This window comes from Gnatocerus cornutus, chromosome 8, assembly GCF_029298725.1.
Source record: "Gnatocerus cornutus isolate USDA-ARS CGAHR chromosome 8, icGnaCorn1.1, whole genome shotgun sequence".
Taxonomy (NCBI): domain Eukaryota; kingdom Metazoa; phylum Arthropoda; class Insecta; order Coleoptera; family Tenebrionidae; genus Gnatocerus; species Gnatocerus cornutus.
In genome coordinates this window covers 8,179,136-8,323,314 of record NC_142240.1, presented here as the reverse complement: position 1 = coordinate 8,323,314, position 144,179 = coordinate 8,179,136, and the positions used below count along the sequence as shown (strand labels likewise).

General features: G+C 32.7%; 4 protein-coding genes across 16 annotated transcripts; all 4 read left to right on the top strand.

Moving 5' to 3' along the window:
• The first annotated feature begins 27,939 nt into the window (after positions 1 to 27,939).
• On the top strand, positions 27,940 to 109,657 carry LOC148169439 (uncharacterized). 4 transcript variants are annotated; one of them, XM_088043606.1, is made up of 7 exons: positions 27,940 to 28,467; positions 42,089 to 42,145; positions 66,309 to 66,393; positions 66,570 to 66,693; positions 101,635 to 101,809; positions 106,674 to 106,706; positions 107,442 to 109,657. In XM_088043606.1, exons 1-7 carry the CDS (start codon positions 28,059 to 28,061, stop codon positions 107,843 to 107,845), a joined length of 1,287 nt encoding a protein of 428 aa, XP_087899732.1. In that variant the 5' UTR covers positions 27,940 to 28,058; the 3' UTR covers positions 107,846 to 109,657. The 4 variants fall into 4 exon arrangements, with proteins under 4 accessions (XP_087899732.1, XP_087899731.1, XP_087899734.1 ...); XM_088043605.1 differs by having other exon boundaries at positions 66,567 to 66,693; XM_088043608.1 differs by lacking the exon at positions 106,674 to 106,706.
• Positions 109,658 to 115,217: 5,560 nt separating this feature from the next.
• On the top strand, positions 115,218 to 124,122 carry east (enhanced adult sensory threshold). 3 transcript variants are annotated; one of them, XM_088042896.1, is made up of 8 exons: positions 115,218 to 115,590; positions 119,324 to 120,687; positions 120,745 to 121,275; positions 121,325 to 121,415; positions 121,580 to 121,798; positions 121,845 to 122,071; positions 122,121 to 122,425; positions 122,475 to 124,122. In XM_088042896.1, the coding sequence occupies exons 2-8, from the start codon at positions 119,338 to 119,340 to the stop codon at positions 124,039 to 124,041; spliced, it is 4,290 nt and encodes a 1,429-aa protein (XP_087899022.1). In that variant the 5' UTR covers positions 115,218 to 115,590; positions 119,324 to 119,337; the 3' UTR covers positions 124,042 to 124,122. The 3 variants fall into 3 exon arrangements, with proteins under 3 accessions (XP_087899022.1, XP_087899021.1, XP_087899020.1); XM_088042895.1 differs by having other exon boundaries at positions 119,324 to 121,275; positions 121,325 to 121,373; XM_088042894.1 differs by having other exon boundaries at positions 119,324 to 121,275.
• Positions 124,123 to 127,225: 3,103 nt separating this feature from the next.
• On the top strand, positions 127,226 to 130,761 carry LOC148169437 (zinc finger FYVE domain-containing protein 1-like). 4 transcript variants are annotated; one of them, XM_088043659.1, is made up of 5 exons: positions 127,226 to 127,427; positions 127,821 to 128,968; positions 129,017 to 129,232; positions 129,380 to 129,547; positions 129,678 to 130,761. In XM_088043659.1, exons 1-5 carry the CDS (start codon positions 127,424 to 127,426, stop codon positions 130,170 to 130,172), a joined length of 2,031 nt encoding a protein of 676 aa, XP_087899785.1. In that variant the 5' UTR covers positions 127,226 to 127,423; the 3' UTR covers positions 130,173 to 130,761. The 4 variants fall into 4 exon arrangements, with proteins under 4 accessions (XP_087899785.1, XP_087899784.1, XP_087899786.1 ...); XM_088043658.1 differs by having other exon boundaries at positions 129,362 to 129,547; XM_088043660.1 differs by having other exon boundaries at positions 127,226 to 127,480; positions 129,362 to 129,547.
• A 426-nt stretch (positions 130,762 to 131,187) lies between these two features.
• Positions 131,188 to 140,794, top strand: LOC148169436 (forkhead box protein N3-like). Of its 5 annotated transcripts, XM_088043445.1 has the most exons (6): positions 131,188 to 131,318; positions 132,070 to 132,228; positions 134,822 to 135,037; positions 135,085 to 135,515; positions 135,564 to 136,000; positions 139,141 to 140,794. In XM_088043445.1, the coding sequence occupies exons 2-6, from the start codon at positions 132,213 to 132,215 to the stop codon at positions 139,466 to 139,468; spliced, it is 1,428 nt and encodes a 475-aa protein (XP_087899571.1). In that variant the 5' UTR covers positions 131,188 to 131,318; positions 132,070 to 132,212; the 3' UTR covers positions 139,469 to 140,794. The 5 variants fall into 5 exon arrangements, with proteins under 5 accessions (XP_087899571.1, XP_087899575.1, XP_087899573.1 ...); XM_088043449.1 differs by lacking the exon at positions 132,070 to 132,228 and having other exon boundaries at positions 134,825 to 135,037; XM_088043447.1 differs by lacking the exon at positions 132,070 to 132,228.
• The last annotated feature ends 3,385 nt before the right edge of the window (positions 140,795 to 144,179 follow it).

The window sequence follows — 144,179 nt, the reverse complement described above, 5'->3', positions numbered from 1 at the left end:
GCCTAAAAAGTTCAGAATCTTGGAAAACTTAAAACTCCGTGTAAGTAAGAGAATTAGAAACGAATAAAACAAATTCCTTGAGAAAATTGGCATTCCAAATGTAAAAAAAAATAACGAAAACAACAAACAATATTAAGAATTTTATTTTTGTTATTAAAATACATACTTATCTGACAACTTTGAAATTGTATTCATAGATTTTAAAAAACAAAAACCAAAAAATGCAAGACAAGTTATGAAGCATTGGAAATTCCCGAAAAGAAATTCTTTAAAAATATCCCTCAGCACATCTAAATGTACCAATATCTAGCTAATTTTTGCCCCAAAGAAAAAGTGTGAGGAATCATTGTACGCAGCTTTTAATGCTAAACTCAAAAAGGTGCTTAAAATTTTTCTACGTCAAAAAATAGCGGAGTTATAAGGAATTGAAGTTTTGAATACCGGAATTTTCCGGGCCCGATATCTCCGTAATTAAATAGCACATCTTTTAACACGTACGCTGTCTTTCTAAACAACATAAATTCTAGTGATTAATTATTACAAAATTTTGTTCATAAATGGCACATCCACTATTTTAATTTCCGGTAAAATTTCTAATAATTATAATAATTATTTAATTATATTTATATGAATTTAGAAACAGATTGATGGCACTCCAACTGTTTAATTTTGCGATTTGTATTATTTAAAAAACAATTATCGTCCCATCCTGCAGCGCATTTCCTCGAACGATTATTACAGTAATGGAAGTTTGAAACCTAGCCGTGTACATTGTCAATATTTTGCTTTTAGTGTCCATCAGATAAGACTCCCCGTTGGAAGTAAGTGATTGGATTGTGGCAAAACGAAAAAAATGTACAAATTGTGTGAAATCCGGATCTGCCTTTCACGTTAGAGGAGATTGGATAAGTGTTCACGTTCTCGTAAGGAAAATGCTTTCGAAGACATTTTCCGGACCTGACAGTTCAGTAAACACTTTTAACGGCGTTTTCCTTAAGGCGACAGTCCCCAGAGCTCAGAATCGAATAGATTGGAAGTCGAAATGATGAGCTATTGTGGAACTCTACAAGTCACTAGCAGGGTATGGCCTTAATCCAATTTATTTTGTCATTGTTGTGTTAGAGCCAAGAGATATGCTTTCAAAGTGTGCGGTTTTAACCAGACGAAATCTACTCAAAGACGTAACTTGTTCTAATCATTGATTGCTGATTAAGCTTGGCGGAGGCGGAAAAATGCCGAATTTTCCCCACTCGGGACCCCTGCGTTGTGATGCAAATACCGTGCGATCAAAAAACGGTGATGTCAATAAAGGGCGGCAAAAAGTTCCATAGTCACTTTAGGTGAAAGTTGGCGGAACTCAATTTCAAATCGTTTTTCAAATTTATATTATAAATGAAAGTTTATTGATAAACTCTAGCATTAGTTTAGATGTTTGGCGCGTCCACCAGTTAAGGTCTTCTGTGTTCTTTTTTTTAATTTTTGGAAATAAAATTGTCATTGTTGTGTTATGTTGTCCGTTAAGAATTTTAAATTTAATTTATTTGTCGAGTTTTCGAATCCGAAGTTTATCGTGTATTTGTGTTTGACATTCTGAAAATTCTAAATTTTTAGTTTTAGAAAGTTATATGAAAATTTGGTGGATTTTTTAATCTAAAGACGTTTGTTGTTTGTTTGTTGTATCAATTAAAGAAATTTAGTTGAAGAAATAAAAAAAATAGAATTATTTAATTCATTTACATCATTCCAAAATATTCAATAAACTCCGATAATTTTAACACTAGAGAAAGAACATTTTATGAACTTCTTACTCTAAAGTCAGTTAATGAATGTATTAAATTAGAGAATTTTAAAATAAGAATTAAATATTTTAGAATTATTTATTTAAAGTATAAAGTAAGAATGTCAAAATTAAAAAAAAATTACACCTCTAATAATTGTAACACTCGAATATTGAAATTTGGTGGACTTCTTACTCTGAAAACGTTTGTTGAGTGAACCAAATTAAAAAAATTTAGGATAAAAAGTAAGAATTTTAAAATCATCTATTTCTGAGTTGAACTAAAAATTCCAAAATATCCAATAAATTTTGTAACTGTGACACTGTTAGCACTACAGCATTAAAATTTTGTGAACTTTTTACTCTAAAGTCATTTAATGAATGTACTAAATTAGAGAATTTTAGGATACGAACTAAATATTTTAGAATTATTTATTTAAAGTATAAAGTAAGAATGTCAAAATTTATAAAAAAAATACACCACTAGTAATTCTAACACTAGAATATTGAAATTTGGTGGACGTTTTACTCTAAAAACGTTTGTTGAGTGAACCAAATTAAAAAAATTTAGGATAAGAAGTAAGAATTTTAAAATCATCTATTTCTGAGTTGAACTAAAAATTCCAAAATATCCAATAAATTTTGTAACTGTGACACTGTTAGCACTACAGCATTAAAATTTTGTGAACTTTTTACTCTAAAGTCATTTAATGAATGTACTAAATTAGAGAATTTTAGGATACGAACTAAATATTTTAGAATTATTTATTTAAAGTATAAAGTAAGAATGTCAAAATTTATAAAAAAAATACACCACTAGTAATTCTAACACTAGAATATTGAAATTTGGTGGACGTTTTACTCTAAAAACGTTTGTTGAGTGAACCAAATTAAAAAAATTTAGCATAAGAAGTAAGAATTTTACAATCATCTATTTTTCAGTTGAACTAAAAATTTCAAAATATCCAATAAATTTTGTAACTCCGACATTTTTAGCACTACAGCATTAAAATTTTGTGAACTTCTTACTCTAAAGTCATTTAATGAATGTACTAAATTTAGGACAAGAAGTAAATATTTTAGAATTATTTATTTAAAGTATAAAGTAAGAATGTCAAAATTAAAAAAAAAATACACCTCTAATAATTCTAACACTAGAATATTGAAATTTGGTGGACTTCTTACTCTAAAAACGTTTGTTGAGTGAACCAAATTAAAAAAATTTAGGATAAGAAGTAAGAATTTTAAAATCATCTATTTCTGAGTTGAACTAAAAATTCCAAAATATCCAATAAATTTTGTAACTTTGACACTTTTAGCACTACAGCATTAAAATTTTGTGAACTTCTTACTCTAAAGTCATTTAATGAATGTACTAAATTTAGGACAAGAAGTAAATATTTTAGAATTATTTATTTAATGTATAAAGTAAGAATGTCAAAATTTATAAAAAAAATACAACTCTAATAATTCTAACACTAGAATATTGAAATTTGGTGGACTTCTTACTCTAAAAACGTTTGTTGAGTGAACCAAATTAAAAAAAATTAGGATAAGAAGTAAGAATTTTAAAATCATCTATTTCTGAGTTGAACTAAAAATTCCAAAATATCCAATAAATTTTGTAACTTTGACACTTTTAGCACTACAGCATTAAAATTTTGTGAACTTTTTACTCTAAAGTCAGTTAATGAATGTACTAAATTAGAGAATTTTAGGATACGAATTAAATATTTTAGAATTATTTATTTAAAGTATAAAGTAAGAATGTCAAAATTAAAAAAAAAATACACCTCTAATAATTCTAACACTAGAATATTGAAATTTGGTGGACTTCTTACTCTAAAAACGTTTGTTGAGTGAACCAAATTAAAAAAATTTAGGATAAGAAGTAAGAATTTTAAAATCATCTATTTCTGAGTTGAACTAAAAATTCCAAAATATCTAATCAATTTTGTAACTTTGACACTTTTAGCACTACAGCATTAAAATTTTGTGAACTTTTTACTCTAAAGTCAGTTAATGAATGTACTAAATTAGAGAATTTTAGGATACGAACTAAATATTTTAGAATTATTTATTTAAAGTATAAAGTAAGAATGTCAAAATTTATAAAAAAAATACACCACTAGTAATTCTAACACTAGAATATTGAAATTTGGTGGACGTTTTACTCTAAAAACGTTTGTTGAGTGAACCAAATTAAAAAAATTTAGCATAAGAAGTAAGAATTTTACAATCATCTATTTTTCAGTTGAACTAAAAATTTCAAAATATCCAATAAATTTTGTAACTCCGACATTTTTAGCACTACAGCATTAAAATTTTGTGAACTTCTTACTCTAAAGTCATTTAATGAATGTACTAAATTTAGGACAAGAAGTAAATATTTTAGAATTATTTATTTAAAGTATAAAGTAAGAATGTCAAAATTAAAAAAAAAAAATACACCTCTAATAATTCTAACACTAGAATATTGAAATTTGGTGGACTTCTTACTCTAAAAACGTTGGTTGAGTGAACCAAATTAAAATAATTTAGGATAAGAAGTAAGAATTTTAAAATCATCTATTTCTGAGTTGAACTAAAAATTCCAAAATATCCTATAAATTTTGTAACTTTGACACTTTTAGCACTACAGCATTAAAATTTTGTGAACTTTTTACTCTAAAGTCAGTTAATGAATGTACTAAATTAGAGAATTTTAGGATACGAATTAAATATTTTAGAATTATTTATTTAAAGTATAAAGTAAGAATGTCAAAATTAAAAAAAAAATACACCTCTAATAATTCTAACACTAGAATATTGAAATTTGGTGGACTTCTTACTCTAAAAACGTTTGTTGAGTGAACCAAATTAAAAAAATTTAGGATAAGAAGTAAGAATTTTAAAATCATCTATTTCTGAGTTGAACTAAAAATTCCAAAATATCTAATCAATTTTGTAACTTTGACACTTTTAGCACTACAGCATTAAAATTTTGTGAACTTTTTACTCTAAAGTCAGTTAATGAATGTACTAAATTAGAGAATTTTAGGATACGAACTAAATATTTTAGAATTATTTATTTAAAGTATAAAGTAAGAATGTCAAAATTTATAAAAAAAATACACCACTAGTAATTCTAACACTAGAATATTGAAATTTGGTGGACGTTTTACTCTAAAAACGTTTGTTGAGTGAACCAAATTAAAAAAATTTAGCATAAGAAGTAAGAATTTTACAATCATCTATTTTTCAGTTGAACTAAAAATTTCAAAATATCCAATAAATTTTGTAACTCCGACATTTTTAGCACTACAGCATTAAAATTTTGTGAACTTCTTACTCTAAAGTCATTTAATGAATGTACTAAATTTAGGACAAGAAGTAAATATTTTAGAATTATTTATTTAAAGTATAAAGTAAGAATGTCAAAATTAAAAAAAAAAATACACCTCTAATAATTCTAACACTAGAATATTGAAATTTGGTGGACTTCTTACTCTAAAAACGTTGGTTGAGTGAACCAAATTAAAATAATTTAGGATAAGAAGTAAGAATTTTAAAATCATCTATTTCTGAGTTGAACTAAAAATTCCAAAATATCCTATAAATTTTGTAACTTTGACACTTTTAGCACTACAGCATTAAAATTTTGTGAACTTTTTACTCTAAAGTCAGTTAATGAATGTACTAAATTAGAGAATTTTAGGATACGAATTAAATATTTTAGAATTATTTATTTAAAGTATAAAGTAAGAATGTCAAAATTAAAAAAAAAATACACCTCTAATAATTCTAACACTAGAATATTGAAATTTGGTGGACTTCTTACTCTAAAAACGTTTGTTGAGTGAACCAAATTAAAAAAATTTAGGATAAGAAGTAAGAATTCTAAAATCATCTATTTCTGAGTTGAACTAAAAATTCCAAAATATCCAATCAATTTTGTAACTTTGACACTTTTAGCACTACAGCATTAAAATTTTGTGAACTTTTTACTCTAAAGTCAGTTAATGAATGTACTAAATTAGAGAATTTTAGGATACGAACTAAATATTTTAGAATTATTTATTTAAAGTATAAAGTAAGAATGTCAAAATTTATAAAAAAAATACACCACTAGTAATTCTAACACTAGAATATTGAAATTTGGTGGACGTTTTACTCTAAAAACGTTTGTTGAGTGAACCAAATTAAAAAAATTTAGCATAAGAAGTAAGAATTTTACAATCATCTATTTTTCAGTTGAACTAAAAATTTCAAAATATCCAATAAATTTTGTAACTCCGACATTTTTAGCACTACAGCATTAAAATTTTGTGAACTTCTTACTCTAAAGTCATTTAATGAATGTACTAAATTTAGGACAAGAAGTAAATATTTTAGAATTATTTATTTAAAGTATAAAGTAAGAATGTCAAAATTAAAAAAAAAAAAATACACCTCTAATAATTCTAACACTAGAATATTGAAATTTGGTGGACTTCTTACTCTAAAAACGTTTGTTGAGTGAACCAAATTAAAAAAATTTAGGATAAGAAGTAAGAATTTTAAAATCATCTATTTCTGAGTTGAACTAAAAATTCCAAAATATCCAATAAATTTTGTAACTTTGACACTTTTAGCACTACAGCATTAAAATTTTGTGAACTTTTTACTCTAAAGTCAGTTAATGAATGTACTAAATTAGAGAATTTTAGGATACGAATTAAATATTTTAGAATTATTTATTTAAAGTATAAAGTAAGAATGTCAAAATTAAAAAAAAAATACACCTCTAATAATTCTAACACTAGAATATTGAAATTTGGTGGACTTCTTACTCTAAAAACGTTTGTTGAGTGAACCAAATTAAAAAATTTAGGATAAGAAGTAAGAATTTTAAAATCATCTATTTCTGAGTTGAAGTAAAAATTCCAAAATATCCAATCAATTTTGTAACTTTGACACTTTTAGCACTACAGCATTAAAATTTTGTGAACTTTTTACTCTAAAGTCAGTTAATGAATGTACTAAATTAGAGAATTTTAGGATACGAATTAAATATTTTAGAATTATTTATTTAAAGTATAAAGTAAGAATGTCAAAATTAAAAAAAAAATACACCTCTAATAATCCTAACACTAGAATATTGAAATTTGGTGGACTTCTTACTCTAAAAACGTTTGTTGAGTGAACCAATTTAAAAAAATTTAGGATAAGAAGAAAGAATTTTAAAATCATCTATTTCTAAGTTGAACTAAAAATTCCAAAATATCCAATAAATTTTGTAACTTTGACACTTTTAGCACTACAGCATTAAAATTTTGTGAACTTTTTACTCTAAAGTCATTTAATAAATGTACTAAATTAGAGAATTTTAGGACAAGAAGTAAATATTTTAGAATTATTTATTTAATGTATAAAGTAAGAATGTCAAAATTTATAAAAAAAATACAACTCTAATAATTCTAACACAGGAATATTGAAATTTTGTAGACTTTTTACTCTAAAAACGTTTGTCAAGTGAACCAAATTAAAAAAATTTAGGATAAGAAGTAAGAATTTTAAAATCATCTATTTCTGAGTTGAACTAAAAATTCCAAAATATCCAATAAATCTTGTAACTCCGACATTTTTAGCACTACAGCATTAAAATTTAGTGAACTTTTTACTCTAAAGTCATTTAATGAGTGTACTAAATTAGAGAATTTTAGGACAAGAAGTAAATATTTTAGAATTATTTATTTAAAGCATAAAGTTAGAAAGTCAAAATAAAAAAAAAATTACACCTCTAATAATTCTAACACTAGAATATTGAAATTTAGTGGACTTCTTACTCTAAAACCGTTTGTTGAGTGAACCAAATTAAAAAAAATTAGGATAAAAAGTAAGAATTTTAAAATTATCTATTTCTGAGTTGAACTAAAAATTCCAAAATATCCAATAACTCCGACATTTTTAGCACTACAGCATTGAAATTTGGCGCACTTCTTATTCTAAAGACGTTTGTTGAGTTTACAAAATTAAAAAATATTAAAACAAAAATTAAAAAATTTAGAACAGTGATTATGTGGTAGACTTTTTTTAGAACACTGATATGTGGTAGACTTTTTATTCTCTGTTAAATGTACTAAATTAGAGAATTTCAAGACAAAAAATAAGAATTTTAAAAGTATTGTTATAATTTTAAAGATTAAAGTATATTGTGTATTAAAACTTCACTTTCAGAAAATTCTATATCACTAGTTTTAAAAAGTTACATAAATTTTTTAGATCCAATTTCTAATATTTTCGGCCTAAAGACGTAACTTGTTCTAATCATTGATTGCTGATTAAGCTTGGCGGAGGCGGAAAAATGCCGAATTTTCCCCACTCGGGACCCCTGCGTTGTGATGCAAATACCGTGCGATCAAAAAACGGTGATGTCAATAAAGAGCGGCAAAAAGTTCGATAGTCACTTTAGGTGAAAGTTGGCGGAACTCGATTCGCGATAAATTTATTACTTCCTCCCCGAATCGGAAATGGATGATTTTTCCCTATCCATATTAAAGTTATTGCAGTCGTGTTAATCCAAATATTTGTCGGGGTGGCTGTTGATTTCTGTGATAAGTTTATGCATGAAATATAAGTTATTTGCATTCGTTCAGGGTGGTATCTTGATGTAAATATTGCCCCCTCTGGCAGCAATTCGTCAGTAAATGGTTATTGGTGAAAAGCTCCGCCATAATTCGATGACGAGTTGACTCATCCGAATCATAATCAACAATTACGTGATGTGTGCAGAAGAGGGCGATTTTGTAATTGCGTAACGAACCTTCTGATTGTATCTCTAGCACAAAGAACGATTTTAATGACGGCGACCATTATGGAAAAGACTGACAAAATGGCCGTCTTATTAAAAATATATCACTTGAGGGTTCATTATGATGAGCGATAACGATTCACATGTGCCAGGAAATTTATTTTTAAAATGATCTGCTTCGAACGGGGGTGGATCGAGTGAAAAGGACCACAGACGAGGATTGTAATTTAAAAGCGACTTTTTGTTCTTATCAGCGTCTAGTGTAAGCCAGTAATTGCAATATTTTAATGAGGAAAGTGCATCGATGCGAGGTCTTACTTGCATTCACGTTTTGTAAATGGACGAAAATTATCATTTCTTTTGCTTCTGTTTTAATCAGTCTGAAATCTGAGGGGCGACCTTTGTTTATTTACTTTTATTTAAAACCTAAATTACTTCTTCTTTCTCCACAAAACGGTCCAATTACTTATGTTCGAAAACTCACGAATTGAACGATCCTGTCACATTTTTAAGTCTAATTAAGATGTTTTTTATCTCAAACTCCAACTTCACTTCAAACTTCAAAATCTCACTACTCTAACATTACTACTCTAAAAATGGTGCTTTATTTTGCAAAAAGTAGGTAATTTTTAGTGTTCCAATTAAAAGCAGTGTTCAGCATATGCATTAAGGTGGAGGGAGTTCGGTTGTAAGTAGCAAGAAAAATATCAACTGTTGTTTTATTCTCAAAATTAGACATTGTTTATTACGTATTGATCTGTTTGTTGCTATAAAATTACTTTTTGACTCGTTTATTACATATTTCAAATTTTGAAATTGCGGCGCATGAATCTGTCGTCGAATTTTTGTGTTCAAAATGTTCATGAATTTAGGTCCCAGAATCTTAAGAATACTATGTATGTTTGTTATGTACTCTGGAGTATTGAGCATAATTTAAAATTAAAAAAAATATTACTTTTCTATTAAAAATTGTAATTTCTACAATGACCATGACACTTGAGAATTTTACTACTTTAGGCTTCAATAACTTCCAAATTTCAAAATTATAGAGGAAAAAATACAATTTTTATAAATTTCCTCTTTCGAGTCAATTTCACATTTTCTGTTTACATTTATAATTTCTACAATTTTAATGCTACAGTGATGACAATTTGGAATGTTAGTTCTTCTCATTAGTTGCGCCAAATTTCCTGCAAAAAAATCTTGGAAATTTTTTTTTGAGCCAATAAAAAATAAAATTTAGCCAAATTTAGTGCTCTAACGACGAAATTCAGAAGTGTTATTCTTAAAGTTAACTCTATACTAAAACGCGTGCAACTTTCTCGCTTCGATCTTGAGATATTCGAGTTCGAAAAGATGCGAATCGGGGGAAGAGTGTACTCCGAAACCGTGCCTTTTTCGCTGCTTTTGCCCCGCTAGAAAAATCGACGAGTTTCCAAACGAATCCGGAAACTAATTTTCGTCCTCTTCGGCCGTTTGGTTTTCGCGAAATAAATTTTTAAAACTCGTACGAGTACGAGTCCTGTGTTTTCTGGATCATCGCCGTGTGGGGACAAAACCATGACCATAAAGTCGAGAGACTCAGTCATAAACATCTCAAAAGGGTCTGATTTGTACACACAACATGTACGGTAGCGGTTTTTTTTTGTCTCGGCTCTTATTAAAATCCGTCCGATAAACGAAAGCGGAGATTGATTTATTAATTGAGTTCGGCTTAATTAATTAATTCAGGATCTCCTTGACCATCAAGGTGTGTTTTCAGTAAGTACATTTGAACATCTGGAAGCATCTTTAGAAACTTCTCTTTACAAGCGCGAATTCATTATTTTTTATCACACGTCATCATCATTTGATGGACAAACATTTGTTGACACTTTGTATAAAAAAATTTGCATAAATACCAAGTATCTAGCAGGCTCTTTTTTGAAATTCCGACTATCAAAAATATAGATTGGGGCGATTTTATCGAAAGTCTAGGCAGATGTAAAGCAAATGATGAACGTGCAGTAAAATGAATACTTATGCAAAAGTTGAACAGATAAATGAAATGGACACGACGAGTATCTAATTTTGGTGACTATTTATTAAGGCTAGGTCGATTTTTAATGTTTTTACGGCAGTAGATGTTAGAGAAACTAAAAATGCAAATGTGTATGGCTTAATTGCAGGAACTCATTACACAAAAGAAGTAAATCACCACAAATTTTGTTATTTTATGACAGGAACCGACATCACTCCAGACCTCTCCCCACCCGAAAAAACTGACCATCAGACAAACGGGTGGTGAATTTTACCGAATCTGCTACTTTATCGGTTTAATGCTTTTGTGTAGTGAGTACTCCAATTAAGCCATAAAATCACTATTTGGTACCTGCTGTAACTGTAACTTGACAGATGAGCTTCAAATGTTGCCCGAGTATTATGATCAGTATTTTTTACCTCTTTTCTCGAGATCTGAAGTGATATGTAAACAAACTGGATCGCCCCTTCCGGGGGACGAAGACTATTACTCAAAGCATAATCAAAGAACCGAACGTGTAATGAATTTCGTTTTTCTAAATTAAAATATTCTTCATAATTTAATTCTTAATTCTAAATCGACATCACCCCATATGAACTCAACCAGTTCATATGAACTCGAAGAAAACAATAAATTAACAAGGGATTAATAAGTCCTGATGGTCGTTTTATTGTAGTTTAACAAAAAAAAACCAAACCGTTCATCATAAATACCCCAAAACGTAAGTACCATTTACGACTCGGCCGACTTTTAATCGTTCTAAAGCAGTCAATAGATATTATAGAGACTAAAATGCAAAATGTGTATGATTTAATTAACGTACTTATTACACAAAAGGAGTACACCATCACATCACTTGAGTTAGTTTTGTTACTTTTGACAAGTACCGACATCCACTCCACACCCTTTCTCACCAGAAAAAAACCGACCATCAGACAGGGATAGTCGTGTGGCTCATTTTGCCGATGTTTTTCATCAATAACAAAATCAGCTATTCGGTAGTTTGGTACTATTGTGTAGTGAGTACTCCAATTAAGTCTTAAAATCATGCCGACAATTGTTCAAGGAGGAGGTGTATATATATAAGGATTGGATAAAATAATGTTCACTACAAATGAACCGATAAATAAATATGAATTCGAAGAGAACAATAAATTCACAAGGAATGAAGAATGCGAAATCTCTTAAGAATGGGACAGGACATCCTGATGGTCGTTTTATTGAAGTTTAACAAAAAAATCAGAACTCTGAATATCCCAAAAAGTAACATCTATAATTAAACAATGTTTAAATACATAAAATATAGTTTTCCACGAGAGAAACGGCACTTATTAAAATCAGTCCGAGCTGTGAAGAAAACATAATCAGACATTAATTAATTACGGAACCGTACTCTCGATTTACAAAAAAAATACGATTTTTCACTCATGTTTCGGATACAAGCATTTGCTTTGAGTGTGCTAAATGAGCTCTTTAGGTCCCTATTTCGGTAAAAAAGAATGCTTCGAAAGGTAACTGGGGAATTCCATGAAAAATTATCAACAGCATTTTTTCTTCATAAACTGAGAATCTATTGTGTGATTGCATGAGTTCAACAGCAGATCTGCTTATCAATACTCGAGAATCACTATAAAATCAGGAGAAGTTAGACGAAATCACTAAAAAAATCAGGAGAAAATATTAGAACATCAGGGGCTAATCATAAGAAAATCAGAGGAAATCACTAGGAAATCAGGGTAAATCAGATGAAATTACGAGAAAATCCGAGAAAGTTAATCGAAAACACAAGGAAATCAAGGGAAGTTTGTCGTATGCCATTTTTGAAAATAATTAACTTCTAGGATTAACCTTCATGGAAAATGAGTCTTAGGCAATCACTATGAATCAGAGGAATTCGTTACGAAATCAGAGAAACTTTGACGAAATACAAAAAAACAAAGAAAGTTAGACGAAATCGATGGAAAAATTTTAGAACATCAGGAGCATTCAATAGGAAACCAGGAAATCAGGGGAAGTTAGGTGAAATCAAAAGAAAATCAGGAAAAATTAGCGAGAAAATAAAAGGAAGTTAAGTGTGTGCCTTTTTTGACAAGTATTGACCTCTGACAAGTCATGTCATCAATAAGAAATCACTAGACAGACAATAAGGGAAAAACATTAAGATATCAATAGGAAATCAGATAATATGAAAAATAATAAAAAAAAAATCAGGGGATGTTAGACGAAATCACACGGAAATCAGGGGAAGTTAGACAAAATCACAAGAAAATCAGCAACAAAATCAGGTGAACTCAGCCTCGAGTCAATACCAATTTATGAATAAATAAACTTAAACAAACAGGTCGTTTCCAAACAATGGGTCCCAAAATATAAATTATTGTAGCCCATTTATAATTATTGCTGAAATCTCAAAATGTTCTAAAGTTTTTTGACTCGACCATTTTTCTGTATATCCACTTTAATTATGACAGCGAAAATCTCGAAAGTGTATAATAATTCTTATTATCGAGAATATTGAAATGCAATGTTTATTTGCGATTTAACGAATTTACAGGCGATTTCTGTTAAGTCATAAAATGGTTGGGACCCATGACAGGTACCAAAACTTCTCAAACGCAAAACCGACCGTGAAAGATTGGACAAATTTTGTAACTTCAATCATCCCCGTTAACATCATGGCTACGTCAATATTCTATTTATTTATAATTTTTTTTTATTTCTTTGATTAAATAGAAATTTAGTAAGAGAGCGAACTCTGTTATTTTTTATAATTTTTTTTGGACCAGTTTTGTAACTGCTGCCTTATTATCGATGGTTTGTTGTTTTCCTTTTCCACCCCTGTCATCAGATGTTGTGAACAAAGATCAACCACACTTAGCCGAGAGTCGTACCGCATCACATTCACAAAAGAAAATCGTAAATTGGGTAATTAGGAGATGATTATTACTGATTTACAACAGGCTCATTTTATAGCTTAGAGGACACCAACTCAGAAATCGCCTGTATTCATAGAAACTCACCAATTTATATAAATTCGCGAGATTCTGTAGTATATTTTTTTCCTTGCTATGACGTGGTGCCCAAATGGGAGACTACACCCTGTGTCTTAAAAACCAAACCACAAAATATGAAGTTATCTTAACATTTTCTTTGCTAAATGTTAAATGACAAAATGCAATTAACTAGGTGGCCATCTGAATTCTTTAGAACTCGTTTTTTTTGTAAACCTAATTTTTTCGAGACCATTTTTGTTTTATAGTATAACAAATAAACAATCTCAAATTAAAATCCAACGCCACGGAAAAGCGAGGTTCACGGAAAAAGTGAGATCTACAGAATTCCGAGGGCCACCTAGTATCTCTCTGTTTCTCTTGTGGTTTAAATTATAAAACAAATCTTTTATCCACGATCGAACATTTTCATCAATTGACCAAGGGTATTTTTCAGGCGATATGTCAAACTTACACTTGGTTGTCAACTTTGGTAAGTTTCTTTGGGGTTCTAGGGCGGTAAGTCAAAAAGTTTAACAAATTCATGCAACCACAACGTTTCTTTGGCTTTGGGGGCAGAAGAATTGCTCAAATTACTGTATAAATTTTTTTTTGGTATATGAATTATCAGTAATTTTCACGAAACACGACTAGATATTCTGACAGCACGTTGACAGTAGTTCACATGAATTAATAGACATAGCAACCAAATCAACGGCGACTATTTTTATGTAGGGTAAAACTACCAATAAATCGGCACCCTTAGCAGATTTCTCAACTTCCAAACGCTGTGTAAAATTGAATTTTTGTTCTACGTCTGTATGATTGTTGTCATTTTCTTCAAAAAAACTTTAATTTGTTGTAAAAATAGTTGTAAACCTCCAGATAATGTTAAAAACTCGTAAATCTTCAAAAGCATTTTGTTTGCCAATAATCAGCACCGCTTGCGACTAATAGTGGGCACCATTTCAAAACACTCTAGGGAATTACCAAAATTGCAAAATTGTAAATTGCTGTAGTAATATTATTGTATCAAAAATTAATTATTGTAAATGTTATTTGTCGTAGTTTTTTTTTGGCTCAGAATAGCACATTTATTTTCTGCTTCTTTTTTTTCTCAATTTCTTTTGTCTTTTCCGACTCTTAGACAAGTTTCTTTTTCGCTTTCTTTTCTAAATGTTTTTTTTTTATATTCTGTGGTAGTAACCTTACTTTGGTATGAAATATGAACACATTACTAAGGAGAAATGGATTTTGACAGGATGTTACTTATTATTCTTTTTTTTAAAAAGTTCACTTCATTATTTCAAATTAGATACAAACAGTGTTAAATAAATGTTAAATGTTAATTTTAATTTGGGAATTTTATCATAAGCATGCTGGTTATTCAATAATCGCCACTGCCCATTATTAGTTATGTGGTGTGTCGAAATGTGAAAGAAAAATGGGAAAACAAAATATGTAAATTTTATCAAAAAATTAACTTAAAAAAAACTAAAAACTTTAAAACGAATGGAAAAATATCGTCATCTTATAGTGGGCACTTCTATGCTGACTATAGAAAAATGATTTAGATTTTGTCTAATACTGGGCACACCAAATACTGACACTATTATTTTATAAATTTAATTAAAAAGTAATGGAATGGAGTTACAACCTGGGATAACACATTGTCACAAAGAACCCAAAAAAATACGCATTGCAGGTCAAAAAAAAAAGAAAATAGCAAGCAATTAGGCCGCTCTTTTGAATGTACCTAACTCTAGGTCTAGAGTATATCTAGTTCTAGATACTGGTAGAGATAACTAGTTCAATGTTTATTGGTTGAATATTAACTTTTTTAAAACCTCTTTTATTTTCTGGGCGTTTCCGCCGTCTCTTTAGAGAAAAAGCCGCACAAAACCCCCCACGTAATTACAGTAATTCCGTAATTTTTTGCTTCAAAATGGCGTCGATGTGTTGATTCGCCGTGTGCCTTATTTCTTTGATGTAAAAATTCGCAGCGAAGAACATAATACAATGCCTAACGACCTCTTTGCGTCCAACGAATGACGATAATTACGAATTACCATAATGTTTAATATAATAAAGACTTCCCGGCTGCAACGCCGAACGTTTTGTGTCGCTGTAAAATGGCGGTAATTTCTGCGGCAACTGGGACTCGTTTTCGGTTCGTTAGGAATCACGATGAAAATTTCGCTCGCTATATTTGAGGTCTAAGATTAAATCGCTTAAATTATAATGGATTTGTAATTTCATTCTTCGCAAATGGCTGACAGTTAAGTCGCGCTCAAAGCGCACTAATTGACTTTTACGAAACAATCAGCAATCACGCGATCAAAATTCAAATCTACGATTAGAAATGGAAAACTAACGTACGTGTGCTTTTCTTCTTTGTGTGCCGTGAAAAAATGCGCTTAATTTTTCGGCCGCTTTGTTCGCCTGATGAAAACGGAGGTTGGGGTGTTCCCTTACCTTCGGTTTGAGGGGCGGCGACTACAGTCCCCTTCTCGCGAATAAAAAGCTCATGCCATGTAGAGCTTTCAGTGGGATTTACATATTTTTACATCGTAAAGGACAAAATTCGCATTGCAATCTTACGGTGGAACGAGCCATCTGAATATTTATATTTCAAATGGAAAAAAGATGGGAGACGCGATAATTTCTCGACGAAACGAGACAGAAACGCCGGCTTAGTAATGGCCGAAAGTACACTCGGGGACGCAAATTTCAACTTACTGAAAATGTTACTAATGTTCAATTGTTTTCACTTACAAACAAGAAGAGGGATTGAAAATTTAGGTCATTTTTTTGAATTGGGGGTACATTATGAATTGCATTTTATAAGGGTAGGAATCCAGGCTATTGTTTTAGAGAAAAAGCTAATTAATGTTGGGGTTGCGGCAGTTGGGAATAATTATTTCAGTACCGATCTAACCATGTAACTGAATACGTGTCTTATTTTTTGGTTGGTAAGTGTCCATTTGTAATTTTTTAACCTGTCATTGCATCTTTTAGAATTATTACATTTTTTATGTTTAAATTTCCTTCAGATCCTTTGGCTTCTTCAGTCCTTTTCCGATTTCCAGTCGCTGATTTTTACTTTAGATAGGTATTTCAAATCCTGCAGATTTTGGTGATGATGTCTTTAAAATCTTTATCTATGTTTGTTTGTTTAGATCCTTTATCTTCTTCAGGTTTTTTCGGTCTTAGAATCAGAAAACTGCTGGAGCCGTCGCTGAGCAGCAGAAATTTTCCCATCTATACTATATTTCAGAATTATTGACATCTCAGTGTGCCTTGGAAATTCAAATTTATGTTGGCAGAATCTTCTAATATAAGCGTATTTAGTGTTTTTAGATTTATATTTGTCCCAATGTGTATGTAATGTGTGTCACGTCAAATGTCAAATTTAGACATTACGTTTTTTTACGATTTTTACTGCTTTTGCGTTTAGATTATTTTCTTGGTTCTTGTTTAATTCATTGTAATATTGAGAAAAATTTTTCAAGACACCTTTGCGTTGGAAGTGTTTCTAAACGGTGAATATACTGATAGTTTGTGTAACCTAAAATAATGTTAAGAAAAACAAGACAAAAATTAAAAAATTGAGAGAAATTGAGCGCATCTAACTGCAAGAGGACGTGGAGCACTTTGTCGTTGTTATGATGAATTTTTCAAAGATTTGGGCAATGCTTCTGCCAGCATTATTATTAAATTCACATAATATTCCTTAGAAAAATAGGTAAAGCGAAAACTAACTAAAAAGGCTGCTGGTGAATCATTAGAACCTAAATTAAGCAGTGGAAAGAAAGCCATTTGTCATGATTATGGATTTAAAGAAGCATTAAATGACCACATTTTTGCTAAAATCAAGAGTAATGAATATATTACCTTGATTCAATTTTTGAGCATGCCAAAGAAAATTTGGATTCACACAAAATAAAACCACCCTTTATAGACTGATCAGAAAAATTGGATATAAGTTTAAGAAAGTTGATAGAAGGACTATCATTATTGAAAGACAACAAAAGGTTGTTTTTGCGCCAGATATTTGGAACTTTCAAAGCAAGATGCAATTTTTGTGTTTTTGGATGAAACCTGGGTGTTTGAAGATGGAAGTCAAATTCGTCAATGAGTATAAATAATCCAAAAGGCATACCATGAACATTCAAGAGTGAAGGCAGACGCTACACCATTCTTAATGCAGGGACTGAAAACGGATTTCTACCAGGTTGTGATCTAATGCTCGATAGCAAAAATAATGACAGGGATTACTATAAAACCATGAACGCTGAACTTTTTAAAAAATGGGCGTTTCATAATTTAATTCCTGCTTTACGGTCATTACAATCAAAATGTGTCTGATAATGAACAAAACCACTCAGCAAAATTAGCGAAAGTGTCATCAAATTCTTCATCAAAAGATGGAATAAAGCAGTGGTTGATGAAACATAATATAACTTTCAATGATAAACTCACGAAAAAGCAGCTTTTGGACTTAGTTCTCCCCTTCAAAGTGAATGCCAACTACACCAAATATGAAATTGATAAACTTTTGAGAGCAGAGGGTCATGAAGTTCTAAGGCCACCTTAAAACTGCCAATACAACCTTATTGAATTGGCGTGGAGCTTTTGCAAAGCATATTATAACCAACAAATTCAGGGAAAATTAGGAGCGAAAGCAGAGTAGTAAATCTTTGGAGTGAAGCCCTCCAAAAGTGCACTGGAGAAAAATGGGTAAATTTTATTAAGCACACCCATAACGAAATAACGCGGGATCGTCTTTAATTTTAAAGATAAAACTTCTAAACTTTGTATACGCTCAATAGTTGACAAAGCTCTAGAAACTGACGCAAAAATTTGTTTTTTATCACGGTTTGGTTGGCGTCGCGACGCCTAAGAAGTATTTTTAGCGATTTTTGAGTTTTTGCGGAAAAATACATATACATAACTGTGATACAAATATCTGAGTTTTTATTTTAAATCTAATGCAAATTGTGTTTAAAATTTGCGAAAAAAACGCTGTTTTATCAAGTTAATTTTCAAAATTATGACAGCGCAGTGGCAAACTACGTTTACACCAAAATTTCAAGTCACTTTCTTCACTCTTATAAAGGTTAATTTTGATTAACACGGGCATGTTGCACTTTATGGACACCAGAAATCATTAATTAACATCGACAAGACGACAATTTCACCAAGTAAGACTTTTGTTACAATCTAAAGCGAACCAAAGGATAGATGTCATTTATGACACAAGATGTTGACAGATGGGTGTAAACGTAGTTCCCAATTTGCACGTAATAGAATTAGAAACTAACTTGATGAAGGAGCATTTTTTTCTCAAATTTTGAAAACAATTTGCATTGAATCTAAAATGACAACTGAGATATTTTTAACACATTTATATTCAAAAAAAATAAATTAGAGGCACAAACCCTCACAATTAACTAAAAATTACATTTTTAAGGCGTCGCGACGCTAAAACCATTAGTGATAAAAAACAAATCTTTGCGTCAGCTTGTAGAGCTTTGTCAACTTTGAGCGTATGCAAATTTTCAAAATTTTATCTTTAAAATTAAAGACGATTTTGGGGGTGGACACAAGTGTTGCCGGACCCTGTATATGGGTACAGATATAGAGATTCAAAAACACAACCCTAATTCAATAAACGTAATTTAATGATAAAATGCATCAATCCATTAGCTTAAAATAGTAATTTACTTCATGACCTCAAAATGTTACATTGACAGTTTTAGAACCAAAATGCTAAAAGTCGTTCACATTGTTAGAGGCGTTTCACACAGACATGGCCTACCGAGATGTCAATAATTCTGAAAAATAGTATACTTTAGTAAATTATAAAAATTCCCTTCTTCTCTCATTATGAATGCTTGACTTGGTGCGTTTTGTTGTTTTTCCCCGAAGATGTATCAAATTCGTGGAAACATGTCTATAAAAGCACCTTCATCGCAAACACCACCGAACCCGATATTTATGTACATTATTAAGTCCCACAACACAACACCAACGGATGTCAAAACTGATGTGGGCAAAGCATTGAGCTAAGAAATTCCCATTTAAATTAGCCACACTTGTTTCAGGTAATACGTGTGTGTGCGCCTTCAGCAGATGTCTTGTTGACAGCTAAATGTAAGCGAGCGAAATGCTTTCAGATGTCATTCTTTATAAGATACACAATCTTAAATATATAAAATTACTGTATACAGCGTTTTGTTCACCTTATAAATTGTAGTGTAAATGTCGAATGAAGCGAGATAAGGTATTTCAGCTATTCTCTTTGTGGACAGATGTTTGCTCAAATCGCAGTTTTTGTGACGGGAATTTTGCCCAAACAATGGTAATGGCTTCTCAACCGTTAATGTGTTTCAATAATCACATGTCGGGGTACACTATTTTGTGCCTCTAATTTTCTTGATCGCTTAACGACTTTCATTCAAGGATTTTTCCCCCTTTCTGATGGAATACGGTAGTCTGTAGCCGAACAATTGCGCTCATTTCGCGCCGGAGTTTTCTCCTTTTTAAGTTTGGTAATAATTATAATACCTATCGCGAATTTAGCGGAGTTTCCTCTTCTTCTACAACAGTCGACTCTTTACTCGGAAAATAATAAATTAAAAGAATTAGCTCTGTATAAATTTGGATATTTTTTTCGCATTTGAGTTTAGAAAAAAAATTTAAAGACAATTTGGGCGCATCCACCATTTTTAAATTTCTAACTCATATTTACTTTATGTCTGTGACATTGGAACCACTTTTTGTTTTTATGATCAGAGATAGGTATAAAATAGTGAAATTTTAGTAGTATTAAAAAATTTCACCAAAACTTTTTTTGATTTTATCTACAAGAAAAAAATATGCGAAATTGGAACTTTCTAATAAAGGTATTTAAGAAAAAGTTGTGTTTACTGCACAAGTGGTTAGTTTAAATCACAAATTTACGAGTTTTTAGAGGCCACGAATGCCGTGAAGAAACTTTTAAAACGTGTATTTTACAACGATTTTACGATTGATCTCTATTTTTAATTTATAAAAACAGATAATTTGAAATCATTGTTAGAGATTAGATTTTTTACAGTTAATGATATTCTTTATCAAAAAACAAAAACAATTTTTTTTTGGTTTTGAAGAAGATTTGTCAATGTTGCAACATTGTAAAGCTCCTCATATTAATTGATTAGTTACAAAGACTGGTGTCCATAAAGGGCAACATGCCCGTGTTAATCAAAATTAACCTTTATAAGAGTGAATAAAGTGACTTGTGAAAATTTGGTGTAAACGTAGTTTGCCACTGCTTCATCATAATTTTGAAAAATAACTTGATAAAACAGCGTTTTTTTCTCTAATTTTATACACAATTTTCATTAGATTTCAAATAAAAACTGACATATTTTGATCACAGTCCATAAGAGTTGCAGGACTACAAGTAAAAATATTAATTAATCCCAGATTGCAGGACGATCGGAAGTTACTAAAAACAAATTAAACGTAATTTTTTCGTTACTGTGTGAATATGACTACTAAACAAAATTTGTACATTTGATCTAAATACATAAAACAGTATTTGTTATCCTGTGTAATTATAATTGGTTTTTATTTTCGAAGTTTTCAATGCTTAATATCTCCGAAACTGCATATTGCACTCTTCTCTCTCTTTAAGTGAATTCAATTTAATTTTTGCGTTATTTTTATTTTGAGTTTCTGCGCTTTTTTATATACAGGGTGACAAAAAAAGGCGCCGATGACTGGAAGTACTATATGTCCTTTTCTGTTAAACTATCTTAGAAATCAAAGCAAAATTAATCTAAATCTATTTCTTTTTTACTATAGGTATAGATCTTTTTCAAAGAAAAAACTTGGCAATGCTGCTCATCACTTTTTAATAAAATTTTACATTTGGCAATCTCCGTAACTAAGCAATTAATACTAAGAGCTTCAATGTTGCAACATTGAAAAATTTTCTTTAAAGTCAAGAAATGATATTTTTAAAAGCTTAAGAAACTTAGTTTAAAGCACTTTTTTTCCTTTTTTTTAACAAAATGTCATTAACTGTAAAGAATTTAATCACAAATAATAAAATTTGTTATAACCAAACAGAGTTTGATCGCATAAAAAAGAAAAATTCTATCTGCCTAAGTTATAAAAACGCAAATTTTATTTTGGTTGATAATTTTGGGCTCAGGATAGAATTACCTGCAAATACAATAGGTAGCATGAACGTCTTTTTTAGCACCCTGTATATTATTAGCTTTTTAGATACTTTCGTATTTTTGTTTTTTTCAATCCAATTTTCAGAATTTTTATTGATTTATTTGTCATTTTTTGCTAATATTCTGGGAATGCTTGTCAATTTTCTTTACAGTAGACAGCAAAAAATTTGGGTTGATAAATCTTATGGTGTAACATGTCAAAATAGTGACTTTGTGCATAACCACTGTGATCCCCTAAAAAAAGTGATTTTTGGGATTTTTTTAAAGAAAACTAACGCATGAAATGTTTTCAAATTTGGAGGATACATTTTTAGACAAATAATGAAGAAAATTTGAAATTTTCATATAAAAATATTTAATTCTGCCCGAGTTATTAAGTATCTCCCAAGCCACTAGAAAAAAAAGGCCCTCCGCTGCAGCAGTGATTGCGGTCTTTACTATTGGTGAAATTAAAAAAAAAATAATAAGATTATTAAACTAAAAGAAATTTTCCGTGGGAAAATGGCGGATTTTTGAAAAAAAAGTCAAATTTTGCTCGAAAATTTGATGATTTTTGGCCCGCCAAAATTACAATTTTTAAACGATCGAAAAACTGGAGGTTTATCGTACAGAGCTAGAGATATACAAAATAAAAAAAATTTGAAGACGATCGGATGATTTGTCTTTGAGTTACAACTGCAGTAAATTTGAAAAATGTAGTTAATAGACGTAATAGTTTATTATACAAGGTGTTTATAAATGTTTCTAGCATCAAGGGTGGCTCTGCCATGCACTATTTTGCCGCTTTGTTTTCATAGTGAATATAACTATCTTAAAAATTATTTACAATGTTACTTACGTCAACGAAGTTTCAGTTACAGTTTTGTGTCCCAGTTTTTGATTTTCAGGTTTTAAACCAAAACTCAAAACTTACTTTGCTTCATGTTTGAGGTTAACTGCAAATGTCAGTTGAAAAATCGAAACCCACATTGAGCGGCAAATTTCTTTGACATTTCATAGCCACCCTTGATGCTAGAAACATTTATAAACACCTTGTACTAACAGCTATAACTCAAAAACTATTTAAAATAATTATTTGAATATTTTTTTATGGTAGATTCAGTTACAGGACATAGTGATTATGATATATTTTGTGTGGAACCTACAAAATTAACAGAAATTAAAAAAAAAAATCACTAAAATATTTGACAGACTAATTTATACACATTTAAACACGTTCACGCCTCATCTACTTGTTTAATTACGATTTTTTAATATGTGAAGTGTTTAAAGGATATGTTAAAAGAAATTACGCAAAAATTACTGAATGAGATTGTCAAAATATAAATTGACATTTCTGTTCATGGCTTACATTGCTTCTTTTGAAAAATCATTCTACTGTGGTCATTATTAAATGGATTTTAGCCAATTAGAGTCAACGAATCTCATTATTGCATATAAGCGATTTATTTTACGGTTGTTATAAACGAATTTTTTTTTTTAAACAATTTAGAAAAATGTTTTGTTCGTTTTTTGACAGCTTAATTTTTGATGTTTTTGAGCATCAATCTATACAACTTGCCACCAAAAACGTTTAAATCAATTTTTGAAAATTTGATAAGAAGCATTTTTATTAACAAATTTTTTTTTTTATTTTGAGGCTGCGAGCTGAACTTTCCATTCTGCGATTGTAGAACTCTGCAGCCACGACTACAGGACCCCCTTTTTGTTCAGTATTGATCCATTTCCCAAGTTACAGCGGCCTAAATTACCGACCTTATTGAAGCAGAAGTTCCAAACCGTGGCAACCCGCACTCCGCTCAAACAGGCATAGAAAACACGACGTTTATTAAAATAAAAATATTATTTTTCTCTGCCCACCTCAAGTTTTAATTGGAGCGAGTGTATTTTATGAGAATACAATAACTAATCGATTAAGAAAATATCGAGTATTTTTATTTTGTTGAGAACATAATTATGTTTATTCCTCGACATCATCCTTCTTTAATTGTTGACCAAACTGTCAAACTCTCGGGGTAAAATCGACTTCCTGCATCGAAGATCGATGAAACATAATACGTCCCATAATTAAGTGATTTTGCAGCAACAATGAGCGAAAGTAGAAGGAAATCCTGTCACATTGCGATTGACGGAGCTTTTATGTGGACGCAGAAAACGTGAAATTCAATAGCTAGTTTCGCGGACTTTTGTACATAAACAATGCGCGGTTATTATTTTTAATTCGATATTTTGAAAGGAGAAAAGCTTACTTACATAAATACTCATAATCCAGCATCCCCAAGCCAGGATTAAGCTCCGAACCTCTTATAAATAGAAATTATTTCCAAAGCAACTCAGCAGAATCTTTAAATTTAAATTAATATGACATTTTCAGTGATTAGATCGAGTTCGGTCGAGTGCATCTTAAATCCGTATCACTTTATTTACTTATTTATCTATATCTGCGTCTTCCTTTGCTTGGATAATCCCCGGAATTACTCTAGCTTAAATAATTTTCGACGTACTTACTGATATCATTTTCATGACTTGTAATTTAGGAAAGTATGTCCATAAATGTGTGGAGGGTGGTTTGGGAAATGAGCGAAAAGGAGGGTTGTTGTGGAAAGACTCCAATGGAAATTCGCCGTGGCTTAGCGCACTCAGAATTTTTAATTATCCCAGCCCACAAGCTCCAGTTTTTATTTGCTGATTTGAAAAGTGCTTTATTTCAATGGGAATGAAGGGTTAGCGCTCCAAAGATGGTTGACATAGAAAGTATTATTGGTTGTGTCACGAACGCCACCGTCGAATTAGGTAAACAATGAAGAATTTCAATTTTGACATCTAAAGAGGTCGCAGTGTTGGATGTTAATTACTTTTTAAAGTAGTTTCGTTAATTTATTGTTAATTAGCTAAATTAATTTGAACAACGCCGGAGATTTAATCGTTTGGTAAATGAAGTTCTGACAAATTACTTATTAATTCGTTTTTTTTCATTACTGAGAATGATGAGATAAGCGACGGTTTTAACTCCAATAAACTTTTTATTCAATCAAATTCTGAAATGTTTAACCCAACTAATTTAAGCTCGGAAAAGGTAAAAAATATTTATTTGAACGATAAAATTATGAATACAAATTTGCCTAAAAATCCCTCTAGAAAATGATCAGAAATTCCCTAAAACTTGTATTCCAAGGTCTTCAGAAATTTCATACAATAAAATGCTTTTAAAAATTAATTTTTATTGAAACTTGGAAAATTAATTACACTGAAATCAAATTGTGAATTCTCAACAAGTTGTAAGCTTTAAATTAGATCAGATTTCATCCTGTTTATTGTCATTCCATTTTCGCCTAATTCAGACTAAACTATGTAATTTTCTTGCACAGTATTAATTAATTTGTTTAAATTATCTCAATTTTTGTGCAAATTATAATGTCCGCTTTCACTTAGTTTTGAGTGTTTCTAATTAAAAATGTATTAAGTGATCATACTAAATAATTTTCTAGTATTTTTACTCATCCTAATTAACATCAGTATAAAACAGCTAAGCAAGACTAGATTGATTCGGTTTAGTTTAATTTAATTCGCTAATTAATGTGTTTAATTCGATATTATTTAACCTTTTCACTGCGCAATGTTTTTTGAAAATTTTTTTAACTGTGCGCGGTTTGTCAGCTCCTGCGACAATATACGTTCCGAGCAGTTGATCGGTGTTTTGCCTTGGCGTATATTAACGTCTTGAGCACTTGACCGATTAACTAGTTTTACAAATGTTCATAGAGATTTTAATTTTCCACAACGTCAATATATTAAACAAGGTAACATTGAGATGAGAGCTGATTATTATGGTGATATTACCTGGCCCTTAGTTCGTATCTACTTTTAAACTGCGTGGATAAAAAGATGCATGGAATAGATTTCAAATGAATTTTAGTCGTAGACGGATATATACGTTCTGAGCAGGGAACGGTAAAAAAAAATGTATTTAAAAAAATGAAAGCTATTGTGACTGTGTATTTCTAAGAGGTAGATAACCATATTTGTGTCTTCAAAAAATTATGTTTTGAGCAGTTGACCACTTCTTAATCAATGCGAATATATCCGTTCGGAGCAGTTTGAGCGAAATATTATTTTGCGGATTTTTCCGGGCCGAGCAGTGTAAAGGTTAAACAAGTTTTTTTTGTCAAACTGTGTAAGTTCAGTTGTCGAAATTAATTTTATTTTGATTAAAAAAAGTGAAATTTGGTTTAATTTTTCGCATCAATTTTAAATTCGTAGATAAAATTAATTGAATTGCAAATTGAAATTAATCGGTCTAAACTGAGTAAATTAAGACCAATTTTGTTCAATTTAATTTATTGAGACAATATTCTTAGCCCATCTTTAGTTTAAATAGTTGGCTTAGGCCTTCAAGGCGTGCAGTGCAGAATAAATAATAGTTAAAATAATTTAATGTAGTCTCAACAAATTTACTTAAGTACTTAATATTAGTTTAAATCGCTTTTACTTAAGCCAAAACTAATAACTAAAGGACCGATTTAGGCAAGCTTAATTAAATCTTTAATTTAGAGTTAATATTTAACAAGGTGTTAAAGTGACATGTGACATGTGATGTCAGCAATTCTCAAATTAGTTGCAGGATAAACTAAATTTTTATTAAAATATTGTGTTAAACCGACTCAAATTCTCATTATTTAATCAAATTTGAGTTCAAATTTATTTTACTAAGGGCCGGTTTATAGAAGCCACGTTGAATCTTTCAATTTAATTAAATCCTTGACATCATGTAAAAGTGACATGTGATTGTTTTTCCACCAATCAGATGTCAGCAATCGTCAAATTAATTGCGAGATTAACTTTCATTTATTAATTATTGTGTAAAGTGGCCCTTTATTATTATTTGTTTAATTTAACATTAACATCTTAATTTGAATTGGGCAAAATTAATTAAATCAAAGTCAATTAATCCAAACTTCTAGTAGGATCGGTTTACACAATAATTTAATTGAAACTAAATTAATTTTGCAACTAACTTGACAATTACTGACATCTGATTGGCGAAAAAACGGTCACATGTCACTTTAACAAAGTGTTAAGGTTTTAATCGGAATTAAAGGTTTAATTTAGCTTGTGGAAACCGGATTATAATTATGTCACGTTTAATTAGGGCCGAAAGTAAGTTAATTTCGCAACTAATTTAACGATTGCTGACATTAAATTGGCGAAAAAATTATCACATGTCACATTAACACAATGCTAATTATTTAATCGAAATTAAAAATTTAACTGAGCTTCTGTAAATCGGCCCATAGTATATTAGCTCAGTTTAGCAGATTAGTTTAGCAATTTATTTGGTTAAAATCATATTTAGTTCTTTTAAATCAATTTTACAGTGATCAGAACATTGAACTAACGTAAAATCAATCGTTTGAATAAATAAAAAAAATACCAAAAATCACCCTTTTTATTAATAAAATTTTTCATTTATTAGGATTAAAATAAGTGCCCAAATTTAAAAAAAAAATGGATGTTGCGTTTACCTGTCATAAACCAAATTTCAAGTGCATATAAACTTAAACCGGTAATTGCATATTTTAAGAACGTGAGTAATCAGACTAGACTGCTCTAGATTAACAAAACTTTGATAATTTTTTTTTAAATCTGAGAGTTTGCTAATTTTAATTAGAGTCTAATTAATTGATAATTGTGTAAAATGTGTTTAATTCATTTTTGAAACGTGTTATTAAGGTCAATTAGGTATTGAACATGGCATTTTCTGTTCTGACATGAAACAAGGTCCGGATTAGTCACAGCCAATTAATCGCTTTCAATTATCATAATTGAACACATCTTTACTAATTAAGCTTGTAAACTGTTTGACATTAATTGTGTCACGCGCCAACCCAATTTAACCCTTAAAGTCATCTGTGTTAAAGCCTCATCTCTTCAACAATGCCGACGTTAACTCCGCCTTATTGACAGTAGCTCCAATCGAATTTCGCCTGTTTTGAATCCTTGCACAGGACCTAGATTTCCGTGCCTCGTCGAAACCAATAAGGATAAGCTTTTCAGGTGGTTTATTGGTAGATTTGAAACCACGCCCCTCCTAAGGGGTCCTTTTCAACAGAATATTAGGGAGTATCTTTGTTAGCGAAGCCGCAGTAGTCGTTTTTGAAATAGGAGTTCAGTCCGCTCCAGCATTCGCCCATGACCGGTCCATGAAAGCCCCAAAAGCGCGCCAAAATGTGTCCGCTGTGAGTTTCGGTGACTTCTTCGCGAGAAAATGAACAATGATAGTTTAGAGAACACCATCCACGTGACGGCGCCGAGCATCCTCAACAAACCCTCGCAGACGATGCCGCAGCGTTCGCCTTTCGCCATCCAGGAGTTGCTCGGCTTGAGCGATTCCCAACATCGATCTCCTACGGCGGCTGTTTCGGCTATCACTCCAAATGTTTATCCACAAAGACATCTCCAGGCGCCGACGTGCTTCCCGTCGGAACACGGATTCAACCACCATCATATGACGATGGCTGCTAGTCGGATGGCCTATTTTAACGCACAGGCGGCCGTCGCCGCCGCTTTTTTGCCACATAATATCGCCGCCGCCGCCGGGATGAACGCCAACGCCGGCGGGGCTTCGCCGGCGGCGGTTTTGGGGCTTACGGGACACCAAGGCTCCGCCGCGCCAGGTGAGTCCTTGTAGGCTAGTGACGTTTCCCGCCGACGGAACGGGACTTTGGTGCGGATAGTTTTAACTTTTTACTTCTTGAACACTAATTCCACATTTTTTTAATTTTTATAGGCATAATAAAATAATAAGTCACAATCAAAATATTTTCTTTAGCGCATTTTATGTACAAATAAAGAGTGGTTGTATAGCAATATTTATCTAGAGTTATAATAGAGGCGTAATAAAATAAAATGTGGAGGTAAACAAGTTGGATTGGAAATGATAAATAGCCAGAACACTTTTTTTTAGAAATTGAGAGTTTGCATGTAGAGTATTCTGCATATCATATTTCATATGCATCAGTTCTGAAGGTGACATGAAAAATAAACCGAAACAAGTAACGACTTAAACCTACAGTTGGACGTATTTATTTACACAAAACAGAAATATTGCTTTTCAGTTGATTTCTTTTTGGAAGTGGAAGTTTATTTCTGCTACAATTTTGGCAGTGCTAAAACCAGTTTGAAGCCTTAAAACGGATTATAAAACTTTCAAAAATAGTTTAAACCACAAAAAGGCGGTGTTTAGGAAGAAGTTTAAGTTGTTTACCATTAAAAATATAATAATAATAATAATAAATTTAATACAATATTTCGCGACCTGAGAACTATAAGGTTCTAACTAACATTTTGCATTAAATTGATCAGTGTTTACGTTATTAGTGATATTTCTCTAATTTATGAAGTATTTATTTTAAAAAATGACAAGATCTATTAATATCATTTTGGCTTGTTTAAATATTAACTTACTTCATTTTTATGCTTGATAGTAAACGTTTAAAAAAATCGCAAAAGAAACAATTTAAATTTTCACAAAAATCATTTAGAACCTTATAATTCTCACGTCGCGATTTTATGTAATTATAGAATTATTTATATCTAGCAAATTTGAGTTCTGATTAAATTAAAAAATTGGTAGCTAATCCTGTATTTTGATACTATTGATTTATGCCGACCCCGGATCTGCGAATAATTGGTTCTGCGTACAAAGAAATCGGATAGAATTGTAAGCGACGGGTATAGAAATAATTTCGATAGAAATCAATAATATCGACGGTGTAATGTGAAAAGCTGGGTCTTCATGGCAATCGAATTTTATCGTTCTTGCTCATTGGGCACCGGATTTAACAGGATATGAAGAGGTGCAAAGTTGGATAACGGATATAGCTCGGTTCATCATCTAATCAGGGCCACATCAAATTACCAATTAGTATTGATGTTCAGATCATGCTATAATGAGCCATTGATCCTCATTATGCATGCTGCTGTTGGTTAAGTCTGCATCAGCATATCAATTACTAACGATACAATAATATCGGAATGATTTAAGAATAGTAATAATTTTTCTTGAGAAGTTAACAACATAATTGATTCGTAAACACAAACAATTCCAGATGTTATCAAAGTCGATAATTGTCGCCGATGTTATTTAAGATAGCAAGCAACGAATTAATTATCCACTTATCGTTTCCTGTTGATTTTACTGAAATCAATGGATTCCGCCCCGTCACGACGAAAAATAATCGGAATTGAATTAAAATAAAATGGCAGCCTAATATCGAAATGACTCGATTAACGCTGATTGAATGCGTGCGTCCAATTTGAAATTTTCGATTGCGGACTCGTTGGCTTTTGGGAGATTTTAATCAAAGCGTCCGTCGACGGTATGAGGATGAGAAATAAGGACGAATTTGCGAGGACGAGTGCGTAGAGGCCGTGAAACAGCGTCAACCCCTGCTGGGCACGCAGCTTTGTACGCTTGTCACCAACGGATCATTCGACTCCACAATGTGAACGACCATTTGGAGTTTGCAGACATTCGTAGAGTAATTATTGGCAATGTTGTTTATTTTGCCGGGGAGTTGGAAAATCGACGGGATTATGCGGGTTTTGAGGGCGTTATAAGCCTTTTTTGTTCCACATACTTTTTTCACTTTTATTTTAAGAAATCAATCTTGCTCTGAAGAATTAGCTACGGCTCAGTAAACACAATTTTTGTGCTGTCTTGAGCCATTTTCGCGATTATACAGGGTGAATCGTTCTTGTGTGTTTCTTTGTCGATCTATAAAACGCATTTTAGGGAACATTTTGTATAAAACTTGCCTTATATTTTTGCTTTATCATCAAATTATTTTTACTTTCGTACGCTTATAACTTGAAAATATGAAACATGAGAAATAGAAACTGAAGACATGATTTAATCCCAAAATTTAACAGAATTTTACTTTGAACATTGTCAGAGTTACAAGCTTAATTAGATACTTTGGAAAATGTTTGGTTCTAAAAGAGAGCCTCTCTAAAGTAAATCTGATTTGTTCTAAAATATTCTAATTTTGCGCTGAAGAAATTAGCCTCCAATTTAGGTACCCTAGAATTAGAGCTTGTAATAGAAAATATTTGCCCTATAATTTTACAATTTGGCATAGCTGAAACCTAAATTAGTAACCTTCTCAAATTTCATTAATGTGGCGTTAAAATTACCAGCCTTGCAAGCTTTAATAACATTTTTTGAACAATTTCGGTTTACCCTTAGAATACAAATATTAAAAATTTAATTTGTTTAGTCTATAATTTTACACTTTGTCATAGTTAATAAGAAACTCCAAGTTACTAATTTGATTACTGTAGAATTACATGATTTATACAAAAAAATCTAAAACTTTTTTCGTATGTAATTGGGTAATTTAATACAGTTAATTAGTAAATTGATATTAGTGACTTCCCTAAATTTGGTGGCTGTGGCGTTAAAATTGACAAAGTTACAAGCTTTAAACATTTTTTGAAACATTTCAGTATATTTTTAGAATAAAAAAATACCAAATTTGTTTAGTTTGATTTAAAATTTTTGAATTTGTCACAGTCAATAAGCAACTTCAAGTTTTTAATCTCAACACTGTTGCTGTGATGTTAAAATTACCAAGTTGCGCACAGTTTTGATATTTTTAAAGTTTTGGTTCGTTCTTAAAATAAAAAATTCTAAAATATGTACATAACTTGTTACTGTTGGTTTATAATTTTGCAGTTTACCACGTATAATAATCAAATTTAAATTTGTATCCTCTCCAAATTTGATTGCATTGAGAATAAAATTGCAAGAACACACGCTTTAAAAAAATATTTGATTATTCTTTCAATTAATTAAAAAATTCCAAAACTTTTTTAATGCTCTAAAATATTGTAATTTAATACAGTTGATAAGTAAGTCTACAAATGTAAATTTAGCTGTGGCGTTAAGATTATCAGAGTCACAAGCTTTATTTATTTATTTTTTGAAAAATTTTGGTTTATCTCTAAGATAAAATTGAAATTTGTCACAGTTAATAAGCAACTTGAAGTTACTAAAACCTCCTGAAATTTCATTACTGTGATGTTAAAATTACAGGAATTCAATGCTCCAATATTTTTTTTTGCTTTATAATTAAAATAAAAAAAATTCGAAAATAATTTGTTTTTTTGGCTCTATACTTTTGCAGTTTAACGTGCTTAATAATCAAGTTTAAACTCGTATCCCTTCCAAGTTTGATTGCTCTTAGGAAAAAATTGTCAAACTTAATGAAAAAATTTGTTTATTTTGTTCATCTTTTAATTATAAAATTAAAAAAAAAAAAAATTGTATGTTTTATAATTTTGTAGTCTAGTACAACTAATAAATAGTAAATGGTCCAAATTTGACTGGCGTGGCGTTAAAATTATCAAAGTTACAAGTTTTAATAACATTTTTTGAAAAATTTTGGTTGATCCCATAATAAAAATTCGAAAATTTGTGTTTTTTGTGTTAATTAGCAACTTTAAGTTATTAACCTCTTCAAATTTCATTACTGTGATCTTAAAATTACAAGAATTCAATGGCTCCAATATTTTTCAAGTTTTTGCTTCATAATTAAAATAAAAAAAGTCTCAAATAATTTGTGTTTTTTTTGGGTCTATACTTTTGCAGTTTAATCAAGTTTAAATCCCGTATCTCTTCTAAGTTTGAATGCTTTTAATATAAAATTGTCAAACTTACACACTTTTTAATGAAAAAATTTGATTATTTTGTCCATCTTTTAATTATAAAATTTTAAAATTGTTTTTCTGTTATATTATTTTGTAGTCTAGTACAATTAATAAGTAAGTCTAAATTAGTAAATGGCCCAAATTTGACTGGCGTGTCATTAAAATTACTAGTTACAAGCTTTAATAACATTTTTTGAAAAATTTTGGTTTATCTTGAGAATAAAAAATTCAAAATTTGTGTTTTTTAATCTATAATTTTGAAATTTGTCACAGTTAATAAGCAACTTTTAGTTATTAACCACTGAAAATTTCATTACTGTGATGTTAAAATAACAAGAATTTCATGGTTCCAATATTTTTCAAGTTTTTGCTTCATAATTAAAATAAAAAAAATTCGAAAATTATTTGTTTTTGCAGTTTAGGTGCTTTATAATCAAGTTTAAATTCGAATCTCTTTTAAATTTGATCACTTTGGGGATAAAATTGTCAAATTTACACACTTTTTAATAAAAAAATAGTTAATTTATTTGTTCATCTTTAAATCATAAAATTCTAAAATTAAATTCGTATGTTCTATAATTTTGTAATTTAGTACAGTAAGTCTAAATTAGTAGCTTGTTCGAATTTGATTGGCGTGGCGTTAAAATTACCAGAGTTACAAGCTTTAATAATATATTTTGAAAAATTTTGGTTTAACTCCAGAATAAAAAATCCAAAATTTGTGTTTTTTGATTTATAATTTTGAAATTTGTCAAATTTGTTTACTGTGAAGTTAAAATTACAAAAGTTTTATGGACTGAATATTTTTCAAATTTTTGATTCATATTCAAAATAAAAAAACTCTTAAATAATTTGTTTTTTTAGTCAATAATTTTGCAGTTTAACATGCTTAATAATTATGTTTAAATTCGTATTCTCTCAAAATCTCCATGTTTTCTAGATGAAATTGCCAAAGTTACACGTTTTTCAATACAAAAAAAAGTTTGTTTATCTTTAAATTAGATTTTGCAGATTTTTGTTTAACCAAAAAATAAAATTTTCTAAAACTAGTCGTTTTTGCTCTATAATTTTGAAATTTGGCATAGGTAGTTAAAAACTAAGTCTAAATTAGTAAATTTGAATACTTGGAATACTTAAAAATATTTAAAACTTTTAGAACAAGAAATGATGACATTAATACTGAGAAAAATAAAGGGCGCATTTAAAAATTCCGCAGCTTTGGCGTGTAACGGCTGATTGTGGCAGATCTGTGCCCTCAGACATTCCGGGTGTTATATTAGATTTCCCATTCTCGCCGCATACACGCTTCAATCTGAAGATAGATAACATCTGTAGGTCTGAGTGTCACACCTATGGTCTGAAAGGGTATGGATTTGCTCACATTCAAGCAACAAATTGAGGCACAATAAGCAGGCACTTTAGGTTGCTCGGTTCCGTTCAATTCTATTGAGGAGGTGTCGTGTGGATGACATCGGACACCTGACCTGCTCTCCACATTCTAAGTGCCCTTTTATAGAGAAATAAAGCGCGAGGATCCTTTGAAAAAAATTAAAACCCCATTTCCTTGATTACGAGCAATAAGTTGTGAAAACCCCGAAGAAACCGCGTCACGTGTTGTAATAAAACAAGAGGATTTAATTAAACTTATTCATCTCGGCAAAGTAGGAGGATATCCTCGGAAAACTGCATTTAATTAAGAAGTTGAAATTCTTCGCATTTTTGCCATAATTAAGTTTGCGCCATCGTTTATTCCAAATGGCTCAATTCGTGCAAGTTCTGAAGAAACAACACTTAATTGGGACAGTTTAACTCGGACAATTTTTGCTTTACTACCACATCAAAAGAGGTCCTCTCTCACCATAATTAATTGTTTTAATAGGAACATCCCTGTGATGTTGGAAATTAGTTGGAGGCAATAGAACCTGAAAGTTGCACGGGAACAAAGGTTCCTGCTAATTACATACAACACAAAACTTCTTTGTGCGGAAAAAAGTAATTGGAAAGAAAATTTTCCGGCAGTAACATATAGGTATAATTTCCCTGAAAAACTGTAACTCTTCCTGTGTAGGCGCAACGAACATCGGAATTGTGTGGAAATGTTTGCGATTTTAGCCCTTATTAACAACGTACAGGGCGCCGAACGGCACTCGTTGGAACTAATTAATTATCGAGTCGCAGTTAATTACTACCGTAACGAACCCCTTTCCTCCCTGTTGTTGCCAACCCTTCCACCGCCTTTGTTTCCTTATAATTTAATTTTATACGCGTGTGGACCTCGCAATGTTCAAATATCTATTTAGGACGCTCATTTAATTAGAAAACTTGGAAAAATTCCCTGTCATATTATTGTAAATCGTCGACCTTCTGGTCGTGTGAAAGGCCCAAGACGAGCCACTTCCTCTCCTCGAACAATTCCTGGCCCCGTTGAGTTTTATTTTCAGAGGTGTCCGTTTTACGCGCGTTTTATACCTGTCTCCTACGGGGTGGCCCCGAAACACCGCATCATACTTTTTAATGAAATCATCCTCTTCAACCAGATGGTGTTTACTGATCGACCGACAAATTAGTGGTATTGGACGTGGAAATGTCTTTCTCTTTTGGAATTCGATCGAACCAAGAGATATGTAATTATAAGTGAGGTGTCAATAGAACTGGAGAAGCACTAAATCGCGAACAATGGAGATGTGGGCCAGTGAGTTAAAGCAATAAAAGTGCGAATTTATCTAAGATTCCCCATAAAACACTTGGAGCTATGTTCACTAACTTCGATACAATGCAACATAATTACACAAGAATAATATAATGGTGGGAATGTGAGGCATTTTGGCGCATATATTTTCAGCGGCGCTGCTGAAACCGCGGCTTTAAAGTCCTCCTTCGTAGAGCACTTCTGGAACTGCAGCAACAATAAGCTATCTTGAGGCTTAATTACTACAAGCGTTACTTAATTTGGAATTTCATTTGGTGCTCGCCAGGTCGCAAATCAGGAAAAGGGTAATTTTATAACCCGTACATGCAAAGCTGCAAATAAAGAGACAAATGGCGTTATAAGTCTTTTTTGTTTCACATACTCGGCTCAATAAACACAATTTTTGTGCAGTCTTGAGCCATTTTCGCGGTTATACAGGGTAAATCGTTCTTGTGTGTTTCTTTGTCGATCTTTAAAACACATTTTAGGGAACATTTTGTATAAAACTTGCCTTATATTTTTGCTTTATTATCAAATTATCTTTACTTTCGTACGCTTATAACTTGAAAATATGAAACATGAGAAATAGAAAATGAAGACATGATTTAATCCCAAAATTTAACAGAATTTTCCTTTGTCAGAGTTACAAGCTTAATTAGATACTTTGGAAAATGTTTGGTTCTAAAATAGAGCCTCTCTAAAGTAAATCTGATTTGTTCTAAAATATTCTAATTTAGCGCTGAAGAAATTAGCCTCGAATTTAGGTACCCTAGAATTAAAGCTTGTAATAGAAAATATTTGCCCTATAATTTTGCAATTTGGCATAGCTGAAATCTAAATTATTAACCTTCTCAAATTTCATTAATGTGGCGTTAAAATTACCAGAGTTGCAAGCTTTAATAACATTTTTTGAACAATTTCGGTTTACCCTTAGAATAAAAATATTAAAAATTTATTTTGTTTAATCTATAATTTTACACTTTGTCATAGTTAATAAGAAACTCCAAGTTACTAATTTGATTACTGTAGAATTACATGATTTATGCACATTAATTAGTAAATTGATATTAGTAACTTCTCCAAATTTGATGACTGTGGCGTTAAAATTGACAAAGTAACAAGCTTTAAACATTTTTTGAAACGTTTCAGTATATTTTTAGAATAAAAAATTACCAAATTTGTTTAGTTTGATTTAAAATTTTTGAATTCGTCACAGTCAATAAGCAACTTCAAGTTTTTAATCTCTACATGTTTGATTGCTGTGGTTTTAAAATTACCAAAGTTGCACAGTTCTAATATTTTTTAAAAGTTTTGGTTCATTCTCAAAATAAAAAATTCTAAAATATGTACATAATTTGTTACTGTTGGTTTATAATTTTGCAGTTTACCACGTATAATAATCAAATTTAAATTTGTATCCTCTTCAAATTTGATTGCATTGAGAATAAAATTGCAAGAACACACGCTTTAAAAAATATTTGATTATTCTTTCAATTAATTAAAAAATTTCAAAACTTTTTTAATGCTCTAAAATTTTGTAATTTAATACAGTTGATAAGTAAGTCCAAATTAGTCACCTCTACAAATGTAATTGCTGTGGCGTTAAGATTATCAGAGTTACAAGCTTTATTTTTTTTTTAATTTTGGTTTATCTCTAAGAAAAAAAAATCTAAAATTTGTTGTGTTTGACCTATAATTTTGAAATTTGTCACAGTTAATAAGCAACTTGAAGTTATTAACCTCTTCAAATTTCATTACTGTGATGTTAAAATTACAAGAATTCAATGCTCCAATATTTTTTTTGCTTCATAATTAAAATTAAAAAAAATTGAAAATAATTTGGTTTTTTTTGGCTCTATACTTTTGCAGTTTAACGTGCTTAATAATCAAGTTTAAACTCGTATCCCTTCCAAGTTTGATTGTTTTTAGAATAAAATTGTCAAACTTAATGAATAAATTTGTTTTTAGGCGACTTAAACTAAAAATAAAATTTTTAGGTCTTAAAAGCGGCCTAAAAGTGAGTCTTTTCTGGCCGCAAACATTTTCGGCCGATCTATGGTGGCGCCATCGTTTTGCATATTACATCAAGATACCGATATTACCCTCAATTTTGTAATTATTTGGGTAAAATCAAATCGACAAACTGCTGTAAAGTGCAACAAAGACGTGTTGAATTATTAAAAATGAACATGTCTAGCAATGCTGCTGCAACAACATCAAAAAGCACATCAAACCTAATTCATACAAATTGTGAAGCTACACATGCCGAAACTGCAAATGTAAATAATAAAAATATGAACTTTTCTAAAGAATTCATAAATATTTCCAATTGTTCAGTTGTTATAAATGCTTAAATCAATAAATCATAAGTAAAAATTAATTAACTAGTAAATTTAATGATGTCGCCTAAATAATCTTGTGTGTATCACGGCCAAAAAAGAACCACTTTTTGGCCTTGGTACACAAATAGCTATTATTTTGTTCGTCTTTTAATTATAAAATTTTAAAAAAGTTTTTTGTATGTTTTATAATTTTGTAGTCTAGTACAACTAATAAGTTAGTCTAAATTAGTAAATGGTCCAAATTTGACTGGCGTGGCGTTAAAATTATCAAAGTTACAAGCTTTAATAACATTTTTTCAAAATGTTGGTTTATCCCATAATAAAAATTCTAAAATTTGTGTTTTTTGATCTATAAATTTGAAATTTGTGCGGCGCTGCTGAAACCGCGGCTTTAAAGTCCTCCTTCGTAGAGCACTTCTGGATACAGCAACAATAAGCTATCTTGAGGCTTAATTACTACAAGCGTTACTTAATTTGGAATTTCATTTGGTGCTCGCCAGGTCGCAAATCAGGAAAAGGATAATTTTATAACCCGTTCTTGTACATGCAAAGCTGCAAATAAAGAGACAAACGCGTCAGACGAGACTATCGATTGCAAACTCGAAAAAAATCAAGCGAAAACTGTTAGTTTCGCCCTCAGTAAAATTTTGACTCGTGTCCTCGCTCCATAAAATCGTCGTTAACCGCTATAGGATTACATTTATTCCGACATAAAGCCCTGAATACGTCCTATTATCAGAAAAATCTGAGCTCCCATACGCACACAAAGGAACATCTCTTGTGGTCAAAACATTTTAAATCGATCCTGGAATGACGTTAAAGAATTTTCGTCCTTTTAGTTGGCAAACGGAAAGGCGAATTGCTTCGAGAAGTATTAGGTATGGCCCATTATACCTCAATGGAAGTTTAGACGTCTCAGGTTGTCTTGCTTTGTAGACAATTCGACATATGACAGCTACTTAACATCGGTGCGTACACGCATAATAGCTGTGTGCGGAAGAAATGCCATGTGAGCGAACTTTGTTCCGGGTGAAATTCGAGATGTTTAGTGGATTCTCAAATATTGTTTGGATTGAATTTAATTTTAGTAATTACTCGCCGCAGTTGTTTCTTCTTATCGCTGATCTTTAGTGTTTACATTGTGTTACGCTTATTATTTATCCACTTATTACTAACGAGTTTTAGAAAATTATTGCTTATTTTGATCGCTATCTGGAGACACATTCATAATTTAATTGCTCTCTAGATAAGTACTCGAATTTTTAGGAGCTTGTGTAACTCGGTTTTGTCACACTGACTTTTTTATTTGTTATAATTAACTTCGTTTTGTCGTTAATTATCTTCCCAAAAAAGTAAGAGATGGGCGGTAAAAAATTGAAGTATGCAACCAATAATACTCGGCGAAACCATAAAATAAGCTGATCAAAGTGCTAAAAATTAAAACTGAATTTTAAACGCTCAATTATAGTTAGAACGTATTTTAATAAGTTTAATAATTAGCTTTCTTTACAATTAGTTTTACGTTTAAATTTTTTTTAGTTTTTCGTTTTCACTTGTTCAATTTATTTGTTTTTTCGTTTCCATTCAATTATTCTTTGAATTCTTTATTTTAACTTTTCATTATTATAAGGTTTTTTCAATTCCTTTTAGAATATCTAGGTTTTTGGAAATGTGTGTAAACTTTAATCAAGAAAAAGTTTAGTCTTCGGATTTTTTCATTTCTTTTTACATTTTCACAAAATCTGACAAGAGTTACGAAAATGAAAGAAAATAAAATGTGAATAAGTTGACTAAAAAGCAGTTGTAAAACAAAATTATAGCAGGCAACATACAGGGTCCGGCAACACTTGTGTTCACCCCCAAAATTGTCTTTAATTTTAAAAATAAAACTTTGAAAATTTGCATACGCTCACAGAGCTCTAGAAGCTGACGCAAAAATTTGTTTTTTATCACCGATAGTTTTGGCGTCGCGACGCTTTAAAAATGTAGTTTTTGTGAGGGTTTGTGAAATCAACACCTAATTTAATTTTTTTTTAATATACCTAAGTGTGTTAAAAATATCTCAGTTGTCATTTAATGCAAATTGTATTCAAAATTTGAGGAAAAAAATCTTGTTTTATCAAATTAGCTTCCAATTTCATTACGTCAATTGGAAACTACGTTTACACCCATCTGTCAACATCTTGTGTCACAAATGACATCTATCCTTTGGTTCGCTTTAGATTGAAAAATAACTCTTATTTGGTAAAATTGACACTTTGTCGATGTTAATTAACAATTTCTGGTGTTCATAAAGTGCCCTAGTCAACAAATTTGACTTTCATACGAGTAAATAAAGTGACTTGTGAAATTTTGGTGTAAACGTAGTTAGCCACTGCGCCGTCATAATTTTGAAAACTAACTTGATAAAACAACGTTTTTTTCGCAATTTTTAAACACAATTTCTATTAGATTTAAATTAAAAACTCAAATATTTGTATCACAGGTATTTTAAAAAAAGTTTGAATTCGCGAATATTAGCGCAAAAACTCAAAAATCGCGACGCTAAACAAACCGTCATAAAAAAAACAAGTTTTTTTGTCAGCTTTTAGAGCTTTATCAACTATGAACGTATGCAATTTTTCAAAATTTTGTCTCTAAAATTAAAGACGATTTTGGGGGTGGACGGACCCTGTATATAAATTGGAATAGCGAAACGAAAGTACAGAAAAAAATAAGAAAAAGAAATGATTGGCGAACAAAACAAAAAAATAGATGTAAATAAAAGTCACTTTACTTATATCATTTCGCTTTAAATTTTTTTTATTGGATTTTTTTGGTCTTTGAATTCTTTGGTTTGTTTGGACTTCTGGTTTTTGCTTCCTCAATTTGCTATTCAGCATATTCATGCTATTTGAGAGCCATTTGACGTTTCCATTTATCTGACATTTCTATCCGTTAGTGAGATAAACACTGCATTATCGCCTTAATTCAAGCCCAAATGTCTATAAAAGTGATAAAAGCATTCAGTGTCGTGTTAATTTAGGCAAAAATATTGATAAAAGTGATAAAAGCTCCTTTCAAACGGTATTTCAAATGGAATTATTAAGCAGAGACCTAAAGACTTGCGACGGCAATTCAAATTAAAAATTTTAAAAAATAGTTATTTGTGTAACAAGGCCAAAAAGTGTTTCTTTTTTGACCGAGCCTTTTTTTAATGGCCGAGGCGATAGCCGAGTCCAGAAAGAAGGCGAGGGCAAAATGGCACTTTTTGGCCGTGATACACACAAGATTTTTTAGGCGACATCATTAAATTTACAAGTTAATTAATTATTATTTATGATTTATTGATTTAGTCATTTATAACAACTGAATAATTGAATCCTTCAGAAAAGTTCATATTTTCTCTATTTATATTTGCCGTTTCGGCATGTGTAGCTTCACAATTTGTATGAATTAGGTTTGATGTGCTTTTTGATGTTGTTGCAGCAGCACTGCTATCCATGTTCATTTTCAATAATTCAACACGTCTTTGTTGCACTTTACAGCAGTTTGTCGATTTGATTTTACCCAAATAATTATAAAATTGAGAGTAATATCGGTATCTTGATGTAATATGCAAAACTATGGATAGATGGCGCCACTATAGATCGGCCGAAAATGTTTGCGGCCAGAAAAGACTCACTTTTAGGCCGCTTTTAAGGCCTAAAAATGTAATTTTTAGTTTAAGTCGCCTAAAAAAATATTTATCATTTAGAGCAAAAGCAATTTTTGTATTTCATTCATGCAGATTGCATTTTTTCGGCTGGCGCTTCGGCCACAATTATCGCCGACCCTCTAGAAAGCGATGCATTATCATAGTGACTTGCGGAAGTAAACATGCACTTTATTGTACTTGTACAATAACATTTTTATCTGCCGCAAATTTTTTTTTTTTAAGCTGTTAAATACACACCTCGTTCTGTTATTACAAAACAAGTTTCGGAGTGGTGTTTAAAAAACTTAATTTTTTTGAAACTACAACTGTGGACACGTCAGTAAAGAGTCTTTATCGAAGTCGTCTGTGGCTCGGCTCGTAATCTCAGACTTGTTCAATAAAGAATCACTTTACTAACTTGGTCCATAAATAACTATTATTATTAGTGAAGTATTAAAGACTGTAGAAATAATATAAAGGAAAAATGATGGAAAAAGTAGCTGTGACTGAAATCCAGATATGAAATTATGAATAAGATAATAAATAATGATAAACAGAAGAATTTTTCTTATTATTGCCTATAGCTTTGCTTGTGATGCGACGGCCAGTAACCTGTCAATTCCAATTAGAAACAATTCCAGTTCCATTTTCTTTAACAATAAAATTGCTACGTGTCACATCTTTGACGTAATACCAAATTAAAATAATCCTGTGATTTACCCATAAATTAATCCATCAGTGTGATGACGAGGCGTAAATGTTATTAATGACTTTTGATTTATTATTGTTTTCTTACTAATTAAGTACTTAAGTTGTTAGCAACACCATGACAGTGTTAACAGTTGTTTTGTTGAATTGTAATAATTTTCTTGTTTCAGGTTTCGCCCAACTGAAAAATTCCTTTAGTTCCTCTGGTCCTGGTTCGTGTTTATCAGGTAATAATCAATTCAATAAGTCCGTTCATCGAAAATATGAAACGTATAATTTTATTTGGTTGAATAACGTCCAACGTTATGAAATATGCGGGTATGAGTGAACGATAATGTGATAAATGGTAACTGTAATATAAATAATTGTCAATTGTAGCGAACGCTCGCTGTATATTTAATGGTGCATAAAATACACATCAGAAAAGCAGTGGTGATAAATGACTCGCTAACTCCTAATTAGATTAGGATAAATGCACTTTCCATTATGCACAGCGCAAATATTTTTTTCTCGCCCTAATAACCTGTTCGCTTGTAATCCTCGAATCAAACAAACAAAGGAATCCCATGTGTGTCGTGTTGACCTATTGGCGGATATCCCCGGCGCCATGTTGCAAAATGGCGCGAGTGTTGTTTCCGGAAACAAAAGAACGGTGAATAATGAGCCTGCTTGCGTGTCGTACAGTCGACCAGTTCGTTGATCGACTCCAATCAAAATTGTATTTTATTGATGACATTATGCAAAGAAAAGACAGTATTTCTAGTGGCAATTACACCGCTCGTTAGGAAGAAAGTAAAATGCGGAGATTCGGTGCGGGGGTGTTTGTCGTATAATCATTCTTCCGATCCCCATATTTTGGAGTTATAACTGCGTTGCGAGGGAGCTCGTCAGAAGCTCATTATCAACATCCCCTTGCCAACCCGGAGTTATTCCGGAAACCCGGACCCTACAACATCCACTTCGCGGCCATATTGGCTCCGTGCAAATAGCCGCGCCACGCTGGAATATTCAATTATTTTTCTTAAGATCTCAATTATAAGACTTCAGAACGCTTTTCAGGACGGTGACAAACCTCCAGCAAACTCGTTTCATATTATCGCAATTTTTCTTATCTTTAGTTATCGATTCGCGAAACCTGAGCCACAATTTTCGGGACCTCCAATTTTCAAAATTCAAATAAATGGTTTTCCATAATTCAGTTACTAAATTACACTATTTTAAATAGCGTTTTAGTTGCAACATTTTTTTTCGATCAAATTTGCAGCAAAATATCCTTTTAATTTCTTTATACAGAGTGGCCGAAAAGTCGCGCACCACCGTGATACTGAATTATCGGACAATGCCATTGATCATTGGGAAAATGTTTAAAAAAATCCATGTCTTCAATTTTTCGAGATATGATGGATTGAAGAGTAAAAGTTTAATTCCAAAATTAACGATGTGTTATCTAAAAAACATTTTCCGCAAAGACATAGTGCAAAAAAATCGGAAAAATCTTGTAAGAAATGCCTGAAAACTGTTAATAAGATTTTTGAATCAATAATCTCGATCAGTGTGGCATCGTTCACATGAAACCATCGTTACATTATTAGTTCATGAATTGACCTGACTAACGCCAACAATACAACAGCAACGTTACTATGGTTTTGAATACTGGAAAATTAAATTATTGGGGGAACAGTTCAGCAATTTTCCTAATTTTCTTTTGGTCTTCCAGCGAAAACAGAGTCTGGATTTTTTTTAACATTTTTTTGGTACTCTGGAGGACCACCCAATTACCCCCTTTCAAGGTGGTGCGCCACTTTCCGGACATCCTGTATCTGTCGTTCTTTTCGTTGTTTTTTTTTATCGTTTAAATTCGTATTTTTTAGATTTTGATTTATAAAGTTTTGTCTTCTTTTCTTATTCTCAAATGCTTCAGATTCAGTCATCTTTGAAATTCCCCTGAAAGAATTTTTAAATCCTTGAATTATATTTTTTGAAGGTTTAGATTTTCGTAATCTCAAGTTTCAAAATGATTAAACTTTTGTCTTGTTAGAGTTATATCGTCAAAATTGGTCCCTCAGGGGCAAAATCGTGTAATTTTCTGAATTAGACTTGTATTAGAAAGAATGTGACTACATTTTCAAAATTTTTCCATTACAAAATTACACCATTTTAAAAAGCGTTTCAGTTGTAATAGTGGAGGAAAAAAACAGTTTTTTTCTAGCAAATTTGCTGCAAAAACCTTGTAAAAATCCGCTCACCTCTTCAAATTCTATTTATTTTTTATTAAGAGGTCTCAAAAAAATCAAATTATTTTTTTTATTCTAAGGATTTATTCAGATCCTTCTTTATTTTTGTTTATTTAGGTTCTTTAGAAGTTTTCATCCTTTACATTATTTTTTGGAGATTCTGTTGAAAGATATTATAAATTTTTGAATTATATTTTTTGGAATAGTACTTAAGTTTTCAGTTTTTCGGAGTTTTGAAATTATTAGACTTTTTTCTTGTTAGAGCTACAAGGTGTTTATAAATGTTTTTAGTATCAAGGGTGGCTCTGGAATTCCTGTCGTGCACTACTTTGCCGCTTTGTTTTCATAGTGAATAATTTAAATCTGGGACTTTTACATCGATTTTTTATTAATACAAGGTGTTTATAATTGTTTCTAGCATCAAAGGTTGCTCTGGAATTCCTGCCATGCACTATTTTGCCGCTTTGTTTTCATAGTCAATACAACAATGTTTAACTACACTTAAAATGACACTTACGTCAACGACGTTTCAGCTACGATTTTGTATCCAAGTCTTTGATTTTTTTAGGTTTCGTACCATAATTAGAACAGTTTTTTTGTCAAAATTAACTTTGCTGTATGATTGAGGTTAACTGCAAATGTCGGTGGAAAATGTAAACCCACATTTGTGATGAACGGCAAATTTCTTTGATATTTCGTAGCCACCCTTGATGCTAGAAACATTTATAAACACCTTGTATCAATTTCGCCAAAAGGACATCGATTTTTAATACATATATTTTTATTTTCATTGTATCATTAAAATCGATGATTTTGGTGATATTTCGTTTGGTTGATTGTCAACGTATAGAACCAAAAGAAGGTGGGATTTACTTGTGCTGCGGTCTAAATAAAGAAGACTGGAATTTAATTTAAGGGAGTTATATTTTTGAATTTTGTTTATTCTTAATTAATCTAGAAATTGTTTTTTTTATAATTTTTTTACTAATTATTTTGTTTATTACTAGGTTTTTATTTATTTTTGTTTTTCCAGTTTTTGTTTATTTTTTTGTTGCTTTATTAAGAATTTTATTTATTTTTGTTTTTCACAGAAAACTATGCTCTATTGAGTTTTTTATTTACTATTTTTCAAAATCGTATTGAAGATCGATGTAATTGTGCTCTTGTTGAAATTGAGTTCAACATCGATTTTTTTACTCGATGTTCCCAGATTTAGTGAATACATATAATTATCATGAAAATTATTTAAAATGTTTCTTACGTCAACAGTTTCAGTTACGGTTTTGTGTTCAAATTTTTAATTTTTACGTTTCAAACCACAACTAGAACAGTTTTCGTCTCAAAACTTACTTCGCTCTACATATAATTGAGGTTAACTACAAATGTCAGTTGAAAATCTAAACCCACATTTATAATGAGCGGCAAATGTCTTTGATACTAAAAACATTTATAAACACCTTATACAGGGTCCGGCAACACTTGTGTCCACCCCCAAAATCCTCTTTAATTTTGAAGTTACAATTTTGAAAATTTACATACGCTCACAGTTGACAAAGCTCTACAAGCTGACGCAAAAATTTGTTTTTTATCACTGCTAGTTTTGGCGTCGCGACGCCTTAAAAGTGTAATTTTTAGTTAATGGTGAAGGTTTGTGATATCAACCCTTAATTTATTTTTTTTTCAATATAAATGTGTTAAAAATATCTCAGTTGTTATTTTAGATTCAATGCAAATTCTCTTCAAAATTTGGGAAAGAAACGCTGTTTTATCAAGTTAGTTTTCAAAATTCTGACAGCGTAGCGGCAAACTACGTTTACACCAAAATTTCACAAGTCACTTCATTCATTCTTATAAAGGTTAATTTTGATTAACACGGGCATGTTGCACTTTATGGACACCAGAAATCGTTAATTAACATCGACAAAGCGACGATTTCACCAAGTAAGACTTTTGTTACAATCTAAAGCGAGCCAAAAGATAGATGTCATTTGTGACACAAGATGTTGACAGATGGGTGTAAACGTAGTTCCCAATTTTGACGTAATGAAATTGGAAACTAACTTGATAAAATCGCATTTTTTTCTCAAATTTTGAAGAGAATTTGCGTTGAATCTAAAATAACAACTGAGATAGTCTTAACACATTTATATTGGAAAAAAATTAAATTAAGAGTTGATATCACAAACCCTCACAATTCCCTAAACATTACATTTTAAGGCGTCGCGACGCCAAAACTATGAGTGATAAAAAGCAAATTTTTGCGTCAGCTTCTAGAGCTTTGTCAACTGTGAGCGAGTGCAAATTTTTAAAATTTTATCTTTAAAATTAAAGACGATTTTGGGGGTGGACACAAGTGTTGCCGGACCCTGTATATGGTCAAAATTGGTCTCTGAAAAGAAAAATCGTGTAATTTTTCTGAATTAGACATGCATTAGAGAGTGTGACTTGATTTTCAAAATTTTTGCAACTGTAATTGAAAGAAAAATGTGCGCCGTTGATGGAGGTAATAATATATTATTAGTTATAAATCAAGTCAAAGTGAAAGTAAAATGTTTGAGCAGCGGTAAAAAATAACTTCCGTCGCGTTTTGCGCAATGTCGAAACTCGCAAATTTTATCGTAATTTCCTGATTGATCTCAGCTAGTTGTGCGGATTCTCCGGTTACTCTTAATAAGAAATTACCCAGAAAATTAGTCGTAGAGTCGGCGTCTGTTTGTACAAACAAGCAAGATGTCCCATGTCAAAGTTGTTTCAACTTCTTAAAATAACATTTGAGTGAAGAAGGTCGTCAACGCGTGACATTTTTGTCGCTACAAAACTAAAACCGTTTCAAATTGATTATGTTGCTTTTGCCACATCTGATTCTTTGCATCGGGTCCACCCTAGCACGAAATTGTAAAATCGACGAGATTAGCAATAAGAATGTTGATATTGATCTGGCTTGCGCAGAGCAAAGCAGCTCTTTTGGGTTTAGATCTAAAACAACGCTATGTAAATTGCCACCCAATTCCAGAAAGGTTCGCTCACAAAGCGTCCCGCAACCTATAAACCGACTCGGTTTCTACACCTTTCATAAATATTTTAAAGCAAACGAGTTAATTTCGGAAAAATGGGCTTTTTCGCAAGGGTTTGGACGTTGTTAAAACTGACAAACGACGCGGAATTTACGAGAAATGGTCAAAAGGCGATGGCTGTGTCCAGAGACCCTCATTAACGCAATCAAAATTGCCTTTTTTGCATGCGTTAAAAGTGTCAGTGGTTCGAATGTGACAATCGCAACTTGTGCTTAATGAATTCAATTAATTTTTCTATTGTGTATGTTGAACAGATCACATTCTATAACCCCTGGAATGCTTTTCTTCCACCTTTCAGTCCACAGATATCAAATTTCCTTTCTTCCATTGTTTGTGTAATGAATGTCAAAATTACGCCATCACGTGTTTCACCAAGAATCGATCCCGTACGGCTCTATAACTGAAATTCTTGAAATTCTTTTCAATTTAATTCCGTCCTCCCCCGCCAGGCGTTCATTTTAGCTTAACAAGTTAATTCCTATTCGTTATATGGAGTCCCTCAAATAAGTTTTCGAGTTTCTTTATACAAACCTTGGTGACGACTTGAATGGTTGTTAGCAGGAGGGTTTTTAAACTTGTTTGCAGAGAAATACCCGCAGACTGAAATCTAACAGACAACGCCATAATGGTTACAGAGTCGGCAAAGTTAATTTTTACATTTTTTTGGATTTGGCGGAAGACGGCATCTGCATTGAAACCCGATATCGGCGCCAATGCAGGCCTGGAAAAACAACTCCAAAGGTCGCAAGTCTAATTTTTTTTGTAACATTTTCTCTAGAAAGCGTAATGTCCAATTTGCGTACCATTATATACTTCCAACCGATTAGACAACTCTAACAGGCTGTTAAAAGCGGCGTAATTATGTTTAAGAAAGAGTGTGGATTTTATTCTTTGTAAGTTTTTAAAGCTGCGGAAAGAACTAAAGCAAATTGTTTCTAAATAAGGGTTTAGGGAAGAAAAGAAGCTCGCAGCGATTCTCCAATTATAATATTATCAAGTTATTGGCGAGAAACTCTAATTGTCACTTTGGTTTCCAATTAAGACTGACAGAGCCGAACAAATCCCCCAATCACCCTTGAGACTGCAAGGCGAATATTTATCCAGGAAGATTAATTTGCGAGTAGTTTCTTGCTGGACAAGAATACATTTTCTTTTCATTTCTTAAGTGCTATTGTTATAATTACACTAGTTTACAATTTTTTTTTTGCTTTATGCGAACAATAAAAAGTTTTTTCTTTAATCTCGAGCTCGTGAATTCAGATCTGGTATTCAAAAAAATAAAGCACGCCAAGTTTTAATTAATAATTACTTCTACAAAATTTGGTTTATAGTTTTTGCATTTTGAATAAATTTTAAAACTAAAAAAATGAAATTTGCAGCATAGTTTTCTTGTTTTTTATGTGTATTTGTTTGACGAAAATTTTTGCGAATTTGCAATCTATCGAGCTCAGATTTTATCAGTTTATACAGGGCGATAAAAGAAGGCGGAAATAGCATGTCCTTTTCAGTTAAACCATCTCAGAAATCAAAGCAAAATTAATTTAAACCCATTTCTTTTCAAAATATGGATTTTTTTCAAAAAAAAAAACTAGGCAATGCTGCTCCTCTATGTTGTAACATTGAAATTTTTTCTACAAAGCCAAGAAATGTAACTTTTAAAAGTTTAAGAAACTTGGTTTAAAGCACGTTTTGTACTTTTTTTGATACAGATTATCACTAACTCTAAAAATTGTGATGTCTAACAATGAAATTGTTATAAAAAGTTCATCTAAACAGAGTTTAATCGTTTATAAAAGAAAGCTTCTACCTCAGATAAAAAAAATAAATTTTGTTTTGGTTTTCAATTTTGGGCTCAGGAAAGAATTAGCTGCATCGTGATGATCGTTTTTTTTTATCACCTTGTAGATCTTGAACTACTCTTTTGATTGATATTAACATACAAAGATATAAAGCGGTGTTTTTGCTCAAAAAAGTTTTTTGTCACCTGGAAAATTTGTTCGCAGATTTTCTTGCTGAATCCAAAACTGTGCTCAAATCTTCCTATGTCAAAAAATAACTGAGTTATGGCCAATTAAAATTAAATGCCAATGCCCATCATTTGTAAAGTTCCGAAATTTTCAGAGCACGATTAGAGTAGGACTTTTTTTCCCTTTGCACGCTAAAAATTCGGCTTAATTTCGATTTTGACGTTTTATTTTTTTTTATTTTTACGACCAAATAAAAGGAAAAAATCCTCATATTATTCAAAAAGTTTTACGCAGATTTGAATGCTTAATTCAAAACCTCGAAATTCAAAATTTTTTATGTCAAAAAACTACAAAGTAATGATCGGGTGGTTGTCAATTGCTCAAAATTTCCGGAATTTTCCGGGCACGATTTCTCCAGAACAGAAATGATGGGATTTACAGAATCGTTTTTTTTGTTTTATATATTCTAAGAATCCGGACTTATTTAATTCGAAAATTTTATTTTCTTAAAATTTTTGCTACCTAACTGATGAAAAAATTGAACTTTTTTGACTGCCATTCGTAAACTAGGTACTCAGAAGCTCAGATTTTGACAGTTTATTGACCTCGAAATGCTCTTTTAATTGATATAACATTGATACAAAGGTATTAGGTGTCGTTTGCGCCCCGAAAAATTTTTTGTAGATGAATCCAAAACTGTGTCAGTTATAGACGATTAAAATTTTGAGTAGTCGTCAATTCCCAAATTTTTGAAATTCTGGAACTTTTAGAGCACGATTTTGAAATTTTTACATTTACCTTAAAATTAATGAAAATCACCGAAAACGTCTTATACGCATTTCCGTGAAGCCATAATTTTTTTTCCGCTCTTATTTCAAAATCACACTGTATATGCTTCCAAAAATAGCTATTTTACGGACTCATTTGAGTCTCTAAAACGAGTCTTTAGCGGACTCAATCTCAAAAAGTTGCCATTACAACTAATAAAATTGTAAGATTGCAAAAAATCTAACAGAATTTTTTGCATTTTTGGTAATTTTAGGATTCTTCATCATTTTATGACAAAATTGTTATTTTAAGACGAATTTTTGTCTCTGGTTTCTAACTTCTAAAATACTTCTCAGATTTGGTGCAATGATAGATTTTCAGCTCTTCTTTTAACTGATTTCAATCGCAAACCGATGTAAAAAAGAAAAAATTCTCTTGAAATTGATCTTTATACACCTTAAGACTTTCGAGCCCTAAATCTTTATTATTTGTGAACGAATTTAATAAAATTTAACACGAATATTATTAATTACGAGTGGCTTAATTTGACATTAATTAAACTAATGTACCGTTAAAATTGCAATTTTAATTACCTTGCATTCAGTATGTTTATTATCCGTCTAGTATAAAAAATTACATCCATTCACCAAAAATCGGCTTGATCTTTTTTTCCGTTCAGGAGAATAAGTCGATTTTGGCATTAAAAATAGTAATTTTCTAGGAATCTTTCAAGATTTTGGAAAATGTATTAGTTATTTTTTGGAATCTTCTAGGATTAATTAAAAAAAAATGTCACATCAGGTGAATACAGTTTTGCTAAATAGACTAATTAGTCGATAAATTTTTGACGAAATTTGTACATCCTATACTGCAGCAGTAAAATGTAATTTATAAAGTAGAATTGTCTTCTCATTCTAAATCCAAAGTTCGCTTTGCTCTAACAGGTCAGGACTATTTTTTTTACTAAGCCGCGTTCACTTTAAATTTTTTTAGTTTTGCTTAACAACTTGCAAAATTATGAACTCTTTAATGCTTTATTGAAAAGGTAATTAAATAAGCTTCCCATCGAACTATAGAGATCGGCGGAAGAGTAGTTTTTACTAAAATATTTGAGAAAAATAGAGACAATTTTCGAAAAACGAACTGGTTTTAAAAACTTTTAAACACTATTTTGCATAGCACTTTAAAATTGGTACATTGATTTTTTATCGTCATACATCAAAACAAAGGTTGAAATCTCAGCTTTCTAACGCGATGTTAAACAAATTATTAACTCCTTGCCATTTAAAAGTTACATGACAAAGAATATAAAGTGAAAAAAAATATATTTTGTTAAGATTTGAAGATTTTGTAAAAATTTTAATTTGAATGCTGACAAAATTGTAGTTTTTCGATAAATCTAGCGTTTCTAAATTATTTCACTGGTCAGCATAGAAGATCATTTATAGAAAAAATATGCAGCAACTGTTCAAAAATTATTGGTCAAGTTTTTTATAAGTCAATTTTGGCATTAAAAATTGTATTTTTTTTGAAACGATTTACTAATGATGTTTTCGAAATAACAAATGAAAGCGTTGATTTTATGGTACCCCTGCTGACCTTGCTTATTGACGTTTGAATTCCTACACTTTCTGATGGTTTTTGCGTCAATGCATTACAATAATTTCCAAAAGATCGAAATAACAAACCATAATAGAGCCAAAATAAACTTCTGTAGGTTGAAATTAATCAGGATCAGACTAGACTATATTGATTAGATTAAAATAAATGTCAAGGATGTCCAAAATTGTCCTTGATTTCATAGCCGGGAATGATTTTGTAGCTTTTGGAAATGTAGATTTCGTTTTTTGCTCTTTTTCTTTGAAACTGGAACTGGTAGGGTTCATTTTCAGCGAACACATGTTATCATTGCGAATTTATAAGATTAAATTAATTTTAAATAAATTAAATTTAAATTAAGACGAATATAATTAACATTTAAAAAAAAAGATGTCTTTTTAAAGCCAAATCAATCTTTACCTTTTCAGTTATTTTGGTTTAGAATTTTATTTAAATGGGTTCATAAATAATAGATATATGGGTATGGAAAAACTTAGAAGGGCCACTCGGTATATATTCTATTTCTAAAATTAATTTATGCTAATATTTTATTTATATTTAAGGTAAATCTTTTTTACGCAGGTTTTCACATAGAATCCAAATCTTTAAAATAAATCTGCAACAAAAAATACAACAGGGCAAAATTGATCAAATTCTGAAACTAATTTCTTAGAAGCTTTTTATTTATCTAAAAATGAGCAGAATTAACAAATTGGCAGCTAATCCAAAGTTTTAAAAATAGCCATAGATCGAATCTAATTTTCGCCCGACTTAGAATTTTCTCTGGTCGTTAGCCGCCTATTTATTGGAAGTTTCATTCCTCGATAGCAGCGTATTTGTTGTGTAAACATCTGTCAACAGACCTCCCTTTTTACCGGTAACCTGTCATTATCTTTTATCATGAAAATGACGAGTCCGATTACAGCGACCAGGTTGGGTATCTCCTCCATCACTCTTTATACCTACACTGTATTTACCTATGTTCAAAGGGTTACATATGAGGGGTTAAAGCATTTGATTCTTTGTCCAGATAACTACTTTAGGTAGACACATTTTCGGGCTTGTTATTGGACCAATCAAATTCCCGTCTATAATTATGGATGGGTGCATGTCATCGTTTGAAGGGTTGTTGAAATGTCACACATGACAGAATTCACGCCTTTTATGTTACACAGTTCAACACCATTACCTTTAATTCATTTCAACACTTTTTACAGTAATTGCCTGATGGCGTCCTGTTGATAGTTGAAAGAATCACATTGGATGATTAAAATAATTGGAGACGTTTACTTCTAATTATATCTTACGAAAGCGCAGAGACGAATAATGAAATAATAACGTTTTAGTGTATTATTTCTTTGTTCTGTGTTTGCCCACGTTAAACGCGAAATTACAGACACTTTCACAAGGTTTGATACACAACAAAAATTGACACGGTTTCGAAACCAACCAGTCCACAGCTTTTCCATGGATCTCAAATCTGACTACCACTTTGGCACCTTTATCTATACCAGGGGTGCGATTCTCGAAATGTGCTGATTTGATTTATAAGTCTATCTTTACATGAAAAAAAGCCCAATAACTTTGGAGAAACCTTGAACCAGAAAACATAAAAATATATTCATTATGATATGCATTTTGTAAAATACTGTTTTTTGAAATTTCTGACGTTAAGAAAATGATAAATGTTAATTTATGTCTTACCGTTTAATTATTGGTTCCTTATGGCTCGGATTTGCGGTACGTTAGAGGTACAATTACGCTCTAGGGCATTAAGGTGTCATAGCAACCTCACAACAAACAGCGACTGGCTACGAATCGACTTTCTTTCTTTGCCCGCCAGATTCAAATTGCATTTAAACTTAATTATCATCAAACAGTCAAATTCAAAAGGTACCTTTTAAATAAACTGGTTGTAATGTTTCTTTTCTTCCTTAAATCTCCGTTTTGAGGCTGTAACACATTCATGCTTTGCAATTCGCTGAATTTTACCTGTCATCTTGATACGCTTTCAATTGTTTTGCAAAGCGTTCTAAGATTAATTTCATTGACATGACACTAGATTATTTTAATAACAATAATAAAAATAATGTTAATAATATAGTTCCTAGTAATTAACTAATTAACTAATGATTAATAAATTATAACTCAACTGCAATAGTATTTTGTGGTTTCAACTATCGCAAATAAATAGAAATCAGAAATTGTATATAAAGCCATTAGTAATTAAAATGATTAAATTTTTAAACTAACACAAAACGACATGTGAAGTATTTTTCATAGTCTTTATGTATTGTGTGATTCATTACATTTCCATTCGCAGTTGGCTTTGAGAGAAAAATTCATGTCGTAACTAACACCATTACTGTAGTTTCGACTTAATATTTGCGAGATTTGCCAGTTATCGAACAAGAAGTCAACGCACGTCCAAAATACACGGCCTACCTAGAATGGAAATTTAATGAATCACACGATAGATTCAAGAACAGAAATTTGTATTTGTGGAGAAATTATTTATTTTTGAAAAATCAAAATTTATTAGTAAGACATAAAACGTTGTATGTACCACGGGCATAACTTGATGTTTATGTATCTCGGGTAACTTACAAAGTCTCGGGCCGAAGGCCCTCGACCTTGTAATCTAGTTGCCCTCGAACATAAACATCCACATTATGCCCTTAAAACATAAATAACTATTATACAATGTATACTTAAATAGATATAATCTTTTGACTAATTTGGTACACATTTTTGCTTATAACAATTACAGTCGACTGTCGATAATTCTAATTACTGAGAACTTTAATTTAGCGAGTTTTCTTTCATTTGAAATCAGTTTTATAATTTTTTTTTAAATACAGGGTGATTTTTAAAACGGCAGGCGTTGTAGCATTTTTTTTATGAACCGATTTCAAAAACTTAAAAAGCAAATTAAATGGTTTTTAGTTTACTATAAACTGATTTTACAATTTTTCTAAATGTTTTAGTATCTTTTGGTCGATACTCAACTTTCTTATTTTAAATTGGAACCTATTTTTTTTTTCATAATTTGAAAGATATTATTTTTTTTAAATCAGAAATGTGTAATTTGTTCTACTTTTACAAAAAATATTTAAAAAAAAATTATCAAAATTGAAAAAACATAGGCAATAATAAAATCTTAAAGTGCATGATGCCAATTGTGCCATGAAAACACGGGATGGCGTTTTAACTGTATTTTAATTAAATTAGGTAGATGTTTTTTCTGATTTGCAATTATTATTGTCTCTTGTTATTAATAATTTCAAAAAAAATTGCTAATCCTTTCAGTTATTTGCTGCTTTTTGACATTACAATAACGGCATTTTTTTATTTAACACCACGCACCTAGATTTTATTAACTTTTATTGCCTAAATTTTTTCATTTTTGATAATTTTTTTTAAAAAGTTTTTTGTAAAAGTAGAACAAATTACACATTTCTGATTTAAGAAAATTAATATCTTCCAAATTATGAAAAAATTGTCAATTTAAAATAAGAAAGTTGAATATCGACCAAAAGATACTAAGACACTTAGAAAAAATTTAAAATCATCAGTTTATAGTAAATTAAAAACCATTTAATTTGTTTTTTAAATTTTTGTAATCGGTTCATAAATAAAAATTCTACAACGCCTGCCGTTTTAAAAAAAATCACCCTGTATATATGATAAAACAATAATTAAAATGATTTCCCAAATAATCATGGCAAAAAGATTTGTAAAGTAAAAGTCTCTGTTTGAATTATTATCAATCAATTCTTCTCGTTTTCAAGAAAAAATTGTTTCAACGAGGAATAAATTCAGAGTTTGTTCGAATTATACAAGAGGCTAAGCGTTTAGTTCGAATAATCGGAAAATTGGAATTATTAAGAGATCTAAAAATTTAAGGAATGATGCATGTTTAAGTTTTTAATTTTTATAATATTATAAGGCATAACTAAAAGAATTACTTCTATTTCCTAATGCAGCGGTTGTAAATTTACAGGAAATTTCAAAATCCTAAGTTTTTTAGAAATTTAGAAATATAGTACAACTTGCGATAATGTGGACGATTCATCTAACTATAAATACAATCGACTGAAAAGTTTTTAGTTAATCGATTTCGAAGAACAATAGATCAAAAAATAAAAGGAGAAGAATTATTAAATTTTTTTTTCTGCTATTCAGAATTGTCTGCATGATCAGGTTGGTACACTGTTGATGTGCCATTTTTGATACATCCTGTTTAAAAAAAGAATAAGAAATTCTTAACTCGACCTTATGGGTGGGCCAAGTTCGACTTATTTATCAAATAAGTTAGGCACAAATGCTCAAGTTGTGACTATGAAACCGTAGTGCATAATAAGTTTCTCTCCGAATAAGATTGACTTCATTAGGTTTTTCAAATAAGAATTACTTGATTGGCGACTATGAATCAATAACATCGTCTTAAGCACGCAAATAAGATCGACTTGATCAAGCAATTGCTTAAGCAACGACTATGAATTCGGGCCTAAATATCCACATTTAGTGTGAAAAATGAAAAAGTGTATTCTCGGCGTTCTGTGAACATTTAGTGTACTACTAAATTGCATCTGATTTATTTAGATTGGCAAAATTTTTGATAAAGCAATGAGATTAGAAGAAGAATCTAGACGAAGGTCTTAACTTAGATGAAAAAAAAAAATATATATAAAAAATTCCTTAAAAATGTGGAAGATGAAAACTCCATAAAACTTTTCGATTTACTGAAGACACATTTAATTTCAAGACCTTGCAAATCCTACTCCAAAAATTGCAGTGGTTTTAGTGTTATCATGATATTTTTCTTCAGCAACACCACTTATTGGAAAAATACTATTTCTTTAAAAACTAACACATTCTGTTTGACTGGATCATTTCGTTCTGTTGTCTGTTGGTGTTTAGTTATGCGTTATTTTAAATTTTGAGCTAAGTTTTGCCACGCCTGACGTATTATTGTGTTTTTTCTTTTCTCCAAAGTTATTGGGCTTTTTTTCATGTAAAGATATACATAAACTTGTCTTGTACAAAAACTAAAAGTTGTTCAGAAAGTTTAGATGATTTCTTTTGCTTCTCAATAACACGCAAGTTATACTTTTTACCCTGCGCTAAAAGCTTGGATCCACGATGAGATATTCTCATGAGATTATGGTTTCACGAGTCAAAAAACGTATCAAAAAGTAGCAAAAACTATAAAATTTGTTCATTCTGCTGTGATTTCTTGTGGGGGACTTTAATACTGCATTTATTTTTGTTGAACATTTGACTGGAAAGGTTAATTTCTTGAGATCAGTCAACCTGACAAACTGTTTTTGCGATGTTGCCAAGATAATATTTAGACCGCACTAAAATATTAGTGCACTTTTTAGTTTGATGATGGAGAATACACTATTCTTGATACCACACTGATTTTCTCGTACTAAAAATTTAGTGCACTAAACTTTTAGTGTGATTTCGAGAAGTTGGCAGCAGCCCCTAGTGATTTTTATCAATAATAGTTGGCAGCAATAGTGTTTGACCTTGATCTAACTGTGGCATGCGCAGAAGCTAATCGTTTTGCGCAAGATTGCCAAAACTTGTTAAATCTTTATTGAAGTCTTTCTTTTGCAATAAATTTTTAATTAAATATTAATTACTACACTCAACTTTGACAACGTGTTAACCTCAAAAATCACTACATTCAATTATCCCTCAATTTTCTCCGTAAAAAACTGAAAGTCTGATTTACAACCAAGAATTTTCGAAAATTTACCCAGGAGAGTGGCAATGAGCCGCACTTTAGTACCTGTTTGGCGTCTCCCATATCATATTTCCGCCGCGAAGCAAACCACTGCATATAAACAAAAGGGTGTGTGATTTAAGGATAAAGGGCTCGATGTGAATGAAATGCGAGGTGTGAACTCCTCGAGAGCCCCACCTACGAGCCCTTAACGGACACGAAGGGTTTAAGGTGTGAAAATACCGGCATCATGGTTGACGCATTCTACAAACGTCACGCTTTCGTGCACTCGCCGAGTATTTCCATTTCTTTTTTTTTATTCAATTGTATTCTAATTTAATGGCGGCACCAGTCCAATTTACTCTTTTCTGTTACGGAGAACTGATTCTAGACAAAGTTGGAAACGGTGACACTGGTTATTGGCTCGAGGTGTGCTCACTTTCGAGGGTCCAATTATTTTTTAATCAGAGAAACGGTGAAACTAGACCGGGACGAAGGGAGTACAGTTTGTTTTGCTCGGATTCGGGATTTAATTAGGCAGATCGGGTGGATCATTAGATTTTTCCTTCCCGAATTATTCGGATTCCAAATTATTCAATTGCTGTTGATTTCTTTAAATTGTCTAGAATTACACGGGTCAAGAAATTTTGAACGAAATTTGTATTAGAGCAGTGGAACGTCATTTCTAAAGTAAAATTGTCTCCTGAGTCTAAATGTGTTTTGCTTCATCATTCAATTCTCTAGGTTTTCGTTTTCTTCATCCTCTAGGATTTTCCAAAGTCTTCCGAGTTCTTTCGAATTCTCTATGATCTATTGGAATCTATAGATTGGTAGTAATTTTTGGGTTTTTTCTAAGTAGTCTGTTTTTTGCAATTTTACGCCTACACATTACGTTTTTATTAATTTTTCTCGAATTATCTATATTTTTTTAAAATATCTAAAGGCGGTTTGACACGATCACATTTTTTCTCAAGTTTTTATTCGTAAGAATTTATTTTCAAAGAAATATTTGTAAAAACATTTTAAAACATGTTCTAAAAATTCACAAATAATTTCACAATTCTGCGTAATTTAGTTACATTTTGTGACAAATTTTGAACGTCAGTTTGAAAGAAAAATTCTCAAACCGCCTTCAAAATCCTTTTTTTTATTTTTTGGATTTTCTACTATTTTGCAGGAATCTTTCAAGATTATGGAAAATTTATTAGCTATTTTTTGGAATCTTTTAGGATTAATTAAAAAAAAAAGTCAAATCAGCTGAATACATTTTTGCTAAATACACTAATTAGTCGATAAATTTTTGACGAAATTTGTATATCCTATAATGCAGCAGTAAAATGTAATTTATAAAGTAGAATTGTCTTAACAAGTCAGGATTCAGAGATATTTGTGTTTTTTTTTAGTAAACCGCGTTCACTTTTATTTTTTTTAGTTTTGCTTAACTTGCAAAATTATGAAACTCTTTAATGCTTCATTAAAAAGGTAAGTAAATAAGCTTTCCATCGAACTACAGAAATAGGCGGAAGAGTAGTTTTTACTAAAATATTTGAGAAAAATAGAGAAAATTTTCGAAAAACGAAGGGTTTTTAAAAACTTTTAAACACTATTTTGCATAGCACTTTAAATTTGGTACTTTGATTTTTTATTGTCATACGTCAATACAAAGGTTGAAATCTCAACTTTCTAAAGCGATGTTAAACAAATTATTATCTTTTGCCATTAAAAGTTACATGGCAAAGAATATGGAGTAAAAAAAAAAGTATTTTGTTGTGTATATTGTTTTGTATTGTTAACATTTGAAGATTTTGTGAAAATTTTAATTTGTATGCTCACAAAATTGTAGTTTTTCGATAAATCTAGCGTTTCTAAATTATTTCACAGGTCAGAATAGAAAACATTTATAAAAAATATGCAGCAACTGTTCAAAAATTATTGGCCAAATTATTCAATTATTGTTGATTCCTTTAAATTGTTTATAAGTACAGTCGTCAACAAATTTTGAACGAAATTTGTATTAGAGCAGTGGAACGTCATTTCTAAAGTAAAATTGTTTTTTGAGTCTAAATAGGAAGCTTCATCATTCAGTTTTCTAGGTTTTCGTATTCTGTCATCCTCTAGGTTTTTTTTAAGTCTTCAGAGTTCTTTGGAATCCTTTATCATCTATTAATCTTTAGATTTCTAGAAACTTTATGTTTTTTCGAAGTAGTCTGTTTTTTTTGCAATTTTACGCCTATACATTACGTTTTTACTAATTTTTCTCGAATTATCTATAATTTTTTAGAATATCTAAAGGCGGCTTGACACGATCACATTTTTTCTCAAATTTTTATGATCGTGTGAGACCGCCTTTAAGATTCTTTTTTTGCATTTTTTGGATTTTCTACGACTTTCTAGAAATCTTTCAAGGTTATGGAAAATTTGTTAGCCATTTTTTGGAATCTTCTAGGATTAATTAAAAAAAAATTGTCTAATCAGCTGAATACATTTTTGCTAAATACACTAATTAGTAATTTATAAATAAAGTAGAATTGTCTTCTCATTCTAAATCCAAAGTTCGCTTTTCTTTAACAGGTCAGGACTCAGAGATATTAGTAAACTATTTTTTTTAGTAAACCGCGTTCACTTTTAATTTTTTTAGTTTTGCTCAACAACTTGCAAAATTATGAAACTCTTTAATGCTTCATTGAAAAAGTAATTAAATAAGCTTCCCATCGAACTATAGAAATCGGCGGAAAAGTAGTTTTTACTAAAATATTTGAGAGAAATAGAGACAATTTTCGAAAACAAACGGTTTTAAAAAACTTTTAAACACTATTTTAAAATTGGTACTTTGATTTTTTATTGTCATACATCAAAACAAAGGTTGAAATCTCAGCTTTCTAATACGAGGTTAAACAAATTATTATCTATTGTCATTCAAAAGTTACATGACAAAGAATATGAAGTGAAACAAAAATGTATTTTGTTTTGTATTTTGTTAACATTGAAAGATTTTTTAAAAAAATTAATTTGAATGCTCACAAAATTGTAGTTTTTCGATAAATCTAGCGTTTCTAAATTATTTCACTGATCAGAATAGAAAATCATTTTTAAAAAATATGCAGCAACTGTTCAAAAATTAGTGGTTAAGTTTTTTATAATTAAAATAAATTTGAAAACGTTTTCGTCTTAATTTAAGGCAAGTTTACACAAACTTTTTGTAAAATTTATGATTTATTGCTGCCGCCAGATTGAAGTTTTAAACATATTGGCGAGTATTTGTTTTTAATTGTTGAGTTTTTTCAAAACTCAATAAATCCATTTCATAAATTTTGACAAGGGATTAGAAAAAACAATAATTTATTCAATTTTTATCAAATTTACACATTGTTAGATTTACCCAAAATAATCCCAATTTCAAACCCAATGTCAGTCAAAATTGGATTAATTGAGTTTTGAAAAAAACTCCTCAGTTACTCATTGTGTTTTCCAAAAAAATATGCAAAATTGCATAGGAAAATCACAGAAAACAGCGTGTTTCTTTTTAACATGAGACTAGTTTTTCAAAAATATCAGGAAACTTACTTATCCTAGCAATAAGTTTTGTAAGTCGTTGAAAAAGTTATTAGATGAGTTTTCCAAATTATTGTCGAAAAATTCCACAAGAAAAATTGTACGGTAGCACCTGAAAAAATTATTTTTCAAGAATATCTTTAAATCCGGATCTGGTGGAGCAAAACAAACCTTAGAAATGACTTTCCACTTCATTAGTGCATTTTTTTGCCAAAGTTTGTTGATTCTGTTATTTTTCATGGCTTTTGCAATTTGATATAATTTAGATTTTTGTGTGTATTTCTTATGGTTTTGGTGTTTCCTTGGCGAATCTGGTATCTGTGAGTAAACAAGATTTCCCTAGCAATATATCTAGAAACTCGCCCTAAATATCAATCGGCTTAATCTAGTATGTTGGCACAATTGGATTTGCAGACCACCCGCAGCTGAATTTACAAGACTGTCCGCTCATAAATCCTCCCTGATTGGATGTTATGGTCGCATTACCAACATTACACGACCAAAATTTACTACTTATGGATCGTTACTCCTACTCTCCCTAAAACGCATCTCCCTCTCGGGAAAAAAAGCGGCGATTTTTTAATAGACGCCCGCTCCCGATATCAAACAAAGAGTCTGAAAAGCTGTGTAATTTAAACCGATCTGCGACTATAATGAAGATGTTAGCGGGGAAATAAACACTTTCTTGAGAATGCAAGGGGAGCTCAAAAAATTTCTTCATTATTCTCCTGCCACAATTGGGAAATCGGGAGGAAACCGTCTTGATTAAAATCGAGGGACCGAAAACGTTCCAAGGTGTGTCAGTCAAAAAAATATTTACGGTTTCTCGTCGCTCTCTCGGGTCATAACGAATTTAAATTTTTTGCATAAATGTGCATTTGGAGTTGTCGGTGGAGCTGCACTGCAGTGACATAAAACTGAGCATAGGAAACGATCTCGACAGTGCAGTGGCTATAAAGTGCATTACTAATTCAAAGTTTGGGTGCATTTCTTAGTCTGTAAAATAAACATCGTCGCTACGCGTCTAGACACTTAGTTATTTAACTCTTTCTTCCAACGATTTACTCGACTATTTTAAATATTCAATTAAATTTTATGGAACGACATGTGCACGAGTGGATCGCTGTTGTCAATAAGATACATTTTCAGGAGTAACTACCCTGCCTCGCGGGACCGACTTAACGCTCGATTAGGGGCGCTTAGGGAATGTAATACACTTGCTAACATGTGGACATTTACTCACTTAATGAATTACATTAGCGCTAAACAAATAACGGGTGCGGGTTTCATCGCAGAAATGCCGACTTTATCTGCAAGAATCTCAGCGCCGGAATTATTCATACAAATATCAATACCAATCCCGGCGCATCCACCATTTTTGCATTTTTTTTTAAAATTCTCATTCCGCCTCGAAACTTTTTTACTGTCTTTAAATTGCTTAGTTCCAGCTAATTTTTTAATTCCGGGATCTTATTTTTTCAAAAATAAAGAAGAAAAGCAGCACAATCAGAGGCCACCAAAGTCGAAATTTTTTTCACTCAATTTTATTGTACAAATTCTGTTTGCAATAGGTTTGTTATTTGCCACTCCCATTGTCGCATATACAGGGTCCGGCAACACTTGTGTCCACCCCCAAAATCGTCTTTAATTTTAAAGACAAAATTTTGAAAATCACAGTTGACGAAGCTCTAGAAGCTGACAAAAAATTGTTTTTTATCACGGTTTGTCTAGAGTCGCGACGCCCAAGAAGTCTAATTTTTAGCGATTTTTGAGTTTTTGCGGAAATATTCGCGAATTCAAATTTTTTTCGACATAACTGTAACAAAAATATTTGAATTTTTGTTTTAAATCAAATACAAATTGTGTTTAAAAAACGCTGCTTTATCAAGTTAGTTTTCAAAATTATGACGGCGCAGTGGCAAACTACGTTTACACCAAAATTTCACAAGTCACTTCATTCACTTTTATAAAGGCTAATTTTGATTAACACGGGCATGTTGCACTTTATGGACACCATAAATCGTTAATTAACATCGACAAAGCGACAATTTCACCAAGTAAGACTTTTGTTACAATCTAAAGCGAGCCAAAGAATAGATGTCATTTGTGACACAAGATGTTGACAGATGGGTGTAAACGTAGTTCCCAATTTTGACGTAATGAAATTGGAAACTAACTTGATAAAACAGCATTTTTTTCTCAAATTTTGAAGACAATTTGCATTGAATCTAAAATAACAACTGAGATATTTTAAACATATTTATATTGAAAAAAAATTAAATTAGGTGTTGATATCACAAACCCTCACAATTACCTAAAAATTACATTTTCAATGCGTCGCGACGCCAAAACTATCAGTGATAAAAAACAAATTTTTGCGTCAGCTTCTAGAGCTTTGTTAACTGTGAGCGTTATGTAAATTTTGAAAGTTTTATCTTTAAAATTAAAGATGATTTTGGGGGTGGACACAAGTGTTGCCGGACCCTGTATAACAATGCCACCAATTCCAAAATTAAACTAAGATTTTTTCAATTTTTTTTTAAACCTAAAACTCTGGCTAGTTTTCAACATGGTTATAAATCGTGTTAAATTTCAAAATTATACGCCTAAAGAAACATATTTTGTTAATTTTCATTTTGAGAACTAACCAAAAATGTGTGAAAAAATATGTTTAATCCGTAATTCTAAAAATTTGAAAGCCACAGTAACCATATTTGGTAAGATTAGTATTTTAGAGTTGTTTATTATTCGTGCAAAATTTCAAAATTATGAGTCAAGCAGAGTAAATTTTGAAATTTTTTATTCTACAAAATAAATAATTTTTTTTTCAAAATTTTTTGTAAAGCTGGTAACTCTGACAGTTTGAAAGCCACAACAATTAAATGTAGGGAAAATATTAATTTAAACATGCTTATAAATTGTGCTACATTTTAAAATTACTTATATGCCAAAAAATACAAAATCTGAAATTTTTTATTCTGGGAAGTAATAAAAAATGTGTGAAAAATTATGTTTAAATCTGTTCTGGTAATTTAAAAGCCACAGTAATTATATTTGGGGAGATTACTATTTTGAAGTTGTTCACTATTTGTGCAAAATTGCAAAATTATGAGCTAAACATGGTAAATTTTGAAATTTTTTATTCTGAAATTGAACCAAATGTTTTCCTTTTTGTAAAGTTTGTAACTTTGGCAATTTTCACAAGTCACAGCATTCAAATTTGGGGAAAACACTAATTTGGACTTGCTTTTTAACCGTGCCAAATTGCAAAGTTGTAGACAAAAAAAACACATTTTGGCACCAAGATCCTGTAATTTCTTTATTTTATGCGATTTTAACGAAATTTGTGGAGATTATCACTCTCGACTGCCTTATTAAGAGTGTCGATATAGAAAAATTTAGAACAAAAAAGAGAATTTTTAGAAATTTTGATTTCGAGGAGCAAAGAAAAATTTTTGTATTTTGCCCAAAAGAAAATGTGACTTAAAATTTTAACGACTTGTAAGTTCTTCATTTTTAATACCACTATAACCAAATTTGTGGACATTATAAGCTTTGACTGTCTTATTAAGAGTACCGATTTAGAAAAATGTAGACCAAAAAGGAAAATATTTAGAAATTTTTATTTGGACGACTGTGAAAATATCAATTTTTTTCAACACTGTAATTTCGTTATTTTTAGTGCGACAGGAACGAAATTTATGCATGTTGTTTCTTTTGTTTGTTTTAGTAATACGTATCACTAATTTCCACAAATTTACCCCAAAAAGTCGAATTTTTAGAAATTTTCGTTTAAAGACCAAAAAAATGCCACCAATTTTTTTTAAGATCTTGCAATTTCGTTATTTTTTATGCGATTTTAACGAAATTTGTAGAGATTATCACTCTTGACTGTCTTATTTACAGTGCAGATTTCCAAAAACTTAGAGCAAAAAGGAGAATTTGTGAAATTTTTATTTCGAGCAGCTAAAAAAAATACAAAAAAAACTTGAACGCGCTTTAATTTCGACATTTTTGGTGTCACAAAAAGGAAATTTGTGTTTTTTTTTTAAGGTTAAATAGTCCATAGAAGTTGCTGAATTTGGGTTAATCTTAATAGATTTTCGTTAGCCATTATTTCTAATAACGTATTACCTTTTTTTTTAAACAATGCTAATTTTCTTTGAAAGTTTCTATTACTAAGTGGGACTTAAGTCCAGAAGGAACCAAGTGTAAAAATATACCTAAAAAAAAATTTTTGGGACAAAGGTTACGCACGAATTGAAATAGTCATGAATATAACTCCCAATTCGCTCTTAAATTGCATATTTGAAAAGAGATTAATAACACCACCGTGATTTTTTAGAATACCTGTTTTGTTAATTTTCTCGAAACTATAATTTATGGAGATAAACCCTTATGCTTCAAAGGTACCGAATTATTGTAGATCCGCCAATAAACTCAAATAAAACTTTTAACATTTTTTTTCTATTCCTGGATTTATTGTAAATTGCAATTTTATGTAAATAACACAATTTAGAGAGAATCCGGGAAAATATAAACCAAGAGATTTAAAAACAATTCAAAGATTCCACTTCCGCTTTGGATCCTCTGAAATTTTGCGCTTGAACTTGCGTTTCTTCTAATTCCGCATGCATTTCAGCGTCGCACATTTAATCTCAAGATCAATACGAAACTACAAGCAGAATTCCCTTGGATATGAAAAGAAATCGTTTTCCCGCGTTTAAAATTGCCCATATGTCGTAATCCCGAAAACGAAACGAAATAACTAATCAACGCAGTGCCGCTGGAGCAATCTCCTGCCCAATAATCTACCGGTTTGAAAATTCAATTATGCCCAAGTGAAGTGCTGCCATTTCCCCCCTGAGTAGAGCCCTCCTCCTCCCCAGGGGGCACGCACAGCCCCCGCCAGCCACTTCTCACAATAATTCAGCGTTTGAAAAAAATTTTAATTTGATGTGTCGTGAATTCGGCGAGGTTTTGCGGAAAAGGACAGCGGTTAATTTATCTGTAAAGTTATTAAGTATTTTCGGGTTAGAGAAGGGGTGAAAGGGTATGGGCAATCAACGGGGATGTCGGCCATAAATTGCGCTAATGGCCCTATGGTATTTCATAAGTCAGTGGCCCATTAGGGTGCGTGTCCACGGGATGGCGACAGTACTGTTTTTTACATGATTTTGGAAAGTGCGGATCGCGTGCAGACGGGAATGTTAAGTGAATTAAGATGGCGCTAAAGCTATTTAGGGCATTTAGGGAGAGGGATTTTATACTCATTCTGCTTTCGAAATTAACTGACTAGCTTTGGAATTTCCAATAAAGAATACCGCAACCCTAGGTAATTGCGAGGAGCGCTGGAAATTCACTTTATTTCAAAGTGGCTGCTGCAGCCCGGAAAGCGTTTTATCAATGTTTGCCGCATACTTTCATTTACTTAGGTAATTTTTTTACTTTTTTTGCAGGACAATTAGACAATTCCAAAGACTTTTCCATGTCTGATGGTATAGGCAGCTTTAACAAAAAGAAGAAAAAGAAGAGGCGTCATAGGTAACTATTAATTCCAACACTTTAATTTTACCATCTCGTTGTGTCCGCTCTCTTTATTTTATCTTTCCTCGTTTGTTGAAACTTTAATATTTGGAAGATCGTAAAAGCGTCAAGCGTTATAGTTAGACTAGACCACTGTGTTACATATTTAACTACCCTTGGTGGGTGTGTGGCAGGACGATTTTCACGAGCTACCAACTGGAAGAACTGGAGAAGGCCTTCAAAGATGCACACTATCCCGACGTTTACGCCAGGGAAATGTTGAGTCTAAAAACGGATTTACCCGAGGATCGGATACAGGTGAGTCCTTCCAATTCAATTTCCAACTGCGCAACTTCTTAATTGGCGTCTTTCGTAAAAGCCCGGAGCATTTTTCCCAACAGTGCAAGCGCAACCCACTAATTATCATCGAGTACACAGTGCATAAAACATTTGAAAGCTCGGCGACTTGAGCTTAGTGTGGTGGCGTGGCGATTGGGTGCGCTGCTGTCGACGGCGCGGATTGGCTGGCGACGTGCCGCCTACCAATGGCTGCCGACGACATGAATGAAATCGGAGTATTGTGAAGAAGAATGCACAGTTTATAGGCACGGTTAATGTCAATCATGGCAGCGGGTATTGTTGCTCGAACTGACTCTTTCTCATTCTTATTTGTCTCGTCGAAACGATTATTATTAGCGGGGAAAGTTGGGTGAGGTTAGGTCGTGACGTCACGGAGGCGGGAAATTAAATCCAATCCAGTCCTGTCCTGTCTCTCTATTAGCATTTCTTCACACAATAATAAAGTGATGAGTTTCGCCGCCGCCCCCACCTCAAAAATTTAATTAATACGTTGGCAATACTGTTCGTCACGCACAAATTTAAATACGGGGAATGTAAATGGAGTGGAAGGACGCTGGTGGCGACAAAGGCGTAAACTTAATGATTTTACATCAAGAGTAAAGAAGTCCTGTCAACAATTTGCATTTTACCTCGTCTTAATTAAATTAAACTCGTAAAGATAGCTTGTCGGCTGAGAGCGAAGAGAACGTAGTTGGCAAGAATTTTACTAACGAAGTAATTATGTTGCTGCTAATAGAGGGGGCTATGAAGTTGTGCAAGTTTTGTTCTAACATTCAGTTGTTTAACGCGACTAATGACGTAACTTGAGCAGAAACGACTGCTTTTAATGAACCAACATCCGATTTTAGTTGGCTGGAAATAATTGGTTATTGAACGGGATTGCACGTCGGGAAATCAAAAATGTTTTCGGTAAGACCTTTTACTCACAGCCATTAAATTTATTTCGGTGACAGAGTCAAGTGGCCGGGATTGACAAGCACAAGGGGCGGTGGGCTCCTTAAACAAATTTGTATCTACAAAATTTGAGATAGAAAGAAATTCTTAGCTTATCGTTAAAGAATAGAAAATTGCTTTTTATAGCTCCTAAACGTCGTTTGATATTAATTTTTGTATCCTTTGAAATCCATAAATTTTCAAATTACAGGGTGTTCGAAAAGTGACGCACCACCTTATTAATTGGGTGGTTCCCCAGCGTACCAAAAAATTACACACAGTTTTCTGACATTTTTCACAATATTTTTCCGATTTTTTTGTGCAAAATATCCTTTAAGTAACAAATTCATTTGAACGTGAAATTATTGCACAGAAATCGTTAAATTTAGCATCAAACTTTTACTCTTGAATCCATCATATTTTGAAAAATTGAAAATCTGTATTCAGATGATTTTTTAGATTATCTCTGATTATTGTAAACCTTTAAATCGGTACCTCAGAAGCACAAGAGTTTATTTATTTATTTATTTATTTATTTATTTATTTTTTAGAATTGCAAGTTATTGATGACCATTTACTTCAAATCGTGCGTAATGGTCGTAACCTTTGATCCAAAAATAATTTTTTAGGCATTTTAAGCGCGTCCAAGTTTTTTTTGTAAATTTTTTTAGCTGCTCGAAATAAAAATTTCTACAAATTCTTTTTTTTGCTCTAAATTTTTGTAAATCGGCACTGTAAATAAGACAGTCAAGAGTGACAATCTCCACAAATGTCGTTAAAATCGCATAAAAAATAAAGAAATTACAAAATCTTAAAAAAAAATTGGTGGCATTTTTTGGTCTTAAAACGAAAATTTGTAAAAATTCGACTTTTTCATGTAAATTTTTGCAAATTAGTGATATTACTAAAGCAAACAAATAAAACAACATGCATAAATTTTGTTCCTGTCGCACTAAAAATAACGAAATTTCAGTGTTGAAAAAATTGACATTTTCACAGTTGTCCAAATAAAATTTTCAAAGTATTCTCCTTTTTGGTCTAAATTTTTCTAAATCGGTACTCTTAATAAGACAGTTAAAACTTATAAATTTCACAAATTTTGTTCTTGTGACACCAAAATGTGAAATTGAAACGCGTTCAAGTTTTTTTTGTAAATTTTTTTTGCTCTAAATAAAAATTTTTACAAAGTCTCTTATTTGTTCTAAATTTTTGTAAATCGGCACTGTAAATAAGACAGTCAAGAGTGATAATCTCCACGAATTTCGTTAAAATCGCATCAAAAATAAAAAATTACAGGATCTTAAAAAATTGGTAGCATTTGTTTGATCTTAAAACGAAAATTTCTAAAAATTTGATTTTTTGATCTAAATTTTTGCAAATTAGTGGTATTACTAAAACAAAGAAAAAAACCAACATGCAAAAATTTCGGTCCTGTCGCACTAAAAATTACGAAATTACATTGTTGAAAAAAATGACATTTTCACAGTTGTCCGAATAAAAATTTCTAAATATTCTCTTTTTTGGTCTAAATTTTTCTAAATTGGTACTCTTAATAAGACAGTCAAGACTTATAAACTCCCCAAATTTGGTTATGGTAGCATTAAAAATAAAGAATTTACAGGTCATTAAAATTTTAGGTCACATTTTTTTTGCTCCTCAAAATCAAAATTTCTAAAAATTCTTTTTTTTGGTCTAAATTTTTCTAAATCGACACTCTTAATAAGGCAGTCGAGAGTGATAATCTCTACAAATTTCGTTAAAATCGCATAAAAAATACAGAAATTACAGGACCTTAAAAAAAATTGGTGGCATTTTTTTGATCTTAAAACGAAAATTGCTAAAAATTCGACGTTTTGATGTAAATTTTTGCAAATTAGTGATATTACTAAAACAAACAAAAGAAATCGTTTGTTTTTCTTCTAATGGGGATCAATTTTCTCTATCTTAAATAAAATATAAAGGTATAGTATATCCGGTGAGAGATTGGGAGATTTCGACAGTTGACATATAGGTTGGTAGCAAATTATGCTACAAAATACACTAAAAACATTGAATTCCTACGCGAAATGGGTTGACAGTAACCCCAGTTACTTTGTTATTTTCTTATTTTAAATTTCGCGCGTATGGTACACTTTTTATTGCGTAGATTTAGTGACTTTCCTGTCATTCAAACTCTCACTGTACGAACTATAATAAAAAATATGATTTAACTCATTTTTCACAAAAATAGACTCTTATGCTTCTGAGGTACCGAAATATCTATTTATCTATCGTGCGTTCAAGTAAAATCCTGGACTGAAGAGGCGTTGGAAACTTTCGACTATTTTCCTTTTTAAAAGTGTACATTGACAGATGTCTTGTTAAACTTGTTAAAAATTTGACAACTATGCCTTTCGTAAGCACGTAAGCTGCGGACTTTGAAGACTCAAAACGACATAAAGAAAATTACAAAGCAAACCGATCAAAAAACAAAGCGAATGAATAAAGTGTTGACAGTTTTCAGCCGGGAAATTTAAATTTTACACTGTCACAAACGGTTTACTTTTTGTTTTTTTAGGCACTTTTCGTCGATTTTTCGTTCAGTTTCGGCCTACTTTGGACGTGTAATTTATTTTTTCTTTTTGACTGCGAAGTGGTTTGGATTTTCGAGGCTTTTGGCTGCTGGTCGTGTCAGCACCCTTTCTAATTCCAGTTGGATTTGTCGTCATTCATGTCGATTTTTCCGTGACAAACTGCTCAATAATTTAAGTTGACAATTTATATTCGTATAGGCCCCACACTGCGATTCGATATGCTGGCAAATTGCTACTGGCAGATCAATCCTGCTGTCCAAAAAAGCGCCTCCTTTCTGACGCTTATCGCAAGGTCCGTAAGGGCGCAAATTTCCTCACCATGACATGAATGTTTTCGACAGGAGGCGAGAAATAAACTAAATACAATGAGGCGTCGTGTGTACAGTTAATAATTGGATAATTCAACTGAAAATGGATTTCGTTTGAATGTTCGTCTCTTTTCCTCTAAATCGCGAAAAATAATTCCGAGCAATCGACGCCACGCACGTTGTCGCCCCTAAAAGCATTGATTATATTCATTACCCGACAAACTGGTAACAGTTGTAAATTAATTTCGGAGTAATGCCCTAATGACTAGTCTAACCCTCGAGGGTTTAAACCCTCAAAACGTACACTAAACAGCGAATATACGGCACGTTCCCCTCGAATTCACACCCCCGAAATTATGAATTTGGGTGGTTTTTTTCAGTTTTTAACCGAGGAATTGATTCAGTGAGACGATATCTCGAAAAAACTACAAGTGGAAGTGGTTGACTGAAAAAGTACAATGGCTATTGTACTTGAAGAGCAACCCTTGTCAGATATTGTCTGCAGTTTGTGGTTTCGAGATCCTAAACTCACAATTCGAGATGTCGACTAAGTGAATTAAATTTCTGACGGGGTGGACTGAGGGGTTTCATAATCGAAGGAAACACCACACGAAACTCTTTCTTTCCCGCAGGAAAAATGTCTAATTACTCCGGTATCCAAATGAAATTATGCCTTCTATCCTCGAGCACTAAACCGATCCAATCTTGGTCCAATTCAGCAAATCGTCTTGAGATTAGTAGTTCACTCAATGACGTGTTGATCGGCTTAGAGGCCAAGCAGGATTAACGGCGTCCCTGCACAATTCATGCAACCCTTCCGCTTGCAGGACATTCTTAGCGTGCATTCACGGCAATAATTCAGGTATTTTTCTCACCCCAACCCTCAGTTAATCTGGGGGTCGCTCAAACTCATTAGACCGCCAAATTTTACGATTTTTCCATCATATTTTCGCTGGCAGGTATTGATTTGCGCTAGTGGCAAATTACAACGCAGCAGGAATGATAATAATAACTCGGCAGTTATAGTGCGGAATATAATGGCAGGCTCAGACGAAGCAGCAATACATCACTGGCATAGCAATTACCCATTATGTGAGGAATTAGTCAATTAAGACTGGCTTTGCACCCTAGTCGCGAGCCTGGAATACCTCCAGGATGACTGCCGGACAGAGGCGACTCGTCACTTCGACAGAGTTTCGGACTTTGGGATGTTACGAATGTAATTTCGGCTTATTACTGGTAATTGTCACGATTTAAATGCTTGCGGTAACTTTAACTATTATCTTTAACCGCATATTTTCGACTAATGGGGACGAGGAGAAGCTGAGCGAGATTTATTGCCCAAAAATTCAAAAAGAATTTAATTTGACGCTAGGATCCTACAGAAATGCTTGAAGTTTGCCATGACTCTTTGTCGAGAAACTTTTCAAAATTTGCTGTGATTTTCTGGAAATCTTTTGGAGCCCTCAGAGTTCTTAAGATTCTATAATTAGTATTTTTTTGTATTTTCCTTCAATCTACAAGGTTCTTTTAGAATTCCTAGAATCAATTGAAATATTTGGATTTATAGACATTTTTGTGTTTCTTCATAACAATTTTTTACAATTTTATGACTATACTGTACTTTTTTATTGGATTTTCTAGAATCTACGATTTTTCAGGATTTTCTACAATTCTTTAAATTTTTTTCATGTTTTGGATTTCCTACGATTTTCGAGGAATTTCTAAAATTGTGAAAAATTTGTTGTCAATTTCTTTTAGGAATTAATTAATTTTAAATAAAATTCGTCAAATCAGCCGATTAAAGTTTAGCTAAATACACTAATCAGCAAATTTTGAACGCACTTTGTCCTGGCGCAGTGGAAAGTCGTTTCTAAAGAAGAATTTTTTCTTCTAAATCCGAAGACCGTTTTGCTCCATCAGATCAGGACTCAGTTTTTTGTAAAATAAGTTTTGCTAAACAACTTGCAAAATCATGAAACTCTATAATAATTAAATAAGCTTCTCAACGAATTATGATATTTGAAGATATTTGAGAAAAACTGATGAAAATTTCGATAAAACTAACGATTTTTAAAATTTTTTTTACATAGAACTACTGAATTAGTACCATTACAAGAAAATAAAGAGAAGTTAGTCAAAATCAAGAAGAAATCAGAGAAAGTTTTACGAAATCACAAGGAAATAAGAGGAAATTGGATGAAATTACAAGAAAATCAGAGGAATTTAGAAACAATCTCAAAAAAATTAAGAGAGATTGGGGAAATAACAATGAGATTGGAGAAATTTTTACGAAATCAAAAGAGAATAAGGAGAAGTTGGACGAAATCACAAGGAAATCAGGAGAATTTAGACAAACAATAAGGAGAAATCAGACGAATTCAAACATCACAAGGAAATAAGAAAAAGTTAGACGAAATCATAGGAAATCAAGGGAAATTTTATAAAATTACAATTAAATAAGAGGAAGTTGGCCGAAATTAGAGGAAAATCAGGGGAATTTAGACTAAATCCCAAAAAAATTAGGAGAGGTTGGGCGAAATCACAATGACATCGGAGGAATATTTACGAAATCAAAAGAAAATAAGGGAAAGTTGGACAAAATCACAAGAAAATCACGAGAATTTAAACAAAAAGTAAGGGGAAATTAGACGAAATCACAAAAAAATCAGAAGAATTCAGACAAAATCACAAGGAAATAAGAAGAAGTTGGACGAAATCATAGGAAATCAGGGGAAATTTTACGAAATTACAAGAAAATAAGAGGAAGTTGTGCGAAATTACTGAAAAAACAGGGGAATTTTGACCAAATTCCCAACAAATTAGGAGAGGTTGGGCGAAATCACAATGACATCGGGGGAATATTTACGAAATCAAAAGAAAATAAGAGGAAGTTGGACAAAATCATAAGGAAATCAGGAGAATTTAGATAAAAAATTAAGAGGAAATTAGACAAAATCACAAGGAAATAAGAGGAAGTTGTGCGAAATTACTGAAAAATCAGGGGAATTTAGACCAGATTCCCAAAAAATTAGGAGAGGTTGGGCGAAATCACAATGACATCGGGGGAATATTTACGAAATCAAAAGAAAATAAGAGGAAGTTGGACAAAATCATAAGGAAATCAGGAAAATTTAGACAAAAAATAAGAGGCAATTAGACAAAATCACAAGGAAATAAGAAGAAGTTGGACGAAATCATAGGAAATCAGGGGAAATTTTACGAAATTATAAGGAAATGAGAGGAAGTTGGACGAAATTACAGGAAAATCAGGGGAATTTAGACCAAATCCCAAAAAAATTAGGATAGGTTAGGTGAAATCACAATGAGATCGGAGAAATTTTTACGAAATCAAAAGAAAATAAGGGGAAGTTGGACGAAATCACAAGGAAATCAGACGAATTCAGACAACATCACAAGGAAATAAGAAAAAGTTAGACGAAATCATAGGAAATCAAGGGAAATTTTACGAAATTACAAGGAAATAAGAGGAAGTTGGCCGAAATTAGAGGAAAATCAGGGGAATTTAGACTAAATCCCAAAAAAATTAGGAGAGGTTGGGCGAAATCACAATGACATCCGAGGAATATTTACGAAATCAAAAGAAAATAAGGGAAAGTTGGACAAAATCACAAGAAAATCAGGAGAATTTAAACAAAAAGTAAGGGGAAATTAGACGAAATCACAAGAAAATCAGAAAAATTCAGACAAAATCACAAGGAAATAAGAAGAAGTTGGACGAAATCATAGGAAATCAGGGGAAATTTTACGAAATTACAAGAAAATAAGAGGAAGTTGTGCGAAATTACTGAAAAAACAGGGGAATTTTGACCAAATTCCCAACAAATTAGGAGAGGTTGGGCGAAATCACAATGACATCGGGGGAATATTTACGAAATCAAAAGAAAATAAGAGGAAGTTGGACAAAATCATAAGGAAATCAGGAGAATTTAGACAAAAAATTAAGAGGAAATTAGACAAAATCACAAGGAAATAAGAGGAAGTTGTGCGAAATTACTGAAAAATCAGGGGAATTTAGACCAGATTCCCAAAAAATTAGGAGAGGTTGGGCGAAATCACAACGACATCGGGGGAATATTTACGAAATCAAAAGAAAATAAGAGGAAGTTGGACAAAATCATAAGGAAATCAGGAGAATTTAGACAAAAAATAAGAGGCAATTAGACAAAATCACAAGGAAATAAGAAGAAGTTGGACGAAATCATAGGAAATCAGGGGAAATTTTACGAAATTATAAGGAAATGAGAGGAAGTTGGACGAAATTACAGGAAAATCAGGGGAATTTAGACCAAATCCCAAAAAAATTAGGATAGGTTAGGTGAAATCACAATGAGATCGGAGAAATTTTTACGAAATCAAAAGAAAATAAGGGGAAGTTGGACGAAATCACAAGGAAATCAGACGAATTCAGACAACATCACAAGGAAATAAGAAAAAGTTAGACGAAATCATAGGAAATCAAGGGAAATTTTACGAAATTACAAGGAAATAAGAGGAAGTTGGCCGAAATTAGAGGAAAATCAGGGGAATTTAGACTAAATCCCAAAAAAATTAGGAGAGAGGTTGGGCGAAATCACAATGACATCGGAGGAATATTTACGAAATCAAAAGAAAATAAGGGAAAGTTGGACAAAATCACAAGAAAATCAGGAGAATTTAAACAAAAAGTAAGGGGAAATTAGACGAAATCACAAGAAAATCAGAAAAATTCAGACAAAATCACAAGGAAATAAGAAGAAGTTGGACGAAATCATAGGAAATCAGGGGAAATTTTACGAAATTACAAGAAAATAAGAGGAAGTTGTGCGAAATTACTGAAAAAACAGGGGAATTTTGACCAAATTCCCAACAAATTAGGAGAGGTTGGGCGAAATCACAATGACATCGGGGGAATATTTACGAAATCAAAAGAAAATAAGAGGAAGTTGGACAAAATCATAAGGAAATCAGGAGAATTTAGACAAAAAATAAGAGGAAATTAGACAAAATCACAAGGAAATAAGAAGAAGTTGGACGAAATCATAGGAAATTAGGGGAAATTTTACGAAATTACAAGGAAATAATACGAAGTTGGGCAAAATTACAGGAAAATCAGGGGAATTTAGACCAAATCTCCAAAAAATTAGTAGAGGTTGGGCGAAATCACAATGACATCGGAGAAATATTTACGAAATCAAAAGAAAATAAGGGGAAGTTGGACGAAATGACAAAGAAATCAGGAGAATTTAGACAAAAAATTAAGAGAAGTTAGACGAAATTACAAGAAAATCAAAAGAATTATATAAAAGCTGAGTTCTCTGCTTTCTAACACACTTTAAAAGTTACCCGACAAAGAATGGTGGATTTTTTACCTATCAGAAGAAAAATCAAGGTTTAGAAGGTTTTGTTAAAAATACCCACAAAATTGTATTTTGTTGAGAAATTTCGCGTTTCTAAATAATTTCACTGGTCTGAATGAAAGATTATAAATAAAAATTATGCAAAACTGTTAAAAAGTTGTTGGTCGAGATTTTATAATTTAATAAATTTTCGTATCAAACTAGATGATTTTTTCCTCAGCTAAATTAATGATATCTTCATCTGTTACTGCCCCCAGATTGTCTAAAAAGAAGACGTAAAAAATAAATTGTCAGTGACATCTAATTTTTTGGTCTATAAGCAAACTAAGAATATCATCAAGAGGTCTTTTAAATAAAATTATTTTGGGCTGCGTTGCCATTAATTAGGATTTTTTTACCAACTGCAATTATTTTTTTATGAAATCGTCAAAAAATAAAAAAAGTTTTAACTGTCTAAACAACTTATCAACGTTTTTTGTCCTGTAACTTCTAAACGATAAGAAATGGCAAAGTTATCTTATTTATCAGCGTGTAATTTTAAACAAAAAATTGAAGTAATAATACTTGAATTACGTATATGCAAAATGGCATGTGAAAATCACTAAAAACTCTTTTTGTTTAGGAGAAAAGTTTTTCAAAAATGTTAAGAAAAGTATACTTAGCCTAGCAAAAAGTGTGTTATAGATCAAAGAAAAGCCTTTCCAAAATACTGTCGAGCAATGCCAAAACTTCACAAGTTTTCAACAAAAAGTGAATCAAATAAATTTTGATTCAGTAGATTCTAAAAAAATATTTCAAATAATAATAATAATTAAATATCTTAGAATCCGGACCTGATGGAGCAAAACAAACTTTAGATTTGGAATCAGGAGGACATTTTACTTTAGAAATGACTTTCCATTTTTCCTGCACACATTTTTTCCACATTTTGTTGACTAGTGTAATTTGTTAAAAAAAAAACTCAAAATTGAAAATTCCACTATAATACAAAATATTTTCAAAAATATTTATTAATTAAAATTGTGGGTTATTCAAATTAGTATTAAAATTATAACAAATTGGATAAGGAAAAATAAAGGAGCAATACCAATTTGATTTCTTTTTATTAAATAGATCGATAACATTGGTTAATATTTTTGTTTGTTTATTTGGCACTCAATTTAAGTGGGAGTGCCTAAAATTTCAATTTATTATTTGAAACAAAACTCAAAAGATTTACGAAGTTTGTAAAAATATCCACACTATAATTAGCTGTTATTTTTCAAATTGTGGAAATAATTACCAAAAAAATCACCTAAATCCATGTTTATTTTCCTGTCATTAAATGAACACAAAGCAACTCGTGACAATAACTTTTAAATAGAATATTATACATTTTATTATGACGCATCCATCTCCTGGTTACGCCACTGTCCTCTAGATTTGATGAACGTGATCAATACAAAACGAGCGTCCGACTTTATTAGTTGCTCGAATTGTGAGATGACTCAGAATATTAACTTCATTAAAATTAGCATCCCATCGAAAAATATGCGCGTCCAAGTCAAAATAAATACGTCTTGGTAATTACACGATTTCAGTTTCTGAAAGTCATCCTCTTGAGAGGTTAAAGTGTGGGAGTAGCCTGGAAATTTCAACAGTTAAACGATTGTCCATTGCAATCCAAACATAAATAATAGTACCATCCTGAGAAAAAATATTTTCTTTAATTTGAATAGTATGAAGGTTGTTATTATTTTGAACACAATAAAGCATCCCCTTTTTTGGACGTGCTGTCTCGCAGCAGGTGGCATGTGGCACGCGTATAATTCGAAAATGAGAAACGTTCTCATGTCACATTTGTCGTTATTAAGTTTCATTGTATTGACTGTGAGACTTTCTTAGCTTAGGATTGCCGCATTGCTAATTCTTTCGTGTTTTAATCCCTCCCCGCTCTAATCATAATGAATAGTTAACATAATTCATAAACGGCATCGCGACGCCTCGACCGAGCGTCGCGTTGTTATTATAACGCTATAATTCACCCAGAGCACAATGGACACGTGTCAAGCCACGTGTTCGTCGCCTTGAAACAGTGCAAAATGGGTGAAAACACGCTTGCGTCTCGCAGATCTGTTAAACTAACGAACCGTGGAGGCGCGTGTTCAAACAACGTCCAATTACTTTGCGGTATCATTACACAATAATTGTAAAATACGCTTCTGCTCCTCTGCCTGATGGATGTTAGTTCCCAACGCAAACATAGATAATCCTTAATCCTCTTACGGGCGGTTTTTCGCCAAGCGGAGCGAAAAAAGCTTGTCTTTAGGGACCGCGCTAGTTAAATAATTATAAAAATTTCATGTTTTTTTTCCGCCTCGTAACGAGCGGGCAAGCCGTCAAATTGGGTTCCGATTAATTGAAAAACAATCCCAATTTGGTAGTCCGTAATTTGCGTAAAAATTACCCAAATAGGCCTTAAATAACTGTAGTTATCGTCCAATGACTGCCTCCACTAATAATAATAACCCGCCGTGGCTCGGTAGCGAGGCTGAACCACAAACAGTCAAATCATCGTGGGCTGCGATCTTCAGATGTTCCTAACCATTGTTAACCGTTCACGTTTCAAAGACTCCTTGTGTTCTCATCAGTCGATGCATTCAAGTGTCAGTCAGTTTGCCACTAGAACATTTTAGAAAGATTAACACCTCATATTTTATTGTCATAGCTTGTACCGCTTTATAATGATACTTGTTATCTACTTACGAGGGATGGGCATTTTATTTTTGTTGATGGAGGAGAGGCTTTATTGTGGGACTTGACGCCAATTTACATGCGATATATACATTTATCCTTCAAACTTTTAATTTAGTCCTATTTAATTCAACTGAATTTAGTCTGATCTGGTTCGGTATTCCTTTCAAGACCCTTCAAAGTTTTTATAATGCCATTCACAAAATCCGACGAGTCTTTGGCTTCATCAGGTCAGGACGCAGAGATATTTTTCTTCAAAAGTCACAAAAGTACGACTTATTTTAACTGTCAGTATTTTCCTTACTAAAACAAAACTTATTCACTTTTAATTCAAAGAGCTAAAGTTGGCTCTTTTAATCCTGAACTGAATTTAAAATTGGTATTTTGAAATTGAAAAAGTTTGTTTGAAATGCATGCAGGGTGATTTTTTTAAAACGGCAGGCGTTGTAGAATTTTTATTTATGAACCGATTTCAAAAATTTTAAAAACAAATTAAATGGTTTTTAATTTCCTATAAACTGATGATTTAAAAATTTTTGATATTTTTTTTTAAATATTTTTTGTAAAAGTAGAACATATTACACATTTCTGAAAAGAAAATTAATATCTTCCAAATTATGAAAAAAAAAATATGGGTTCCAATTTAAAATAAGAAAGTTGACTATCGCCCAAAAGATACTAAGACATTTAGAAAAATTTTAAAATTATCAGTTTATAGTAAATTAAAAACCATTTAATTTGTTTTTTAAATTTTTGAAATCGGTTCATAAACAAAAATTCTACAACGCCTGCCGTTTTAAAAAAATCACCCTCTATTTACCACTATTCATTATTCACATTATGTAATTCGAACAAAAACTAAATTAATAATTTATTATTAAGCATTAAAACTGGCAGTAACCCTCATCACACTTGGAGCTATTCTCAGAGTAGTTCAACATGTTTTCATAAATTATTTTATTATTTTCAAAAGTATCAAAAGAAACAATTATGCCTTGCATGGTCGTGTTTCTTTCAAAATCAATTGTAGTTTTTGCTTTATGCTCATTAAATCAGATGAGACAACGATGCTTAGTTTATCATTACTATTATTGACCTACAATATTTTTTTTTAATTTAATATTCAAAATAAAATTCTTAGAGAAATCCGCTTATTTCGATGCAAAACGACGATTTCTCGTTGATTTTCGCCGTTTTCTGGCTTGAATTCGCAAAGAAGAGCTCAAAATCTACAAAACCATCAATTTTTATCAAGATTCAACGGCTGAATTGCAAGAAAACAGCACAAATATGCACGAAATCATCAAAATTCTTAGCGAAATTTGCTTATTTCGATGCAAAACAACGATTTTTTTCTGATTTTCGCCGTTTTCTGGCTTGAAATCGCAAAGGTGAACTTGAAATCTACAAAACCACTAATTTTTATCAAGATTTAACAGCTGAATTGCAAGAAAACAGCACAAATCTGCACGAAATTATCAAAATTCTTAGAGAAATCCGCCTATTTCGATGCAAAACGACGATTTCTCGCTGATTTTCGCCGTTTTCTGGCTTGAATTCGCAAAGAAAAGCTCGAAATCTACAAAACTAGCAATTTTTATCAAGATTTAACGGCTGAATGCAAGAAAACAGCACAAATCTGCACGAAATTATCAAAATTCTTAGAGAAATCCGCTTATTTCCATGCAACAGATCGATTTTTCCTGATTTTCGCCGTTTTCTGGCTTGAAATCGCAAAGGTGAACTTGAAATCTACAAAACCACTGATTTTTATCAAGATTTAATGGCTGAATTGCAAGAAAACAGCACAAATCTGCACGAAATCATCAAAATTCTTAGAGAAATCCGCCTATTTCGATGCAAAACGACGATTTCTCGCTGATTTTCGCCGTTTTCTGGCTTGAATTCGCAAAGAAAAGCTCGAAATCTACAAAACTAGCAATTTTTACCAAAATTCAACGGCTGAATTGCAAGAAAACGGCACAAATCTGCACGAAATCATCAAAATTCTTAGAGAAATCCGCCTATTTCGATGCAAAACGACGATTTCTCGTTGATTTTCGTCGTTTTCTGCCTTGAATTCGCAAAGAAGAGCTCGAAATCTACAAAACCATCACTTTTTATCAAGATTCAACGGCTGAATTGAAAGAAAACAGCAGAAATCTGCACGAAATCATAAAAATTCTTAGAAAAATCCGCTTATTTTGATGCAAAACGACGATTTCTACAAAACCACCAATTTTTATCAAGGTTCAACGGCTGAATTGCAAGAAAACAGCACAAATCTGCACGAAATCATCAAAATTCTTAGAAAAATCCGCCTATTTCGATGCAAAACGACGATTTCTCCCTGATTTTCGCCGTTTTCTGGCTTGAAATCGCAAAGGTGAACTTGAAATCTACAAAACCACTAATTTTTATCAAGATTTAACGGCTGAATTGCAATAAAACAGCACAAATCTGCACGAAATCATCAAAATTCTTAGAGAAATCCGCCTATTTCGATGCAAAACGACGATTTCTCGCTGATTTTCGCCGTTTTCTGGCTTGAATTCGCGAAGAAGAACTCGAAATGACGCTTTCCATTAACGAATCTGAAAATTATTCGATGTTCTACTAATCCAGGTGAACATAAAGCAACATAATTTCGATATAAATTTAAATAATTTATTCTCAATACAGTAAAAGAACGTGGTCTTTTGGTTTTCATATTGGGAATTGTAACAATTAAGGCCGATCTTTAACACCTTTAACATGGTCAATTGACTAATTCATCTAAATAACATGCACCTGCAATCACCAAAACCAGAATGAAATTGTTATAAAAAAAATTATCTAAACAGAGTTTAATCGTTTATAAAAGAAACCACAAATTTCGTGTTGGTTTTCAATTTTGGACTCAGCAATATAGTAGGTGGCATGGGCCTGTATTTGAGTGCGTTCACTTTTGTTTTTTTCAGTTTTAACAACTTGTAAAATCTATATAGTAACTCTAGTAATTTATAATTGAAAAGGTAACCCAATAAGCTTTCCAACGAGTTATAAAAGTCCCCTGGACTAATTAGTTTTTGCTAGATTTTTAAGAAAAACTGATTAAAATTTCAAACAGTCAATAATTTCTAAAAACTTTTGCACACTTTTTTGCACAGAACTGCTAAATTGGTACTTTTTATTGTAATACGTTATTATAATAGTTGAGATTTTTGTTTTTTATCGTTATTTATTATCTTATTAAGTTCTTATAAATGTTATTCTTATGATGTTCTTAAAATCTTCGATGAATTCTATTGATTTCTCAAAATGGTCTTAAGAGTTTCGTATTCTTTCATCCTTTAGAATTCTTTAAATTTTCCAATGTTTCTTTAGAATCTTTTGGATTTCTCTAGAATCTGCATATTGGGAGAATTCAATCTAGACAATTTTCTAGAGGTTTTTTTAAATAGTCTGAAATTTTTGCAATTTTATAGTTACCTATACTCTTCGTTTTAATTAGATTTTCTGGAATTATCTATGATTTTTTAGGATTTACTAAAATTCGTTATTTTTTTTTATTTTTTAGAATTCCTACGACTTTCCAGGAATTTTCAAGATTATGAAAAATCGTTAGTCGTTTTCGGAGTTTTTTAGGATTTGAATTAAGCCATTAATTTAAAATAAAATACGCCAAATCACCCGAATAAATTTTAAACTAAACTAAACAAATTTCTAAAGTAGAATTACCTCGTGATTTTTCTTAAATCCGAAGCTCATTTCGCTCTATCAGGTCTCAGAGACATTTGTAAAAAGACTTTTTTTAACAACTTACAAAATCATAAAACTTTATAATACATCATTGGAAAGGCAATTAAATATGCTTACCAACGAATCATAGAAGTCGCCGCAAGAATTAGTTTTTGCCAAGATATTTGAGAAAAACTGATAAAAATCTCGAAAAACGAACGTTTTTCAAAAACTTGTTGACACTTTTTGTACATAACTCTTAAATTGGTATTTTAGTTTTTTATTGTGATACGTGATTATCAAAGTTGAGATTTCTGTTTTCTAATGCGATGTTAAACAAATTATTATCTGGTCTTGCCATTTAGATTACATGACAAAGAATTTGAAGTGATTTTTAGCAAAAAAATCTGTTTTGTTAACTCTCGAAGAGTTTGTGAACATTTTAATTTAAATACTGATAAAATTCTAGTTTTTCGATCAATTTCGCGTTTCTACATTAATTCATTGGTCAGAATGGAAGATCATAGATAAAAATTATGCAGCAAACTGTTTAAAAGTTGTTAGTCAAGTTTTTTATGATTTTAATAAATTTGAAAATCAATTTTTATATCAATCTAGATCATTTTTTTACCACAGAAAAAGTTTTCGTAAAAATGATGAACATATTTATGGCTTACTGCCATTGCTATCAGATTGTCTAGAAAAATGTTCAAGTAAAAATGCAGAAAAATTATTTCCATTTTGTGCTTCCTTTCCAGCAGATTGGCGAGAATTTGTGTTTATTAGTTTATTGTGTTTTCCAAAAAATCTGAATAATTCCGCTCAGAAATTTCCACTCTTTAAATTTTTTAGTGCATAAACAAACTAAGATATCTTCATCATCAAGAAGTTTTTTAAAAAGTATTATTCTGCGCTGCATTAGCATTAAAGGCATTTTGAAACTCAATATACAGAGTGTTTTTGAAATGCATGGAGAATTTTTTTTGTGTTATTCCAGAAGGAGTATGAAGTATGAAAAACCAATATTTAGGTCAAAAACTGACAAGGTATAATTAACCCCAATCCACGAACTTTCTACACCACTGGCAAAAAACGCACCTGGAATGGCTTGTTTCCTAAGCAAACCAGCAACTTGAGTTTCTTAACTTTTAAAATCAGGGGCGCACAAGCAAATTTATTGAAATTTGAAATTTTGACTTTTACTATAACTTTTTTCTCTTAATAGGCTCAAATTGTATCAAGGCATTACTAAACGCTTTTTGTAGATGCATTTCAAAAACACCCTGTAGGTACGTCTAAAAATTCGAATTTTTTAATCAATGGCACTGATTTTTTATGAATTCGCAATAAATAAAAAATGTTTAATTTTTTGTAAAACTTTTCAATGTTTTTTGTCCTGTAACGATAAGAAAAAGCAATGCATTTGTCAGCACGTCAGGAAGGCAAGATGTTAATCTTTTCAATCACGCATTACAATAAAAAGTAATAAATCTTGAGTTATTTATTTGCAAAATTGCATGAGAAATTCATTAAAGCAGGGTATTTTTCAAAAATATCATGGAAAGTTCTTACCCTAGCAATGAATTTTATAGGTCGTTGAAAAGCTTATTTAATTAGCTTTTCAAAGCACAGTTCAGCGATCACATAACTTCAAGAAAAGTTTAAAAAAAAAAGTAAAAAATATAAATTTTTGTACAGTTGAACCTAAAAAAAAATGATGAAAAACAGAAGGTCAAAAATGACTTTCCACTTTTCCAGTACAATTTTTTCTCAAGTTTGTTGTCTAATTGTAGTAACATCTCATCGAAGTTTTTATCATGTTATTTAAATTTAACTATTTTTTTTGCATTTTTCCCCATCTTTTCTTGCTTCCTCGTGAAAAACGCGGTCAAGTCTGTGTTCGGCACGGGCACTATCAATCAATCGTCCCTCTCGCATTACGAAGACAATTATTGGATTAAAAGCCATTCCATTTTCACACAAGCTATTCTTCATAAAGCGTCCATCAATCGTCGCGGCGCTCCTGCGTAGATCTGGCACGCGATGCCCGACGCCGACGACGCTAATGTAATTATGCAAATATAATCATTACAAATAGCCTTTCGTTCTTTTATAGCTCAGAAATGATTTGTGTGCCTTTTCGGAGTCGTTCGACTCGAATCTGATGTGATTATCAAACTAATTTCGTTGGTCATGATTTTTTTAAATTTCGCATCGTTCCGTTAGAGTCAATATTTTCTTAAAGAGATTTTGATGAGCGGATAAACACCTAATCTACGTCGAGTGAAGAGAGTGTTGTTAGGCGAACTGTGTTGACTTATCTTGGTAATTTTCTCCATGCATTCCTTTGTAAATACTGACTGATTATATTGAATTGACTGAACAGATGTTACGCATAATTTCATGCTAAGGAAGGAGTTGCTAAAGAGTACTCGAGTTCAACGTTTATTTGAACTTTGGGCGAGGACAACGGACCTTTGTTCAACTTGCAAACTACTCCTTTATTGACTCATTTTTACATATCAACAGACACATTTTCCCTCATTGCAACATTTTTTACCATCCTTGCAACATTGGCATTGTCCTTCCTTGCAGCAGTCACAACTGCACTCCTTGCAGGGAGATTTTTTAACACAGCAGGTTTCGTTCTTGCAGCAGGAACAGGAACAGTCGGTGGTGCAGCAGCTTTTCGCGTTCTTTGGGGTTGTTTTGTCGCCGCAGCAAGTGCAGGAACAGGTTGCATCGCAGGAGCAGACTCTGTCGGTTTTGGCTTCCATGGTGTTCGCTGCAGGAAAAAAATTGATAATAAATAAAGTTAAATGGATTTTTTTTACCTTGATTGGTTTAGAGTTGTGTAGATGTCTCAGTCGTCGAGATTCGATTGAATGCGCAGTTTCGCGCCGATTACTTATACTATGATTTCGACCGTGTGCAAAACAAGTTCAGTGTGCAGCTGTGGAAAAATGAAGACGCAGAAGAAGAATTTGTCCGGTGTTTGAGACAAACAAGAAGTTCGTGTGCTGATTTCTAGAAGAGGTTCCCGAAATAGTTTAAAAAAAAACTGAAAAAAATCTGTTTGTCATTGATGAAATTGAAATTTTGGCAGTGGTCCAAGTCCTGTCCTCTTGCCCCAAACGGACAAAAATTCAGTTTTTGGAAAAAAATTCTGGAGAATTCCATTTTGCACACGGCGCGACTTGTGAAGGAATGAATCACAGACCTTGGTTTTTATCATGCGATAACGAGCAATGTACAGTTTAACAAACGCTCTAGTGCGATTATGGCTTTGACTTTTTAAATTGTGTACAGCCACCTTACCGCAAACCCCCATAAACATAATAACCCGCAAATGGTTGGGTCTCATCTAATAAATATTTTTTACCAGCTGGTCAGTCTTACAAACCAACTCCTTAGAGGTCTACATTTCGAGGTGATTTTGTTGCTCAACTGAGCCAAACTTACTTAAATTGATGATAAACGCAATTATATTAATTGGGGATACTAAAGAAAAAAATCCAGGGATTGGAACATTTGGAAATTTGTGGAGTTTATAAGTCTTGACTGTCGTATTAATAGTACCAATTTAGAATAATTTAAATCCAAAAGGAGTATATTTAGAAATTTTTATTTGGACAACTGAAAATGTCAATTTTTTCAACACTGTAATTTCGTTATTTCTACTGCGAGAGGAACGAAATTTATGCATGTTGTTTCTTTTGTTTGTTTTAGTAATATCACTAATTTGCAAAAATTTAGATCAAAAAGTCGAATTTTTAAAAATTTTCGTTTTAAGACCAAAAAAATGCCACCAATTTTTTTAATGCTGTAATTTCTTTATTTTTTATGCGATTTCAACGAAATTTGTGAAGATTATCACTCTCAACTGGCTTATTAAGAGCGTCGACTTAGAAAAATTTAGACCGAACAAGAAAATTTTTAGAAATTTTGATTTCGAGGAGCAAAGAAAAATGTTTGTTTTTTAACCAAAAAAAATGTGACCAAAAATTTTAAACGACCTGTTCTTCATTTTTAATGCTACTGTAACCAAATTTGTGAAGTTTATAAGTCTTAAATGTCTTATTAAAAGTTTTAGAAAAATTTAGACCAAAAAAGGAGAATATTTAGAAATTTTTATTTGGACAACAGTGAAAATATCAATTTTTTCAACACTGTAATTTCGTTATTTCTAGTGCGACAAGAACGAAATTTATGCATGTTGTTTCTTTTGTTTGTTTTAGTAATCACTAATTTGCAAAAATTTAGATCAAAAAATCGAATTTTTACAAGTTTTTGTTGTAAGACCAAAAAAATGCCACCAATTTTTTTTAATCCTGTAATTTCTTTATTTTTTATGCGATTTCAACGAAATTTGTGGAGATTATCACTCTCAACTGGCTTATTAAGAGCGTCGATTTAGAAAAATTTAGACCGAACAAGAAAATTTTTAGAAATTTTGATTTCGAGGAGCAAAGAAAAATGTTTGTTTTTTAACCCAAAAAAATGTGACCAAAAATTTTAAACGACCTGTTCTTCATTTTTAATGCTACTGTAACCAAATTTGTGAAGTTTATAAGTCTTAAATGTCTTATTAAAAGTTTTAGAAAAATTTAGACCAAAAAAGGAGAATATTTAGAAATTTTTATTTGAACAACAGTGAAAATGTCAATTTTTTCAATACTGTAATTTCGTTATTTCTAGTGCGACAAGGACGAAATTTATGCATGTTGTTTCTTTTGTTTGTTTTAGTAATCACTAATTTGCAAAAATTTAGATCAAAAAGTCGAATTTTTAAAAATTTTCGTTTTAAGACCAAAAAAATGCCACCAATTTTTTTAATTCTGTAATTTCTTTATCTTTTATGCGATTTCGACGAAATTTGTGGAGATTATCACTCTCAACTGGCTTATTAAGATCGTCGATTTAGAAAAATTTAGACCGAACAAGAAAATTTTTAGAAATTTTGATTTCGAGGAGCAAAGAAAAATGTTTGTTTTTTAACCCAAAAAAATGTGACCAAAAATTTTAAACGACCTGTTCTTCATTTTTAATGCTACTGTAACCAAATTTGTGAAGTTTATATGTCTTAACTGTCTTATTAAGAGTTTTAGAAAAATTTAGACCAAAAAAGGAGAATATTTAGAAATTTTTATTTGGACAACAGTGAAAATGTCAATTTTTTCAATACTGTAATTTCGTTATTTCTAGTGCGACAAGGACGAAATTTATGCATGTTGTTTCTTTTGTTTGTTTTAGTAATCACTAATTTGCAAAAATTTAGATCAAAAAGTCGAATTTTTAAAAATTTTCGTTTTAAGACCAAAAAAATGCCACCAATTTTTTTAATTCTGTAATTTCTTTATCTTTTATGCGATTTCGACGAAATTTGTGGAGATTATCACTCTCAACTGGCTTATTAAGAGCGTCGACTTAGAAAAATTTAGACCGAACAAGAAAATTTTTAGAAATTTTGATTTCGAGGAGCAAAGAAAAATGTTTGTTTTTTAATCAAAAAAAAATGTGACCAAAAATTTTAAACGACCTGTTCTTCATTTTTAATGCTACTGTAACCAAATTTGTGAAGTTTATAAGTCTTAACAGTCTTATTAAAAGTTTTAGAAAAATTTAGACCAAAAAAAGAGAATATTTAGAAATTTTTATTTGGACAACAGTGAAAATGTCAATTTTTTCAACACTGTAATTTCGTTATTTCTAGTGCGACAAGAACGAAATTTATGCATGTTGTTTCTTTTGTTTGTTTTAGTAATATCACTAATTTGCAAAAATTTACATCAAAAAGTCAAATTTTTAAAACTTTTTGTTTTAAGACCATAAAAATGCCACCAATTTTTTTTAAGATCCTGCAATTTCGTTATTTTTTATGCGATTTTAACGAAATTTGTGGAGATTATCACTCTTGACTATCTTATTTACAGTGCCGATTTACAAAAATTTAGAGCGAAAAGGAGAATTTCTAGAAATTTTTATTTCGAGTAGCTAAAAAAATACAAAAAAAACTTGAACGCGGTTTAATTTCCACATTTTTGGTGTCACAAGAACGAAATTTGTGGGAGTTATTTTTAAGGTTAAATAGTCCATAAAAGTTGTTGAATTTGGGTTAATTTTAATATATCTTTGTTAGCCATTATTTCTATAACGGTATTATTTTTATTTTTGTAAAAACATTGTTAATTTTTTTTGAAAGTTTCTATTACTAGGTGGGGATAATCTAATTTTTCTTAGAAGCATAAAGAACCAAGTGTAAAAATGTGCCCAAAAAATAATTATTGGATCAAAAATTACGACTATTACGCACGATTTGAAATAAATAGTCATCAAATTGCATATTTGAAAAGAGGTTGACAATATTTATTGCGGTTCATTTCGAGCCGGATGAGACCCAACCACTTGAGGGTTATTATGATTATAGGGGTTTGCGTTAGGTGGCTATGAACGGTTTAAAAAGTCAAAGCCATAACCGCACTAGAGCGTTTGATAAACTGTACAATTGTGAGCGCAGAAATGGTCCATATCAACCCCCGGACCTGCATGCATCCCCCTCGCCGCCACATTAAACCGTTTATGACAAAAACGTAGTCACAAATTCCTTCAGTTAATTAATTCCGGGCGACTTTTCAGCGCCCCTGAACAGCTCACTGCAAATTGCAATAAAAACGAATTAAAGTTAATGTGCCATTTATATACAGTTCTCGAGAGCGCCGGAACGTAATGTCTTATTTTGGCGTCTTGAACACTGCTTTATATGAAAACGAGTGAAAAAATTGGCGCTCGTCTCCAACATTAGCATTTACTGTTAAGTGTCAATAATTAATTTCATGTAGCGATTAAATATTGTGATATAGAAGCGTCGTGTAATTGACGTACGTATCGGTTTACATATTGTTAGCTACTCGTGTAACGCAATATTTGCCATCGTGTATCCTTCAACAGCTAAGTGTCTATTAGTAACAGCTACTTCTTCTAACAAGTGTGCTTTTCTCACCGATATCGCTTATGTACAAACATGCGCTGGATAAAATAATATCATTTGGCGTGATATTTTTCATTGGGCAAATTTAGGGGATCGAATTCCAACGTCTATAAGAAAGTGTGTCCTGAAATTGCGGTGTTAATAGTTGATTATTTCAGTTTTTCATTCATGTCGTCGTTGGTTACAGTCCAAATAAAATAACCTCTTATTTGAGCACAATAAAACTAAAATTCATTCATATCCTCGCCGATGAAATTACTAAGCAGAATGTTGAAACGAAGAGTACACCGTAAAAAAGCCACACCATGACTCGGTGATTTCACTACAATGAGCTGTCAGTGGTGCCAACACTAAGGCTTAAAATCCACAGGGCGGACAAGGCATTCTAGATCTTACAAACGAGACAACGTCCAATTAGCACCTCGTTTTTCATTATTTCTGGACACGTAATAACATAATCGTTGTATAATTTTATTTGCTGTTTTCAATTAACTGGCCGGAAATATATGACACCTGTCTAGAAAAGGAAGTGGCTTGTCGACGTTTTTTATTGTTGTAAGAATGATTTTCGTGTCATTCGCGGAAAGGACGAACATCAGTCAGATGGCGGAGATGAAGGAACATTATAAAGTGGGAATCTTTGGGTATCGTCGAGATGAAATATCGCACACCCCAACTTCATAAATTAGATTATTTCTGTATTTTCCGCAAGAGACTTGGTTTCGGACGGCTCCACTCTTCACCATTACCCTCAATCATCATTCACTTATGCGATGTTTATGGTGTTTCTTTTCCACGCAATTTCATCCGAAAACTTTCTAACTGCCTAAAATATGGCGCTGACATAAATATATTAATATGCCGAGATCGCAGCGACGAAACTAGAAAGAGTTCAAAAACAAAGCGGCAGCTTAAACTAGATTTGCCTCGCAATCAGAAAATACTTAGAATCAAGTCAACTTTAAGTGTCTATCTGCAGTCCTTGATGCAATAACACTAGTCAACAAATTTTAATCCGAAGCCCGTTTTGCCCCTACAGGTCAGGACTCAGAGATATTTGTGAAATAAGCTGTTTTTGTGTACCTCGCGTTCACTTTTGTTTTTGCCAGTTTAGCTTAACAACTTGCAAAATCATGAAACTAAAATATATTATTAGAAAGGTAATTAAATGAGCTTTCCAACAAACTGTAAAAGTCGTTGAGTTTTTGCCAAGATATTTAAGAAAAAATGATGAAAATTTCGAAAAATGCACGGTTTTAAAAAAAAGTTCTTGACACTTTCTGCAAAGAACTCCAAAATTGGTGATTAAAGTTTTTATTGTAATACGTCGTTATTAAGATTGAGATTTCGGTTTTCTGACGCAATGTTAAACAAGTTGTTTAGAAGTTAAATGACAAGAATATGGAGTGATTTTTAGAAAAAACTCACGTTGTGTTAAATTTCAAAAATTTTGTAAAAACTTTTTTTTGAATGTCCACAACATTGTAGACTATTGATAAATCTTATGTGGAATGGAAGATCATAGATAAAAATTATCGACCAACTATTAAGAACTTTTTTATAATTTAAATGAATTTGAAGACGTTTCTATATCAATTTGGATAACTATTCTTTTCGCTCCAGATAAAATTTTCGTAAAATTGATATCTTCATTGGTTACTGCCACCAGATTGTCCGGAAAAAAATTCTAGGAAAGATAGAAAACATAAATGTTTAGTGACAAATTGGCGAGTATTTGTGTTTGATGGTTATTCATTGTGTTTTCCAAAAAAAAGCTGAAAATTTTTCTTCAAAAATGTTCTCTCTTTATTTTTTTGTCAGGGCGTCAAAGGCAAGATCTCAATCTTTTCAACGATGCATTAGAATAAAAAAATCGATATAATAAATTCTTGAGTAATATGCAAAAGTGCATATGAAAATCACGAAAAGCCAATTGTTATAGATAGCATTCCAATTATTATTAGAGTTACGGAATTTAATTTTAAATTCTGGCAAGTTTATATTCCCCCATAAATAAAAATTTCTTTTTCTTTGTTCTAAAATTTTGAAATTTGGCGAACCTTATAAGCGTGTCAAAACAACTAAAGCCTCGACATTTCATTGTTATAGCATCGCGTTTATCAGAGTTATGGGATTTATTTTCACATTTTGGCCTCTCTACAAATAAAAATTTCTAAAATTTGTGTTTCTTGTTCTAAAATTTTGAAATGTAGTTGACTTTAGAAGGATGTTAAAGCAATTAAAGCCTTTAAATTTAATTGTTTTCGCATCACGATTATTAGAGTTATGGAATTTACTTTCAAATTCTGGCAAGTTTATGTTTGCACTAATAAAAATTTCTAAATTTCTTATTTTATGTTCTAAAATTTTGAAAATTGCCAATTTTTATAAGCGTGGCAAAACAACTAAAGCCTCCACATTTCATTGTTATAGCATTGCGTTTATCAGAGTTTTGGGATTTATTTTCACATTTTGTCTATTTTGTGTTCTTTCTACAAATAAAAACTTCTAAAAATTTTGTTTTTTGTTCTAAATTAAATTTGGCTTAATTTAAAAGGTTGTTAATGCAATTAAAGCCTCCAAATTTAATTGTTTTAGCATCACGATTATTAGAGTTATGAAATTTACTTTCAAATTTTGCCAAGTTTATGTTTGCACTATAAATAAAAATTTCTAAATTTTTTATTTTATGTTCTAAAATTTTGAGATTTGTCAAACTTTATAAGCATGTCAAAACAACTAAAGCCTCCACATTTCATTGTTATAGCATCACATTTATCAGAGTTTTGGGATTTATTTTCACATTTTGGCTATTTTGTGTTCTCTCTTCAAGTAAAAATTTCTAAAATTTTTGTTTCTTGTTCTAAAATTGTGAAATTTGACTTAATTTAAAAGGATATTAAAGCAATTAAAGCCTCAAAATTTAATTGTTTTAGCATCACGATTATTAGAGTTATGGAATTTGCTTTCAAATTCTGGCAAGTTTATATTTCCACCATAAATAAAAATTTCTAAATTTCTTATTTTATGTTCTAAAATTTTGAAATTTGTCAATCTTTATAAGCGTGTCAAAACAACTAAAGCTTCCACATTTCATTGTTATAGCATCACGTTTATCAGAGTTATGTGATTTATTTTCACATTTTGGCTATTTTGTGTTCTCTCTACAAATTAAAATTTTAAAATTTTTGTTTCTTGTTCAAAAATTGTGAAATTCGGCTTAATTTAAATGGTTGTTAAAGCAAATAAAGCTTCCAAATTTAATTGTTTTAACATCACGATTATTAGAGTTATGGAATTTACTTTCAAATTCTGGCAAGTTTATGTTTGCACTATAAATAAAAATTTCTAAATTTCTTATTTTATGTTCTAAAATTTTGAAATTTTGCCAAACTTTATAAGCGTATCAAAACAACTAAAGCCTCCACATTTTATTGTTATAGCATTGCGTTTATCAGAGTTTTGGGATTTATTTTCACATTTTGGCTATTTTGTGTTCTCCCTACAAATAAAAATTTCTAAAATTTTTGTTTCTTGTTTTAAATTTGTGAAATTTGGCTGAATTTAAAAGGATGTTAAAGCAATTAAAGCCTCCAAATTTAATTGTTTTAGCATCACGATTAGTAGAGTTATGGAATTTACTTTCAAATTCTGGCAAGTTTATGTTTCTACCATAAATAATAATTTCTAAATTTCTTTTTTTTGTTCTAAAATTTTGAAATTTGGTGAACTTTATAAGCGTGTCAAAACAACTAAAGCCTCCACATTTTATTGTTATAGCATCGCGTTTATCAGAGTTTTGGGATTTATTTTCACATTTTGGCTATTTTGTGTTCTCCCTACAAATAAAAACTTCTAAAAATTTTGTTTCTTGTTCTAAAATTGTGAAATTTGGCTTAATTTAAAAGGATGTTAAAGCAATTAAAGCCTTCAAATTAAATTGTTTTAACATTATGATTATTAGAGTTATGGAATGTACTTTCAAATTCTGGCAAGTTTATGTTTGCACTATATTATAAAAATTTCTAAATTTCTTATTTTATGTTCTAAAATTTTGAAATTTGTCAAACTTTATAAGCATTGCAAAACAACTAAAGCCTCCACATTTCATTGTTATAGCATCACGTTTATCAGAGTTATGTGATTTATTTTCACATTTTGGCTATTTTTGTGTTCTTTCTACAAATAAAAACTTCTAAAATTTTTCTTTCTTGTTCTAAAATTGTGAAATTCGGCTTAATTTAAATGGTTGTTAAAGCAAATAAAGCCTTCAAATTAAATTGTTTTAACATCACGATTATTAGAGTTATGGAATTTACTTTCACATTCTGGCAAGTTTATGTTTGCACTATAAATAAAAATTTCTAAATTTTTTATTTTATGTTCTACAATTTTGAAATTTGCCAAACTTTATAAGCGTGTCAAAACAACTAAAGCCTTCACGTTTCATTATTATAGCATTACGTTTACCAGTTATGAATTTATTTTGAAATTCTGACAATAATTTTGCGTTAAACGAGTTTAAAAATTAATTTATTCTACACCTTTTGCCTGGTTAATCTAATGTATGACTAGAGTATTTATCCAAAGAATTGATTTAATTCTATTTTAACGGACAAGAGAATTAAAGAAATTCTTGAAAAGTGTTGCTAAAACTGTCGGTAGATTTCAGATAACAATTTAGCTGCTCAAGCGAAAAAAGTTAAATTTTTAGGACATGAGATCAGCTTATTAAATTAGCTTTCCAAAACACTGTCGTGCGATCCTATAAGTCAGCAACTTTTCAAGAAAAAATGAATAAAATAAATTTGTACAATAGAATCCTCTAAAAAAAACACTTTAGAAATGACTTTCGACTTCTCCCTAACAAAATTTATTGACAAGTGTAATTTGTAATAGAAGATTAGAATTAGCAATTCCACTACAATCCTTAGGTTCCAAGACCGCCAATCTACCAAAGAATACCCCAAAATAATTTAAAAAATATATTTATTGATTATAATATAATTTTGTCGTTTTCACAATACTAAAAACATATTACAAATATTAAAATAATCTTCCTCATTACGCCTTCTGAGCACAGACACATCCCTGCTCTTTGCAACACGTTCTCCCTTCCTTACAACATCTGCATTGTCCATTCCTGCAGCAAGCACAATTGCACTCCTTGCATCCTGGTCTTTTCGAGCAGCAGGTTCCTACTCTGCAACAGGAGCATGAACAGTCCGGGCTGCAACAGCTTCTTTTCACACAACAGCTGCAGGAGCAGTTTCCAGAGCAGGAACAAACTTTTTCGGTGCTAGTTTCCATATTACTGCAATACAATAGTTCAAAGTTTACAGGAGGAAAAAAGCAAATCTTACTTAGGCGATGGTTTTCCTCGAGTTGTGTAGATGGCTCAGTTGTCGTGATTGGATTTGTTTCAAACAGTTTCGCGCCGATTACTTATACTTCGGTAAGAGCGTGTGCAAACTGAGTGCAAAATTAGACAATGGTTGCGGAAGAATTTTCTAGAAAATGGAGAGATTGGGATTCTGCGAAATGGGGATGTTTCAAAGTGGTGGTTTTTCATCTTTCTGTTGCAATAAATTGAAAAACTTGATTATTTTTATTGTTCCAATTAGGTATTAAAATCATAACAAGTTGGAGCAGGAAAAATAATTAAAATAAAAAATAAAAAGGCAATACCAAATTGATTTTTTTTTATTATGAAGATAGATTTTCTGGGATATCTTTCAATCGGTTTTGCACACGGCACCACACATGCAAACAAAGCAATGAATGATTCATGCTGATAACACCGGTTAGTATTTTTTTTAATTTTGTTTATTTGGTACACTACCTATTTTTTGCAATAGGAGTGTCGAAAATTCCAATTTTGAATCTGAAACAATGCTCAAAAGGCTTGTTTTAAAAACAGCTTTTAGCTAAAATTTTTCTCCTGTAAAATTTTATTATCCTTTATTTTCAGGAATTTCAACTATACAGGTGGCCACCTAAAACTTTTGTGCCCAATATCTTTGTTATTTGTAAACGGAATTTAGTAAAATTTAAAACGACGTTTATTGAGGATTATTTTTAAGACAATTATCCGATTTTGCCGTTAAAAATAGTTATTTTCTTGAGCATTTCTAACAGTTTCTGTGTCAATGCATTGCAATAATTTGTAAAATATCAAATTAACGAACACTAACAAAGTCAAAATCAGCTTCTCTACGTTGAAATTAATCATAATCAAACAAAAAATGCCAAAAACGACAGATTAAAACAGATGTTAGGGATGTCATTGCTTTTGATTTCATTTCCGCTGGAGATGATTTGTAGCTTTTGGAAATGTTAGCTCAGTTTTTGTTATTTTAAATAAGATTAATTTTAAATAATTTAGGGCCGGTTTACAGAATAATTTTATTAAAATTAAATTGATCTCGCAACTATTTTGACAACTGCTGACATTTGATTGGCGGACAAACGATCACATGTCACTTTAACATGATGTTAACTACTTAATCGAAATTAAAAATTTAACTTAGCTTCTGTTAAACCAGCGCTTAATTTTATTAGACAAATAAAATTAAGCTTTTTTAAATAAACTGTCGTCTGCAATGTCAAATCAGTTTTTATCTCTTTTTTTATTTTAAATTTTTTTTAATATGTTTAAAGTAACAAAAATATATACAGGGTCCGGCAACACTTTTGTCCACCCCTAAAAGCGTCTTTAATTTTAAAGATAAAATTTTAGAAATTTGCATAATGCTCATAGTTGACAAAGCTCTAGAAGCTGACGCAAAAACTTGTTTTTTATCACGATTTGGTCGCGACGCCTAAGAAGTATAATAGTTTTCTTGCAACTGATAAAAATTGGTGGTTTTGTAGATTTCGAGTTCTTCTTTGCGAATTCAAGCCAGAAAACTGAGAAAATCAGCGAGAAATCGTCGTTTTGCATCGAGATAAGCGGATATCTCTAAGAATTTTGATGATTTCATGCAGATTTCTGCTGTTTTTTGCAATTCAGCCGTCGAATCTTGATAAAAAGTGATGATTTTATAGATTTCGAGCTCTTCTTTGCGAATTCAAGCCAGAAAACGGCGAAAAACGGCGAGAAATCGTCGTTTTGCATCGAAATAAGCGGATTTCTCAAAGAATTTTGATAATTTCGTGCAGATTTGTGCGGTTTTCTTACAATTCAGCCGTTAAATCTTGATAAAAATTTGTGGTTTTGTAGATTTCAAGTTCACCTTTGCGATTTCAAGCCAGAAAACGGCGAAAATCAGGGAAAAATCGTTGTTTTGCATCAAAATAAGCAAATTTCTCTAAGAATTTTGATGATTTCGTGCATATTTGTGCTGTTTTCTTGCAATTCAGCCGTTGAATCTTGATAAAAATTGATGGTTTTGTAGATTTTGAGCTCTTCTTTGCGAATTCCAGCCAGAAAACGGCGAAAATCAGCGAGAAATCGTCGTTTTGCATCGAAATAAGCGGATATCTCTAAGAATTTTGATGATTTCATGCAGATTTCTGCTGTTTTTTGCAATTCAGCCGTTGAATCTTGATAAAAAGTGATGATTTTATAGATTTCGAGCTCTTCTTTGCGAATTCAAGCCAGAAAACGGCGAAAAACAGCGAGAAATCGTCGTTTTGCATCGAAATAAGCGGATTTCTCAAAGAATTTTGATAATTTCGTGCAGATTTGTGCGGTTTTCTTACAATTCAGCCGTTAAATCTTGATAAAAATTTGTGGTTTTGTAGATTTCAAGTTCACCTTTGCGATTTCAAGCCAGAAAACGGCGAAAATCAGGGAAAAATCGTTGTTTTGCATCAAAATAAGCAAATTTCTCTAAGAATTTTGATGATTTCGTGCATATTTGTGCTGTTTCCTTGCAATTCAGCCGTTGAATCTTGATAAAAATTGATGGTTTTGTAGATTTTGAGCTCTTCTTTGCGAATTCAAGCCAGAAAACTGAGAAAATCAGCGAGAAATCGTCGTTTTGCATCGAAATAAGCGGATATCTCTAAGAATTTTGATGATTTCATGCAGATTTCTGCTGTTTTTTGCAATTCAGCCGTTGAATCTTGATAAAAAGTGATGATTTTATAGATTTCGAGCTCTTCTTTGCGAATTCAAGCCAGAAAACGGCGAAAAACAGCGAGAAATCGTCGTTTTGCATCGAAATAAGCGGATTTCTCAAAGAATTTTGATAATTTCGTGCAGATTTGTGCGGTTTTCTTACAATTCAGCCGTTAAATCTTGATAAAAATTTGTGGTTTTGTAGATTTCAAGTTCACCTTTGCGATTTCAAGCCAGAAAACGGCGAAAATCAGGGAAAAATCGTTGTTTTGCATCAAAATAAGCAAATTTCTCTAAGAATTTTGATGATTTCGTGCATATTTGTGCTGTTTCCTTGCAATTCAGCCGTTGAATCTTGATAAAAATTGATGGTTTTGTAGATTTTGAGCTCTTCTTTGCGAATTCAAGCCAGAAAACTGAGAAAATCAGCGAGAAATCGTCGTTTTGCATCGAAATAAGCGGATATCTCTAAGAATTTTGATGATTTCGTGCAGATTTCTGCTGTTTTTTGCAATTCAGCCGTTGAATCTTGATAAAAAGTGATGATTTTATAGATTTCGAGCTCTTCTTTGCGAATTCAAGCCAGAAAACGGCGAAAAACAGCGAGAAATCGTCGTTTTGCATCGAAATAAGCGGATTTCTCAAAGAATTTTGATAATTTCGTGCTGATTTGTGCGGTTTTCTTACAATTCAGCCGTTAAATCTTGATAAAAATTTGTGGTTTTGTAGATTTCAAGTTCACCTTTGCGATTTCAAGCCAGAAAACGGCGAAAATCAGGGAAAAATCGTTGTTTTGCATCAAAATAAGCAAATTTCTCTAAGAATTTTGATGATTTCGTGCATATTTGTGCTGTTTCCTTGCAATTCAGCCGTTGAATCTTGATAAAAATTGATGGTTTTGTAGATTTTGAGCTCTTCTTTGCGAATTCAAGCCAGAAAACTGAGAAAATCAGCGAGAAATCGTCGTTTTGCATCGAAATAAGCGGATATCTCTAAGAATTTTGATGATTTCGTGCAGATTTCTGCTGTTTTTTGCAATTCAGCCGTTGAATCTTGATAAAAAGTGATGATTTTATAGATTTCGAGCTCTTCTTTGCGAATTCAAGCCAGAAAACGGCGAAAAACAGCGAGAAATCGTCGTTTTGCATCGAAATAAGCGGATTTCTCAAAGAATTTTGATAATTTCGTGCTGATTTGTGCGGTTTTCTTACAATTCAGCCGTTAAATCTTGATAAAAATTTGTGGTTTTGTAGATTTCAAGTTCACCTTTGCGATTTCAAGCCAGAAAACGGCGAAAATCAGGGAAAAATCGTTGTTTTGCATCAAAATAAGCAAATTTCTCTAAGAATTTTGATGATTTCGTGCATATTTGTGCTGTTTCCTTGCAATTCAGCCGTTGAATCTTGATAAAAATTGATGGTTTTGTAGATTTTGAGCTCTTCTTTGCGAATTCAAGCCAGAAAACTGAGAAAATCAGCGAGAAATCGTCGTTTTGCATCGAAATAAGCGGATATCTCTAAGAATTTTGATGATTTCGTGCAGATTTCTGCTGTTTTTTGCAATTCAGCCGTTGAATCTTGATAAAAAGTGATGATTTTATAGATTTCGAGCTCTTCTTTGCGAATTCAAGCCAGAAAACGGCGAAAAACAGCGAGAAATCGTCGTTTTGCATCGAAATAAGCGGATTTCTCAAAGAATTTTGATAATTTCGTGCAGATTTGTGCGGTTTTCTTACAATTCAGCCGTTAAATCTTGATAAAAATTTGTGGTTTTGTAGATTTCAAGTTCACCTTTGCGATTTCAAGCCAGAAAACGGCGAAAATCAGGGAAAAATCGTTGTTTTGCATCAAAATAAGCAAATTTCTCTAAGAATTTTGATGATTTCGTGCATATTTGTGCTGGTTTCTTGCAATTCAGCCGTTGAATCTTGATAAAAATTGATGGTTTTGTAGATTTTGAGCTCTTCTTTGCGAATTCAAGCCAGAAAACGGCGAAAATCAGCGAGAAATCGTCGTTTAGCATCGAAATAAGCGGATTTCTCAAAGAATTTTGATGATTTCGGGCAGATTTCTGCTGTTTTCTTGCAATTTACTCGTTGAATCTTGATAAAAATTGGTGGTTATGTAGATTTCGAGCTCTTCTTTGCGAATTCAAGACAAAAAACGGCGAAAATCTGCAGAATTCAATTTATTAGAATTATTATTTATTCATTTATTAGAATTTATTATTAGAATTCGCGAATTCAATTTTTTTGCAACATAACTGTGTTACAAATATTTGAGTTTTTACTTTAAATCTAATGCAAATGTATTTAAAATTTGCGAAAAAATTTGTTACACGAGATGTTGACAGATGGGTGTAAACGTAGTTCCCAATTTTGACGTAATGAAATTGGAAACTAACTTGATAAAACAGCATTTTTTTCACAAATTTTGAAGACAAATTGCATTGAATCTAAAACTGAGATGTTTTTAACACATTTATATTAAAAAAAAAACTATCAGTAATAAAAAACAAATTTTTGTGTCAGCTCTAGAGATTTGTCAACTTTTGTTTGATTCGTCAAAAATTTTGTCTTTATTAAAAAATTAAAAACGATTTTGGGGGTGGACACAAATGTTGCACAAGTGTTGCACAATAACCCTAAAACTGGATTTTGTTATTTAATTTAAACCATGTGAACAATGAGAAATTTTGCTTAAAATATTTAGTATCAAATGTAGAAAACTGTCATTTCCTTCGATTACATTGTTGGTGATAAATATTTTTCAAACAGAACAATGCAGCGATTTTAATCAATCTCGAGGTCCAAAAGCTGTCTCTTTGTAAGGACGTATAGGCAACCGTGCTATGCTACCGTGAATATGCGCCTATCTACTCGTTTTCTCTTGAAAATAGCCCTCGTGGCGGCTCGGGTGCTTTTACATTCGCCCTGCATAAGAACAATAATATTTATAAACTAAATAATTGAAATTTGTTGTATTTATTATTTTGCCCCAGTAAACTGAAAGAAAAAACTCATTACTATAATTCGCATTTTTTCCAATAAATATTATGGAATAACAAACTAAAACTGAATTAATATTACAATGAAATGGTAACTTTTTTTTTTTCTAGCAAGTCGGTTTGTATAATTAAAATATTACATCAGCGAGATTTAATTTAGGTAATGATGAGGGTCTCATTAAAACTTGTGTTAGTTATAAACTCACCCTTTTTTAAATAATAAATAATATGTGCAGGCATAATTTTTATCGTCGAATTAACGTGGTAACCTGAAGAGCTACCTAAAATAAAAATGTTGCGCCATCAAAAGTATTTGTAAAGATTGAAGCGTCAATTATAATATTGTCTCGAGAAGTTCCAACAAAATATTAAACGAATTATCAAGTTGAGCGTAGGTATAACGACCGGCGTCAGTCTGCACGAGTTGTGCTCCGAACGCCTCTATACAACAAGTTAATTTCTAATTTAATTTGTTAATTAATTCTGTAACGTAGCACGGCGGGGGCTAATCGGTTTCATTGTGTTCGGAATTACACATTTTCGACTCTCCGATTTATCTGCACTGCTACTGCTGTTTAGACTGCATCCCCCACCCCTCAACCCTCTGTTATTGACATTTATTTCATTGTCCCCGGATTTTGTTGTCTGCCTCTAATTATAATTCTATTCATGTTTTGTTTCCGATTAATTATTTAAGGTATTAGTGGAAATTAAATAATTTGTGATACGCCTAACGCTTTGTTTCCAACACATTCTGACGCAGTTTGAACGATCCTACCGGCAATTTCAACGAACGTCAAACACACGGCTCCATTGTTATTGGAAAATTGAAAATTGGGAGACACCCGCGATAACACGCTGTTTTCCAACAAAGTCCGTTTGCAATGCACGCTGTAATCATTGTTGGAAAACAGAGAAGAAAAATGATCGATGCGGGGAGTTTTCCATTTTGCTGGTTTTCCTCCAAAATGCGCCGTTATTTTCACCTTCTGCCTGCGCTATGAAATCATTAAATTAATTTGCTCGAGGAGCGTCTTAGTCCGAATCTCCGACGGAAAGTGATTGATTCGATCGCTAACAGCTCATTACAGGCGCATTTCTCGGGAATCAATGCGGGATTAGTCGGGATCCGATCAGGATATTTGATTTCTCCCGTCGATATTCATTGTTTGCGTCCGCCGGCGGAATCTCAAATTCTCCGCTTGTTTTTCAGGTGTGGTTTCAAAACAGAAGAGCGAAATGGAGGAAAACGGAAAAGTGCTGGGGGAGGAGTACCATCATGGCTGAGTACGGCCTATATGGGGCCATGGTTCGACATTCTTTACCTCTACCAGAGACCATCCTCAAGAGCGCCAAAGAGAACGAGTGTGTTGCGCCGTGGCTGCTAGGTAATGACTGTATGTCTTTTTCTTGGTACTTTTAGTGGCTGCTTTTGAGGTGACATAGAAATTTTAGTTCGTTAATTTTATTTTATTGGAAATTGGAGGACAACTTAGAATAGGCACAAAAGTAAAGAAAAACAATTTTTTTATCTTGAAAGAATCAAAATGTAAGTTTGGAAATTCCGCAGATTTTAGAATTCTGCAACCGTTGTCCTCAGAAGACGAGAATTTTCTTCCTATCTGCACAAAATTAGACGAGTCAGAGCCCCAGGTTAGTAACTATTATGTTGTTGACATTTTTAAACCATCAGAAATTCAATCATTCTAAATACATTCAATTAGTCCGGGCGATCGAATTAAATCAACGCCCAAGTGGACTTTGAAATTTGAAATATGTTGGTAACACTGATGGATTCCAAAGCCAACTTTGACGTCGATTTTATTCGATTACTAATTTATTTCTTAAAATAAAAGAAAGGTCGGTTGTTTCCAACTTTATAAGAAATCTCACCGTCTCATTAAAGATAAGACTTAAATGAATAAATACGACATAAATAATACAAATTACAAAAGAATCGGAAGAATGTGCAACTAAAGAGTCCCAAAGAATTTTAAAAAATTTTTTGAAATCATAGTGAATACCACAAATCCCATAAGATTCCGAGGAAATTTTGGACCATTTTAAGAGAATTTTTGGAAATTGAAATAAATATTCCCTAAAAATCAATATTTTACAAAATCTTAAAGAATTGCAGTTGAAACTAAAAGAGCAAATCATCTAGAGAATCTCTGAAAAATTTGTAAAATTGTCTAGAATTACAAGTGTGAATTAAAATTGATTTTCTGTTCACTCTAAAAAAATTATAGATCTTGTGTTTTTTCTCCTATAATTTTGGAATTTGGTTTATTTGATAAAGAGCACAATATTCATAACTTATGCAAATATTCTGATATTGTTCAAATTGCCACATTACACGTCTACAAAAATTTTAGTTCGTTCTAACAAGTACATAATATGTATATATTTTTAAATTTTTTCTCGATTGCTTTATCATTTTGGATTTTGCTACATTTAATAAGCGACTCAAAAGTAATAATTTCCCTAAATTTCATTGGGGTACTAATTAGAATGGCAAAGATACACATTTTTAAACATTTTAAAAAATTTTTGTTTGATCTGATAATAAAATTTCTAGATTGTTTTTCCTTTGCTCTATATTTTTGGGCTTTGATACACTTGATAAAGGACTTAAAAGTAATAATTTTCCCAAATTACGTTGCTGTTTCGTTCAAAATAGCAAAAAGAATCGACTTTCAAATTTTTAAAATTGTCGGTTCATCCAAACTATAGAAATTTCTAGGATTTTTTTCTTTCGCTTTATAATTTGCTTTAGTACACTTGATGACTCAAAAGTAGTAATTTTCTCAACTTACATTGCTGAATCATTTAAAGTTTCAAAATTACATGTCTTTAATTTAATTTTTTGGTTCGTCTTAAAACTAAAAATTTCTGAAACTTCTCTCATTTGCTCTATAATTTTGAGTTTTGGCACAGTAAACAAGCGGCTCAAAAGTAGTAATTTTTCCAAATTTCAATACTGAACCAATTAAAGTTTCAAAATTACGTTTAATTTTATTTTGGTTTGTCCTAAAACTAAAAATTTCTAGAACTTTTCTCATTTGCTCTATAATTTTGGGTTTTGGCACAGTAAACAAACGGCTCAAAAGTAGTAATTTTTTCATATTACCATGCTGTACCATTTAAAGTTTCAAAATTACGTCTAATTTTATTTTTTGGTTTGTCTTAAAACTAAAAATTTCTAAAACTTCTCTCGTTTGCTCTATAATTTTGGGTTTTGGCACAGTAAACAAGCGGCTTTAAAGTAGTAATTTTTCCAAATTTTAATACTGTACCATTTAAAGTTTCAAAATTACGTCTAATTTTATTTTTTGGTTTGTCTTAATACTAAAAATTTCTAGATCTTCTCTCGTTTGCTCTATAATTTTGGGTTTTGGCACAGTAAACAAGCGGCTTTAAAGTAGTAATTTTTCCAAATTTTAATACTGTACCATTTAAAGTTTCAAAATTACGTCTAATTTTATTTTTTAGTTCGTCTTAAAACTAAAAATTTCTAGAACTTCTCTCGTTTGCTCTATAATTTTGGGTTTTGGCACAGTAAACAAGCGGCTCAAAAGTAGTAATTTTTCCAAATTTCAACACCGTACCAATTAAAGTTTCAAAATTACGTCTAATTTTATTTTTTGGTTCGTCTTAAAACTAAAAATTTCTAGAACTTTTCTCGTTTGCTCTATAATTTTGGGTTTTGGCACAGTAAACAAGCGGTTTAAAAGTAGTAATTTTTCCATATTACAATGCTGTACCATTTAAAGTTTCAAAATTACGTCTAATTTTATTTTTTGGTTTGTCTTAATACTAAAAATTTCTAGAACTTCTCTTGTTTGCTCTATAATTTTGGGTTTTGGCACAGTAAACAAACGATTAAATGTAGTAATTTCCCCAAATTTTAATACTGTACCATTTAAAGTTTCAAAATTACGTCTAATTTTATTTTTTGGTTCGTCTTAAAACTAAAAATTTCTAGAACTTTTCTCGTTTGCTCTATAATTTTGGGTTTTGGCACAGTAAACAAGCGGTTCAAAAGTAGTAATTTTCCGATATTACAATGCTGTACCATTTAAAGTTTCAAAATTACTTATAATTTTTTTTTTGGTTTGTCCTAAAAACGGAAATTTCTAGAATTTTCTTCATTTGCTCTATAATTCTGGCTTTAAGCACAGCAGACAAGCGATCCAAAAAAAATAGTTTCCTCAAATAACATTGCTGTATCATTTAAAGATTCAAAATTACACGTATTTAATTTCATATTTTTGTTTGCCCTAAAAATAAAAATGTTTAGAACTTTTCTCATTTGCTCTATAATTTTGGCTTTGGGCACAGTGGACAAGCAACCTAAAAATTGTAATTTCCCCAAATAACATTGCTATACCGTTTAAAGTTTCAAAGTTACACTTCTTCAATTGAATTTTTTGGTCCGTCCTAGAAATAAAATTTTCTAGAACTACTATTTGTTGCTCTATAATTGTGGGTTTTGGCACAGTTGAAAATTGATTTCAAAGTAGTAATTTCCCCAAATAACATTACTGTATCATTTAAAGTTTTAAAATTACACGTTTAATTTTACTTTTTGGTCTTTTCTAAAAATGAAAATTTATAGAACATTTTTGTCTGCTCTATAATTTTGATTTTTGGCACAGTATACAAGTGACTTAAAAGTAGTAATTTCAATGAATAGCATTGCTGTACCATTTAAAGTTTAAAAATTATACGCCTTTAATTAAATTTTTTGGTTCGTTCAAAAAATAAAATTTTTTAAAACTACTATTTGTTGCTCTAATTGTGAGTTTTAGCACAGTTAACAACCGACATAATACAATTATTTTCCCAAACGACATTTCTATACAATTTAAAATTTTTAAAATTACATGTCTAATTTTATTTTTGGTTCTTCCTAAAAATGAAAATTTCTAGAATTCTTCTCGTCTGCTCTATAATTTTTATTATTGCCACAGTAGACAAGTAACCTTAAAGTAGTCATTTATGTACTTGAATAGCATTTCTACTATTTTTTGCTCTGCAATTGAGGTTTTTGGCACAGTTGAAAACCGACCGAAAACTAGTAATCACCTAAATTTACATTGCTGAATCATTTAAAATTTCAAAATTACACGTCTAATTTAATTTCACTTTTCGGTTCGTTCCAAAAATGAAATTTTTTAGATCTTTTCCTACTTGCTCTATAATTTTGGCTTTGGACTCAGTAGGCAAACGACACAAACGTATTTATAAAGCATTGTTAAACCAATGAAAGTTTTAAAATTACAAGTTTAAAATTAATTTTTTTGTTCGCTCTAACAAACGTAAAGAAAATTCCCAGTTTAAGGAGTGAAAAGGATGCAACTATTAATAAGAAAAAAACTTAAAGCAACTAAAATACTAACAGATCGTAATGTAAAAAATGTGAAAAGGTTCACAATAATTTATTCAAAGGATCTGAAACCTTTCCTACCTAATGAGTGATGAAAATCTTATATCTTTTCCGTTTTTCAAAGTGGCTAAATTCAATATAATATAATAGGAAGCAATAAAAACTTTGAAGGTGCGTTTCTTGCGTCCATTTCATTATTCGCTCGATAATGTTTATATAATTATCAGTTTTATGATAGCTGAGTCACAAGCGATAAACTTTAATTGTGAAAATAACAGTAATTCAGCCTTACATTCAACCATCATTTTAAAATAGCTAAATGAATCTTTCAATAATACTCTTTTAATCTCCATTTAGCACTGCAAAGACATCGTCCTAATTGAATTTAATTAGAAAGGACCTCGCAGTGCACACTTAGAATGTGCAGAAATTTTTCACCACTCCTCGAATGAAATTATATTATAACCGCTCTGTACCGTTCTGATCTTCAGTATGTAAACGTAAACATAACAGTAAAATTATAAATGAAATGTAAAACGATGAAACAAGTCCTCGTATAAAATTCCACCAGCAAATGTTGAAGTTTACGATGCGGCCGCGTGATGTCGTTACCAAGCTCTTGCACTGCTAATTTTAATTGCCACGTTGTGTACTCAGCAACGAATGTCCCAGTTATCTAGCCTTGGAACAGCGTCACAAAGCTTCAGTTATACGCTTTCTAACGTTAATAAAGACGGTCACATGGAGATTATTAACTTGGCTCAAGTGGCAATGATGAATTTTATTTAGGGGGGTTGTGGGGATATTTTCACTTCTCGAACTCAATTTTTCAGAAAAACTATAATGTTCTCTTTCTTTTACAGAGTTGCGAAGAAAGAGAGACATTATAGACTCAGGTATTTATCAAAATTCATTTATTAATCCTTCAAATCATAATCACAATACTCGTAATGTTGATAACAATTAAATATTTATTTATTTAAATAAATGCCTTGTTGTTACAATTCGGATTTGACAATGCAAGGACTGTTCAAAGTTAAGTTCATTATTTTAGGTGGGTTATCTGCTATTAAATTTTTATTGCCGACTTTTATTGAATACAGTAAAAAATTCTATAATTTATGTTCGCTTTAATCAGTGAATGAGCAAAATCGGTGCAATAGAATTTTCAATTTTTCACGGAAATATTCCGAAGAAATTAAAAGTAGAAGCTATTTTTTGGCGCCGAAAAATTTAGATACATATTTAGATGTTTAGAACAATAAAAGTTTCATTAAACGGAAATAAAGGTACTCGATCTAAAGAGTAAAACAAAATCTAAAGTCAAGAAAAAAAAAATTTCTTGTAAAAATTTCCATATTAGTGGAGTCTTTTCAATGTCAATCCCGAAGCTTTCTCTTCGACACTACCAACTCCAATCTGCAAGTTTTCCCCACGTGACCTACATCAAGAGTTGTGCATTATATCACCTGCACTTTTTCTCGCTGCCAGGTTTCAACCACCGCCCCTTCGCAGTAATTCCAATGATGATTTCACTTTCTCCCCCTTTCTTTCTTTAATTTAGTTAATCGGCCTCAAAAGCAGCGCTAAAACCGTCCCACCTCCCGTTTTGATAAAACTTTCCTTTGCAGGAATGCACCGTAAATCCTTGGAGGCGGCGGAACATCTCAAAGATCAAGAAAGCAACAGCGACCATGAAGAAACAACATCCATGCGAACGGAAACAAGCGACACGAGCGCCACCTCCAGCCAACAAACTCAACAGCAGCAGCCACCTCCCGGTCACAGCGTCACGGTTTCCGGTGATAAAGATCAACAACAGCATGTTCTACCATCGACGCAACCACCGTACCCAGAAGATCCAGAAGCCTTCAGGAACAACTCCATTGCTTGTCTGCGAGCTAAAGCTCAAGAACATAGCGCGAAAATGCTCAACCATAATCTTATGATGCAGGTGAGGTCGAGCGATGCTAATGCGAACAATTTGCATCACCAGGAAGTGGTCAATGCAGAGACTAGTCCGAGTATTTTCTGACAGAATGAAGAAGGGCAGATGAGGGAGTAGTTGCGGGTAAAATGCGCGGTGGGAACTGTGATTTTTTACAGGAAGCGAAGATACTTAAAAATGGTTGTGAAGCTTGCGGAAATGGTCTTGAGCTTTGGCTAAATTAAAGGAAAGAGAAGTATTTTATTGAGGCGAACTCGACTTAAATCATCCGGAAGCGCACTTGGGATTTTTACTTTGAAAGTATCAACAGATTTTTTATCGGAAACAATGACTCAAGTGGCCGTGTGACTTTTTATTTATAAAACGGATTTATTCTAGTTCAGCCAAGAAATGTTTGATTTGAGTCATCACGCAAGTGGAGTTGCAATCCAGCAAATCGGGAATAAGTGGATAAAAAATACATCCATAAGTAGTCTATATTTAATTATGGCTAATTTCCGAGAATTCTGAAACAAATTTACAGTAAGTTTAAGTTGAAAATGTTCACTTTGACAGTAGGAATTTTTATGAATCTTGATGGATCTTTGGAAATTTCAAGACGACAAGGTTGGCAACATTCTTTCCCAGAATTTGACATTTGACAGTTTTGACATGAGATGCTCTGTGTATTAAGTAATTAAAGAGGTTCCTGTGAAGTAAAATTCCCCTCAGATACGAGTGCTGTTTAAAAAGCGTAACAAACAAATTTAATTCCGAAAAATTTACATTGACAGAACTTACACGATCGTCTTTTGTTCCCCAAAACCCAATTCACATCGGCAATAGGAACGAGTTACATGATGAAAATTTTAGAATTTGCGACATTAAGTAGACCATTTAAACCTAAACCAACTGTACAGTCCATTTAGGTTGCAAATGTCCACTTTGACAGTTATTTCTTTATTTACGGTTAAAATCTTGATGAATGAACTTTGGAAATTTTTAGGTGACAAAGATGGCATTATTGCTCTTCCGAAATTTGAGATGTGTCAATTTTGACATGAAGATTGCTGTGCATCCAAGACACATAATTAATTAGTGTAAATCCTTAAACATGATCCAAGTAAAATGAATTGTTCTCCAGATGCTACTTATGTTTAAAGAAATTTAATTCTACAAATTACATTGACTTAACTTACACGATCGTCTTTTGTATTTCAAAAAGCTAATTCACGAAAAATCCGTTTTTTTTTTAAAAGCCACCAACACCGCAATCGTTTCCTGCATTACAACTGGCAACGTTGCCTAGGGAGATTTTTGGTGAGAAAATAGTTGTCAAATTTTTAACATTTCTGAAAATTACGCAGTGTTTCTGTTGAAAACGTTTCTTTTACAGCCTGATGGATTGCAAATCAAAGGATTTAATAGTGAAAAGACTCGGCACAGCCTGAAAGGCCGTTTTGTGTAATCAAATTGTCAATTAGGCAGCTAACCTATTTGATTTTATCACCAAAAAGTCACAATCGACGACGTTGCCGGTTGTAAAGTGGTGGGAGAGTGCGGTGTTTTTTAATAAAAAAACGGACTTTAACTGCCCAAACTACTATTTCTTATGAAGTAAAGTTGGCTTTAATTATAATATCTTTTATTTCTTTATTGCAACATTTTACAATTGGTGTCTTTTGATACACATTTGCAACCTAAAACAGCTTTCGAATGTTTAATTTTTTGAAATTTGGATGTAGAAAAACCTCAAAAATTGAACAACACGTCCATAGTCGTGTCACGTCATAGAATAGAATTTTGGACAATGTCAATCAAAAGTGAAATGACCTTAATATTCCCCATAAATAATCAACTTTGACGTTTCAAAACATTAATCATAATGACATTAAAGTATCGTTTACACTAGTTTTTCTTAACGTACAGAAGTGTAAATTTAATTGGATAATCGTGAAATTACTTCAGTAAACATAGTTGAATTTTTATTCTCAGAAGCTCAGGAACTAGAAAATAGTGTCGAAGCTGATTTCATCTGACAATGATGTTTGTCTGTTTTATCAAGTTTTCTCGCTCCTAGTTTTTTTGAGGAAACTTTGCACTGAGTAGCAAAATTTTGGACGAAACCCATGTATCCTTTTTAGTAAGGAGCAATAATTAATGGCGTTTTACAATTTTTCCAGGAGCCAAATTTTTTAACTTTTTAAAGGAAAGTCTATAATTATTTGTCATACGAAATCAGCTTCCACGGGGTTCAAAAATTAAGGACTACAAAATTATCTATAAATGAAAATTTTCAGAAGAAGTTCACAAAGCACAAAGTAGAGTCGAAGATTTTACTTCCAATAATTAGGTGAAACAAGAAATTCTTGGTGTGTCTTTAAATAAAATTTTGTAAAATTTTTATTTTTTGTTCTAAAATTTTGTACTTTGGTACAGTTAATGAACACTTCAAAAGTAGTAACCTCCTTAAATTTCATACTCATAACTTAAGAACTAACAAAGATACGAATTTTAATGGAAAAAAAGTTAAAAAGTTTTGATTTGTCCTAAAATGAAATTGTTTAAAATTTCTAATTTTTGTTCTAAATTTTTGTACCTTTATAGAGATAATGAACGCTTTAAAAGTTGTAACCTCCTGAAATTTCGTAGTCATAACTTACAAACTAACAAAGATACGAATTTTAATGTAGAAAAGTAAAAAAAAATTGGTTCGTACTAAAATGAAATTTTTTTAAATCTCTATTTTTTTGTTTTAAAGATTTGGATTTTAGCACAGTTAATGAACACTGTAAAAATAGTAACTTTTCCAAATTTCATTGTCATAACATCACTTAAAAAGTAACAAAAATACGAATTTTAGTGAAAAAAAATTGGGCAAACCGATTAAATTGTAAAATAAAAAGATAATAAATAACGGAAATGGTTTTAATATTGATATATCAAAAAATAATTTTCACTTTATACATCATACAGGGTGTTTGGTAAATTGATGGTAATTTTTTTTACTGATCATTGTATACCTTGGACTACTTCAACTAGCAATGCATTAGGATAAAGAATGAAAAAGAAGCAAAAAATAGATTCTCTGATTTTTTTCATGACTCACGATTCTGTAAATTTTGGTTGCCATTATACACTTTTAGATTTCTCAAAAAACATGAAAATTGTAACCAACTACTAACGACTAACCAAAAAATGAAATGAATTCACACCCAAATTAACACTAAAAGGTGAAAACTGATTTAGAGATTGACTCAAGCGAAAGCTTGAAAATTCCTCAAAATGATAAAAGATGTGAAATTAACTCCGAAAAACAAACGCTCAAAAGAATGTTGAATTGTTCAAAAATGGCCTAACTCAAATTGTATTGAAATTTCCAATTAATTTAATAGTAATTAAAAACCAATTGACCGTAAACGGAAAAACGTGAAAACTCCTTCGAATGTCGCCATAAATCTCCGCAAACTTTGCTCAAAACTAATAAACAAATTACCCCATCACGCCTGAAGTATTTACATTCTGAAAATCCTCTGATTCACTGTACTGAAGATACAAAATGAGTCAGTGCTGATTGAATCCGTAATTCGAAGTTGATGACCTTTGCAGTGACAAAAAGCAGCATACTAACCGTCAATATTGAATTTATTACATTTACCTTGATGAACTAAATTTAGTCCAATGCCACTTAAAAATGGGCCCTGCGTCAAAATAATAATTTCTATTTCCGAACGCTTATCAATTAGAATGCTTCTCTTTCGACCTTAGAGCGAATGCAAATCGGTTAGACGGGAAAGGTGCACCCTTCAGGTAAAGACCCAAACTAAAAATAGGGTGAAAATGTGACCATCTGGATTATCCCCGAGAGCTTTGCCGTAAGGTGTAATTTTTGTGCAAAGTAAGGAAGCGTTAATTAACCGATTAACCAGTTCAGCCTTGAAACTAACGAAACGTCAACACCGTAGCAACGACAACATGGTTCTAAAAATGCATTTTTTAGTGAAAATGTACAAATTTTTGTGAAAGCATCGAATCTCACTCGCACGAGTCATTCCCTCGACTCTCTACTGTGTATAAAGTTGTAATATTTCATTATTTCTCGTAGTGCAATATTTGCTGTACAGCGATGGAAACAATTTGTCGACTTGCTTCCACTCGCACCTGTCTGTTGTACATATTTAGGACTTAGAGACTTATAATTTTGTATAACCTTTTGTATAATCTGTACATTGCAAGGACTATGCCAAATGGAAATAGTTTTCTATAAATAATATCCGTTATGTAATTAACAGGGAACTTAATTAACGGATCGTTGTTCCACATTTTTTCATGTCATTATCTTACCGAATTGACGTACTTATTGTGTCGAAGAAAGTGCAAATGTTGATAAATTTAGATGTAGATGTAGATAACCTACTATGTATAGTAAACGCAATGTTTTTAAATATTGTAAGTAAGATTATGTGTAATGCAAGATATATATAAACTCAATAAAAAAAACTACATTAAAAACGCCTCTTATTGCACCTTGCAGCGGAAAGAAACCGAAGGAAGTCGTTCGTTATTACAAACTCAACTGTTAATTCTTGCCAGAGCGGTTATCGACATTATTACCGTGATTCCTGCTAATATCGAGAGAAATATTTCTATAGTATAAAAGGACTAAACCTTCATCTTGCAACCTTAAAAAAACAATAAATTAGTGTGGCACTGTCTCAATTAGATTTGAAAGATCTTTTTGCACAATTCGAATTAGTGAGAAAATTTTGTCGTGAGAACAAGCGTATAATAAAAATTGTTGAGATAATCAGTCACGCACTAGTACTGAAATCAACACTTACTTTATTTTCATTTTTGCCTTTAAATATGGAAGAACAGTTAATTATGAAAGAGTGGGTTTGATGGTATGAATTGGTACGAAAAGTGCTAAAACGTTCACCATTCCTGGTGAAAAATCGATGGAAGTAAACTTTATTTTAAATGTCTGATTCACACTTGCTAGGAACAGAATGAGTGTACCTAGAATTTTCTGTAAGATTTGTTTAAATAAAACGATAGTTTCGAGACTTAATTAATTTATTTTATTTAAAATTTAGTTGAACATAAAACGTCAACACTTTGAGATTCTATAGCTATAGATAACAAAAATTCCCACAAATCATCAGCAAGAAATTCTTTCTGGGAAAATTACCGGTGAGAAATTATACAATAAGAAATATAAAATAAAAGATTGAAATCATCAAACATCGAACTTTTGTGGCGTAAGGGTTTTCCTTCTGAAGCTAAAATTTTCGTTTTTTTGAGTTATTGACTCTTTTTAGAAACATTCAAAGTTTGCAAACTGAAATTGAATAATTTTTTCTTAAATCAAGAAATTTATAGAGCAATCAAATTATTAGTACATTATAGGCCGGTTTACACCATAATTTAATTCTAATTAAAGTAATCTCGCAACTAATTTGACGATTACTAACATTCGATTGGTGGAAAAATCATCACATGTCGCTTTAACATGATGTCAAGTATTGAATCAAAATTAAAGTTTTAATTTAGCTTAATTTTAATAACACTTTTTTTAAATAATAGTTATTTATTGTATAAGTGCTTAGAGGACGTTTATCGTTTTATAGTTCAAGTGTTTAACATTCTTAGGTGGAATACATGTAACTAAAATACGAATACAATATAACGTTTTATCCACAATTTCAAACTCAAATTATTCGTAATTAAAAAATATACATTTAAATTTCACACAAAATGTGGTGTGAAGAAAACTTTTTGTAACGGTGGAATAAATTAACTTTAATCCACTAGTAGACAAAATGTTAGTTAAAACAGTTCATATAAGTGTGGAAAATAGTAATTTCTTTTATTAGTGTCTTAAAAGGTTTATAAAACCCGAAAGAAAAGGGTTAGCGAGTGATTTCACCTAATAAGACAAGAATGCAATACAAAATTTTGTCCATAACCGCAGCAAACATAAAAAGGTCATATGAAACGTTTTTTTTACTAGAGATGCTCTATGGGTTGCTGTTAAGAAGCTAAGAAAGCAATTTTAGTTATATTGTCGAAGGAGTTCTGGAGAATTGGAGGACAAGAAAAGCATACCATCAGTAATAAAAAGAAAAACGTTCCGCTGACATATTTATTTAAAAAAAATGTTTTAAGAAAACATAAGACGTTTTATTAACCCCATAAGACGACTCTGAACAGTAGTATAAGTATGGACTTATGGATAAAGTCGTTTTAAAAATTGTGGCTAAAATTTTTTTTCCTGAACTAATACGTGCTTATTAAATCAATTTCAACAATTTCATATTGAACCTTTTCCAAAAAATTGACACGTATTGCAAAAAATTGCAAAAAACAAAAGTGGGAGTTCTAATTTTTACCATGAGTTTTACAGTTGGCCTTGGCAGATTGTTTTACCTTCTCGAATACTGATAACAGTTAGTATTCTTCGTAGCATGCAGCCAATTAAATTTCTAACATTTTACTGCGAATTTTTGCCACATTTGCGTTAAATCAGTTAATGCAACTGTTAGTGTTCTGAAAGGATTGTAGAATGGAGCTGCATCACTTTAATTTGCATTTTAGAATTGCCCTATAAATGCTCCATCAAATTAAAGTCTCGTTAAGTTGGTGAGAATTGACAATGATTTTTTTAATGCAATTTTAAAATAAGATTGAGTCGAATTTGCGATAATTTTGTGTGGCGAGTTTTAACTTTGGTGTCAAATATGCCAAATGGCTGACGAAACTTTTAGAAACTTGAAAGTTTCAACGTTTGCAATAAAAAATGGTGGTGCATACCTAAATTTAAAGCTCCGCCAATGAAAACTGGGGTGGTTGCTACTCTTGATTTGTTGTCTAATTGTTTCAAATGACAAAATCTGCATAAAAATTCAAGGAAATCGAAGAGAAGTTGGATAAATTAGGATAAATTTCAAATATATTTATTGATATCTAATAAATTGTAGGAATTGGGGATGGGGGATTAAATAACAGACCTAAATAAAAGCTTGTTGACCGGATTTTTCCATAAATTCTGCAGTATCTGGGATATTTTCGCCTTGACACGCTTAGTCTACAAATCCAATTTATTTGATAATTTTCCGGAGAAAATGTTGGTCTGTCACGGTGTATTTCTAGTTTGTGATTGTGAAAATGGATTAAGCGAAAAAGTCGTGTTAAAATCGTTATCCTGCAGGTGTCCTGTAAAAGGATATCGCGATGAAACCGCGAGCAACAGGGTGAGTAAAGAGAGAGCATCTAAAAATGTCCCCTCCACTTTAGCCTAAATTCCTAAAAGAGGTATTTAATCGTATCGGAATAAATATTAAACAAAATTCGATAAAGTCCGCGATTTTTCCGTCCTGTCTCGGATCAGACCTTGAACCTTGGTCAAAATAAATAAAATAAGCCTGGAAAATGAGTGTACAAAAGCGCCTCGCGCGCCATTTTGCCCACTACCGGCGACAGTTACAACTAGCCACATTCCTGGCAAAAGAACCACGTCCCTATCGCCGTGACAAGCCAAAGTAATTCTAATAGTTCCGACATTCCGCCGTCAATAACAAAGTTTTCTTTCGTGTTCCACGCCGTTTTCGAGCAATTTTTCTGAACATTTTCACGGATTCGGACGCGTTACACCCGAAAATCGTGGAAACCATCGGAAAATCCGGCGGATTATCCTCGAAATTGGCGATAATTTCCGTAAAATCCGTCGCAAACATGTGCATCGTTTAGCTGTCGGACGCGATCGTGAGCCTTCGGCGCCGAGTACGTGCTTTTGGTGGAATAGCGACGACGCATATATCATAGGTGGCGTTGTGAAACACCGTTCAGGGAAGGTAAGAAACCCTTTGAAGCATTTTTCTGTTGTTTTACCCCCGCGATGCGAGATTTTTTCGCGTTTTCCGCCATGTCTACTCGATTCGCATCCGATATAAACAGAAACGGGCGTCGATCGTGCGATATAACGCGATTTTCATGGTGAAACTCGCCTTGCTAACAGGTCATTTGCTTTGTTTACGCGCTTGTTTCGGGGGGCAGCCTCCATGCTCCGGCCCTCGCCCCCCACGGCGGGGCACATCCTGTCATAGGGGGCGCTGACCATTGCTACTTTATTTACACAGTTGGGGGGTGCGGAGGCGCGCTTTTTGTTTATTAACAGATAAGAAAGTGTGCTGTGGCCGATACTGTAATTTTTCGGTTATGCAACGGAATTTTATCGAGATTATTTCGTTTTTCGAGCGCCTCTATGCGACAGGATTCGACAACTACACTCTTGAACAAAGGCGACATTGGACGAGCTTTATTACTTTTTTTTACTGCTCGTCAAGTGGGTGGTGCCCATTAAAACACACGAGCGGTTTTCAATAGCAAACTTCATTGCTAGATCACTGATTCACTACTAGCTAAGTTTTACTGAAATTACTGCAGCAACAGGGTGGAGGGAAATCCAAAATTTCCACGTGGGAAATATCAATGCTAGATTAAGTTCAAACAAGAAGACTTCATCCACGGCGGAGCTTTCAAGCTTCACTCGATATCGCAAAATTATTCAGCAACGGGGCGCCATTTTGTTGTTATCTATTGTGTCACTCAATTTTTATAAATCAATTTACGTTTTTTACGAACGATTTGAATATAGAAATGGGCTTTGGGTTTTTCTTTCGTTGTCTGATTTTGAAATTTTACATGAAGATTTACAGTCAAGAGCTAAACTTCCAGTCGGTTCAAGATTTTCTCAGTAAAAAAATAAAATTAACGTCCACCAGGTTAAGTAATTTGGACCTTGAGCATATCAATTAAGAACCGACGTGACGTACATCAAACCAATGTCTGCCTTAGTCATAAACTTTAGATCTTCTAAAGAAACCTGAAATATCTAATATGATGTCATTCTTGAGATGTTTTTGATGACAGCTCTGCAGTAATTTTACCAACAAATCAAAAATTTGGGGTTTCTACAGTCGCGACCAAATTATTTTGGACATCAAAGGCATTTGATTGTCATAAAGTGCAAAACGTCCTTTATGTATTTCATTATTACTGTCAGTTTTGACACGTCAAATTGACAGTAATGTGTAGACTACACTCAAATTTTCAAAATCGATAAAACGATGTATGACAAGTAGTCATTAAATTGAAACTAATATCCATCAAATTATCTTAATTTGTCGTAAATCTGAGTCTACTAGGCGATCTGCATAAATCGAATTATTTTTGGGACTATACTTTGAAGTTTGTTGTTAATGTCAGACCTATTTATTTAATTTTAGGTTATCTAAGGGAAGATGCAGTGTAGAAATTATCCATTTCTTTATTTTTTGCTCGCGCAAAGTATGATTATAGTCGAATTTGAAACTTTGAAATTGACTTTTTGACATTAGAAACGTCAACCGACTATTTAATTACCACTCTCGCCAACTGTCACGTTTAGGATGTTTTGTTTTCGCCAACATTAGTAACTTTATTTTTTTGTGAATGGATATTAGACTCATGACTGCCAACTATCATGAATTATTCTCTAGAGATGGATTTTAATTTCTACTTGAAACTTTTCGCTCCAAATCCTCAAAATTCAAACCTAAGCCATATATCAGTGAATATTTATAAATAAGTCTTAAAATTGATAAAAATTATTGTTTAAGTGCGTGTATTTTAACGTTTGATATTTTTTTAGAATTATCTGAATTAAACACGATATAATTTCATAGCCAATTAGAATGACACATTTGGATTATTCAAAAAGGACGTTGAAAGTAGAATTTGAAATATTTTAATTTGTTTGGCCTGCTGTTCCTATTTAGTAGTAATTTTACTATTTCAATATTTACTAGTAATTTTTAATTTAAAACTTTCAACTTTGAGATAAGAAAATCTTTAGTTTATACTGGTTGTCAACTTTTTACAATTTTGTTAAATTTTGGTACCTACTATAAAGGAGATTTTCTTAGATTGGTAAACCTGAGCAATCGTAAATGTCATTTCTTGTCATTTTTTCAAAATAAAAAATGCCACTTTACAAAGATAATGATTGGACCGTTAGTTACATAACCTCAAAATTTCAAAAATTATTAGGTAGACATTGATCTAGGAAAACTGGACCGATGAAGGGATAAAACTGCTTTTACCTCTGCTTAATTTTTCTGTTTGTTATTTAAATTATCTCCCTATTAGCAATTTTGACATTTGACAAATGACACCATTGACAGAAATCCAAAGTGACAGGTTTAGTGCAAACACGAAAGGAATTACATTCCAAAGGTAACTTAATCAAAATCATTTTAAAATACGGTGTAGTATTGCCAACCTGACAAAAAATCGCAAAAATTTACAGCCACTCGGTATAAAAACCCGAAAAAATCGCCTTAAAGATGCAACTCTCGATGTTTGATTAATTTGAGCATTGTTATCTATTAATGGGACTCTCGCTTTTGGAATTTCCTCCGTTTGTCTGTCGTTTAGTGTTTACCAATTCAATTAAGTGCATTTTAATGTAAAGAAACTGGTGGGGGCAGAAACCGACCGAATTAATTTAACTATCGCATGTAAAGTTACAAAATTGTCTCGAAAATTCAAGCAAACATTTTATGAAAACTCTGGCCTAAACATCGATCGAATCGCCTCATTTTTGACCCAGAATAATTAAATTTTCAACTGTTTTTCCACCCCATGAAGAAATCGATCCTGAACTCCAAACTCCAGAATCGGATTAACAAAATAGGTCATTAATATTTACAGAAAAGCAATTGAAATTTCTTGTATAATTGTGATCGCGGTATTAATAACTACATCGATATTGTAGCAATTATAGTTCGTTTTATTTACTGCTCATTTGTCGTGATTCTTCAATTTTCCCCTGGAAAAAGCTCCAAATGTTTTATAATAACTCAAGCTTTCACTCTGGTTGAAATATGGAAGAAAATGTGTTAGAAATACGAAAGCTCACGCAATTGCGGCGGTGTCAGGAATTGATTTTTTACTTGTATTTATGAATATTTACAGTTATCGGTTTTTTATGCGAGAGGAAAAACTGGGAATTGATTTATTACAGTAGGAAGAAACGGTTTCTTTGTAATTATCCACGAGACAATAACCTCTTTGGTTCGAATTTTGAAACGAAGTACGAAGAGTTTTCATGCGGGTACAACAGGTGTACGCGAATCATTTTATAACTTTCAAGTTTCTCTATTAGATTTAAGGGACTTTACGTCGAAAATTTCGGTAACAAATAGTATTAATCACCGAACGTTCTAAATTTACATGAATATTTAATATTACGGTGCCGCCCAACAGAGTCAATATAACATAAGTAAAAATGTTTTGAATGAAATGGCCTCAAATTATTGTAACTTTCCCTGACATTTCGTGCCAACATAAAGAAGGAAAATTTTATTGTTGAGAAAAAGAAATTCAAACAATTAAGACGTGTTTATTATTTTACCACCTGATTTTCTCGAGGACGAAACCTCCACATCTGTCCATATAATGCCGGATATCCTAAGCTCGTTTAAAAAAATTCACAAACCAGTTTAACAGCGCAATAAACTCGTGTTAACATTGATCTTCTTCCAGAACTTTGTAATGATATGGCAACTCGGGAAAAGAAACCTACACCTGTCAAAAAACAAAACACATCATCTCCTGTGCCGCCCAAAGAAGAGACCCCCGAATTAAAACCGCCCGTTGAAAATGACCCCGTTGAGAAGCCTCCACTTAAAACCACCCCCACGAAACCACCCACCTTAGCCAAAAAACTAACAAAGGCCGCCCCTAAGAAACTTACCAAGAAACCAACAATCGCAATAAAGTTGAAACCAATGAAGAAAAACGTGAAAATCAAGCAAAAAATTAAAGCGATGCTAAACCCGAAGAACGCCGAAACGAAGAAGAAGTTGCTCAAAACGTGCGTTAAACAGATCAAACCGAAGAAGGCGAAGGTGAAGAGCGAGGAGAGTATGCCGCCGGTGTTGGAGCCGATTCTGCCGATTGAAGAAGACAATAAACAGAAGAAGAAAACGGGGAAGGCGCCCAGGATCGAGAGTTATGCGAAAAAGGCGAACAGCTCGGATACGGAGAATCTGGCGGTGGATCCGACAAAAACAAAGCGGGTGTATAAGAGAAAAGCGAAGGTGGAGACCGAAACTATTGAAGATGTGATGAGCGATTTGTCGTCGCTGATCAAAGCTGGAGATATCAAGGAAGAAGACCTCGTGTCGGAGTCTTCAAAAGGCGAATCGTTGAAACCAAAGAAAGTCGTCAAGAGGAAAAAGAAAGACATTGAAAACACTCTAAGTAAGTTGAGTCCTTCTCAGAGGAAAGTCATCGATATGTTGGACCTGAACGTGCGAAAATTCAAAGATTTACCGGTGGTCAAGCGCCGGCACAGTATCGAGAAGTTCCCCATTAGTGCGGGCGAAGGAGATCAAAATCTCACCAGACTCTCCATCTTCAATAACCTCCCTAGATGTATTAGTCCACGAGCGAAGAACTTACCAAAACTCCCTCTGAATCGGCGGTCCAACCCTTACAGAACGCGCTCGGACTCCCCGGCGCGGATGTTACGCAATGGAAAACAAAGAAGACTGAAAGATCTCGAGCTGTTGGAAGGTGTGGATTTCACGCATAAACGAAGACGCAGAAATTGCTCGGAATTCAGCGGTAGCGAGATGTCGCTCTCCAAGTTTTCAGGGTATGAATCTGACAGTAGTTTCTCGGATTTGTCGTCAGTCCATGGTGCAGAAAACAACGAGCACAAAGACATAGAGACCATCAAACCGGAAAAGAAGGAGAATTTCGACGACTTTGGCGATGTCCCCATCAAAAGGAGTTTGTCGAACGACACAGAGACGGACACTAATTCGAATTTATGTAACAAAGAAAATACCACCGTCAACGCTCAAATTAAACACGAGGAGGACGTTATCGAGACTACATCAGTAAGTCCTAGCGTAAAAGTTCCTGAAAAGTCGCTCATTCTGGATATTATGAAACAGACCTTCAACGACACTAAAGACGACAAGAAGTACGTGGAGAAAGACGACAAAAAAAAGTACAAGAAGAGCGCTAAAGTGGAGACTGTGAGCACGGAGGCGTTCTACAACAAACCGGCGAAAGAAGAAAAGCCTCTAGAAGAAGTAACGATACCTGAAGAAATCCCGGATCCTCCAGACAAAACTGAGGAAGTCAAACCCGAAGCCGAACCAGTTAACGGTGTTGAAGAAGTGGTCCTCCAGAATGGTGACCGGCACAAAGAGGAGGAGAGTCCCGAAAACTTAGCCATTAAAGAAAACATCCTTCAAGCGTTAGGCTTGCAAAGTCTGAAGGCAGCTAAGGAAGCCAAGCTAAAGAACAAAGACAAAGTCGAACAAAAGGCGGACTTGTACACTGGTACTCTAAAGACTGTGATTAAAATAAACCGTGGCGAGAAGAAGAAAGGGAGAACCAGCATGAAGTTGACCCTGCAGAAGAAGAGTAAGAGTATCGAGTGTGAGAACGGAGTCGATGAAGATAAGACAATCAAAGACGTGAGTTTTTTACTTTTGAAGGGACGATCGCTCTAGGTGTATTTTTCAGGGTCCATCCACCAGCTGGAAACACAGTGGTCAGTCGTCCGACACGGCTGGTGCGCACAGAAAATCACATTATTCTAACCGCTCTAACATGGGTAATTACTTGGTTTTGGGGTTAACTCTTTACTTTATGATCGCACTTTTTTATTTTAATCGTACTACACTGTTTGCTCGACTCTTGAGCGCTGCTTTGGGTCCATTAGACCGGTCTTTCTTCAAGTTTCTTTCACGGGCTCCAAACTCAAACTTTTTTTTTTAGACGGCAGTAGCGAACACACCTCCGACGGCGAGGCCGCCGGTCAAGAAGGAGCCACCAAAGCTCTGGTCATCCCAGAGAAAGCCAGTTCTTTCAGTATCCACCCTGGAAGGATCTGCAAAGACGAATGTTCCTACTGTTTCGGCAAATTCGGTCTTTTCGACACGCCTTGCCACATCGCACAAATGAAGAGTGTTGACCGCCAAAACAAAATCTTATCTTGTAAGTCGTCGCAGTAACTTGAAGTGTTCTTCATTGTTGTTTTCAGCTGAGAAGCACTTGACGAGAGACTCTTGTCTTTGCGACGCGTGTTATCGTCACGTCGACCGGAAAGCCAACACGCCGTCGTATACCAATAAATCGTACAAAAGAAGCGCAACAGTGGCGCCTGGGCCACGACAAGACCACTGCCATGTCTTAGGGTGTCGCAACGTCGCGACGAATATCTTGAGGAGGAAATGGATTATTAAGATGCGGAAGAGTATTTGCGAAGTGGTGAGTTTAGAGGGTGTTCAACTGAATTGGCGTAACTTTTTCCTTGCAGATAAACATAGACTTGGATAATCCGGGGTTGCATTCGATTCCCATCTGCGATGACCACTACTCAGCCCTCGAATATCTTATGGTTTGCGCGATGTGCAAGAGACGCTTGGCGAAGAACCACGTTCATTACCTAGGACCTGAAACTGGAGATCTGAATACCGCGTTAGACGCGGAAGGAATTCCACTGAGTTTGACGGATAAACCGGTGGTTTGTAAGTTGTGTAAATATTTTGCGGCGATTATCCTCAAGGCGCAGGATGAGCGACCTGAAAATAGTGCAACCTTCTTCACAGAGTACAAGAAAAGGTAATTTCATTGATTGTGTTAAGCATCAAATGAAGGTTTTGGTTTCCAGACTGCTCCACTTTAACGACATTGTTCCCATGGATGAGGCCGCCGCCGAAGAGCCCATCATCATTCCGACCAAGGACACAAAAGTCGAAAAGGAGCCGTTCCGTAAGAAGCGGAAACTAGCAAAGAACCAATCGCTCCTCGGCGAAGCTGCCGAAACTCAACTAGACGTAGAGAAATCCGACCAAAGCCGTGTGCCTTCAAACGACTCCACATCTCGACCAGAATCGCCTTCAGACTACATGGTGGACTACAACACTTTAATTCCATCGATTGCGATGGAGTGCGGCAGTGACACTGAATCAAAGAAAGAACCAACTAAACCTCAAATGAAGAAGCTTCCACGCCCAGAATCTGTCAAACAAGCTGTCGAGATTTCCAAGAAATTGAAGAATGATAAAAGTAGTGATATCGCGGTGCAACGGCTGGGCTCCAATCCTTCCATATCAGTGAGGCAATTGTTTCCTTGCGAAGAAGATCTTCCTCTACAGGGTCACGTGGACTTTGGTAATGTGAAAGAGCGCACGCCTGAAGGATGGGAGAAGTGCACGTCGGTGATTCAATATGACATGGAGACTAAACATTTGTGGCAAGAGCTCCAGAAGCCCTACGGAAACCAAAGTAGCTTCCTCAGACACTTGATTTTGTTGGAGAAGTATTTCAGGAATGGCGATCTCATTTTGGCGTCCAACGCCAGTCATCACTCCATCAACTACAGCGAATCGGTGCACAACCGCTTGCGAGCCTACGATAATATTCCTTCCTCTGCCGGTAACGTGCAACCCATCAGCATGATTCCTTTCAACAAGACGTCGAAGCCTTCAAATCCCACCCCGAAGGAACCACCAGCAGTTCCACCAACCATCAACGCCGCCAATGTCCCTAAAAGCACCCCCATCACCATCTCCCAACTCAACAGTCCTCCTCTCATCCCACCGCCTGTCGTGACGAAACCAAAACCCGTCGGAGCTCCCCCTGGTCTGATTTCCCTCCAACCCGGCACAAACCGCCCTGTGGCGCCTCTAGTCAAAGCCCCACAGTCACAAAAAATCAAATTCCCCATCACAAAGAACTGGAGACCGAATCTAATTCCCATCGATCCGACCAAAAAGAACACAGAGCGCAAAGCAGGCTTGGTGCAAGTCATCTCCGGCGGGAAACCCTACCATATCACTCTGGAAGACTACAAGAAGATGTGCGCGATCAAAAAGAGCTTCGAGCTGAAGCAAAAGAGAATGCAAGAAGCGTCTAACGCTGGAAAAGTGAAAGTGGCGTACAATTCGGTGCTGAAATCCATGGGTCCGAGAAAGGGTTTAGTGATTTCCAAAACGACGACCGCCACGAGCCCCAAGAACGAACCGAGTGAGTCGGAGAATATTTTAGATAAACTAGACAAGCAAGTGGAGAAACTGGACACTAGATTTAGTGAGAATAAGCCACCGTTGTCTTTACCGAAAATCCCGAAATCGTTGACTGTTATTCCACAGACGGTAACTCGGAAACCCTCGCGGCCTTCCAGTCCGGTTTTGTTAATCACCCCCAAACCAAAACAAATTACAAACAAGTCATGATCAATTCTGACAATGTTTCAAAGTGCCTCAAAATTGTCTATATCTTTCATTGTATACAATATAGAGATTAGTTTATATCTACAGTTTTTGTTTTCTTTTATTTTATGAAAATTGTTGGCAAAATTGTACATTTTGCTTTGCATCATTGTTACACGACTTAGAGGATATTTTTTTAATAACGACTTTGTAAATAATTAGAATAGAAAACACCGATCATTTTCATTCTGTCAATGACGTATGTGTTCATTTTCTAAACACGGTACTTTTGTCATACGGAATTCCAGCAATAATCGCCGTTTTTACTGTACTTAGAACAAAAGTATTAGTTTTACTGTTTTGACCTGTTTGTAGATGTTTTAGTTCAATGCTCACATTTTCATTACCCATTACATATTCGCGTATCTTTTAATTTATTACTATCATAGTAATTTTTTCTATATCCAAATGTTTATTTCTTAATCGGACGTAGATGATTTGTAAACTGAGTTTTGCGTTCCTGTAGAACCAGTCGGATGTGAAATTGAAAAGTCTGAATATTGTTATTTTTCTGAAACTTGTATAAAGCCCAAATATTTGAAGTTACTAGTTAATTCATTAACATTATCATTATTTATGTATATAAAAATGGGCGTTACAATAATTACAAATAAATAATTTAATAAAAAATGTGCTTTTTTGCTGCGTACTGATGAGCTGAATGAATTATTTCAATATTGCGTCATAATTTTATTTCTGATGTGCAGTCTGCTCCGAAATTAGCGCGCAATTCCCAACTTATCTTCCAAAGACCCGATTATAAGAAAAAAATATTTTTAGATAATGCTTTATCTTTTATCGTCGATGCTTACGTTTGAGAGTAAATACAGAGTGACCACATTTATTCATTACCCAGCATCCCTCAATTATTTGATTTTTTTTTCATCTCAGACACTCGACTAGATAATATTTAAACACTGTGTAGAGGAGTATACTGTTTCAAATCTTCTAACGTTTTTATGGCACACAGTCCTCATTACTGCAAAGATTATGAGGGTTCTCGAAAGTGACAACAACCCCACTGTAAATCATTTTCAGGTCCCCGAAAGTGGTTAAGAACGAATTTGGGACAGGGCCGGGTTTAGAATAAGAATTAATTAAGAATTAAGAGTTCTTCTTTATTAATTGGTCAGTGAAATCTTCATCTCCGTCGCTTTCGTCTAAATTAATTACAAATTTGGGAAAATTAGGCGACACATAACTGTCCTCAACTTGTTGAACATGTTTAATACAGTTTCTCCACAAATCTGGTCCAATTTTGGCGGCTTCTGTTCGAATCAGGTCCACCACGTTCGAGCTTAAATTTGGAAACTTGTTCATCTTTCGAATCGATCTCTTCAGAGAGATCCAAATTAATTCGATGGGATTCAGAACACAGTAATAAGAAGGCAGTCGAAGCACTATGTGGCCCTGTTCCTTTGCCCATTCGTCATTTATAAAAATTTTTGCAGATAAAAGCAGACCATTGGACACCCATCCATCCATTACTTCCGCCGGCATGCAAAATTATGATTCTTTTACCCCGTGAAGGTGGACCTTGGAGACAGCAATTCGATGATCCATCGGAAAGTACCTTTTTGACACGATCGTGGCGGTCGTACCAAGTCTCGTCGAGATACACGATGTATCGCCCTTCTTCACGATACTGCCTAATTTGTGTGATATAATCCCATCTCAGTTTTTTTATCCGAGGAGTTTCCATGATTGAGACGCGTTGGTTTAAAGTTTTATATGTAAAACCAATGGTCCTCAGGTATTGACGAAACGTTTCATCCGAACAGGTGACGTCAAACTGCAATTCGGTTAATTTTTGTTTAAGACTGGCAGTTGTAGGCACTTATCTTATATATCAGCTTTTTTATTTCTGTTCCCAATTCTTGCGAAATCTTTGAGAACTTGCATACGTCACGTTTCTTTCTATCAACACTTTCCCGTTGAAGAATTTGTTGCACAGTGGAATGGCATTTTCACAAGTTCACTGCACACTTTAATTGGAGCCGCACACTGTTTTTCCAGTAAACTTTGATGCACATTTTTAATAATTTCTTTGGCGTCAAAGGAAAGATGCATTCGCCGACTGCGACTTGGCCCAGGTAAATTTTCTTCAACATTTTCATCTTCTTCGTGAATACTTTCATCTTCTTCACTGCGAGGTTCATTTTCGTTTACTTCCCATGAAAGAAACATCTTTCAAAAAGCACACACCGTAATGGATTTTTGCAAAAAGACTAAATTTGTAACATTTCTTACAGACTTTTATATATCTTTTGCTCATTAGCAAGAGATTTCCCACCTTAAAATGTTTCTTTAATTATTCCTAGTATAGGTACTTACCTCTCATATTTCAATTAGAAAACTATCTCTTGGTCATTAGTTCAAAAGCGAGAGCGAAAATCCCTTAATTTCCTTCTTAAGTATTCCTCTTTACATTTTCGTAAAAGCTAATTCTTACAGTTAAATAAAAGTTTTTTTTAATTTACTACTCAGTAAGAATCAAAAGTGTAAATGTAGGTATAAATCAAACAATTAGATACGTATTAAATTATCATATCGCCCGTAAAATGAAAAAAATTAATCGGGAAATCAAAAATAAGTTTGTTGCATATTATTACTGCGGTGGGCTGCAACAGAATTGAACCGAATTTGTCGACGCAATTTTTTAAGGGTGGTACTGCCATAAAAACGTTAGAAGATTTGGAATAGTATACAAGCACTATAGCTTAACGTAATAAAGGAGAGGAAACAGGAAAATGAAAAAAGAATGAGTAAAAATGTTAATTTTGGAAATGAAATATGAAAGAAAATATTTATTCTTGATAATTGTAAAGTTAACAGCGATAAATCTGCTTGAAAGCAACAAACCAAGAGTTTTGGAGGGCAATAATTGATACCTCATATTTACTCAAGATTGCCTTATTTGAGCAAACTGCGCTCTTCTTCAAGTCCACGCTTTACATAAAATATCTCTTTCATGACTTTTTTTCATAAAGGTCCAGTTGAAGGACACGCTATCACCTTCTTATCACTAATTGACAATTCTTCCACTCTTATCACTCTTCGTCACAATTAATTACTCAGAATCAAAATCGGAATTGCCATAAAATTTCCTTTTTAACAAAAAAAATAAGATAAAGAACTGCCGTTGGGGTCAGAAGCGTCGATTCCTCTTTCAGTCGCAGGCTCGATCCTCTCTCATCACACAGAAGACCCAAAAATAGAAACCAATATAACAACAAATTTTTCAAAACCCACCGCATTTACCACAAAGAAGTGACCTTGAGTGTCCCATTCCGATTGGTGCACTTTCCCTGAATTAATCAGCTGTCAAAAACGTCAGTGTCAAGTCATGTGTAAGTAGTTGGACAAAAAAAATGTGTAGCATGTGTAGAACCACGCCAATTTGGTAAGATTTTCCGTTTTTCCTGCATAAATTTAGTGTTAATACCATTGTGTGTTGTTATTGTCTCAGTGACAATAAAATGCGACTAATTTTCTGCATCAACACGTCAACATATTTTCATCCATGTAAACACAGTCAGATTTATTTTGGTATGCCCTCTCGGGCGTACGGCCCCATTCGGTGCGAAAAACACGGTTTCACCGCCTGTGATGCATATTCAGCTCATTTTTTATCAGTGATTAGGTTAGTTCGCCCGGGTTGGTAGTGTCAATCTGACATTTTTCCAGCCCACTTTGTTATTTTTCCATGGTCGCGCCTAACCTCAAACTATGTGAAATTTCAGTGACGCACGTAAATACAACGCTGTTCGGACATAACAGAGCAAGAACAATGTTTCCTAATCAGGTAGACAAAACCATGTCTTCCGGTATGATCCTCAACTCCATGGGGCCGTACTCAGACAGATTAGAGAGTTTGAATCTCACAAGTTACACTAATACGGACCCCAAGGTGGAGAGTGTCCACATTCTTGATGACGAAGAACGCCTCCTCATCAAGTCTGAAGAAGAGTTCACTCAACTGTTAAAAATAGACGCTGGGGACAAGATTAAAGTCGTTTCTATATTTGGTAACACCGGCGAGGGGAAGTCCTTTACGTTGAATCACACATTCTTTGAAGGAAAAGAGATTTTTAAGACGTCTCCGTCGCAGTATTCTTGTACTATTGGCGTCTGGGCGAAATACCATAAACAGCTCAAGATGATCTGTGTGGATACTGAAGGCTTCTTGGGGATCACCAAGAAAGAAAACCAGAGGACGCGCCTCCTACTCAAAGTCCTCGCAATATCTGATATTATTATTTATAGAACCAACGCAGAGCGACTACCTAGAGACATGTACACGTTTCTAGGGGGCGCCTCCAAAGCGTACAAAGACTACTTCAGCCCCGCTTTGAAATCCGTCATGGACAAATACGAAGTAGAGAATTCCACCGCTGTCTCTTTAGGCCCCAGCGTCATAGTTTTCCACGAGACACGCCACACAAACACCCTCAATATGATATCAGGGATTCAAGAATCCCCTGAAGATATTCTAAGAAAGAGCTTTACTCAACTTGGGGAAAACTTTGACACCTTTAGCTCTCTGAAGTACATCGGCATCGGAGAGTCGGATCGGAGCGGTTCTGATCCTTTCAAGAAGTTGAGACTTGCAGTAGAACAGGACCTTGAGTCCAACCACGTGAGATCATCGAGAAACCCTAAATACGTTTATCAAATTCTCAAGGCTTTGAATGAGAAGTTCCAGCGACAAATAAGCGACGCCGCGCCCCAACTCTACCTTTCCGCTTTCTTTACGTGCCAAGACAAATGTATGTCGTGTGGGGTTCGGTGTAACTTGTCGATGGGCCACAAGGATGAAGACGAGCCTCATTCTAATACCAATCCGTGCTTACTTCAGCATCAGTACCAGAATTTCGTCTATCATTGCAAGGTACTTGTTTTGAATTAGAGGGGTTTTACTAATTTCTCGTTTTTTTAGAAATGCAAAGAGAACGGGCGAGAGCAAATCGTGGAGCCGAGCTACCAAGCGAAAAACGAGCAATTCTGGAGCAGTATAATCTCCTCCGTTTGGTCCGGCTATGTCATAGAGTGTCCACGTTGCGGCAGAATCTATCAAAGTCGCGAGTATTGGTATGGCAACAAAGACCCAAAAGACGAAGCAGTCGAACTCGCCATTGTCCACGTTTGGCCTGGAGTAAGTTACTTGCAATACTAAGGGCTTATAAGAACACAATTTTCTTGTTTGTCGTTGTTTTTTTAAATTAGTGTTCTTTTGAGCCTTTGATGCAAAAGAAATGAAGCACAATTATTAACGTTGAAAAAGGATGTACAATCTTTCCAGCACAAGTCCCTGTTTGGCTCCCAGAATTCGGCCCAGAAGGTTTTAGATGGGGTGACTAGCATCAGCAATGTAGTGGCTAGCGTCGGCTCGCAACCCACGAAGATGATCAGCGATTGGGTGACGGACCAGATTGCACCCAGCTATTGGAGGCCCAACAACGAAATATCGGTAATTCATTTTTGCGGCTATTTTAACACCTCAAACTGTCTTAAGTTGATAGCTTTGACGCCATTTTAGTTTCGAGCGATAAAATTTTTTTCTGGCTTTCCTTTAACGTTCTTCTCATTCTTTCTCCTAGGAATGCTTCAAGTGTCATTGTCCCTTCGAGTCCAACGCGTCGAAGCACCACTGTCGTGCCTGTGGTGAAGGTTTCTGCGAAGCATGTTCGTCCAAAACCAAGCGGGTGCCTCATCGCGGTTGGATCGAAGAAGTCAGAGTCTGTGATAAGTGCTACGAAGAGGACCCGCCAACTCACAACGACGTAGGTGACAGTACCGAACTAAGAAGTCGAAGAATAGGTGAAAGCGTCATTAATTCAATATCAGTTGTAAAATCGATTTTCGATAAACCTAAAGAATTAATAAAAGATACAGCGAGACCGACATATTGGACTCCCGATGCAGAATGTAAGGACTGTGCCGTTTGCGAGAAGCCTTTTGGACCGTTGTTGAAACTGCACCATTGTAGAGATTGTGGGAAAGGGGTGTGTGACAAATGTTCTGTTAGGCGAAAACCAGTGCCACTGAAGGGGTGGGATACACCTGTAAGAGTTTGTGATGATTGTTTGACTTAGTTTGCTCAAAGATCGTTTGTTACAAGTCTGAGTCAAGAGACACATTCAGTAGCTTTCAATAAAGCATTTATTATAGGTTTGTACTTTTAATAAATCATGTGGACGTTTTGTGTGGTCATTTTTATTTTATAGGAAATTATATACTCTTAGAAATGGTTCTATTTTTGTTAGTTTTTCTTTAGTTGTATTGTGCAATAGGCAACAGAAAGACGCTCACGGCGCTTTCTATTGTCGGGGTATTCTATAGACTAATCGTGTGCTTTTAATCATTTTTCTTCTAGCTTTAGACTGTTTTCGAGATTTTTCACTGTACAGTTTTGAGTCTGTATCAAAATGTACATACACATTTTTAAATAGTCCTTTCTATTCTACTCAAGTATTTTTTAGATTGTTTTGTAATTATATTAAGTTTGCGGACAACATTCCAAATTTACAAATTTGAGGCTTAGCGGTGCATTTACAAATTTACATCAATTTTAATTTTGTAATCAATTTCGGTTTAAATCAATTTTAGTGATAATTTAATTATCATATTGTGATAGTGTAAATACGATTTGGTTGTATGTACATAATAAAGCTGTTCTACATTTATTGCCGTTTCATTTTGTTTTCACTTTTCTAACACTGAAAATAACATGCGTGAAGTCTGACTCTTTTCATTTAAATTTACCGCTCACACGTGCTACCAACCTTCATTAATCTAGTGACAACACGTGCCCTGAAAATAGAAAATTCATCAACTTCACGCCGTATCATGTTACAAAAACCCACGGAAATGTTTCCAGCCCACTGAGACACCTTCCCTTTGCTCAAATCTTGTTTTTCTTCCACATTCCTTGTTTGAAAATGTCACTAACAATTTTTAGTAATTTTGTAATTGTCACATTTAGGCAGTTTTTCCGCACCTTCAATTGTTTATAAAGTGTCATTAAGTGACGGACTCGAAAATTGGTTGAAAATTCAGTCAAATTTGGGCGAAAATCCCGGCAAAACTTTCCATGGCGGGAAAAAATTGAATTTGAAAGATTGCGAAGAATCATGGCTTCAAACAAATCAGTGAGATCATATGTTTGGGTGGCATAAAATGGTGTGCTCTTGAAACGTTTCTGAAAAGTGGCATAGTTTTTTACGATTTTTAGTGATAAGGTAAATCCTTAATTTTGTTTAGAGTAGGTATTTATTTCATGGAGACTTTGTTTTGTCGCTTGGTGTGTTTTTTGGCTTCTGTTAGTTAAAATGGAAGGAGAATAAAAGAAAATGCTTTCTCACATTCACGTTGTTGTATATTTGTAATGGCCGAAATTTGACCTATATTATTTAAATTAATCTGTTGCTAGCACCCTATGTGCTCCTTTTCGTGGAGTGTTTAGTTAAACTGTTGGTTAACAGCGGGGTTAGTTAAATTAGTCAAGTTGGGGACATGGACTTGTGGCATAAATTGGGTTAGGAAATTCCGTGTCCACGTATTGCACTTTTTTACTTCTAAATTTGGACAACGTGACAATGTACGAGAGGATAAAGACCCGATCGACGGAAATACACGTGAAAAGCTCAATCGTTTAAAGCTTAACACAAATTCAAATGAGTCTCGAAACCTTGTAATTAAGCCCGTCATTCTTATCTCGGTAATTACGATCATGGCCCGTCCATCTTAAATTGTAGCCTATAATTCTTCCCCACGGCGTGGTCTTCTCATTTTCGCCGATAAAACTGCTAATTTTGATTTCATAACATGTTTATCTGTAGCGTCCGAGTTAAGTTGGCAACCTTGTTATTTACGCAAAGTCGTATTTTTCAGTACATCTTTCAATGGTTTTTCATCAAGCATTCGATCGATTTTCAGCCTAATTAACCTTTACGTAACGAATTATATGCATGCTTAGTTATATTTTCAAAGGTGTACTTCATTACGTCAGCTTCTCATGGGTTGCCATGGCAACGGTGACGCTGTGGGTCGCCGGGTCGATCTCCGACTTACGTCCTTGGTTGGTTCCGTGGTCGCGTGATATGTGACTATGGAAATCGTTGCGTAGGTCTGGGATGCATTTGGAACGGGGTAACTATGACAACCTTGGTTTCGTAGCTAAACTGTAAAGAGATGTGCATGTGATGTCTATTCGAGTAAATCCAAGACATCTTCTGTGGTAATTTCAGCAATGTTAAGACATGTGGAAAATGTGAGCTTTGTTACAGTTCTTGGTGATGTTTGATGGACAAGTGTTGTCGTGGTTTTGATGTGATAACTCAATTTTTCCTTATCACTGATGTTATTTTATCTTTTTTGCGTAAGTGTGGCGAATGTGTAAATTTGGATCGATAGCTTTTATTTTCCTGGGTTGAGATGGAATGTAAATTGTTGAGGGAGTTTGTGCATCTGCATTCAGGACATGACAGACTTTCGAGGGTTTTCTGAGGGTTCACAAATCAGGAATACTCGATCAATTTAGACTTTATTCAAGGTTGAACCACATTATCTAACGCGAATATTATGTTAATGTTTTTCGTAAATAACACAGTTTGTGAATTATTAGTACTCATAATAATCCAATTATTCGTATTTCAATAGTACCAGCAACACCATAATGAAGTTCATTTTTGAAATTATAATTTTCTTTTTTTTTTCTTTTCCTCTTTGTTGCGATTCGAACTTCGTCCACTCTATCTTCTTTTCATTCTCGTTTCTTAATATTTTTTCAATTTTTCATAAACATTTTCTTTCATTTCAGTATTTTTTTTTATTCATATTCCCCTCTCTTCCCTCTCATGTTGTTTGGATTCTTAAGTAATTTTGTTTACTTTTCTTATATTCTCTAATATTTTATGCTTCCTCTTCCAGCTCCTGACGTTTTTCTAATCCACCTTAAATGTACAGTGATCGTTTTTCTTCTCATTCGCTTGTTTACGATCTTCCTTGATGTTCTTTCTTGTATCCAATCGTTTTTGTTGTATATTTCGCTTAGTTTGCTTTTAGTTACTGTCATTTTAAAAATATTTTTAAAATCGTGTTTGACACAAAAGCGAACATCTTTGATAGAATCGTGGTATCAAAAAATGTAAATAGCCATTTTTATGTCGGATATATAGGTGTCTCAAAACGCTCGCATTAATGGTAAATTCTACATCCAAATCTGAGATGATTTTCATATCGTACTATATTTAGGGACTTTTAGTTTTTGAGTTAGAAGCACTTTAAATTGGCCAATCACAGTGCATAAATCGCTAGTTTGTGTTTCGTTGCTATGTTACCAACAAAAAATTTTCCTTCTACTATACGCCGATGCGCTGTGATTGGTCCACTTAAAATGCTCGTGACTTGAATACTATAAATTCCTGGAGATCGTGCGATACAAAAATCATCTCAGATTTGGTGCAGAATTTCCCATTTAAAGGAAGTGCGAGCGATCTAAGTCACCCATTGCATTTCTTAAACGTTGGTGACTCTATAAATGTCGGTACCTGTCAAACATGCAGAGGTACCAAATGCCAAATCAGAATTTCATTTCGTTTTGACTACGAAAATTTGTGACTGAACTGGCCAGAGAAATGCAAAAATAGTGTCGGTGACCACAAAACCAACCTTGTTGTTATTTTGACATTGTAAATTCGTTTATCTTTACATTGTGGTCAATAAACGTCAACGAGATATACAAGTTTTTGTGATGTCACGTGTTTGCTTTGTAGTTAGAATCCCGGGAAATATTTTCTTACCCAATCCCATTCACTTTTTATAATAATTGAAACAATAACTCATTGATCGGGAAAATGAACTGAATTTTTTGCGGTACTTTTATTGAATTATCTCAAACACACGTTATTTTTTCCGGGGTGTTTTTCGCCGTTAAATTTTATTGATTTGGACCAATTGCGCTTGAATTCAACTGAGAAAGATAAATAAAGCAGCTAATCTCCTCGTTATCTCGATAACATAACATTCCACTCATTTTTTACTTATTGTTCGAAATATTGTACAAAAACTGGAAAACTCTTTCATTTATTTTGTTTAACCGAGATTAATTTGTTTTATCTGATAGCACCGAGTTTTATATCACTACAAGATTACAAATTGTGAGAAATTGCGATTCTGCACTTCTCTGTGTTATCTCCATCCAGGCGTTCGTTGCTTAAGTCGGATTGCTTACTTGCCAGAGGCGTAATTAAATTAAGTATATTTTTCCCGGTAAACAACTTATTGGTTCGATCCGCAGGAAAATTGGTTTCGTGATCTGATTTAATACGAAACCGTTACATCTGTTGAAAATAAAATCGGTTCTATTTGCAGCCTCTTATTTATTTCTTTATCATCGGTAAAATCCGGAGATTTTTACAATTTGCTGAATAAATACATTGTCACCTACATATTTTCTACTGTGTACGAATTGTACTCCTTTCTTTCGATCAATAAACGGATCAGAATGCTGAAAAAAGAAAGTGGGGAATTCCAACGCCACAGGTAGACTTTTACATTCTTCGGATCATGAGATCAGCGGATTTGAAGACGTGGAGTGTAAACGAATTGTGTAATTGATTAGAATGTAAGCAATAACAATCGTGAATATATCAAACCGTTACGAATTTCCAACTTCCGCTTGCGTACGAATTAAAATTGCATTGTCATTAATTCGCGGGAATTTATGCGATTTTTTTTTCAGTAGAGGCAATGTCTCCAGAAAGATCAAATTCCCCACCAGATGAAGTAGTAATGACACCAAAAATGTCAGTACCAGCGAGCCCCGTGGCTGGGACTCCCATGCGAGAAGCCCAGTCGCCCATATCACTCCTCCTAGCAGTAGCGCAGAGTCAAAGCAGAAATGGTGATGACGATCTCACGAGTTTATCGTGGCTGCACGAAAGAGACCTTTTAAAAGGTAACCACCCATTGGAAGTACCGCCACAACTGTTTTTCTTCTCGTAGGAATGAATATCAACCCATCACCATCAAACAGCGTCAATTCTACTCCAGTGAAATGTAGCAATAGTCTCTTATTGGATCAGTTTCCAACGAGCGATTATGTCGATGATTCTTCCATATCAGCAGCGGATTCGTCGAGTAGTTCCTTGAATTCCCCTGTCCCATATCAGAGCAACGGGACAAGGAACAAACACCCGCATAACGTACCATACGATCCTTTAATCCACACAAATAACAAACCGCCGTACTCCTTCTCCTGTCTCATTTTTATGGCCATCGAAGACTCCACCCAGAAAGCTCTCCCAGTGAAGGAAATCTACGCGTGGATCCTCGAACACTTCCCGTACTTTAAGAACGCCCCCACTGGCTGGAAAAACAGCGTTCGGCACAACCTCTCCCTCAACAAGTGCTTCCAGAAAGTGGAAAAAGCCCCGGTACGATCACAACCTCCTCACTCTTTGTATCTGACGCTCTTCTTCCAGAACTTGGGAAAAGGCTCTTTGTGGACAGTGGATCAACAATACAAACCCAATCTAATCCAGGCTTTAACCCGCTCCCCGTTTCATCCGTGTTCCACTCTTGACCCTTCCACGTACTTCAACAAGCATTCAACTCCTGAAAAAAGCTCAATTTCGCGCTTGCCTAACCCCGAATTATACCCGTACCTTTCGAAAAAACTTGCTTCCGCCGAGATGAGCAGCAGAGTCAAAGCGGAGACTTCGGACGAGTCTCTCGATGCCGTTGACGCCGCCGCGGTCATGCTCAGCCTAAAAAACGGGCCCAGGTACCGACAGAAGAAGGAAAAGGTGCTCTATTGCCAGGTGATCACGACTTCGCCTAGCCAAGACCACACTTACAGCGCCGCGGACTCGGTGGACCCGCTCGGCAACGACGAGGCCTTCGAGAGCGACGAAGAAAGGTAAAACTAGCTTTTTCGAATTTGCCGCTTTAATACACGTCCATTAGAGTACTCCATTTGGAGTCGTTTATAGGTATCTAAAGTCCAGCTCATTGCTATCAGTCCACTCTCCTGTGTAAATTTTTTAAAATTCTTGGGTGTAAATCCGGCTTTCAATTCTTTAGGGGAAAATTGAATAACGATTTTTGAGGTTAACACATTAATTAAGAATTAATCAAAGATAAGTTCCAAAAGAGAGATTTAAATAAGGATTAAACAAGTTTTGACAAACTTGCGCAGGACGATTAGCTTCTACGCATGTGACAATTGCTCCAAGGTCAAACGCTTTTTCTGTCAACTGTTTTCGATAAAAATTTCTAGGGACTACTGCCAACTTTACTTTTTAATTAGTGGACCGATAGTAATGAGCTCTAGTACAAGCTGTTTATAAATCCTTCTACATTGACTTTAACTAAATAACCTAGATGGTGCAAAGTACCCGCCATGATGTTCCTACTCACCAGCCATATTGGAAATAGTGGATTTAAATTTTTAGGCAATTCGCAATTCTCAAGTGTAATGTTTTACTCGCAAGTTGAAATAAACCACCGAAAATAGTTAGAAGAAACATGCAAAATTTAATAAATTATGACTAAAGTTGTATACCAAACAACCAAAATAATAAACAAGAGCTTTAATTAGAAAATGTTAGGTTTTCAAAATTTATCACTCCTACATTTTTAATTATTTTTATACATTATAAAAACTACAGACCATTTAGTATTTACACTCATTATTATTGGATTACGATAAATTAGAAACTAGTTTATCAAAAATCACTGAAAATTCTACGGCAGCAAAGAAAAGAAAACAGACTACTATTGACTTCTTACAAATAAATTTTTATTGTAAAACTCATTATTTTAATAAATAACGATGCTTGTTAACTTGTGTTAATGACATCGTTGAAAAAACACCTTAGATAAATTAAAATTACATATTTTTTGCTTTTCAAAATGTAAAACGGATCTTGCAATATAGACAACATTTGATACGCCGGTGTACCAGATTTATATCATTGCATTCACAAATGCTATTTCCAAGATGGCCCATGCTAGGAACACGGATTTCTACCCCCACCACCGGCTTTTCACCGTCTAGGTATATTATATGTCACTGTGCTTCCAGCATCAAGGGTGGCTATGAAATGTCAAAGAAATTTGCCGCTTATTACAAATGCGGGTTTCGATTTTTCAAATACATTTGCAGTTAACCTCAAACATGAAGCAAAGTATATTTTGAGAAATAAACTGTTCCAGTTGTGGTTTAAAACCTGAAATTCGAAAACTTGGACAGAAAACCGTAACTAAAACGTCATTGAAGTAACATTATGAATAATTTTCAAGATAGTTATATTCACTATGAAAACAAAGCGGCAAAATAGTGTACGACAGGAATTCCAAAGCCGCTCTTGATGCTAGAAACATTTATAAACACCTTGTATAATAGATGTGAGTGGCGTGCGGGCGCTACAGCCTGTAAAGGATGCAACCCCCCACTCTGGAGGACATTTAAATACTATTGAAAGTGTTGTTTAGATGCAGTATTTAATTATTTTTTGTATTGTAGTTGGGTTGCAACTTCTTAAAATGTAATGCCTTAATGATAATTTTGATCAGTGAATGGTAAATGTTTAATTTCAGCCAGAATACAAGCTGGTATCTCTATTAATTTTTGACATATTAAGTTGAATTTTGATAAAATCGTAAAGTTCTTTTATAGGGATATTTATATGCAACTTTGCAAAATCCATGACGAGACTGAATACAGCAGATATGGCAAAGTCAATCTATTAGGATTTTTTTAATAAAGCTATTATTTTCTAATTTACTTCGCTTTAGGAATATTTCTAAAAGTTAGGTATTCTAAGAGAAGTTGCTTAGAATCGAATTTTAAATTCATTTGTACAAAAAGAGGAGTTTTTAAACAAAAAAATAATATAGTTTTTATTTTTACATACAGTTTTAAGCAGTATTACATTATATAATAAGAATTGGTAAACCAAAATGAGCCATGAATTTTTTGGTACATATGAACAATGTTCTCCATGCTCTCTTACACAATTTTGAACCATTTTTAACATTAAATTTTGAGTTCCCATTGAGTATAATTATATGCGAACTAAAAAATAAACAAAATTATTTATTTAGCAGAAATGAACAGAATATTAATATTTCATTATCAATAATTAACGATCGAATTTCAAGATTTTAATGTTTAAAAGAAAAAACGAAATAAGAATTTTAAGGTGAAATTATGTAAGGAATGACTTCTGAGCAACTTTTCTTAAAAATCGAAGATGTCCAACACCAAGAAAAAATTCACTTTGTTCAAAAACTCGTGGACAATCTATCATTTAGATAAATTAAGAAAGATAAAAGCTTATTCAAGTACAAAGCACTGCATTAGTTTTTCCTCTAATCTGCAGATATTTCAAATTTATTTTAATTTTCATCGTCAAGCGGCAAACGCCTGTAACTTTTTCTTGCGATTTTTAAAATATCAAATTTTGAAAGTCGTCATTCGTTGCCGTTTTTGGACCACTAAGAGGTCGATTTCAAGTGTGACTTCCGTTACTGCAAATCCCATTTGCAACATAGCAACGCCAATCACATTGCTCATACCTTGGCAACGGTTGCAAATTTGCGTTAACGCAGTGACTTGAAATCGACCCGCCATTCCGCAAAAAGTACCCTAAAATAAAGAATTACTACTCAATTGCAGTATAGATAATACATATTAATAGATTTCAACCCCACCATAGTAAAAAATAATTAAATACTGCACCTAAACAACGCTTTCAATGGTATTTAAATGGACCGACACGGTTTGTTGATCCTCCAGAGTGGGAGGTTGCATACTTTACAGGCGGTAGTGCCCGCACTTCATGTCAAATTTTAAATTGAATTGAAAATCAAGTGACAAGTCATTCATGGTTACAAAACCATTACCAATTGTGCAACACGAAAACTCTAAGAATTGGAAAATTTGAATATTTTCATATAGTATAAAGGGACCTCGTGCACCAAATTGGCCATTATAAAACACGTTCTTTAATATACTATTTCCCAATCGCGAAATTTTAATCTCGCGTGTTTTAGAGTTGTGAAGAGCCGCACGTGCCGCAAAATCGACTTCGAGGACGAAGAAGAGCGCAAAATAAAAGAAGGAGCCGAGACTCTTCTCAACTTGGCAGGAATAACGACAAGGAAGAGATTCAACTCCGGAGGCGAGTACGATCCGTACAAAAGGATAAAACTGTCGCCTCAGTACGACATCAACGATAACGAAGCGGAAGAAAGACCGACTCCTTTCAAGCCGCGATTATTGCGCACGAAGAAGAAAGAAGGGAAATCAAAAATTTTATGCAACAATAACAATGAGTGGGTGAAGCACCGGCGCGAATTGGAGATCAACCAACATAGGTAATCAAACGCCGCGCCGGCTAAATTTAGGAAATGTAAGTTCTAATAATGTTATAGTAATTTCAATATATTTTATGTTTTTGTTTACATTTATATAAAGTTAGGATTGTTTCTAGAAGTGTTATATTGACTGAGAAATGAGTTTAAACCCTCCACGATTATGACAGTTCCAAGAAATAGTTCTTTTCGCACTTTAGAAGAATTTTTTTACTTTGAAGAACGGCAGGACCAATTCCAATGATTTTTTTTGACTCGTTTGGTGCTTGGAACGTTTTGGAACTGTCGTAACTTAGTAATTTTTGTGCAGTGTCAGGTTCATCACCAAATATTATTTATGTAAGTGTTTTGAAGTCGAAAAGTGCAAGAGTTTTTATCAATGTATTTATTCTAAGAGGATTTTATCAAAATAAATTATTACTTTATTGTTACCAAAAGTAGGAATAACATGTAATTAATTAAGTGGGGAAGTAATTTATATTTAATTGCGTTGTTTTTATTTATTTGTATGTAGATGATTTAAGGATCTTGTTATTTTGTGTTAGCGCCGTGATGTACAGAATGTGGTTAAAATCGCTGTGTGTTAATTCGGTCATCACAACGTTACTGAAGTTAAGCAATAAATCTGAGTGTATCAGTGATAGGGAATAAGAAAAAATGCGTACTTTAAAATTCTCCTATTGCTACGGTTGATTTTAAGGTCACTGAAAGTAGACTAGCATAAATATATTTTTTCTATTTCCCGTGATACATGCTCTTCCTATTGTACATAAAATTCGAAACAATCATTAAGTGTTTTAAAGAATGTGTGTGCGTTTAAAGCTATTTTCCTATTAATCTTATCGTTCAATTTCCTTCAATGAGTATTTTTGGTCTTCCGATTTATCGTGAAATTGAATGAAAAGTGCGATATTTGTTTCGTTAGTTTAGAATGTGAGAATTCTAAAATCTTACATCTTATAGCAATACCAGTTTTGCCTGATCTAGTAAACAATACTCTATGCTTTGCCAATATTCTTGGCTTTGGTATGTATATATATTTAAGATTCTATGTGCCAAATCATTTTGTACTTTTATTGCAGTAAATTTTACTGGCAATATTTTTTGGCGCCTGTCTTCCAATTTTATAAAATAGGTCTTCTTATTACCCTTCCAGAGTTACATTTTTTAAATACGTTTGATTTGTGTTTGTCAAATTAACAAATTATTTCGGTGTGCGTTTTTTTCGTCGGCAATAACAAATTTTAGCGGTTATTTTACTGTGTTATTGTTACGAACGACCATTTGTTTGTACCTTTGGTTTATTATACAAATAAAACGGCTGATTTTACAACGTGTTGTTATTCTTAGATAAAGAAGCAAAATAGATAAACCATTCTCTTACACTTATTGTAACCATATGACTTTTACCGCTATCTATGAGATTGACGTAGACATTAAGTGACACGAACCACTAATGCAATGAGGTTGTTGTCGTAACTTATTTATTATTTGGGGTTTGTTAATTTTTTGAAATAAAATACAATATCAATTTAGAATTGTATTAGCACAAGATACATCCTGCAAATAATAAAATCTGTACAATTATCAGTAACATCACACTACTCTTCACACATGTTCAATGAAAAAATATCCATAAAACACCTTTTAAAGCACTAAGCAACACTAATTCAACGAAATTTGTAGTCACTGGCACCAAAAAAGTTCAAATAAAGAAAACATAGACTGACATCACACTTTAACTTGTGAATTTGCAGAACTTTTAAAATTTTCAACGGTTGAACCACAGCATAGGAATACAATCAGTAGGGAAAGCTTACCGACATTCGGCAGCCGTTTTCATGAGTAGCATGGGTGGTCCTTCAGCTTCTCGCCGCGAGATAACGTGGCGCAATGCCGCCGTTTTTAGATAAGATGGTTACATTAAAATAACAGAGGAGCCACGCTTATGGGAATTTTGTAACCGCCAGTATGTGGTAAGGAAGTGGTGCCACCTTTCTTTAAGAGTTCCACACTACCATCAAAATTACAGTTCCTTGCTACGAACGAAGTTTCTTTACAGGTTGGTGATAGTGGTAATATGATATCATGTTGGGTTGAGATAGGTTCAGGTCAGATAAACAGTTTGGATTGAATTTCGCAGAACATATCGTTTCAACAAACGAATATTCGCAAGAAGTAAAAACAATTTTGGAATATGTAGGTTTTTATTTTTCAAAATATGAAATACAAGAAATTACAAATTGCGTTAAACAGACATAATATAATTTACCTAATTAATAAATTGACAATTGAGAAGTTGCCATAATAGTTATTTATGTGTTAAGGGCATAATGTGGATGTTTATGTTCGACGGCAACTAGATTACAAGGTCGAGGGTCTTCGGCCCGAGACTTTGTAAGTTGCCCGAGATACATAAACATCCAGTTATGCCCGTGGTACATACAACGTTTTATGTCTTACCAATAAATTTTGATTTTTCAAAAATAAATAATTTCTCCACAAATACCAATTTCTGTTCTTGAATCTACATAAAGACTTTATAAAAAATACTTTACATGTCGTTTTGTGTTAGTTTAAAGATTTAATCATTTTAATTAGTAATGGCTTTATATACAATTTCTGATTTCTACACTGTTTATATGCGATAATTGAAACCACAAAATACTATTGCAGTTGATTTATAATTTATTAATCATTAGTTAGTTCGTTAATTACTCGGAACTATATTATTAGCATTATTTTTATTACTGTTATTAAAACAATCTAGTGTCCTGTCAATGAAATTAATCTTAGAACGCTTTACAAAACAATTGAAAGCGTATCAAGATGGTAGGTAAAATTCCATCTAAAATTGTTGAAAACGCTGCAAAAGCCACTGAAAGTTTATGTCAACAAAATCTAAAGATTTATACGATAAAGATTACGAAAAAGTCACAACGTGGACAACCCATTTGACATAACCTCAAAAAAACACGCGCACAGTGGAGCATGGCTATGCAATGCAGCGAACTGCAAAGCATGAATGTGTTACAGCCTCAAAACGGAGAATTAAGGACAAAAAAACATAACAACCAGTTTATTTATTCAGGTACCTTTTGAATTTGACTGTTTGATGATAATTAAGTTTAAATGCAATTTGAATATAGCGGGCAATTAAAACAAGTCGATTCGTAGCCAGTCGCTGTTTGTTGTGAGGTTGCATGACACCTTAATGCCCTAGGGCGTAACTGTACCTCCAACGTACCGCCAATCCGAGCCATAAGGAGCCAATAATTAGACGGTAAGACATAAAAGTGAAAATGTCTCAGAAAACAATACATTATTTTCAAACATATTATACAGACATAACATATAATAATAAACATATTATTAGCTATTAGTTAACATATAGCACATAAAAGTCTTTTTCAAATATTCAATGTGTGGTCTCTCAGAATAATCGAGTTTTACAATGTCTTCACACTGAGAGAAAAGGTAACATTAATAACTAACAAACGTAATTTTGAGACAAACAAATCGGCAAACGCGGGGCCTAAATTCAGTGACTGATTAATAAAAACGTCTTATCTCATTTTAAAAAAATCTGTACCAAATAAAATTATAAATTCAGATCATTTTTTAAAAAATCGTCCATTACAATTAAAAAAATTAAAAACCGTGTCCTAAAATCTGTTTTGCTGTTATAACGCTAAATCCTATGTTTTGGTAGAACACAACCAGAAAAAAGTATAAAATAATAAACAATTCTCCTTCAAAGAAATCACGTCATCACAAAATAAGATTAGCTTCTCATTATAAAATCTTGACCACTAGATGGTGTGTGACGACCATCTTGAACGATAGGTGGCGCTAGCGTTTTTTTGTGGCGCCCACTGGTGTTCAAGTCGTTCGTTTGGTTACAAAAATTAGCATTGGGTGGTTTCTCTGTTATTTTTATACTCAATGCTTAAAGTTATTAATAATACCTTAGTGTATATTGGGTTGCGGAAAAATAAAATGTTCAAAAAGCGTAAAGAAGTAAAAATTTAATATTACCTAATAAGTATTTTAATCATACCTATCCCGAGGGCTAACTGACCCCCGATATTTCATTATTTATGGTGTTTTAATATAATTAAAAAGAAAAATGCAAATTAATAGTTGACAAATCTTTTTATTTTTACTAATTTTATTCGCTGCCTTCATACGGTGTGACAAAAAATTCCAACATATTTTATTTGTATTCCCAAATCATACATGTTATCTAGCAACACAGGTTTTAAGTAAAACTGTTTCATCTGGCATGTCCACATATATTGCTTTGGGTCAGCTACCAGCTGATGCAACAGGCACAGTTGAATTTATCGACAAATTTGATAAACTTTTTGATATCTTAAATTCGTCCAAAACAAGTATGGCCAAATGTTTCAATAGAGCTTTCAAGGGTTTGGAATATCAAATCACGTTCTTAAATGAAACTTTACAATTCTTGAATTCTCTAAAAGTAATTTACCCAAAGAATGAAATTCATTAAATGTTTAAAAATAACCGTAAACGGGCTTCTTGTGTTGTGGAATAAATTACAGCCCTTAGGGTTTAAATATCTTCTCAAAAGACGATTATCTCAAGACGCACTTGAAAATTGTTTTGGATGGATTAGAAACCAAGGTGAAAATGCAATAAATCCAACGCCTAACCAATTTCAAGCTGCATTTAAGAAACTAATAGTTCAGGAT

What these genes read in the sequence shown, in the direction of transcription:
- LOC148169436 (XM_088043444.1), top strand. Translation starts at nt 132,382, where the DNA reads ATGGACAAGTGTTGTCGTGGTTTTGATGTGATAACTCAATTTTTCCTT. An exon ending in AGAAAGTGGAAAAAGCCCCG is followed by an intron (nt 135,516 to 135,563) that starts GTACGATCACAA and finishes CTCTTCTTCCAG; the next exon opens with AACTTGGGAAAAGGCTCTTT. An exon ending in TTCGAGAGCGACGAAGAAAG is followed by an intron (nt 136,001 to 139,140) that starts GTAAAACTAGCT and finishes CGCGTGTTTTAG; the next exon opens with AGTTGTGAAGAGCCGCACGT.
- east (XM_088042894.1), top strand. Translation starts at nt 119,338, where the DNA reads ATGGCAACTCGGGAAAAGAAACCTACACCTGTCAAAAAACAAAACACA. An exon ending in AAGATAAGACAATCAAAGAC is followed by an intron (nt 121,276 to 121,324) that starts GTGAGTTTTTTA and finishes TGTATTTTTCAG; the next exon opens with GGTCCATCCACCAGCTGGAA. An exon ending in TTCACAGAGTACAAGAAAAG is followed by an intron (nt 122,426 to 122,474) that starts GTAATTTCATTG and finishes TTTGGTTTCCAG; the next exon opens with ACTGCTCCACTTTAACGACA.
- LOC148169439 (XM_088043605.1), top strand. Translation starts at nt 28,059, where the DNA reads ATGAACAATGATAGTTTAGAGAACACCATCCACGTGACGGCGCCGAGC. An exon ending in TCCTGGTTCGTGTTTATCAG is followed by an intron (nt 42,146 to 66,308) that starts GTAATAATCAAT and finishes CTTTTTTTGCAG; the next exon opens with GACAATTAGACAATTCCAAA. An exon ending in TACCCGAGGATCGGATACAG is followed by an intron (nt 66,694 to 101,634) that starts GTGAGTCCTTCC and finishes CTTGTTTTTCAG; the next exon opens with GTGTGGTTTCAAAACAGAAG.
- LOC148169437 (XM_088043658.1), top strand. An exon ending in TTGTCCACGTTTGGCCTGGA is followed by an intron (nt 129,233 to 129,361) that starts GTAAGTTACTTG and finishes ACGTTGAAAAAG; the next exon opens with GATGTACAATCTTTCCAGCA. An exon ending in GGCCCAACAACGAAATATCG is followed by an intron (nt 129,548 to 129,677) that starts GTAATTCATTTT and finishes TCTTTCTCCTAG; the next exon opens with GAATGCTTCAAGTGTCATTG.